Raw genomic sequence first — 112,638 nt, 5'->3', positions numbered from 1 at the left:
ATGCCACACTCATCTGCTTTCAAGTAAAGGCATTAGAAGCTGTCTGATTAAAGGAATTTTTGTCCTTGTCATTGAAATCCACAGGAATATTTCTGTTAACTTCATCAAGCAAAGGAGGAAACCTTTGGAAAAGTTTCCTTTTGAAACCTATTACCTGTACTGTAAGCTAAGTGTTGCTCTCTAGATCCCACCATGGCACTCTTCTAATTTTGCAAGTTTAGGAATAGCCTGTCAAAATTCTGAAACACCAGGGAGTCCTAATCATGAGCAGCTTGTTCCAGCCAGAATCATATTTCCTATGTTGCAGGACAGCAGTGCTTCATTTGCACCTCACAGAAATGGTCTTTTCCTCCCTGATTTCTCAGCCGAATGCAACAGGACACTTCCTCTGGCCCTTAGCAACAGCCCAAGAGCAAGGAGCAAAGCCAGGACTAGCAAAGAACTATTGATTCGTGAATGAAAGAGAACATTTTCTGAAATAAAAATTCAGCTGGTCACAATAACTCTAGGAGGAGTCTGAGTTTAGTGGCTAGAAGTAAAAAGGACGGGCAACTTAAACAGACATTGATCTCACTGTCATTCCAAGGGTAATATTTTCATTATGATAAAATGTTCTTTAACAATCTCTCCGGTGAATTGGGCACAAATATGCTTTTCTTCTGCCTTGGTCCTGCCTATCTTCCTGTTCCACCTATTTTTATACTATTAAAAAATATTTGTTTAGGCAATGCAAACAAAATCCCCCCCTCTCCCATATGTTTAAGTTCCCTTGCCACCATTTATGCTATAATGTAATACAAGACCAGCGAGACAGCTGAGACTCTTGTTTCAAATCAGGTTTTTTGTCTCCTTTTCAGTCTTCACTCAGAAAAGCAATCCTAAAACTTGCCCAAAATGTTAGGAGGCATGTAGGATGTGGATACAAGTTCTGCAGCACCCCTTCCCAACAAGCACACAGGCAGAGGAGCATACATACATACATACATATAGAAATGCAAACACACTTATATAGGTGGACAGACAAGTGTGTTATGTCCACAGAAATATTTTTGTGTTTGTTAATATGGAATAATTAACACAGAGTTGCATATATATATGTATACATATATATATATATCTGTATGTAACTTCTTCAGACATTTTTAAACCTTGGTCCCTAAAAGTCAATAGATAGAAAGATGCAATTACAAATAACCCTATGGATTCCCATCTTGTATAAATTTTTGTGGTTTCCTTCTTCATCAGGCAATAATTTGTCTCAGTAGCATTTTTCATAGCAGGGAAATACTTCATGTGCCTTTCAACACTGCTCCAACAATATACAGCAGTATTGCATGACAAAATATACTAGTAGCAGATAGACAACTATTACTTGTTATTTTAAAGCATCAACAGTACATTCATGGGCTGCACAAAAGACAGAGTCTCTGACTGAAGTCCTGTAGAGTGCCTGTGAAGATTTATGTGATTTTTTTCTGCAGCTTATGGTGTGGCAGAATGACCAGTTTATGGTGTGGGTGGAACTTCGTTCAACACATGAAAATGCCTCCAATCTCCAGATTATGTTCTCCCATGGTAGACAGTAATGGTTTCTTGCCTTCCATATGGCCACCATGTGCCAGCAGACACCAAATTGGTATGTGGGTTAAATGTAAAATAACCACAAGAGCTTCCAAGCCAATAATTACAAAGCTCCTTTTGATATGGTTAGTGTATCATTATCTGTACTGTGCGATAATAAAACAGAGCTCTTGTTGTCCCTCTGTTCTCCTTCAGTAGCTGGGAAGCTTAATGCAAAACTACCACACGCAATTGATGTTCATGAAAAGCTTTTAGGAACTGTCATAGCAGCAGCAAAAAGCACACCAAGTTCTTAGTTCGAATTAGACATTAGCTTGAATAAAATGCTGTAGGGAAGAAGAAAAATGAAAAAGCCTTATTCTGTGCATTCACTGAAGGCACTCATCTTGCATCCTGCTCTGAGTTGCCCAGTCTCTGGGGCAGGTCAGCTGGGTTGGAGAGCTTCTCAGACGTTTAAGAAGGCCCTCTGTCCATTTAAAGCCTAAATTATCCATTTTTAGCACTCAGCACTTGGGTGTACAAGGAACACACGGCTCTGTAAACACTGCTAGTTTCCCACTTCTATCCAGGTGCAGTTCAAGGCTTGGATGTGAGGTGTTTTATGATTTTGGCCTTGCCACAAGTATCTCAAAAGCTAGTCCCTGTGCTTTTACCCAGCAGCTGAGATAAGCTGGGATTCAGAAGCTAATGCCTTCTGGATAAGCCTAGCTAAAGGCTCAGGACAGGTTGCTCTCAGTAAAGGGCTCATGGCTACTGCTTTGCTTTGAGGCAGTAGATCCCAATGATCCCAAGCTTTTTTCAAGGGTTTTTTATAGATTTGAGATTTTTAGAAGGTGAATTTTCTGGGAGGGGTTTGTTGAACAGTGAGTGCTTGCACTGACTTTTCTCTTAGACTTGGTAAATTAGGATTATTACTGGTCATGGTATTTTGTGTGTGATTATGACTGACCTGCTGTGTTAAATGAAAACAAATAGGACTTCTCACTTATTTGTCTTCTGAACATGCAGTTCGGAACATTCTAGCTGTCTGATCCAGGATGGGCTTCCTACTCATCTTTTTGCAACATCTATAAAGAATAGATGAGCACAAATCTGTCTTTATCTGAAAATACACAAACATGCCTAATAATCAGGAATGGAGAAGCTGGTACACATGTAAAATCCAGTTAGAAAGTAACTCACACAAATATGATTTCCAGTTTTGTCACCAATTTATCATTTGTAACAACCGACAGCATTTCTGATGAGAGTGGATGAAGTATGTTATTATTGTAGTGTATTCATTATACACTAGTAGTCTGTCTAGGTTACACAAAGAAAGGCTATGTGTATATATAAATGTATACAGGGGCAGGGCTCTAAGGGATCTGTTGTTAATGCTCTGTAATGGGTCATCAGTGTTTCACTGCATTTGGTGTTACTTTCTGGTGGAAGACTTAACACCTGAGGGAAGTGAAAGACATCTCAGTGGCAGCTTCTTGAGCTGTGATTTCCCACCTAGGCTGCACATTGCCTGCTTTGTACAACCAACAGTGTGGCACTTCATTGAGAACCATGTCACATGTGAGGAGAGGCTGCAGCTCCTTCTCATGTTTTGTATGAACAATTCCAGCTCAGCTTTAATCTTTATTAAGACTGTCAGGGATCCCTTGCACAAAAAAAAATCTTTCTGGTTTACACTGGTAATTTGCACTTAATTAGCATTGTGCTTGTAATGCTGGCCATATTATTTCTATACTTCCCCCCCCCAGTCTGCTATAAACTAGTTACTGGGTTCCTGACACAGACAGCTCCCATGGGTATCAAGCACCCTCTAAGTACCAGATTTTTGCACTGGCTCTCTGATTTGGCTGACAGACATGCAAAATCACATACTGGCAAACTGCTCCAAACCAGGTTGGCAGAGATTGAAAGCTGTTACTATCTGGAGTCTGTCCAGAGATAGATGGGAATTACAGTAAATTTAGAGTCTCAGTGAAGTTCCTGGCTGACCAGTATCTACATCACAAAACCACCACTATACCCTTTGCTTGGCAGTAATTAGTACTTTGTTAACCATCTCCATAGGGAAACTGTTAGCAAAAAGCACAGGAAAGACCAGAGAGAGAATAATAGGGCAAACAGTTGAATATCCAGAGTAGCTATGTGCAAATTTAAGTAATATGTTGAATAAATAGGAAAACTCAAAGTTTTCTTATGCACAAACCCATGACATAATAGGTGCCATGAAGTCCTGATGGAACATATCAGGAACAAACTGGAATGGAGAAGCAGTTACAGCCTTTTTCCAGAATAGCCAGTTACAGCCTTTTTCCAGAATAGCCAGGACAAGGCCTTTAGACATGTACACTTGCTATCCACTTCAGAGAGAGATAAGAAGCTGGCTTCTTGACTGCTTTTGGGGAAATGAGCAAAGAAAAGAACAAGATGAATTTCTTGTTGGAGGTCTTTTGGAGAAAACTAAATTATGAGAAAAAAGAAATATGTGAGGCTTTTTGCTTGAGCAACTCACAGGTATGTTCAAGAGCCAGCCTCACCCCTACAAGGCACTTCAAATAGCGTAATATCTACTGAAAAACAACAGATGAGGACACAGGTAGTTGTCAGTGTCATGGAATATATATACAGAGGGCAGGTTTCTTCTTAGGAGAGGGGGTGAGGAGGGAGGGTATTTGGGGACATATCTAAACTGGATTTGATTAGGCTAATAATGAGGGGACTCTTGAGAAGGTGGAAGGTAGTCTTGGTGAAAGCGAGTATGAAATGACAGACCACTATTAAGGGTGAATTAGAAAAGAGAAGGTTTCTAAAAGTTTGCAAGCTGAGGTGGGGACCTCTTGAGAAGTTAATTGAAAGAATAAAAGAGTAGGGGACCACGGCCAGATACTGAAAAAAAAACCCCATATTGAAGGTTCTACAATAAGGTGTTCAAATACAAAGGAAAGAGAAAGCACAATTGCAGATTGATGTGGTGCTCTAAGGCATTCTTTAGGCACCTGGAAATCAAAGCCTTATAGAAGTCCTGGAAAAAGCAGGACACCTCTCTATGACTGCCTATATAATATAGAAGGATAAAGCAAAACATTTGGGCACACCAGGAATTAGAAGTAGCAGGAGGCAACCAGAAAATGTTATCAGAACATAGGATGACAAAGGAAGTATATAACAAAGGGAACAAATAACAGAGCACAAAAAAGGCCAAAATATTAAAAGCCTTTGTTGTTTCAGTCTTCAGTAAAGAAGTTAATTGTGACCACTACTTAATAAAATTAGTTTGAACAAAATAATAGGAGGCAGGCGAGAGCAGAGAAAGAACAGTTAGAAATGTTTATCACTGATTTAAGTGATATTCAAGGCCTGACCACATTCACCCAGAAGTACTGAAGGAACTAGACACAGTAATGTCTGAGCCATTAGTTGCCTGGGAGTACATACAGGGTGGACCTGAGGGACCAGTGGGGAAGTGGACCTGAAGGACAAGTGGGGAATAAATATGATGCAATAAATACATCTAATACCTGTTGAAAAGGAATAATGAGATACAGGACAGTCAGCCTACCTTTGACACCAAGAAAGACTCCAACAACTCAGTATACTTGGAAGCATTTGGGGGATAAGGTGTCAAAAAGTAAAGCCAAATCACACCAAATCAAATTGATTCCCTTCCTTCCCCAGATAACTCTCATTCATAGCATTCCATAGACTGTATCTTTATTTTAACATTGTTTTACCCTTTGTGGCATTCTTATGAACAAGTTAAAGACTAACTGAAAATGGTATCTGGTTAAGTGCAAGAAAAATTGGTATCTAAAAGAGTGCACACAAAAAATTGCAGTCACTCAGTTATGACACACACAGTGGTTAATTTAAATGGGATCTTGTTGGGAGATCTTGTCTATCTGGTATCTGCTTGATACGAGTGGTATGGGTGATGGAACAGAGAACAAACCTATAAAATTTGCAGGTGACAGTGAGGAATGGGGAGGGGAGAGCTTCCAGGTGCTTTGGAAACCAGGGTCTGAATTCAAAGTGCTCTTCACTCCAAATGAAACGTACGAGGTGGAGTTCAGTAAAAACATATCTAAAGCATTAACACTTGGGAAGGGGAAATAAACTGAACATTTACACAATAGGAAAAAAGTGCATTATTTTCAGGAGTACTGCAGGAAAAAAAGAAAGAAACTCAAAGTTATGGTGGATTTCAAACTCGATGAATTAATAATGTAGTGCTGTTGCAAAAAATGCTAGTCTTACTTTGGAAATATATTCAGATCAAGACCATGTATAAGAAGTGGGATTTAGGAAGTTACAGCAAAAGTCCTGTTTCCAGGTCCGGGCACACGTAAAAAAATAGGCAAACTAGAGAGAATCCAGAAGGAATTGACAAATTTGGTAAGAATATATGAAGAAATGTAGCAGAGACTGCCTTCTTCTAGAGAGGAATGACAAGGGGCACGACAGCAAGCTGCCAGTACATAAGCTTGTCACAAAGGAGGGGGACTGTTGTTTTGCAAGACAAAAATAAAGGAGTTTCATTGACAGCAAAGAGGATTAGTGAGGACAAAATTCTCGCTCTGAAGCCACTTGAGCAAACTCCTTCGGAAAGGCTGTGGAGTCCTCCCTCCCTGGAAAAGGACTGTGTTTTGAACACATACAGCAGTAAAACGTCTACAGTAAAACAATACAGCATAAAACAAATTTTCTTTCAGAACCAGGTATCCCAGCCTCCTTTCCCCTGACAAAGTGAAGGATTACTGGTAGCCTGCTTCACATGTTTACACAGCACTATAATTATCATTACCTACAGACTCATTGGGTTCTGATTTGTCCTCCACTGAATGATTGGTATCCTAGTAACAATTTCTTTGATTTTTTTTTCTATCAGATATTTTTATCTTTGAATCATTTGTCAAACTGCACACAGTAGCAAAAGCTGAGGACCTTTCATGCTGTGTAAAGTCTATGTCCTATCATGACAGATAGCCTTTGTGGTGCTCATCAGAAGCTCTTGGATCAGCCAACTTGTTATGCCAGTTCAGAGCAGTCATTTCATCCAGTTTTCCTTCTCTGCAGTAGCTGTTGCCTTCACAGTATGCTCTTAATGAACAAAGAAATCAGAGAACAAGAAAGATTGCTTCAAATCAATTTTGCTCCCTCTCCAAGTCAGTTTTGCTCCCTCTCCCTGTACTCAATACAGTTCAGCCAGACCAAACAACATGAGTCTTAATTAGAAAATTATCAGTAGGCAAAGGACACGATGATTTCTTCCCATACATACATCCACCATGGTCTAGGAAAAGCCGCTATTTCCAAGGTCCATGACTTCCTAAAGCCACCTTTCTCTTCAGGAAAGAGAAGCACTAACCCTGAAGTGTCCCTATATCCCCCCTGTATCCTACTTTGAAGCAGTTTTTATGTTAAGAATTTGCTTCTGGAACTTTGTCTTGGGAGGTTGTGACCAAGGCTGTCACACGTCCTTCTTTGACAGAGGCCAGTGATTATACCAGCCTCCATTATAATTTCATTGCAGCGACCGATACCTTCTCTATTAATAGTCTGCATGAGAGTTAAGGTCAGTTGAAATCTCTCCCTGACTGAAGGGGAAGGAGGCTATATGAGTGCAGGAATTACTGGAATGTGAGGTGATGGACAAGACCTAATAGACGAGACAGGGTGCAAGATGAGTCGAAATGCTCAGGCTCTAAGTTTTGCTGTGTTTTCCAGCTTCTACATTCTCTTTTGAGCAGTTGGGGTTTTTTTTTCTCCCCCCAAAACACCCTGCCACCTCCAATTTTTGTTTGAGTCATAACATTACTACATGGCTAGGGAAATCAAACAGGGAGGTCTGCGGGCTGGACATTGAGCACAAGTGTCTTTGAAAAGAAGCGGAGCAGGTTTTTTGTCATTGACAGCTGACCATGGACCCTCGCTCTCACCTGCAGTTTCTCCTTGTCTTCATACTCTTTTATCATTTCCTAGAGAAGGGCTTATTGCTTCAGCACCAGATCTGCTTCCCTGTTACTTCTCCCAGGCATGAGTAGACAAATTCAGGATCTTCACTGACTGCCACGAATGAAGAGACTAGTACAAACAGTCATCTTTGTCCTTTCTTGATGTCCCCCACAGAGAGAAAACCCTGCTTACAACCTGTGCTCTCTGTGGTGGCACTGTTAACCCATCCTGAGCTCCTCCTCAATGTCTTATATCTGGTTTTGATTAGTACAGAATCTCCAGGATTAAATTCCTCCCATACCTTGGCTAGAAGCTTATGAATCCTCATGTGAGTGAGAGCTGCTGTCAGATAGAGTATGTCAGATGGGTATGCTGAGGAGCCAGATGACTGTGTCATTAAAAGCACACGTTTTCTAGGTTATAGGTAGAGCTAGTTACTGCCTATGGAAGCTCCTTAAATATACTGTTATCATAGATGGTTTGAAAATATGTTTAGGGCCAGCACTATGAACACATTGACAAATTATAACCTATCACAAGAATGTCTAACCACAAACATGGTTGCCCAAAATATCTAGACAATTCCTCTTTTCTGTGGATATTATCAAAACAGAGAAACCAAAATTTGATGGAAAAGACACAAGTTTCAGTCCTGAATACTGCCACATTTCAGAGATCTCATATTTATTGCTTGACAATGTATTGCGAGTAAGACACTGAAAGTAAACTGTCCAGACTTTTCCAGGAGTCATCTCTGTTGTGCTGTCTCTCAGATTTTCTACCATTTCATATGGCAGCTTGTTGACAGAGATTGAGCATTGGCACTTGCATCACCTCTACTTTAAATGTAATCTTTTTTAGTATGGGACCAGATAAGTATGAGTGCAAGAAAGACATCAAGAAAAGACTTAAAAGAAATGGAAGCTATCCAGATGGCAAAGAAAGTGATGGAGAAAAAATAATCTTATCCTGCCCACATCAGGTCTTAGAAACTTGCCACTTCAGCAGCAACTTCTGAGTAGTTTGATCATCATCAGTGTCATCATTATTCATTTGTCTGTGATAAAACCATGGCAAATGATTGCAGCACCAGAAGAAAGATGCTGTTAAACTCAGTAGTCTTGCTGTGCACTTATTTAGCTATTGTACACAAAAGATAAGATAGTCCCTGATCACAAAGCTGTGTTTCTTTCAGAGCAGACCCTTAAAACTAGGACAGTACAGTGGACTGGGTCACCTGTTAATGTGCTCCACAGCTGGGACTATGCACGTGGTGCTTAGAAGCATCCAGTCTCAGAGCTGATACATCCCAGTGCAGATGCAGTTGTGCTCCCATCCACAATTACTTTGCTGGATGAGATGAGGAAGGTAAGGAAAACAAAGCAAAACAGAAGCTATAAAATCAACTTGATAGAGTCCTTTAGACCCCCTACCTCTACTGTGGTCAAAAAAGAAAAGAAGGCAGATAACCTTGTCTCAACAAAGTTGGAGTGTGATTATAGTGTTGCTGTGGTGCAGGAAAATGACTTGTTTGTATAGATGCGCTGTGCCAGGTTATTATGCTTAGTTAATTTATCTTACACATTGTCGTAGGTAAAGACACTTGCTTATTTATTTTTTGTTTTGTTGTGGGGTTTTTGTATCAGAAAATGGTAATCTGTGTTATCAAACTGTAGAATATGAAAACCAGATGCCTTACATATTCTTTTGACTGTTACGTTTCCCTGCACTTAAACATTGTCATTTTTCTTTAATCAAGACAAAAGCATTTCCTAATCTTACTTTTGGCCCCTAAACAAAGAAAAACAAAGTTTGGCTCAGACGATGGGGGATTTATCAATTGTTAGAGCCATATAATCAATAATTTTCAAAGGGAAGATGTTGATATCTGGCCAGTTGCCGAGCACCACTCTGAGAAGGAGGAAGTTTGTAGGCAATCTTTGAGGGGTAGAGTGCACATCTGCCTTTGTGCTAAGGACAACTGGTGAACCATTATTAAATCCAGTTACTTCTATTTTGTCATTAGTATTTAAAAGCAAAGCAAAACAAAAGTCTGCTCAGGGTGAAATTCTGCCTCTTATCATGCCAGTGGTGAAACTCCCATAAGCTTTATTTGGATCAGGGCTTCACCCATGGTGTGTCACAAGAATGAATTGCCTCTTAATCTGTTGTTTCGTGCAAGCTGCTTAGACAAAAGGGCGTTATTCCTTTAACATGTCTTCTTAACATAGGGAATATCAGAGACTGAAACTTGCAATAGGGGAATGAAAATAGGAGAGAAACTTGACTTCCGATTAGATGTAAGAGGAGTCACAGTTTTGTGGCAATGAAATAATCCAACTGAATGGAGATATTGCTGATGCCTGTGTGTCTTTGTTTCAACAGAGGAAGAAGCTGAAAAGGAGCAAAGAATCACTGATAAGTTGCCCAAGCAATGTCCACTTCAAGTTCAACTGTTGGTCATGGAACACTGGTCCCTATTATCTCTAGTACTCAGAAAGCAAATGTACTTAGCAGTCTGATGCAAGTTTTGCTTTGATTGGGTTACACCAGAAGCCTAGTGCCTGCAAAGCTGGGGCCAAGAGAGAAACCAAAGGTGCAAAAATATATCAGGTTCCCAGTTCTTCTCTAACTATGCAGTGTAATCTGATCACAGGAGAATGAAAATTTTTACATGACATGGCATCATGAGAGAAGGATATAATTTAAGCTGTGTAACAGAGGCATTCCCTGTCAGCATTAACAGAGGCATTCCCTCAGTAGATGGCTATGTGCATTTTTGCCTGGGCACCACCAAGGAAGAGACATGACTATCTAAAAAAGAAGCTAAAAGGGGTAATGGGATCAGGCAAACTTCAACTCCCAGAAAAATCTTGGAACTATTTATAAGCATCTAGAGTAAACAGTGAAATAATAGCTGCTACTGATTTGTTAAGGACAGAATAAACCAAAACGATTGAATGTTTTGGTAGGTAGTAGACCATGTGAATAGGAAGGAGAAATAGCTGCCATGTATCATGACTTCAGTAAAAAAATTGACACTAAATGAGCAAGCCAAGTTAATATAAAGAAATGAACCTACCAAAGGGTAGGGACACAATTAGCCAGAAAACTATTGAGGAAGTGTTTGGTAGGTATTCAAAGGTTCTGTCTGAAGGTACTTTTCATCATTTTTATTTGTAAGGTGGGAGAATGTGCATGCATTAATATTGCAGATGCAAACCTGGAAGGTTGGAAGGAAAAGAGCTGAAAAAGATCTTGGCAAATTGATCTAGAAATAAGATGCAATCCAATAAAAAGAAGATTTTACTGTTAGGGAAGGGTGATTAACTGCACAAAGAAAGAATAAGGGTAACTGGGTCAGGAAGAGTTGCAGAAAAAGAACTGGGGCTTGTTGCAGATCACAAATTGAATAAGAGTCAACGTGGTCACACTGTTATGAAAAAGGCAAATATCACCATGGAATGGATGAAGAGAGTTATTCTCTGTAGGACATTTGAAGTAATCTTCCATTCTACCCAGCATTAATAAAACCTCAGCTGGAGGCCTGTGTCCAGTTCCAGGAAATTAATCTTCAAAAATTGGTATAGACCAATAAGGAAGAGTTTGGTTTAGGGGTCGTAGAATTGAGGATGCTTCATCTAGAGGAAAGAAAAATGAGGAACAAGATAAGTCTTGAAGTATTTTACAAAAGACTACAAAAAGATTATCTATTTCCCATTTAGGACAGAGCAAAGAATAAGCAGAGGGTTAAAATGAAGGAAGAATTAAGCTAAACATTAGAAAAACACTTTTCCTAACTTCAGTTCTAGCTGAGTACTGATCTCTACCACTGGAAGCCTTTTAATACTCAGTTATTCAAACCACTGCGGCATAGGTACATTAGATGCTCTTTTAGAAGACGGTTAAGAACTAGATTATTTTCACAGGTCCCTACAAGCCTCATTGCCTGTGGTGCTGTGTTCGTTTGTAAAGGCCCGAGTTGTTGAGGCCATATGTATTATCAATAAATTATACCAAAATTCAAATATTTTATACCTATATGAAAACTGTGTGTTCCACATCTGTTTCTGTGATAGCTGCTGTAATAAATTTTACCTTCTAGTTAAGTGATGGCAAACATTTCCCCTTGCCACACAAAGCAGCATTTTGTCATTATTATTTTCCAAGGCTCCATTTAGGGTGGTATTTTCTGAAACAGGCTCACTTTCTTACACCTGCAGATGCATTCATTTTTCTAATGACTTTGAAGAAACGCCATTGAAACCCATTTAGTTTTGGCATGACAGAAAAAGCTAGCGAGCTTTGCTTGCTACTTTAAGAAGGCAGTGATTCATTTTCTGAGGATAAATATACCAGTAATACCAAAGTAGGCAGTGGAGAGAAGAACCTTTTGATTATCTAAGCCATCTCTTGCTAAGGCAGGGTTGTTCTTTACAGAGCATTTTATAGCAGTTTTTAATGACTGCTGCATATAATGGTTGCATATGGCTGGAGGGTAACATTAGCTTGACACGCAGGGTGATATGAGCAGCCCTTTTATGTTTTATGGGTGCCTGTCATGCTGTTACTCTTATATAGTTCTTTGAACACAATATATAAAGTACACATGCCAAGAAGAATCTATGTAGTCATTCCAAAAGAGCAAAGGGAAGGGCAGGAAGGAAATACCTGCCTGTTAGATACATCAGATGAAAATCACTTCATTAATAGTGTGTTCAAAGGCTAAAGGGGAAGGATGTTTGCAGCCAGCTATCTCCGAACTCTTAAAAAGCAACTCATACAAATGCATCAGCGTAATTGGAAGTGAAGACACTTTTCTGCCAGCACTCCAGATGATGTGTCTGTCTCGCTTTCACATCAGTTTCAAAGGCAGGTCTGTCCAGAGCTAATCCTGATTTGCCTCAGTGGGAGGAAGAATCCCGATTTACCTCACTGGGACCATTCTTCTCTTTTAGCTCTTGAAGACCTAGTGGTTGTGTATCAGCACCTAGGAGCTACTCAGAAATGTGAGAGTATAAGGTCCTATCAGTCGTTAATTTGTTTAATGTTTCATAACGTGTGATGGAAGAAAAGGAGCACTTTACAGCACAAGAGATATTTTTCTTTATGTATCTGTACACACAGATACTGGGCTGTTTTCAGCCCATTACAGCTGTCTATTAGTCACCACTACTGCCGTGGCAGCCGAGTTCAAGGGAGCAACAGGTGGTGCAGACTCCAGGTACTCCTGCCAGACTTGGCTTCCCTGCCCAGTCTGGCTGAACATCATCCTACGTTGCCTTTTTCCAGGTTACAAACACCAGCCTACCTGATGCGCTTTCTACAAGAGCTACAGGTCCTTCCTGCTGTGACAGCAGTGAGGAATGACATGGATATCACACAGCAGCATCTGCAGCCTGGGCAGCTCCCTTTGCCACTGCCACCTTGTCTTGTGCTACACCTTCCCCACAGCACTACTACTGCCTCTGAAACTGAACTGGGGAACTCCGCTGGGTTAAAAATAACCTTTTCTTTTGCTGAGTTATTTTTAACTCGGATCAGTTCCCCGATCCAGGTCACCATGTAGCTGCACAAACAGCGTGCCAGGATGTGCCAGTGTAATCGCAGGATGGAAATAAATGGCTGGAGGAGGGAGGGAGAGAGGGAGAAAGCCTAACTGTGGGAGAGGCTACTAGGAGCCTTCTCAGAGCTTCTGAGCAGGCTCGGTGTGTGTCCTTAGTCAGGATCTTTCTGGCCAGAGTGGGGACAGGAAGGCCAGCATCCAAGGTGCAGCATTTTGTATTACTGGTTTGTGTCTTGGAAAAGCTGGATGTCACAGTCTCTAAAGCTATCAGGAAGTGGGACAAAGTACCTTGTCAGCTGAATTGCTTATGTGGTGCATATAGGCTTCATAGAAATATGGTTAATATGCCAGTTTACAGTATGATATCGTGAACTTTACAGAGTATGGTTATAACATATCCTCTGTAGTATCTAATATCAGCTGCTAGAAGCTGCAATTCATGTTTAAGTGTATAAAGTAAACAGTTTAGATTAGGTAAAAATGGAATCGTCCCGCAGGCTGATTAAGTATGAGCTGACCACAGGAGAGCTCGCTCTTCAGGTTTTCAGGCTGAAACAAGGCTGCTATGGGTAGTTGCCTGGGTAGTCCATAGCAGGGCTTGTGAACCAGCCCAGATGGCAAATGGAAGATTCTGAGACTGTCTTAGTAATAAATAAGAATCAGGAAGCATGATGCAAAGTAAAGGAGGGAGAGAGGCAGAGGAAAGTCAGCTGCTTCTGCATGCATGGGAGTTAGTGCAAGCCAGGTCATCAGCCCTCAGAGCTAGTAGAGCAGCAGAGAAATCACTGCCCGGAAGAGGAGAGACCAAGCCAAAGCACAGCAGCAGGAGGAGTGACTTGTTCCCAGCCAGCCTTCCTCAGACCCAAGGGTAGCCCTAGGAAACCAGAGTGCTGCTGGAAGGCACCAGCCCCAGTCCTGACAGCAGAGATACCTCGAGACTTCCGAGTAAGCTGGGAAAAGCAACTGCCACGATATCCAGTTATTACACTTCAGCTGGAATCGTGCTTCATGCCTGATCTACCTACAGCCTTTTGTTTCTAATCTAACAAAAACTCTACCTGAATTCCTGCTGAATAAACTGTTTCCACTTTCTGCCATTAAGGCTGTCTGGTGCTGCAAAGTGAGACAAAACAAAGGTGCTGCTATAGAAGTACCAGAGTCAAATAAAGTGATGTCACCACAAGAGGACTGCATCCCAAGGCATGTTCAGGGCCAGGCACTTCTCACGGCACGCTGTGTTTTGGAAAGAAGTTCCTGCTGCCAAGCATATCCTTTGCCCCACCCCGTTTCTTTCTACTGCAGAAAACTTAAATACCATCCATAATTGCAGGCAAATCCCCAAACTCTCAAGAAGCAAAGTCTGAAAAATATGACATAAACAGAAACTGGAAATTGGAACATTTTTTTGGATGAGGTCTTACTGGAAACTTGTCTTCTTAGAAATGGGTTTGTGGCAGCATTGTAAATGGACCTTGTAAATTCCTCACTTTTCTGAAAGGTGGCTAGCAGGGAAGCAATAAATCTTCTGTTTATTATGTATTTTAAAGCAAGATTTTAAAAGTTTAACCTTTCAGTTTAACTTGTGTTTCCAGGTGCTCATAAGGAAGCTTCATCTGAACCCTTATATAGGATTTGGAGGCACAGGAGGTATCCTCTCAGAAGCCCACAGTAATGCATCTCTCGGAGTATCACCGCTCAAGGGTGGCAGAATGAACCCTTAGCAACCTCAGCCGTGTTCCCAACTTCTTCTGCTCCAGAAGCTGTTCCTGCATATCAGGAGGCTGTGATCAGCACGATGGCAGTTGACACAGTGGGGACCATATTGCTAATCTCCCCATTTTGCAGCATACATGTGTTCTGCGAAGCATTTTCTGCTCTGAATCAGGATGTTTGGGACTTCAGATCAAATGTTCTTACTGAGAGAGTCAGCCAGCTAATCTCCATGCCAGGAAATGAAGCCATCTGATGTCCCGAGGTGAAGCTATGGGAGGGTATATGAGTCCAGAACAACTTGAAATCTGTTTTCTAAATAAATCCTCATTGGTTCAGAGTCTGTGAGCAGCACGGGTAGAGCATGTTCTACCACAGTCAGTATTGCCTTCTTTTTATTTCCAGGCCTTATCCGGGGGACAGATGCAGAATCTGCTATTTACTGGTATGATTTTACAGAAATTTATCTTTCTAAAGCAGTTTGCAAAAAATCCTGAATGCATCTGAAGGCAATAGAATAACACTTTATACTGGCAAGTTGCTGTTTGCTGTTCTGCCTGTGGATCCTGTGCATTGCAATACCGGAAATAAAGATCCTGAAGACTGAGAGAATCTCTGTACTGATTGCTTAGCTTGAAGGATAAACTGCTGTTGGCAATGACATTAACCTCAAACAAATGAAAAGTCTGTTACCATTTTATTTGTCTTGTGAGTACAATAGGTCTCTATCCTCCAATCTTTTAGGGAATGAGGGAAGTTCAAAAGTAAAACCCCTTTCCTCTGAATTTTGAAGACATTTCTACTGCTTAAAGCTCGCTTCTGAAAAGAGTACCTCTGTAAGATAAGGACATGCTGGCACAGACAACTTGTGCTTCCCAAAAGCTATACAATTTCCAAATGGAGAGGTGTGAGGGGAATATTTATAGGACTTTGTGTGTGAATGTGCAGTGTCAGTAAAATTTGATACAAAGCTGTCTCTCCCTTTGATGAAGGGAGCTTTTCTTTTATGAAATTTCTAAGCTGTTTCACAAATGATTCAGGCAGTATGTACCAAGACCAGGAAGACTACTGAGGCTGTTGCTTATAATGGTTTTATTTAGAAGCAAACCATCATTAAGCTACTTCTGATTTAACTGCAGCCACTGAAAACTTCAGTTTCTCATCTATCATCAAGAATCCTGGTTACTGTCCAGAGGTACTTATATTCCTCCACCGGCAACAGAAGGCCCCATATGATTATCTTAGTGTGAACACACATAACATGAGTTGATCGAATCTGATTGCAGCTGGTGCCAAAAGAGAAAGAAGATCCTGATCCCTATTCTCAGTTCTGCCGCTCACTCCAGTTCCCATGTCAGCTTACCTTGTTCCTGCTTTGGCATCCAGCAGACTCCTTTGTAGTGCTGCTCAACTCAGGAGGCCAGGAGAAAACTAAAGGCATCAAAAAGCTGTTCACAGCTCTCTGCAAGTTTCATGAGCTGCGCTGGTCCAGTGGAGAGCCCAGTGAGTTGCAGAGCCAGTTCTGTGACATTATCACACCATGATGAGATGATAAAGATACCTAAGAGCAGTGAGGTCACCTGCTTGTGGTATTTCATAGGAAACTTGGACAATTGTGGAGGAATTTGGACAATTTAAAGAAGCAGGATGTAGATGCCACATCATGTGGAGCTGCTTGCAACCCAATAAGGATTTTTTGTGCACAGGAGCCAACTGATCAGGGTAAAGATGTTGAGGAAGGATGCTGAAGTCCCAAGCCGTGTTTCTGTCAGCTTGTGTAAGGTCTCAGAAGGCAGTGGGTCTGCATACATGGCTTGCACTAGCACAGAGACTGAAAGAACTAGCTGTGAACAAAGTTGAGTATATACTAGGGACTTCTCGTGATACCAGAATACTGTCTTTGCAACTAAGAGTTCCAGTTATTACCAGTGAAACAGCAAATCTTCTGCTAATTGGGCTGTCTCCACTACCAAAGCCAAACCTGCAGGACAGGGGGAAAAGGCAATGAGGGGCACCAAAGTGAAGTCAGGTCACCTCTGCCTCACTCCATACACAGCTCATGGGATGGTGTTCAGTGCCTGCGTGAGTACCAGCAGCACCGTTCTAGGGCCTTAAACCATCTGTATCTTGAGAAACTGGGAGGATTTATGGACTCTATCTGGAAAGAAAGACCTCTGTCTTTTTTGCCTTTGAGGTTTACACTCTTTCTTCCCCTTATCACTAGAAGTTTTGCCAGAGCAGAGAATGAATTTCACCACCAAAACACTAGACAGCTGTGTAAAAGAAGAAGGATTTTTCCAAGGAGGAAGCTCAAATGTTTCTGCCCAAGGCAGTTCAGGATCAAAAGGAGGACACATTGATTTCTCGAATAAAAGCATTTTCAGATGAGAGTCCCTTACTCTTTGGAGTTTTTTAGAAAATGCTTTGCAGATGGCACATCTCTCTGCAGTGTGACTTCTTCTTCCAGACACAGTTCAGAGGCAATGCAGCTTGAAGATTTATGTTCCAGCTTAGTAAATGAATATATTACAGTGACTAGCTCCTAGGTAAATAACAGCAGTTTCCTTATGAAACGATCAAAAGAAGTGCTAACAAAACCCTGCCACTGGCACAATACAAAGCACTCATTTATCAACTATCTGCAATTATTTACACAAGAAGGTCCCGCAGAGCCCAAGGAGGCACACGGTGCCAGCTCCGACCCATGGCCACATAGACCTGGAGCTGAGGGGCGGTGGATGAGCGCAGCCTCTGAGTCCTGTGGACACAAATCTACATGCAGGTGTTGGTGCTGTTCTGGGGATGCTGCTCAATGAAAAGGTCTGTTTCAAGTGCACTACTCCATACAGATCAATAACAAAATGTGTGAATTTGGCAAAACATACAGAGAAGCACACCTTCCAGAAATTCAGGCAAAATCCTTACATCCTAACTACAGTTTCCAGATGTATCTTGGAGCACCTCAAATTTATTACTAAGATGAAAATCATATTACTTTACTGTGCTCTGTCCTGTCTTTTCCAGCTGTGTTCTCACCATGATTTATGTACAGAACTTGTGCTCAGTTAAATGAGTGAAAGCTATGTGTGTGAAAAGATGAGATACTCAATTCTTGAAGTTAACCATGATCAAGTCCTGTCTAGTGTAAAACTAAGCTTGTTTTAATAAGAGCTGTTAAATAATAATAAATTGTGTCAGTTATATGTTTGCCCTAACAACTACCTTATGAAAAGGGACTTTATAATATTCATTATTTGTGCATGCTTATTAAATGAATACAAATAACACATACAAACACATATGCAGTGATTGGGGCAGTTCAGTAAATGGCAGTGTGGCATAAGGAGACATTTAACAACAACAAGTTGTAGATGGCATGACTTGAAATGTGCCTCGTCTCATTTTGGGATGCTGGTTCAGTAGTAATGCAAGAGGAAGAGGGCTGCCTGCTGAACCAGCAGCAAGATCTTCTCTGCATAGAAATGAGGGGTTTCACTCTAGGTCTTCTCTCAAAATGCTAACTTCCTATTGTGCATTTCTGTGAAACAAGGTCACAGTCTCGAGGGCAGTTTGACATTCATGTGTACGCACTTCAGACTGCTCCAGCAGGAACAAATGCCAGTACTTTTGGGAAAGGATGTGGTTTTCATTTCAGTGTGAAAACCCTTATCAATGTGCTAACATGTGTGGAGCCTCAGGAGACTGTTTGGCAGGAGAATTATATAGCAAAAATTACAGTACAGCCCCATGAGAAAGGAAATCTATGGCAGGTGGGTTAAGTACAAGTATCTGAACAGTACATTGCTGTATGATTAAAAAAACCTCTAACAGTACTGTCTTGGTGCACAGAAGTGGTAAGGACCCAAATCCCAGCCTAGTGTAGTTAGTAGCAAGGTGCCCACCGAGTTAATGAATTCTGAATCAAGAACACTTTTGGAATAAAAGAGAGGCTGTAACTGGATAAGCCAGGAAAAAAAATGTGTTGGCAGAAAATTCTTTTCACCATCAGTAATGAATTTGTTGACAGATATTGTGTAGAACTGCACATGGACATTGCCTGTACATGAATGATTTAACCAAAAAATTACAATGTACACCCTTTCAGAAGACTATACGACGAAAATAAACATCATGGTGAGAACAAAGCATCTCTGAGCTCCACAATTCCTCATGTTTCAAAGGACACTTACATGAAGAAAATTTACAGCTGAAAATTTCATGGCTATGCTCTCGTAGATTTAGTCTTAACCAAGAATAACAAAAGCGCTGTTGTACCTAGAAAAACAGCTTTAAGGAGCAAAGCAAAATAATTACCAGGCTAGTTTCTCCACCATGTAAGGCAGTTGCAAAGATTCAAAGACAGGCTAATTCTGCAGGCTGGATTTTTTATTTTCATTTAAACTACAGCTACCAATGAAAGGAAGGGGTTTCAGCAAAAGAGAAAATAATTTGAGATTATATTTATAAAAACTATTTGAAATTTACAGAAAGAAGTAATTTTGAAAAATTACCTAGGGGTTGTAACTATACACGGTTGTTCTTATAGGAGCTCGCAGTTGGGAAGCAGCCGGCCTAACCTGTTTCTCCTGAATGCAAATTCTTCACTGACGCAGTGGAACGCGGCTGTATAATGTCCGTGCTGGAAGGGGATGGGCAACAGCAACCTCACAGTTTGCATGCTGAAGGAACAGGAGACTGGCAACTGTGTAAGCACAGTTAAAACCCCTGACTGATCAAATGCCCCTTTCGTAGCTACGGCAGGGAGCAAAGTGCAGAGATCAGGAAAGACAAAAGTTGTAGTCGCAGCAGTGAGGTAACTCTACAGTTATGGGGAAATGGGATGGACTCATTTTACCGGTGTCTAAGTCTGCTGGGTGGGCTATTTCTGTGGACAAAACACAGTGGAAGGACAGGACAAAACAAGACAATATGTCATTTTTCCTATGTTGCTGCCTCTGCTTGATGGTTTTGTCTTTTCTCATTTAACCTGTGAAGTGCAGAAAAGTGGTCCTTCTTGCACCACCTTTAAAATTTTTTAACCCATCTTCTATGACATCTAACAGACACCTGATTTCAGAAGTTTGTTCTTCCAGTCATACTCTGTTGAGGTGGATTTGAGCTGATGCGCAGCATCTTAGACTCCCACTTTTTGCTTCTGTATAGTGAGCTTGGAGATCCAGACCCGAAATCAAGCAGATCTCTCTTTCTATGATCTTCTATGATCTTTCTATGATCATCTGCTTTCCTATAATCCTTGTGCAAATCAGTGATTGCCCCCCAATAAATATGTATTTGTTTATCATTATGAATGCAAACACCACAATTCAGGTACCCCTTGTTATAAAACCTATAATCTCTGGGGACATTATTTTATCATAATAAACCAGATCCTTTTCAGTCAACCATGCCTGACAATGCTGAAGTTGATTTTAGCCACTTGTTATTTCCGTAGTTCTACCATTTAGGTTCTAAATTGTGGGTTCTGTCCCAGCAGTCTCAATGAAAATCAGTAAATGTTTTCCTTCTACAGTTGAAATAAAACTTACCACAATAGCACTCAGTTTTGTAACTTTGTAGTCGATTGTCATCATTCCTACTCAGAGTGATTACACATTCCCAGCCTGTATGTATGATCAAGGATGTTTTTCAGAATAATGTATATAAATTGAGTTTTATTGATCATTGAACATCTGCTGGCACTTAAGTATGTGGACACATGAGCATGAACATAAGCTTTGCAAGTTTGCATTTTTTATGCGTGTAAAATTAGAATTTATAATAAAGTAGAGCACATTATGTTTTCTTTATCACATTCATAAAGATAAAGTGATGTAAGCAAGGGCTTGGATTACAAGACTGCAAAGACTTGGGGTTTGTGATTTATGGAAGAAAAAATTCATTACTTTTCCCTTACAACTGACACCATTTAATTGCATTTTGCCTGCTGTGGTAGAGGAGATGTGCAAACAAAGTAAAAAATGCTATAAAATACTGTTTTCTTGCAGTGCATCCATTGTCAAAAGTGATAAGCAAATGGCTTTGTCCAGCTTTCTGATCATACAGTTTTGATCCATTTTTCCAACACTAACTGAGAACACGTCTGTGCTGATGCAGACCATTTTTATAGTATGTGCACTTCACACACAAATGTCTCAGATACTCAAACGCTTCTGTGTGAATACTGCCTGAGCAAGGATTTGCGAGGGGAAAAAGGTTAGTACTGGAAAGAAATAAAACAACAGGATGTGCATCCTTTACGGGTGTGGGTTCTGCACAGGGGGTGGGTGCTGCAAAATTATGTTCTGGAATGAAAATGTGTCTCGTAGAAACAGAAAGCAGCTCAAAAGAAAGAGCCTTTGTCTAATTTCCCAGAGTTATCAAGCCTCTTTCATGTGGCCCAACCTGATAAAATTCTCTGTTTCCAAAATCAAACATGAGCTAAACCAAACACACTAGCAGCATGTCCAGGCATGGAAGCAGTAATGCTCTGCTCTCTGAGTTTACAGACCTCCTCTACTGGCATAGGTCCGACCAGCTCCAGGTTCGAGCAAAGGGACTCCTGAACCACACGTTAAACACAGGTTTTGCTAGGTAAGGATTACCTGGAGAAGTCAAAGTGTGCTGGAACATGTGACTGCAAGGGCTCATAGGGGCTTGAGCTATCTGAAGTGAAGAAAGAACATATTTATGTTCAAGACAGACTGTAAGAAATGGTGACCTATAATGCTTATACCACTTAGCTAGCTAAACCGGACTGTAAAACACTTGAGTAAGATGATCTTTCATGAATAACAACTAGCAGTCCTCCATCCTTACTTTTTGGGATGTTAAAATAACTGTGAAAACCAACAACATGCTGTTGCCCCCTTTTTAATGAGAAATTCACCCTTTAGTTGCCGTCATGACAATGCTGATAAATTCCCAGGATAATTCTCCCTCACAGCTTCTCTTTCCTGCCCCCACATGTTTCCAGTGCTGAATCACTACTGCTCAGGAACGAGGATTTAAATACTATAGACCGAGATAAAGAGGTTAAACACAGCATCTTGACTCCTGCACAGCAAACTGCTACACCAGGGTTAAGGAGTGTGTCACTGAATGGTCTCACTAGAGGGCAGCCGATAAAACCTTTAGTAATAAAATTGCAGGAGTTTTATGTCTTCTTTTTATCCTCTGGAGTGTGATGGATATAAAATTCCACCCCCCACTCCCCCCTCGAAACTGCTTTCTCTGAACTCTTTCCCTGGTGCTTTGTGTTTGGTTTGTCCGTGTAGAACTGCAGAGGAGGATCCATTTCATCTCTGTGGAACTCCACAGGTGGTAATAAATTGCAGTCTTCAGTGCCTCAAGGTCCTCTCACCTCTGGTTTCATAAATGCTTCCCAGTACCTGTCCTATCCTGTAGCACCAAAAAAGAAGTATGCTATAGGCTTTCCAGAGAAACGCAAGAACAAGGCCTCAAGAGCTTCCAAGACAAATACATTCTCTGAATTCCACACATTCGTCATGTAGTTTTTATTAGGAAAAAAATTCACTTACAAGATTTTGTGTGGTTCTGAGATGAGATACATTTTCTATTCCTGTAGAAATGTCTTTATTTATTTTCTCATATGTCATACTGCTATGCAAAAAAAGAGAAAAACCATGTGTTTTTTCCAATCTTCGTGCACCAAGAGCAATGTCTATCAGAAACTGTCCTTTAAAGCATAAACTGTTTCAGAAATAAATATCACTTCATGTTAATAAAGAGCATTCCTCTGGCTGTGGCTGCTAAACACTCTGCTCGGTGCAGGAGTTCATGTTTTAAGTAATTCTGACTTCGCCTAAGGCAACTAAATGTATCAGGGCCTACTGTAATGTCCTAAATCCAATCCTGTTTTATGTTCATGTATTCAAACCCCCCATTTTCTTCAAAAGAAAAGACAGACAAAAAATGCTAAGCTGGAATTTGATAGGTGAAGGTTCCTCAGAAAAATCTGGTTGATGAAATTGAATTTACTGTAGAAGTTTCCATTTCGCATCAACACAGTGAACAGCATTTGGCTTTCAGTACCAATATAGCTGAGTGAGCAACCAAACACAGATTTTCTGCTTATTGTGCTTGCACAACAGCTGCACTTAGTTTGCAGTTTCACCAGATATATTAATTACCCAAACATAGTTAACATTTTTTACTCATGAGGGTAGTAACTCGAGTCTTTGTTTCTTAATCTATTACGAATCCTCAGTCCTCTTTGCTGTGTGTGTATGTGCATGTGTGTGTGTTGCACACACAATTCCTACTAAACTGATTTTGCCCATAATTACAAAGATCCTATAATACTGCCTCTGCTTCCTGCTTGGGTGATCCTATCTCATCCATCAGGAGAACAGGTTGAAGATACTATCAAGCAGTAGTTTATGGAGCAGAAACAAGTAATACATGATCAGAAAATGTTACACTGCTTTACTCCTTCTCCACACCCCGTAGACTTTTCTCTGACCACCCCTCTTAGACCCCGAAATGGTAAAATAAGTTGCTTGGGAGAGGAGTTTGATTCAGTTCTTAATCACTATATTCACACAAAATAATTGAACGCGCATGCAGGGTCTGGTTTTGAGGGGTACAGTCAGGCCCTTATCTGATTCACCTGAAGGTCTTCTTGATAGGGAATTGGCAATGAATTTCAAAAGCCTCCTTCCTGCCTTGCATCAAGCAGTTTCCACCCCGAGGCAGGGTTGAGTCAGAGGCAGTTACAATTGCTCATGAGCTATGTAGTGGATACTTTTGGCACATTTAAAAGATCTTGAAATCTGAGGTCAATAACTTGCTGGGGTTTTTATATGTTTATAAACATCTACATTTTTATTAGCTCTTGTACTCATCTGGTATATAGGAGACTATTGTGTGTTTATTAGAAAGCAGAACGTAAGGGACTGCTGCTTTGTGTTTAGTTGCTTTTGTTCTTAAAAAGACAAGGATAATGCAGAGCTTACCAAAGTCTCTACCATGGCCCCAACTGTGATTGCAGCAGTCACCCAGTGGGGTACCACTATGGAGGTTTAAAACCCCAGCAGTCTGCCTGGCTCCATCCCTCAGCTGCCCAACAGTGTGGATGCAGCTCATGACTTGTTTCCAGGACCAGCTGCAGCTACAAATCTTGGGATTTTTTCACAAATCCTTTTTGCCGTGGTAATCTTGCACTGTACGACTGTAGCAGTAACAGTTGTCTTGAGTCATGCCCAATCCCTCCCTCTCCCCTTCTCCTGACCTCGCTTTGCTAAAGCATGAGAGTTCTATGAGGAATGGTGCCCTATGCCAAAGGAATCCTCCCCAGTGTCTGGGGGCCCCTTTCACACAGCTGGGACAGGGAGTTTGCGTGGCCAGCAGCTCAAAAGCTATCTGACCTATTTCCCTTACATATGAAAAAAGGTTTCATATAAACAGACCAGAACTCAAGCTGAAATTTCCACGTGCATTCAGCCTGTTCAGGTGCTAACTTCCTGTTGGAAAGGTTGGGTCCCTACTACATTCATGGCAGTGCTCAGGCTTGGGCTGAACCTTGTAGAGCCTCAGGTCTGACACCACCTATGTACTCTCCATACATCCAGGGAACAGCCTTCCTGTAGTAGTTTCCCCAGGGACTCTGCTGAGTTTGGGTGCAGACCACTGTGCCACATGCAGACCCAGATTTGGGCTTCCACATGACTTGGTGCTCAGGAAGAGTTTGTCCATGCACGCTCTGTCAGAGCAAGTCAGTGACCAGAATAAGAAATAAACCACAGTAGCCTTGGCTGCACAGCTCCACATCTGGAAACACTGAGACATGTCCTCAGAAGAGGGGCCTTGCTTGCTTGGCTGGAGCATGAGGTGACACTACCTCCCAGGTTCACGGCAGAAGAAGGAATGGCTCTCTGCTAAGCATGTTTCGTTAACTCAGAACACATGCCTACATTTATTTAAACCATATGGATGCATTATGTATCTTTATTACGTTTCATACAACTGAGGCCACCACAAACGCTTGCTATGCGTCCTCGCATATTTTAGTTTCCTGAAGCAATTTTCTCTTATGTTTCAGTTAAGTACAAGCTCCACAAAACACGTTTTTAATTACAAACGTGGGTTGCCTTATGCAGTATGATGTGTTCCCTCTGTGCACTCAGTTAACCGTCTGTTGTGAAACAGTCATCCATATAGTGGCATTTTATCTATAAACTGTCTGAAATATAAGCCTCTATAATTAAACATTGCTTACAGCTTCGATTCTGCAAAGAAAATGCTCAGTTTTGGGAACAATGTTTTCCATTCCTAGGAGGTGCTCCATAACATGCTAATGACCTATTAATTTAATTGGGAATACTCACATGCTTTCAGTTAAGCTTGTTCTGAAGTAGTTTGCTATGTCATGGTAAACATACCTTCTCATAGCAGTGAAGTAGGCAGTAAAAAGCTCAGTGATTAGGCTCCACTCCATCTTTATGTCTATGAAAGAACCTGCTGGCTCCTACCAACCACAGTGAAACCTGGATTGACACTCCCAGCTCACTGGTGCAGAAACCTTTGAATCCCTAAAAAAACACGTTTGTACCAAGTTCACCTTCATATTGGCTTTAAACAAGTAATACACAGACGAAAGGGTATGCTATTTGTTACTAGTTAATTTATTACAGCTTTTCAAACCACTGTTTTCAATAATGGTCTGTTATTACTTTCCAAATATCTGCACTGGGAAAATAATGACAGGGTGAGAATGCAGAATGCACTTATAATAATAATAAGAGTAATAGACAAATTCAGAGACATGCTGTTGTTTTCAGGGGTGTCTAAAAACTCTTCCTTTTTGCCAGTCTGCCACAAATGCCCACTTACAATTAAGATAGATAGAGGGGGGCTCAGTGGTTAATAAGCCTATTAACCCGTAATTCCTGAACAGATAGTAAGGAAAGATGTAAACTGGTAAAGAATTAAGTTTTGGAAGGACTAAAGGCAGTGCAGTGAAGCCTCCTCATTACTTCTCACCATACTAAGTAATCTTCTCCATCGCAAAGTGACTGCTCTGATTGGATTGATTTTTCCTCTAGCAGAATTGATGATACAAGGTGCAAAGAAGTAAAGAATTTGGCCCAAGAGACTTTTAAAAGCCTGCCAGCCTAAAGCAATGTGGGAATCATCCTGTGTTTGTGACTACATCTTCACAGACCACTTAATTATACTCTGACATGAATAGAGCTGCTGTCTTAAATGCTGTCTATAACAAAACAAATGTTTATCACTGCTGCACACTTTAAAGCAATGCCAGATTACTGTTCATTTATTAGTGTTAGAGTATCATCACTAGGTTACAGTGCTGTGAACGTGCCTGATGTAGCACAGCAAACTTAATCTATGGAGCTGCCTCCCTCAGGTGCCTAAATTAAGTACCAAGGGTGGAGGTTCCTGAGATGTTCAGTGGAGAGGGCAGGTGAAACAGTACATTTAAGCTATATTTCTGCCCTCATTCATCTTGGTAGACAGTTAAATCCATCAGTTAAACAGAGACTAGCCTTTTGACATTGACTGGCTGAGGAAGGTCCTCCTTAAGCCCATCCTAAACAGCTTATAGCCCAAAAGTGAAACTAGGCGTGGGTAGAGTTGATCATCAAATTGGAACTGTCTGTTGCCAAGGTGGATTTTAGACTTAAAAATAGATCTAGACACTGTGTCTTCCTGATGGATGCTCCTATCCACTAGCCAGGTTAGTTATGGCTGTCAAATTTGAGTTACAAAGCCGATGCCCTAGTCTGGTCACACTTTGCTCTTTTCCTTGCCTTCATCTCCTGCTCACACCTTCAGCCAGGGAGGGACCAGGAAGAGGCTGAGGTGATGGCTTTTGAAGGGTCCACAAGATTCAACCAACATTGTCATTTCCACAGCAGAGATCTGGCACATCATGCACAGCATCCTTACACCAAGAAGAGAGACATGCCAGAGACACTGAACACAAGGCACTGTGTAAGCTGACCAGGCACCTGCAGTACTCATCTCTGCCAAACTGGGAGAAATCATGACTACAGCTGCTGCCCTCACACCATCACTCACAGCATCTCCCTCCAAGGGACCCTCTTGGCCTTGGTGGCCCCACGTCAGGGATGGCCATGCCGAAGGGGAGGGTTGGTCAAGGGTTGTGTCTCTCACCCCATGGTGCTATGGGGCTCCCCCCTCACACCCACAGGGATGTCTGATGAGAAGGGAAATGTCAACGACTATAAAAATGGACTGCAGATGTCACACTCTATTTTCAGTGTTTCGAGTTGGGCAAGGTATCTGCAGGTGTGTGCCCTCTAGACAGCACGTACCCGTCTCATTTCCTGCTCCTGTACTCCAGCTGCAGAGCAGGTGGGTGCATTCCTGAAAACCTCTGGTGCAGCACAGGTTGTGCCCAAATCTCCAGACTGCCCTGGAAACCCCATGATCTCAAGTAAGTCTGCTATGCTCTTCTGAAGGTTGGGGTGTCAGCCTAGAGGATAGTGACTGCATTGAGGTGACACACGTTTGCATCGCAGTGATTGAACATCCTATTGCAGCTTGTATGCTGGAGCAGTCAAAGCTCAGAGGTGACTGGATTTCAGGAATGAAATGGAGAAGTAGTGTTTGAGGCCCTTTTGCCCCACACAGGAGGTGTTGCAGCAGATCTAGGCAGGGTGTTTCCACTGGCAGCATTTTATAGTGCAGCTTTTCTATTCAAGCAGTGGCTTACCTGGACAGTTAGCACTTCTCTGCTAACCTGTAACCAGCTGATTTTGTGAGGGCAAACTCTGGTAAAGCCAGGGTAGTTATCCTATGCTTACAAAACAATAACACAACAGGACCAGTGTTTGTCTTTGGGACACCCCCCCACACCCCCAAGCTATTTTTACCTGGTAAGACTTGGTCACTGTAGGGCACATTAAGTTAGAATCACAAAAATAGGTGGACTTGGGTTCTGGGTATTACCTTGTTTCTTATCGTAAAGAAATAACTCATGGCTTTGCCAAGAAACCAGTGCTCTTCAGGCAGTTCGCACATCCCACAGAAAACTAGACAAACCAGCCTGGAGTGAAGCTAGGTATACAACACAGCCATTGAAGCTAGAAATAAGAGTCTTCAATGGTTTTGGTTCCTCTGCCATACAGGAAACAAAGCTTTGCATACCTATACTTCACTCAAGTGTTTCAGGATTATTTTTGTCTCCAGAGTTAGACCCCAAGATAAGAAGCCACTGGACTTACGTGCTCCGAAACACGTAGCTGTATTTTAATGCTTGATTAAAACCTACAAGCACTTTAGTGACACCAGCAACTAAATAATGCTATTTATTTATAAATAATTCACAAAACACTATTTAAAGTGGTCCTGATTTTCAGGATTGCAGGGGGGGAGAAGAGTACACGGATGCCTTTTAATGTATTCAAGGCAGATACCTGGAAGTGAGGCAGCAGAAGTAGCAAGTTAGATGGAATACTAATACAGAAAGCAGAAAAACATATTTTTTTGAGAATCATTTAGTTTTTCAATGAGGGTTGTAATAAAGGAACAGAAAATGGAACAAACACTCTGTTTCTTGCAAGTCATCTCTCCTAGGGCTTCCCCACCTGCTGTACAGCAGTAAAGCCGTCAGCATTTAAGATACTTATTTTGTGAACAGACAGACTTTTCAGGGTTTTGCTTTGTACATTTTGGTTTCCCTTGCAAAGCAATCTAAAGAAAACTCACCAGCTGGAAGACCAAAACTTCTTAGTACTCGATGCAGGAGACTTCAATGTTGCATTTGTAGTGTTGATACAGATCAGACAGTCAGAGGTTTTGTGGGATCCCAGCTTGTCACTTCTGTTTTGCTCTTGCCTCTTTAGAGTTTAACGATACCATGGCTCTTGCCTGCAATTCGTTTGCTGTTTCCTCCTGTATTAGAAACAAGGGTGGTTTGTCCAGCGGGGAGCCTGTGGCAGCACAGGGCTCCCTCCCTTCCTCTGCTTACACATCACGTACGGCCTCTCTAAGCCTCCCTGGAATGACACTGGTGCTAAAAGCACTCTGTTCTGCTCTGAACCATAAACAACACTTTGAAATTCATCTAAAATCTGCCTCCTTCCTCTCTTTTTAAACTATTTTATGGTTTTATGTTATGTATTTTAAACATTATTTTATGATGTTTCCTTTCAACTTAGTTTCTTGATTTCAGTCATCTGTTACTTGAAGTAACAACTCTCCTTGAAAAGGAAACATACTCATGTCTCACTCTGGTCTCTCATGTTCTGTAGAGTTTTCCAGCTATTTCTAGCAGCAGTAACAAGAGTTTGCAGAATCCTAGGGGGATCCATAGCAGCCATAAAACCCAAGGGGTAATATTTCTCAAAGCCGCACTGATGCTAAGAAAATGCAAGGGCACAGGAGAGCTTTCGAATGTGCTGCTTATGGCAGACCAAGATGTTATATGTCCAAAGCCTTAATCGTGTTTTCTAGACATATTTAGTTTCTTCTAGGGAGAGCAGCATGCCCATTTCCCCTCCATGTGCATATGATTGTGCTGGCATCTCTGGCATTCTGCAGAGTCCAAGCCTGCAATGAAGGGATTTACTTCAGGTTAGCAGAGAAGAACAAAGTTTCCAGGTATGCAGCCTACCTGAGAGTCTCCTGAGCCTGCATGATCATGGAAGGTTGAGCTTGAGCCTCTGCCAAGTGATAAAAATCATTGGATCCAAATCCAATATCCACCATTGCTGTTGAATGGGAATTTCTGTGAACTGGTGAAAGATGTGACATCCATGGGGGTTACAGTACCTCAACGGGTCTCAGAAAAGTGGAAAATGCTGGGTACAGAAATGGAAGGAAGTGTTCAAGATCAAGTTGGGTGGAGCTTTGAGCAACCTAGTCCACTGGAAGGTGTCCCTGTCCATTACATGGGGGTTAGAACTGGGTGATCTTGAAGTTCCTTCCAACACAAACCATTCTCTGTGGCAATTATAAACTGTTGAACCTCAAACTGTCATAATCCTAGAGTTCAGTGATATATAGACTGACATTTCTGCATCTGAAAGAAATATACATGAACTACTGCTATTGCTGAGCTGTCACTGCTATTCCTTCCTTACCAGGCAAATACGTGGCTTTACAGAAATAGTAGATTTGTGCTGAAAACAACGGAAAATTTTGAGAACTAGAGAGAAAGAATTATATGAGAAAAGAAGAAAAATATAAAGCAAAAAAATGTAGCTTTACAGCAAAATCATTACAGTACCATAGCAGCTAAATGTGGAAGAATAAGGTAAACCACAATAGATTGGTTTGGGTTTTGGTTTTTTATTTTGGTTTCCTTGCACCTACATACATATTTATATGTACAAACTGAGTACAAAAGAAACATTCCCATTCTGAGCTGATAGTGATTGACATCCATTTTGCCTAGGTCTGAATGAATCCACATGTTTAGAGGTAAAAACTAGCAAGAACAGTCTGAATACAATTAGGTGATATGTAGCATGTACAGTGGTGTTTAGTGGTACATACAGATCGCATTCTATAGAATCCAGAGAGAAAAAACAAAAAAAAGGAAAGAAAAACAGGATACAGACAAGGTTGAAACTGGTGAAAAGTGAAAACTGATGAGGCTCAAGGCTTAAATTCCAATAAGAAATAGTTTCAAGAAAAGCGTGATCTCATGGTGGACAATTCGCAAACAAAAGGTATGAATGATATTGGATAAATTATTCATTATTCAAAGCTCTAATTAGAACATACCCACAGGTGAGTGCAAGGGTTGAGGGGAGCTGTTTTAGCTTATATAAGCAGATTTGATCTGCCTCCTGAAATGCTGCAGTAGATCGCCAAAGCAAAAACCTGGCACCCCAAGACTTGTCTCAAACTGGGTTTTTTTAGGACGTTTGTCTCAACAGTTTTGAGGGTATCCGGATGTGCTGAAAAATGTGCAGATGAGAGCTCTTCCTGTAACAAAGAAATAGGGCATCGCATAGATTGGGTTGCCAGTGGCAGCCCTGTATCTCTTAATGACTGATTATGGCATTAAAATAGCTTTCTAGATGTACACCTCAAGAAAAAAAAAAATCACACTTACTGATTGCAGTTCTTCAGAGCCTGCCAGGAGAAGTGGATGCCTTAGGATGCATTCAGATATCACTGATTCAGTATTGGCACATAAAATCCATCTGTCCAGAGACTCCAGAAGACAAATTTATCATCAAGTCCTGCATTATGAAGATCATATTCAAAAAAAAAAACATTGCTAGACTAATATTTAATTGATAGCCTTATCTGGCAGCAGAGTTATAACAGACTGAGTCAGTCAGCTACCATGAGATTTGGTTCCCTCTTCTGTTAATGCCTGGAGTTTGGTTTTTTTTTGCAGAGGGGGGTTTGTATTTGGGACCATGAATCTGATACTTTTTGCTATTATACCTGCACATGGAGAATCACATGACAAATGTTCCAAAAAGAGGTGTTAAGTACTTTCATTTACTTGATTAGCATATGCAAGTAAAATAGTTGCAATCAGACTCTTATCTGCTCTCCAAAAAGTGATGTAAATACCTGCAGAAAACAGCAACAAAACATTTCCAGACAAAAAAATGGGATTTGGAGACTTACGTATTTCCTTTCTGCCATGTTTCTGTCACTATTATTTTAAGGAATATGGATATGCTGGCAGATGATACGTTGTCAGTACCCATGAATAATGATGGTTAACAGAAACATAGTGTGTGGCATAGCCTTATTCCTGGCAGGGTGTGCCGGAACAGTGGCTGTGACCCATGGTGGAGCAGGACAGAGAAGTCTTGAACCTCACCCACTCATAGGGAGGTATTTGGTGGTGAAGCTATAGAACCAAAGGCTAGGCCTGACGGTGGCAATCTTATTGTTGTGCTTTTACATACCTTAGTTACTAAGCTCAAAAGTGTATTTGGGCTTGACTGGTTTCATATTCAATTCAGGTCATAAGGCTGCAGGTGAAAAGAAAGGATTTACAGCATTAGCAAAGGAAATATCAACGGTGAGCCTCCTCCAGGAGTGACGTAACGCTTTGAGAAACTTTGGAAAGAGACTTTCAACCTCTGACCTGTGCAGTCAGGTTTTAAAATTTAGCATTAAGATACCCTTTTTCCAGGACAAAGATTTCAGCCATGAGAACCTCTGCACTCCCTGAGCTGAATCCCTTGAGGGGCGGCCTTGCCACGGTACTAGGAAGGTTAAAGAAATAGTACTTCTCCACATAAACAAGGGACAGCAGCTCCATTTTGCCTCAAATGCAGCTGTGTGCATCAGGCCTTGCATTAAGAATAATCTCTATACCTGCTTAACTTTAAGAATAAGCATTCTCCTCAAAATCTATGCCTTAAGTCTCTGCTTCCTTCATCATGCAAGTGAGCTACCTCCGCCTTTTACTGTACAAGCCATGAAAAGATGGTGATTTATTCTTTTTTTCTCTCATTGCATATGCATATGTTTGTATAGCGATCACCTTTGCAGGTAACAGATGCACTTATGTTAGGGTTCTCAACAGAAAACCAGGATCATCTTGTATCTGCATCTTTCTGATGCAGTCAGATGTGAGAGGTTTTCTTTAGCTTGCTGAAGGAGAAAGTTTTTCTCTGATGCCTTCTACATTAATGTTTTTTGAATAATTGATTCCCTTCTGGGGAACAGAAGCAGAGCATTTTCCCCTACATGCTGCTGCCTTCTGAAGCAAGATGCAAGATCTGATGGACAAAAACCCCTTTTAGGTCTGCATGACAATGGCTGATCCCTTAAATTAATTAATTTCTAGCAACAAATAGCAGCCCCTCAGGCACATTTATTGGAAGAAACCCATGTTTTATTTTGCTTTGTGGAAGATGTGCAGAAGCCACCTATGAAGAAAAAAACTAAGACACTGATAGAAGATTTTGAAAGGTATGCATAATTTAAGGATTACAGTAATTGACATGCCTCCTATTCTTAGATTTCTTTCAAGCCAGGGGTGTGTTCAGTAGATTTGGCTCTTAAATGATAATACGTTTGAATTAGCTATTCATTCCTGTATCTAGATCTTTGCAAATCATAACACTTCTATGGAAAGTTATCTTCCATTTTCTAATTGCTGAGCTCAAGGGGGTTTTTGCTTCTGGAGCTTACACTGGTAAATTTTAAATGGTGGTTTCATTTTGCCTATCCAACAGCAAAATTACAGATGAAATTTCAGACTAGATTTTGGAAACATTTTCTTCTTGGCTTGCGTTCTCCTAGTTCTGCACTCCCGGACATGAGAACATCCCTTCATAAGGCGTAGGAAGCAAGATCCCTGCCCCAAGAAGAAGGTAATTTAATCCAAATATAGAGGATGAGAACAAAAAATCAAGGGAAGAGGTGGTTGCAGATAGAGCTGGAGGGCACACTGAGTGAAGTCTAAGTGGAAAGAAGAGAGTTTTGAAAGCAAAGAAGGAATTATCTTAATTAAGGGGTGGCTGATCCAAGTGCAAAATGTTGCTTAAGAGTACATAGGACTCAAGGAGAGGAGACAAAACAAAGAGAGCATTAGGAGAGAATTAAATGAGGGCTATGCCTCATGCCTATGAAAAGAGGTTTGCAAATGTAATTTGCACCAATAAAAAGCATGTGCTGGCAAAAGATAATCTTTTCTTCATGAATACATCTTTTCAGCAAGTGATGAACAAGCAGCTCTATATATAAATATGTATTTACACATACATACAGAACCTTTTTGTCAAAAAAAGATCAAAAAAGACAAAAAACACACCTACTACAGTGCTAAAGACCCAAGAAATTTCCTGAATAGACCTGTCCAAATTTATGCCAGAGGAGAGTAGAGTGGACTGGAGACAGTTAGGACACCTGGGACTAGCAGAAAGACTTTTCCTTGTGTGCAGAAATGTAGGGAGCCAAAGAATAAGGCATCTTTGAAAAGACAGGGATTTAATTGAATCCAGCATATAAAAGATAGTGAACCAAGGATGGGGTGAAATACATGATCAACAGAGGGGCAGGAGAGAAAAGGAATTGGTCTATGGTGCCTGCGATGCAAACCCTTGTGTGTATCAAGTTCAGATTGCTGTCAAATGAATATGGGCTCTGATGATTTAATTTATGCTGAAAAACTCTTCTGATTCTGAACACTGCACTGTTTCAGGTAAGAAAAGACCTACACACAGTGAAAGGAGTCCATCAGCTCTTCCATTTGAAGAACATGTGATGATTTCAGCCCACTTGTGTTTACAAAACACTGGTGCTAATTTTCATGCTGGGTGTGGTGCTTTGTTTAATTTTTGGTGTGCTTTGACTACATTAATCCCTGCCCTTCCAAAATTCACCTTTTCCAGCTCTCCTGCTTCAGCTCCTTTTCAGTGAAAATAATGTAAATGCCTTCATTTAGCTTCTGCTGATACTTAGAATAGTGCCATTTCTTTGAACAACAGTAACACCGATAAACAATACTGGCTAATTCTGTAGCCAGTAATTTTGTAATTGATTTTATAGATCTGTATTACACTTTTATCTACCAGTGCTGACCAAGAACTGCAGCAGTCAGGCAGCTCAGGAATAGTGATTATTGTAAAATTAGAAATAAGACCTAATGTTTTGGTCTAGACGCTGTAGTAACCTAAATTCCAAAGCTAATCCCTGTCTCAAGTAGTTTGTACTATAGATTATACCCATGACAGCAATCGTGGAACAAGAGATTATGACTTATCTTCACGAAGCCACTTCTCTTTACAAATGACTCTTTCTGGAACGCTACCATCAAATAAGAGCATTACTTATTTATACAGCTCCCAAAAGTATGTTAAGCATTTGAGTGCAGGAGCAGGCAGGATGCAGAAGGGAGGCATTTTTTAGTCTGACAGAACCAAGACACATCAATTGTTAATTTTCCCTTTTTTGTTGGCAGTTCACATAGCACAGAGCGGTGCTCCTTATCTCCTGACAGGGAAGACTGGCAGGTACAGCTAGATGCTGTTTCAAAGGTACAGAGCACGATCCAGTGTGCCAATTCCAAAATATTAGCAGCTTCTTCCAGAGGGGATTTTCCAGTGTTTTATTTGAAAGAAACTCAAATCCAGTGCATCCTCTTTAATGCAAGAAAAAAGCTCAGAAATTACATTCATAGATCTATCCACCAAAGCTGGTTTTTTTTTTACTGGCAGACCATTAAGGCATTACATCAACAGGAGTTTATGTATCTATCTGTAAACAAAAATGGAGTTACAGACATTTCATTTTGAAATTGTACCACACAGTGCCTTAAGTAATTGTGCTTAACTGTTCTGTGATTTCACTTGTTCCTATTAATGCAGAAGCATGTCAGAGCTTACAGAAAGTTAATCACTGACGCTAAGACATAGATATTATACAGTGCAGTGTATCATTCCTCTCTTTGTGCTGAGTGTGAATTACTGCGCTAGAAGAAACTTGAATAATGCCCCAGATCCCTCGTACCTTCAAGAACAGATGTGTATCGGTTTGAGTTGAAATACAATGCATTGCATCATTTGTATGTGTCATCTCAATGATGAATTTGACCCATTCACCCTTTACAAATTCCAAAGACACAAAATACAGGTGGGCCAGGGATGCAGGATGTAACTTGCCTAGGCAGGGATAGACTGGTCCTCACCCCTCCAAACCCCCTCCTGGCATGCTCCTAGGCTGTGCTCATACTCAGGGCACAGCCTTAACAGGGCTGAGATTTTCCAAATCCCTTCTGACTTTAGAGGTCTTCAATTTAGGGTCCTTATCTAAGCCTCAACATCCAAATCCCAGAGGTGGCTTAGGGAAGGGGTAGGCAGCAGAGGCCAAAACTTGGCCCCAAAAAATCATGTATCTGAGCTCTGGGGGTTCCTAACTTGCCTGTGTCCTCCTCTGGCAGTGCCAGAGATGCCTGGACAGTGTCGGCTAGAGCTCCTGCCCTGCCCCAGCTTGCAGGCTTACAGGCAGCCAAAAGCTTCCAAATCTGACCCAGCTCATCCATGTACATAGACACGTAGGGACAAGGCTGAGCCAGAGCAGGAGCTTTCAACCCTCTTTAGAACACAGCCTAAATAACCAAAGATTTCCTTTCTTGGCCAAAGAGGTTCAATTCCCCATCTTTTATGGCCAGAAGTGTAGCAGGCTACTGGCTGGGATGGGTGGTTTTTTCACCCAGCTTCTCTGGATGAAGCTGTGCCTCCAGGCAGCACAACAGGCACAGCTCCCACAGTGGTCATGGATTAATCCTTCCTCCCTGCTGAGCGCCCCTACCATGAGATGACAACATCTGGGTCTCCCATAATCCTGTAGTTTCTTTCTGCCCACGTGGTGGTCATGAAGGTGCTCTCCAAGAGATAGCAGATGAAACATCTTACGTGGGAAAAGGTCTGAAATTCATGGCTGCTCAGACTGAACGTTTTAACCAAGCAGATCATTAAATGAAAGCACCCTGCTATTACTAAAATGCAAAAACAAAAGGCAGTCCTTACAGTTCCCTGACAAAACATCAACTGTGGAGATGGTTTCAGGCTCAGGGTGCCGAGTGGAGCTCTATCAAGAAACTTTATACCTGAGATCCTCATTGGCACCTTGGAGCATGGGGGGAAAGGCTAGATCCCTAATTTAGAGTGGATCCTGGTCCTAAGATTATGGGTAAAGTGAGTAAGAAATAGAAGAGAGAGGACATCACTCCTGGGGCATGGTGCAAAAGGGATGCTTGCACCTAGGTTTTGCTGCCCGTGGAAGAAGAAGAGAGGAGACTTCTTAGCATTCTGTGACAGGAGTTAGCACTTCAGACTTCCTCAAATGCTCCATACATAGAGAAAGCTCCGTATAAACTACATCCAGCAGGGATCTTTGCCAGATTCCTCTGTAAAAGCTGGCGTAATCTAGGACTGCAACTCCCAGCAGTCTCCAAGTTATTTTTTTCCCTCTGGCAGCTGGAAGAAAAGGAGAGGTCAGCCCCCAGCCCCACACTAGCTTCTATGGGAAAAATTAACTCTATCCCAGCCAAAACCAGCACACATTCTTAAAGGTCAGGACCAGCTCAGAATAGGTCCAATGTAGTGCATTTTGTTTTAAAGCTGCAAACAGGATCTGACATCCCCAGAGTAGCATTTTTGGATGTGTAAGTATTGAATATACCGAAAGAATAGGCAGGGACATAGGGGGATCATGAAGACCTCTGTTAATTAATTGCTCGGAGATCTCTTGCAGTGAAAGGCAGCAGCTCAAACATGTCTAATTTATTTTTGACAGCTGTTTGCTTATGCAAAGTCACAGAAAATATTAAAGTCATATGAGAGATAATGAAAGCACAAAGGCCTAATATGATTTTCTTTGAGGTTGCCATGAATTGCTTATGAAGCCAGTGATGTCCCAGCTGATAGAGAGCAGCAGATGTTTGCTGTATCTTGTTGGCACACACAGATGTGGCTCTGCTCATCAGGTACATTTACAATTTAGAAGGACCTGGCGCTCTCCACAGGGATTTAGCAGGAAGTGTTTGCAGGTCCTTCATCTCTAATCTAAACAACAAAAATGTATTTAAAATGTAAGAAAATATGTTTATGGCTGAAATAAACAAAGTCATGGCAAGTATTTAATGCTGAATTAAGGTAGAAGCTTACCAAATATCTTACTTTTCCTAACCAAAAAGTTACTATTTTCTACTTGCTGGAAGATGTTGTGCTAGGTACCAGATCTCACCACTCCACGCTCTGATAACTGTAACTTCAGTCACGGTTCCTGAAAGATGTCAAATGACCTGTCTCCCAGTAAAGATATGGTATTGGGTAGCAGCAGAAAGGGCCATATTAATCAAAATTAACTATTTTACAAGATACAGTGCAAGGTATCACATCCTGCAGTGGGCAGCACTGAAGTGTCATCTATGGTTTGAACTCTGGGTTCTGCTGCATTGCAAGAGCTCCCTGCAGTGCTGTGCCAGTGCTGATCCCTGTTCTGGGGTCTCCCTGCTGTCCCCAGGGAGGTGCCTATGCCCAGGGCTGGGGCTGTCCCAGGCTGTCCTGCTCCCTGGCTGGGGTGGTGGGGCAGGTTCTGCCTGCAGGGTCCTCCCCTGCTGCCCCTGCAGAGCTCTCAGGATCTCATACCCCAGGGAGCACTCAGCCCCCATGGCGCCCTGGTCATTACTGCACATTGACTATGAAATTTTATTGTACTATTTAGTTTTGCAAAGAATAAAAAGTAATTGCATCTGGCAAGATGCCAGTGCATTATCCTGGCCTTGTTTATGTGTGTGTATGAATGTTTGCTTGCTCAATTTTCTGAATTACAGGGAGGGAAAAAATAGAGCAACAATTTTGCAGCAGTTCTTGGTTAGGTCAAGAACCAATTAGCCTGTTTCTATAAAAGCCATTACTATGACAAAAGGATGCATAAATGCAAACCAAGCTGACTTCGTCCTGAGGAGCTGCACAGAACTGGGGAAATCTACAGAAGAAAAGTCTGACTGAGGATGTCGAGGCCTGGCCTCAGCTCCAGCAAGGCTGATGTGGCTGGTGCCAAGAGAGGCTGGGGAGCTGGGACTTTGCTTCTTCCCTCCCTGTCCAGGGTGATGCTAAGCCTGGGGCCCTCCTAACTATCCCACCAGCACTCCTCCTGCTTGTCTGGCTCATGAATGCCAAACAGCCTGCTGAGAAATGTAGCCCTCACACAAATATTCCCAAACCAGCAGAGTGGCAAATGCCTGTAAACAATGCTATAGCCCAGTGCGCTGCTTAGCCATTGCTCAGGAAACACCGAGTATCTAACAAATTCAGATAAGACGCTCACAGGGTGATGCATTTTGAGAGGGATGTGTGTGCAGTCCATTAGATGTTACGGTCAGGGACTCTCTTGCACTAAGTTAGAGAAAAGCCTGATTCTCTTTCCCTCTGCTATCCTCAGCTTGTCCTGTGTACCTTGGCTATACCAAAACTGCAACCCAGTCACATAAAAATCTTCCCACTCTCTTCTTGGTAGTCATCACATCCATTACCAGTGAAGTGTAACCTGACCAATAAAGGCACATAGAAAGCAGTCACATCTACTACCAAAAGTTCAGATTTGTGTATATCCCAAGATACTTATTTCTGCAGCCACTTGATGGCAGTTTGCAACCTTCTGGGTTGTTTCTCCCAAAGTCTCTTATTCCTTACAGCCTATACAGGGACCACCATGGGGCACAGTCTGTCATATATGCTATTTATTACATTTGTACAGAGCCCAGTATAGTGGAGCCTGTGTGATGGCAGCCTTTTGTTCCCAAACAAAATGGTAAATAAAAAGTTACAGTGTCTTGGAAATCAGTTGGGAAACACCATCGTTATGCTACTGCAGGTACAGGCAGAAAGGTGTGGAAACAGGCAGGAGGGTGGATCTGAAGTGCGGATTCGCTCGCTCACTTGAAGGTTTGGACTGAGAAAAGTCTGTAGGAGTATGGCCATCATGACAGAAGCAATGTGGGTATTTTACTGTTTCTCATAACACAGATCATACGATATAAGGGACAATTAGTAACATTATCAGACAGCAGATTGCCCCAAGCAGCATCTGAGGACATTGTGGACATCTGAAGTGCAAATGGGTTCAAACGGGAATTTGATGAATCCATAGGAAATAGACCTAGGGACATCTGATAAACATGATGGCCCAGATGCAGTCTCTGGCAAGGGAAGACCTTATGCTGTGCAATGCCAGAAGCTGGAAGGGCTCAGCAGAGGAAGGATCCTGTCATGCTCTTTACAGTCTTTCCATCAGTGCTGGAAATAAGTAGATGTAATGAATGATGTAATTGCTGTTTGTAGGCTGCAGCTATCTAAACCCTCAATAACAATAGCTGAAAGTCCACTTATTATTAAAAACAGCAGTGAGAATGTGAAGTAGACCTTTCTTCTGTCTGAGCTCCGGAGGAACACTTTCTTGCAGGCCCTGCCATAGGAAGCTTCATATAGACCTGAGAGCTGTGACACTCAGACAATTGTTACGAGCAAAACCTCTGAAATCCACCACCTCTTGGAAGTAATGATAAAGGTCTTCAGACCCTCCTCTGTGCCATGTAACTGTTTCTTGCACCACCAAAGAAATCTTTCCCTTCCTTTTGTGTGTGAATTTTCACATAAATTCTACGTTGTTTCTTAGACAGATGGAGTGCTTGAGTCAGTCCTTCGGTCATTTTCTTTAACAGCAAAATGGGATTTGCTTTCTTCAGGAAGAGGGAGGAATAATCCTGATAGCTTTTCCATGAGATCTCCTGTATTGCTGATTAAAAGAATCAGAATCACATCTGATAAAAGACAGCAAATCTGCCAGTTCCAGACCAAGAAGTGTATTTCTGTCTCTAGCTGTGAGGACAGTTGTTTAAAATTTACCTATTGCATAAAATAAGTAATATGTATAATACCATATACAAACACAGTTTACATATCGACACATTTGGGCAAGTGTCTTCACTCCTCATTTGTCCAGGGCATATGGACTGGTGTGATGATGAGCTCAGCACATGCACATTCAGGATCTCTGGTTAGGCTAAATGTTTGCCTGATTCAGCATAGCATGCTTTAATAATGTAATTCAATTCTTTCTCATTTTTAATGTTATTTCAGCCTGTTAACATAATTTGGTGGGCTATTATAGTTGTTACAGCTGCTAGTTTTGCCCTTAATACTGATTTCACTTATGACCTCAGCCAGAACTAGATTTAAAGTTTGAGATGATGTAAGTGAATAAGGATTATTAGATTTATTCATATGGCAATTTAAGTAAGAACTGCCTGGCTCAGAATAGACAGTAAATGAAAAATGCATGTGATTTATATACCTGTTCATTTAAAAGATTTATATATAGAGTGGGATGGTTAAGTAAGAGACAGACTGAGTTATATGAAATATGTAATTTCTGTAATGCAATATTGGAAACAAGCTGATAAACAGCACCAGCATAACAATGATTGCCCAAACAGCTTTTATTACAGTATTACTGTACAGCTGGTATGCAGTTGTGTAAACACAAGCAGCAGGCCTCTGACTATTCCCTTTGCTTGACAATTGGTAGATAGTATTGTGTTCCCATGAAAAGCATCTTCCCCTCTCAGGAACTGCAGTGCCATGTCCTGTAAGCGGGCTGTGCTTTGTCTACCCCTCTCATTTAAAAGCTCAGGTTTCCTCTGAATCTCTGCTTTCCTGCATATGTGGGTTCAAGCACTTCCAAGGCTGCATGCCAGGATTACTGATTTTCTTCCATTAAACTCTCTCATTTCAGAAATACGTACTGATTTCTGAGAGTTGTGTCTCTCCCTCCAAACCTGAAAAGGTCCAGACACATCATCACAGAAGCAACAGGATCAGCAAAAAATCCTTCCACTCTCCTATTACATACCAGCAAGAACAAGCTCTTCCTTTGCTCTTCATCAGGCTTGAAGAGCAAAAGAAATGCACTTCTCTTCATGGGTTTTACAGCTGGAAAAGCTGATATAATTATTTAGTCTCTCTACCTGCATAACACAACCCACAGACCTCTCTTCAGCAGTTCCAGTCATCATCAGTTCAGGATGGATAAAATCCTAAAACTCACCATTAATACAGTAAAAGGCTTCCACAAGTAACACAGGTGAACAGTGCTTTAGCATGCCTCGTATCAGGGTATTACTGCAACCTCTTGTGTCTCCTAAGGTGCTATCCAATCACAACAGAATAAACCAGCAATACTACTTGTGGTTATTGTGGCATTTTTGGGCATACAGATGTGAAGATCTGTAGGCCACATGGGAAACATACACACAGTGTATATAGGGATACTGGGCTACGCCATTCTACATGAATTAATACACTTTTTATGAGGAAGCTTAATAAATGTGTTCTAAACCAGGGGGTCTTCCATAATGTAATTTGCAGAAACCGAATTGACCCAGAAAATTTTAATCTAAATCTCAATCTGATTTGTGTAAAGTAATTTAATTTCTTCCCTGGTAGTTATATGGATTTTATCAATTATACCAATTAAATTGTCAAGCAGATTTATTGACCAGTCATCTACAGGTCGCTTTCTTTGATGTACTATTCTGGTATCATCAACTGGTCATGCTTGTCTAGCCTTAGGTTGTAGTGTCATTACGTGCAGCTGAGTGCTCAAAAAAGAAGGTTCTAGTAAATGAGTGGTGTGAACCAAATTTTGAAATGAGGATGGAAAGCTCCTTATTTTGAGTTGCAGACACAAAATTACAGGTAATGGCAGATGCAATCAATTTAGATGCTTAGCCATCCTGCATGGAAAACTCACATTTGATGTCTGACCTCAGAGTTGGGCCTTAGCTAGAAATCTCCATGCTAATAGCTATTATCTGAATGTAATCATTCTTGCAAAAATGAGCATCAGTTAATTCTAAATATAAAAACTGAGGCATAAAAGTAAAGGTTGGTTTTGGCCTTGGCAACAGTACGTTGGATTTTCCCGATTGCCTGGGTTCTAAACAAGTGGCAAGTCTTCCTGAAATACCCTCATTATCCATCTTGAATAATCTCGTTATTAAAATAAATACTAATTTGTCAGAACAGATTACTGGAACCAGACATCTTGCTTCCATTGAGTGAGTCACAGCGCAACTCCGATTTCCTCACAGACTTTTCCTAATTTCCTTCTACAAGTTTGCCAAGAAAAAGAGAATAATACTGGAAAAAGTGTCAAGGAGTTACAGGCCTTTGTAGTCAAGGCAAACCCAGAAGTATGCAGTTGCTAAAGAAAGGGGTTGCTGTGGAGCAGATTGAAAAGTCTAAAGAAAAAAGCAATGCAAATAATGAACTTGATGGGCACTGGAGCGCTTTGGTCCCCATCTGGTTACTGCAGCTAGACAAGGCACAATGGTATTCAGCTTCCTCTCCTGTTAGGGGTTCAGAGAATATGCACCATAGCCCGTAGCATGTTTGGTCTCCTAGAATATTCTTCTAGAGCTAAGGGGTTTTAGAAATACTGGGCACCCAGCATGAATAAGAGAAGACAGAGCTGTCTACCAACAATATAGTTAAACCTTGTGGTGCTGGTTGCAGGGAACCACAAACACGGTGGTTGCTATCATCTGTTACAACTAAACCTAACATTTTTCTTTTCACCATTGACCTAGGAAGTCTGAATTTTGTTCATGTCACAATGTAAGACGTTGTGTAAGACATGTAATTATTTTGAGAGGTTGTAGAAAGCAATATATGGCATGAGATGGTAAAAAAGAGCCGTCATGGAAAACAGAGACCTTGTGGAAAGAAAACAACTTTTTGAAGCACTGAAGAGACACTTGGACTATTTCAGAAATAGTTGGCTATGTGTGCAATCCCAGTATTTTTGGTAAGCATGACTGTGAATATGTGCTTCAGCCAACAGCTCTGTATCACTCTAGTGAATGATGTCATGAAAGATATGTCATGATGAATACAAAAGATAAATAACAGCCAGCTATGTCAGTGCCAAATACAGACCAAATACGCCTCCTTAGCCGCGTGATGGTTCAGGACTGTTTCTCTGTCACGCTTACTCGTTCCCATTCCATACCCATGGTTCCTCCTTTTCCTTTTCAAAATCCCCCAATTTCTTCAGTGTCTACGTGGTGTTCACGGCATTCAGAAACAAACATTTGAAAAATAAATAATATGGTAACCAAAAGGCTAGTACACAAGCAAACAGAGTGCGAGAAATCTCTTCTTTGAACAAGGAGCTGGTTGTTGGCTGCTGTGAAAACAGTCTGCTAGAGTCCAGGCCAGCAAATGCAGCTTTGGCCAGTACTATGTTGAAGGCAATAGCCCAGATACTGAGGTGCATTAAAGCCACACTAAGCAGGTTAGGAAATAGGAGAAAAAATTGATCCCAGATGCATAGTTTCCCTTCACAGGACTTCAGACACCAGTCTGCTCTCCAGTATAGAGTAGCTAGTTTACTCATGAATCACCTGAAGGAGATGCTGATGGATGGAAGTGTGCAGGGCAGTAAGAAGTTACACTTGTGCCTAAATAGGAGAGGGCTGTTGTAGCACATATATACTGCATGATTTCCTCCACTTCACCATTGTAACACTTATATACTGCATGATTTCCTCCACTTTGCCATATGCTTCACATATCTGGAGCAGCACAATGCTGAAGAAGTAGAGGGTACGTTTGGTCCTGCACTGCGGCACAATGCAGATGCAATATTATGGAATTACTGATTGTTTTCATCCCATCTAGAAATTCTTTCTATATTTCAGGTTGCAGAAACTTAAAGTTGCAGACAGGCAGTAACCACAACTCCCTTCTTCCTGAGTCAGGCATCTCACCTTGAGTAAGGTGACAATGTCTTTACTAGTTAGTTTTGTGATGCTTTCCCATCAAAGTTCAGGGGCAGAGAGCCAATGTACACACACCAAGATGCAGGAATAACTGAGCTCTTGTAGGGCAGAAATCCAGGTGCTGCATCAGGGACAACAGAATAAAAAGTGTCATTAACCTAGCTGGAGGCTGCCCTGCCAGAAAAAGAATACTTTTTTATTATGAAGATGACACTGTAACACTCTGAGTCTTGGGGCATATTGCGTTTTAGCTACAGCAGTTGAATAGTCTGTGTCTGTTGGCCTTCAGTGTTTCACCTAGCTGTAATTACGCAGGACTGTGATTTAAGGAGATAGTATCTCACTCCTTTCTCCCATCTAAGAGGAGATGTATTTTAAAGATAACACATGTGTTTAAAAGAACATTTGTATTATTTAAAATGGAGTCAAGAATGTACTGGTATCATCTGAATGACTCAAGGAGCAGACATACCAGAGAAGAAAGAGCCTTTATTAAATGAACTCTTTCATCAAACGGGTCTGCATCTGACACTGGGAGGGAGGAAGCGAGATCAGGTCCTTCCCTTGGCATGAGACCCCATTACTGAAAAAACCTGACAGATCTCATTCAGTAGTGAACAAAGTGATGTGAGGGACATGAACTGGCAGCAATTCACGTCTCCTGCTCTGTTGGCTCCTTTAGGCCATGAACATTGGTGATGCTGCCTTGTGGCCTGTAGAGCCAGCAGCATCTCGGTGGGTTACACAGCAGGTGTCCCTACTCCACGGACCCATGAGGGACAGTTTCTTTTTTCACTGCTTCCTGTGAAGAGCTGTGCTGTTCAGACATTTAAAAACACCCCCTACAAGGTGACAAAAAACAAAAGGTCTGTGTTCAAAATGGTGTCAAGTTTTCATTAACATTTATTTTCTTTAAAGTCTTTAGAGAAGGATTTTTAGACGTGCTTAAGAAATGGTGGTTCTGATTTAATTACGGGATTAAAAATCAATTTTGTAGTCAGGAATAACTTCTACTCCATTAATTCTGTGGGTTCAATACACACCAAGAAGGAAGAGAATGATCCAACCAACAAAGCATTTGCACATAAATGCAGGTAGCAGCCACTGTCACTAGCAGACCCTTTGCACTTTATAGGCTCTTAGAATATTATTGGTTTTGCTATTGTTATCATCCTTGTCAGCATTTTAGCAGTAGAAACCGCATTAAGGATTTTAAAACAAATACAAGCTGCAGGATCCCAGCAGATATAAGGGATTTTAGTTTTTATTTAGGCATGAATAGCTGGTGCCTTCCAACATGCTCAGCATTTGGAGGAACTGGTGCAGAGGATGTTCTGCAAAAGGTTTTCAGTCTGGCAATGGTGAATTATTTTGTGCAACTCATCCCAACCATAAAGGAGCCATGGGAGCAGAACTGGTACTGATAACATCAACAAAACAAAAGAGGTGTCACCCAAATGGTGTTGAGGTAAACAGCATTAGCAATGCTTCTGTTTACAATCAGCTTCCAAGAGAAAAGGCAGTATGATACACATACATCGTCAATATACGTTTGGTCTAATCAAGGTGAAGATCCAGCCATTGCAAAGGTGGCAGCTGTTGTACTAATCTAGATGTGACATTTTCTACCTTTTCCGCCCTTTTTCTGGAAGCATCCCAAAGACAGGCAGGTTGGGTACGCGGCATCGTTGGCCCATAGCAATCTAGTATGAGAGATCCGTGAATCTTACAGATTTAAGACATCAGAAAGGAAAAAGAGATAGAAACACATCTAGAAACCTTTAAAATGTTTTGAAGATATAGTTGTAAAAAATTGTAAGCACCAAGTGAGTTTTAGAAGTGAGTTTCAGAAATTGCTCAGGCAACTGCAATAACATCAATGCAACTTGAGGAGGAAACCTCTGAGCTGAAATTTTTTTTTCTAGGTGTAACAAGGTATTTTCTGACAGGTGTGGACTTCTAAATGCCTGAGAATCAATCTTTTGACCTGGCACAGGCATCCACTAAAGAGAAACTCGTGCATGCCAGTTGAAATCTCCAGCCTAAGTTAAACGCCTAAAATTGCTAAATCATTTAAGAACAAGGTAAGTTTCAGAGCTACTTCTCTGAACTCTTTGTGTTCCAGCAAATCCACCTGACTCAAAACATATTTGACATTAAGCTGTGAACTCCATTGCTGGCTGGACGCTACCTTTCTAAATGCTGCAGCTGCAAAATACAATGCAATCTCCCCTTTCACCTTGCACTACCTTGCTTTTCTATCCTCAGTTACTACAGTCTCAGTGACAAATTGTTCCTGGCATACCTCTGTGCCAATAAGGAAAAAGAAACCACATATAAGAGAGATTTGTTTCTTCCTAGGTTTTAGATGGGCAGCAAACACATCTTGAAAGCAGCAAGTATTCTGTCTTTCCTGTTTTCCTGCGCTTTGGTAGTTAGTGGCCAACAGTAGCACAGCGTTTCAGGCTATCAGGATTATCAAGGTATTGACTGCCTCTGAAAAGTCAGGACCTCTTATCACATCACATTATGTCTCCTTGGATCCCACAGATGCACTACCATGGAAGTGACAGCTTCAACTAAAAAACAAATGGTAATTTAGTCCTTCCCACCGATAAGTGCTAATTGGCTGTAGTAGGCAATGGCTTTTGTCCTCTTCCCTTCCTCTTCCTGATTCCCAAATAAAACCAACTCCTTCCTGCCACCTCTATCAAATGATTTTATTTTTTGCCATTTCAATGTATTTCTCTCTGCTTCAGATTGTTCACAGAGCTTCCTGCTGGGGTTTTTTTCTAATCTCCTTTTCCTCGGCTCTCAGCTGGTGTCTCTGCTGGGCTTTTTGCTACTGTTTTTGGCTTTGGGTGTTGGGCTCTTTTTTCATATATATGAAAGGATCAATCACTTCTCATTTATCACCCTTTCCAGGAAGAAAGCAAGTGTTTCTCAGGTCACAACTGTTATTCCACTTGCCCTGTCCTCTGAGTGTGTCTCTGTATGTCTGTGCCTTCTGGCACATGCCATTGTGACTGTGTTGGTAGGAGGAACTCCTGCTGAGCTGTGGCCTCAGCTGGTCCCCAAGCTACTGTCTGAAGAAGGAAGAAAGCATTAAAACACAGACCCAAAACAAGCATGTAGGTGCCCAACACCCATCTGTGCAGGGTCACTAACCACTTGTCCTTGTACTGAGGTCTACTGCTATAATGAAAAGGTGCCCACAGAAGAGGAAGGGGTGGATTTTCCTGAGCTAAGGCTACTGGGAGAGGGCAAATGGCCTTCTTGTGGAGGATGGAGAGGGAGTTGAATCCTATTCAGGCACACCTTACAGAAGACAATGATGGACTTTGTGAGTCTGCTATGTCTAGAACTGTATGTCAAGGAGAGAATGAGACCTTCCTGGTTTTAAAGGAGCTGACATTCGTTTTCCTTTCTCCAGATGCCAGAAAGAAATACATGAGGTAGGTAGGCAAGGATATGGATCAAAAGACAAAACCCGGGACCATCACTTTTCTGTGGGAGCCTGCTGTGCAATCAAGAGGTGGGCAGTTTGGGTAAGGGTTTGGAGAAGGATTGCTGGCAGCTTGGGTAAGTTGCCAGGATGAATCCAGGACACAGGCCGCAAAAAAAGGAAGCAAGTTACAGCTTCACATCACTTCTTGTTGCACACTTAGCTAGTTGAATCTGTGAATGGGTGACTCAATAGCCAGGGGACAAAGCTTTCTATTTTTTCAATATCTTGAACATAAGATCTTTCTGTGTTGAGACATAATTGACTTCCCCTCACTGAGTATGTATATATATGTGTATATACCCTTTGTAAGGGAATGTTCTGGGAGACAAAACATGAAAGCATGTAAGCACTACAGACCTGTTTGGGAGGATTTGATGAGCTGCTCTCATATGATCTGTGTCCAGCTCTATAAATTCTGACCTCAGCAGCACTAATGCAGCTATTTCAGAGCCCTGCCAAAGGATTTGTAGTAAGAGCTTACTAAGATACATGATCCATCCAGGTATTTATGCTGTGATTTCATTGGTAGAGTATCTGTGCCTGACAAAAAGAACTGTTTGGAGCCATGTGACAAAGGTGTGATGTGTATAAAAATGGCTCCCAGATGTGTGCTCAGCTCGTGCTATTTGACTTAGAATATGCTAGGTCTGGCCACTGCAGACTCATTCTCTTTTCTCCTTTCTGCCCCCACAAACACATTTAATGAATTCGTTTTTTTCAAAGCACACAGCAAAAATTTGGCCAAAATTAACAAAGGAGATTTTTTCCTTTTTATTTATTTGTTTTATAGCTAACACTGCTAGGACTGATAACTGAAGCCCCTTATGCATAGAAGGATTCACAAGAGAAAAGAAAAGTAATAGGAAAGTGTTAGGAAAGTAATAAAAGTGTTACTACTTGGTCACAGCCAGGGTGACAAACTAATGGGATGGTGAGAAAACAGACAGGTAATAAAGGAGGAAAATGATTAGTCTAAAACTAAGTGTCAAATTCTTGACATCCATCTGTTTGTGACTGACAATACCTGCCTGCTTCAAATAAGGGTCCAAACTTAACACTTGCATTAGCTACTGCAAGGATTTCTACTCCATCACTTGCCCTCCATCATAAGCTCTCTGGTGCTAAAGAGCTTGTCCCTTCTCCTTAATACTGTCATGAAGCACAAAGGCATGCTGAGGAGTAGTGCACCCATCTAACATGGCAGAATCAGTACCAAGTAATTGAGTAACATATTTATTAAACCTGATGTTAATGCTTCTCTGAGAGAAGATTATATATGAATTGCTTACCTTGATTAAAATTATGTTTCACAAGAAGGTTTATAAATGGAAATAATTGGAAATGATGCATGAAGCGTCACAAGCAAGAAATTTTGCTGATGTGCTATTAAACAAAGCAAATTATTGCCAGAATTCAGCAATGAGGAAAAAACCAAACAGCTATTCACTAGATTCACTGAACGTAAGAATAGCAGAGTACTTGAAACTATTGAGAGACTTCTCTGGCAAAATGACTATGGATGCATTTAGGAGCTGAAAACAGCTGAGAAGTAAACTAAGCTCACCTGCAGCTTAGTACACTAATATGCACTCTTTGTCCCCTAGGAATTCAGACCAGGAGTCTGATAAAAACACTGTGGTGCTGACCCAGGCTGCATGTGATGCGCAGATTGACTCCACAACTCATTAAAGTTGTAAAGTAGGTATGCTTTTTATTGAGAGCTGAGACGCACAGGGATAATTCCTCAAAGTCATGCGTGCCTCAGTGTTGTTTCCCTCTACGTTTATAAGGTTGCACCGTACACCTATACATATTCATGTCCTATCCCCGCTTCCTATTACAGTGAGCTAGAAGGTCCTTTGCGCCTACGCAGTGCCCCCTCTGATCATGGGCAGGGGTCTGAAGATGGAGAAGTAAATGAGTCTTCCTCCTGTGGGTAGGGGTCTTCAAGATGAAGTAAATGAGTCTTCCTCTTCTTGAACTTTTCACCTTTTAGTGTTCACGTATGGCCTTAGGGTTTGGTCCCGGACATAAACCATCTGCTTCTCCCCCTTAACAGTAGATTCAGGGGTCTGCTTTTCCCTATCAATAGGTGCTTATCGGTAGAATCAGGTGTCTGCTTTTCCTTGTCAATAGAACCAAGTGTCTGCTTTTCCTTGTCAATAGAACCAAGTGTCTGCTTTTCCTTATCAATAGTTAGTGCCTTTGTTCTGCTTAGTAGGCATGATAGGTACAGACAATACCTTTGCTTAAGCAAGGGAATTCCTCTAACCCCCGTGTACAACCCCCCTGTACATTGGTCAACCCTCTGCATCACATGCTCAGTTTTTCCTTGGGTGGAGATGTGGGGGACCATATGCAATAGGGACCGAGTCATCTTTCCAATTGAGTTACTTGTGAGGAACTGTGGGAAGTTACTGCATTGCAAATTGAGGTAAGAAAGGAGGAGGCCTTCATTTTTACATCATAACTTTTTTCACAGACTCAGATCAAGTTCTTAGTGGGGCCTAGGGAAGTCAGGTTTCTCTTTCCCCAATCAGTGAGCTGCCCAAGCAGGGCAAACTGTTATAAACTGTCATGTCTGCTGTTATGCTGAACTTAAGAGGTTTGTGGAGACCTCTTGTTTAACAGGTTCATGCTAAAAGAAGCATTCACACTACAATATGTAGTGATCTTTGCATTGATTTATTAGTAAATATGCCCAGTAACAATATTGTTAGCCTGGGGAACAAAGAACTCATCTACACAAAGCAGATAAGCAGGCACTTCTTTATTGCAGCACTGGGTGCTAAGTGGGATTTCCACTAACCAAGCACACTCCATGCCAATTTCATTGTTGCATTTATACACAAAAATCACAAGGTAATACACTCCCAGTCACAATGATTGGTTAGCAATTTGTTTAACATTATAATATCTGCTGTGTCATTATCTTCTGTTAATATGCTTGAGCATTGAGGAAGGCTCTTCACCTGGGCAAGGGTCTTCTTGTATTATGGGTATGTTTTGTAATATTATGACAGTTCACTTCAGGACACCTTAAAAGTAAGTTTTGTTGCCACGTTGGCCAGCTAGATATTTACCTTTCCAGCTTGTCAAATAACTCATCCTATATACAATAGACCCTAGGTGATCTGACTGTGGTCTAGAGAGTAAGGACTAAGGCTAACATGTTCCAGAGAATAAGGACTTCAAACGACGCAGTGTCAGATTTCAAGCAGCACAGCAACCCATACATCATTGTTTAATAAACGCTAATATAACACTAACATAAAGGTTAACATCTTAAATCAAGATGTTCCTATAGCTAACTGCTTCACAAACACAAAATATAAAAAGATTCAGGAAAACTTAAGATAATCTGCAACAATACTGACTTTGCAGATCAGGATGAGGGGCTGACTGCAGGCAGACGGTGTCTGACATGCAAATCAGCTGCAGCATTGACTGGGAGAAGGCACATGAGCTCCCTGACACAGACACCTTTTCTGCTGGACACTGCTAACTGAGCACACCCTTATCCCTCATAGCTTGAGGGGAGGATTTTGAACACCTGAATACTGGGATCCAGACCTGAACAGCATCCCTAAATCTAACACCATAAAATGTCTTCTGAGGGAAGCTTGTCTCCAATTTAAGGTAGTTGAGTCAGCCTGAGGGAGGTTTCAGTCCCTCTCTAGCAACCCATATGCACTGCAAAGGGTCTTTAAGGACCACAAACTCAGTTCAGATGAAAAACTATTAGCCAAAAGCAAATGCAACAGCACAGAGCTTCTGTACCCTGTTAACCATTTTAATCATAGAATCAGAGAATGGTTAGGGTTGGAAAGGACCTTAAGATCATCAAGTTCCACCCCCCCCTGCCATGGGCAGGGACACCTCGCTCTAAACCGTATCACCCAAGGCCTCGTCCAACCTGGACTTGAACACTGCCAGGGATGCAGCATTCACAACCTCCCTGGGCAACCCATTCCAGCGCCTCACCACCCTTACAGGAAAGAATTTCCTCTTTATATCCAATCTAAACTTCCCCTGTTTAAGTTTTAACCCATTACCCCTTGTCCTATCACTACAGTCCCTAATGAAGAGTCCCTTCCCAGCATCCCTATAGGCCCCCTTCAGATACTGGAAGGCTACTATGAGGTCTCCACACAGCCTTCTCTTCTCCAGGCTGAACAGCCCCAACTTTTTCAGCCTATCTTCATATGGGAGGTGCTCCAGTCCCCTGATCATCCTCGTGGCCTCCTTTGGACTTGTTCCAACAGTTCCATGTCCTTTTTATGTTGAGGACACCAGAACTGCACACAATACTCCAAGTGAGGTCGCACCATCTTGTTAAAGTTAAAAACTAAGGGATTAAATGGACCTGTTAAATGTACATTGTTGTAATGGCCTACAGTGGCCAAGAAGAGAAGTTGAATGTGTGAAGCTGCAAGCCCAGTCCTCGGCCAGGCAGGAGAATCCCTGTGTTGTAATATAACAGCTGTGCTTCAGATAGCACAGGAGATGCACTGGCCATCATCACTGCAGAGTTAAAGGTAACATAACACTGATTTCTAGTCCTGAGATGAGTTCAAACATCCCCAAAGGTCTTTTTCCACAGCATTCAAAACATATGCTCCTTCTCCATTGCTTGCAAGAAACTCTATGGGCTATGTTCAACTCATATATTTTGTTATCATTAGAAGACTTGATCTATAAGCTTAAAGTTATGTGCAAAGATTCTGATTGTGCTGCAATAACAACAGAAAATAAACTAGAAAAGGATTGACACCAAAGAATATTGCAGAATATAAGGACTTGTGCTGGATGTTGTCATGGCATTTGTGCCCTGAATTACAAGGTGTAAATGTAGTTAGCTTAAGATACTGTTAATTTATTTCTGCAAGAGCAAAATCAAAATTGTTGCTTTCAGTTCTACTTGCACTTGAAAAGCCAGAGATCGTACCTCAGCATGGTAGAAAGAGCTGGCAATAGAAGTCCGTATTTCTCATTTCTTTGAGATTTGTGACAGAAAAATGTTATTTTATTGGAATTCAAGAAACAAAGTGGATGAAAATGCTAGGAGTATTGTAACACATCCGTTACATAGTATCACACTAGACACACAAGGGAAATGTCATACATGATAACAGAGAAATGAGAAACTGCACTCATTACACACAGTTATCACCCAAGAGACGACACTTTCAGGGTCTGCCCGAACAGCCTTATCCCTTGTAAATGCCAAAACAAGTCTGAAACACCCAGATAAGCAGAAGTGATGAGAGGTGACAAAAGGCTTTTTCATAGGGCAGAGAAAGAAAAAACTGCCAGAAAAGATGCTCTCTCTAGCATGAGAGAGCAAGTTCAGGTAGTGCTAAGTAGATGGGCTGTGGAAAATGCAAAAGCAAAGGCATTGGATAGATATTAAGACACCAGGTTGATTGCAAATAAAAACTGTACCGGTATTTATTTTATTGTATTGTATTTTATTTTATGATTCTAAGAACCGGGAGGGGGAAGAAAGTTTCCTACCAGAGGCAGGTGGAGAAGAATGTCTTTGCATTTTCGCACTACTCTGTTCCCTCCCCAACCTCACCGCTCCCGTACTTTCCAACCCGAGCTGCATCTCCAGCTCGCTGCAGCCAATGAAGGCTGTTTCTCGCTCCGGACACGCAAGGAGCTCCCCAGGACACAGGTGGGGCGCGGGTGCGCCGGGTGTCCGCGTCCCCCTCCCGCATCTCCATCCGGGGGTCGGGCCGGTGCGGTGGCAGCGGCACGGGTTAGTGCCCGGTCCGTGTCCTGTCCTGCCCCCCCCCCCCCGCACCGGCGATGGGCGGTGCTGCCGCCGGGCACTCTCCGCTCACGGCCGCCCCGCGCCTGCCCGCGCTGCGCTGGCAGCCGGACCTGCCCCAGCGGGTGCCAGCCCCGCCCGGGGGAGCCGCCCCTCGCCCCGCCGCGGCTGGAGGATGGGGCGGCAGCGGCGGCCTCAGACGGAGTCGGGTGCCCCATGGCGCAGGTAAGGGAAGCGGCCGCGGGTACCGGCAGCCTGGCAGAGCGGGGTGCGTGCGGGGCGGGCAGTGAAGATGCGGGGCGAGCGGTGGGGACGCTTTTCTGAGAGACACCGCCGGGACACAGCCAGAAACGTGCGGGACTGAGCCGAGCGCTGCCCGCTCCCGCTGTGGGCCCCCGTCCCGGGAGCGGGTCACAGGCAGCGGAGGGCAAAGCCAACCCAGCGGCAGGTTGCACAGTACTGCCGTGCGGCCTTCTGCGAGGGCAGCGGCTGGTGGCGGCTCTGCAAGCGCCGGAGCGGGGTCAGCCCGTCGGAGCTCCCCGGCCTGGACACATGCATTGCCCCAGCGCAATGGCAGGGCTAGCACTGGAGCTTCTGCTTGGTGTTTCCGCCGGAGTCGCTCAGTTTATTTCATGCGGGCACACAGGTCGAGGATGTCATGAGGCGGCAGAAATGCAGCTTCTCCACAGCGCATCGTGACAAGGAGCCAAACGGCACCCCTCATGTTAGGAAGGGCATGTGTATGTCGTATTCAGGTAACTGCACTTGTCAGAAACATTTCTTACCTCTTAGGAGTCTTACTGTGCCAGGGCTAGCCTGCAGCATCGGTGTTCCTGCCTCTGTTCTCAGCGTGGCATCTTGAACAATAGACCCAGGCAGTAAGTACCCAGCAGCGAGGGCTGGCTTCCCTATTTCGGTCATGCAACATGCGGTCCTTACTGCCTGTGTGCAGCCGCCCGGACCCTCATCCTGCGGAAGAGCTGTGTACGCCTGTAACTCGGAGATTAGCCAAGCCGCTCAGCTGCAGGGGCTGCTCTTCTGAGTTAAGTTGCTAATGGGCATAGAGTTTCGTTTTTCCTCGAGTGGTTTATGGTCTGAGAGTTGTGATACGCTGTGCGGATACAGGAGGTATGGTAGATGGTGGTTTTGTGGCTTTGATGTTAAGTACATTTTGAAATACCAAGTTGAACTACCAACAGTTTTCAAGCTGGTTTTGAACCATTATGAATAGCTGGTTCTTATTATGAGTTAATGAATCAGCACCAACTGATAATTGTTGTATTTGTCTCACATAGTCAGTTTTCTTTTTTTCCTCTTTTTTTCTCCTGTTTCCTTCTGTGTTAGCTTGGTTATTTTTGTGAAGTAGTTGCAAAACGGGTTGCAACACCCTAACTGTAAGAGATCACTCCTTTCTGTGGAGAGAAGATGATTCATTTCTTTGCTAAAGTAGGTCTGGGCCTCTCTCTTACACACGGTTTAGTTAAGTGGAAGGATGATTGGAGCAAGATAAGGCAGTGTTCAGTTCTTGACCTGAAATGTGAAAACCACCGTGCCCCTTCCACCAGGCTTCTTTTGGACCTGAAGACAGGTCCATAACAGGAAACACAGAGGAAAAAGTTGATCTTTGTGTTAAAGGTGACCTCTGTAGGTTTGAATAAGCCTGCTTGTACTGTCAAAATGTTATTGTAGAGTATAATGGATTTCAAAGTGTCTTAGCTGATTTATAACCTTCATTTTGCCTTTTGTAAAAACAGACCTGACCTATTTTTAACATTTCTCTTATCCATGCTAGATCAGGCCGAGGAGTCTGTGTAAACAGATGAAAGTGATTGTTTTGTTCTGTTCGGTATTGTGTGGTGTTCTGAAAAGTTAGCAGCTGGATTCAGTCACCCCTGGATTAATTTTATTCATTGGGCTCCAGTCCCTGCTGAGAACATCACTGGCAACACAATGTGAGCTGTTGATCCTCGTCCTTAGGGAGCTGGTATTTAAAACCACTCTGGGAGACAACTGTACATGAAAAAGAAACTTAATTCAGGGGCTGAAGCACACTGTTGGAGCGTGCTCAACTGTACGGGGTTGCCTGGCCTATGTCTGTTTTGCGCTAGCATGAGATGTGCTGCATTGTTAGGGCAGCCTGAGCACTTTGATGATGAGTAAAGCAAACAGGTGGGTTCCTGCATTCACATTGCTGCCTGGCAGACAGGGATCAGCCCTAACCTTTTTGTATTCACTGTGTTCCTGTTGTCCAAAAAGCAGATTCGTGCTTGGCATTGATTCGGAGAAACTCCAGGAACAAACTCGCCAACAAAGTTTAAGTTGACAAGCAGGAATTCTTTCTGCGGCGCCGGGAGACATGGGGGATACCTCCTAACATGTATCACCGTATTGCTACACAAGCCGTCCTTACATAGTCACTGGGCATATATACGTATTCGTGAGGTTACGCGAGAGTTAGCGAGAGTTACATCGTTTTCCAGAAAGTTGCGTGCATGCTTAGACAAATGTGATGGTGGTCTTTAAGGGTCGTTTACTTCTCCCAGCAATCTTCATCACTTCTGTCAGTCTCTGAAGCACCAGCTTAATTAACATTACAGACTAGCAATCACCCTGTGCTTCTACATGTCAGTTAGTTTAACTGTGCTCATCCTGGACATCTGCTAGTCCCAGATACTCTCCATCCGCAGGTCCCCTTCTTTTCTATTTTGTTTAGGTCCTGAGGTGACAGAAGATACAGAGATGGCAGAGTTACTGAATGACTTCTTTGTCTCTGTCTACTCTGCTGGAGGCAGTCCTGAAGAGCCCTGTACCGCTGAGACCCCGGATGAAGATAGGTCAACGGAGCGGTCTGCCTTAGTTGATGAGGAATGGGTTAAAGACCAGTTGAGCAATCTGGACATCCATAAATCCATGGGTCCAGATGGGATGCACCCGCGGGTGCTGAGGGAACTGGCTGAGGTCATTGCTAGACCGCTCTCCATCATCTTTACCAAGTCTTGGGAAACGGGAGAGGTGCCTGAGGACTGGAGGAAAGCAAATGTCACTCCTGTCTTCAAAAAGGGCAAGAAGGAGGACCCGGGTAACTATAGACCGGTTAGCCTCACCTCCGTGCCTGGGAAAGTGATGGAACACCTTATCCTTGGTGCCATCTTAAGGCATATCAAGGATAAGAGGGTTATGAGGGGCAGTCAACATGGCTTCACCAAGGGGAAGTCGTGCTTGACCAATCTTGTAGCCTTTTATGAGGAAATAACACGGTGGATGGATGATGGCAGAGCGGTGGATGTGGTCTACCTTGACTTCAGCAAAGCGTTTGACACGGTCTCCCACAGCATCCTTGCGGCTAAATTGAGGAAGTGTGGTCTGGATGATCGGGTAGTGAGGTGGACTGTGAACTGGCTGAAGGAGAGAAGCCAGAGAGTTGTAGTCTATGGGGCGGAGTCTAGTTGGAGGCCTGTATCTAGTGGAGTGCCTCAAGGGTCGGTACTGGGACCAGTATTATTTAATATATTCATCAATGATTTAGATGAGGGAATTGAGTGTACTATCAGCAAGTTTGCTGATGACACTAAGCTGGGAGGAGTGGCCGACACGCCAGAAGGCTGTGCTGCCATCCAGAGAGACCTGGACAGGCTGGAGAGCTGGGCGGGGAATAACTTGATGAAATATAACAAGGGAAAGTGTAGAGTCCTGCATCTGGGCAGGAACAACCCCAGGTTCCAGTATAGGCTGGGGAACGACCTGTTAGAGAGCAGTGTAGGGGAGAGGGACCTGGGGGTCCTGGTGGACGACAGGGTGACCATGAGCCGACACTGTGCCCTTGTGGCCAAGAAGGCCAATGGCATCCTGGGTTGTATTAGAAGGGGGGTGGTTAGTAGGTCGAGAGAGGTCCTCCTTCCCCTCTACTCTGCCCTGGTGAGACCTCATCTGGAATATTGTGTCCAGTTCTGGGCCCCTCAGTTTAAAAAGGACAGGGACCTGCTGGAGAGAGTCCAGCGCAGGGCAACTAAGATGATTAAGGGAGTGGAGCATCTCCCTTATGAGGAAAGACTGAGGGAGCTGGGTCTCTATAGTTTGGAGAAGAGGAGATTGAGGGGTGACCTTATTAGTGTATATAAATATATAAAGGGGGAGTGTCACGAGGATGGAGCCAGGCTCTTCTCAGTGGCAAACAATGAAAGGACAAGGGGTAATGGGTACAAATTGGAGCACAAGAGGTTCCACTTAAACCTGAGAAGAAACTTCTTCTCAGTGAGGGTGACGGAACACTGGAACAGGCTGCCCAGGGAGGTTGTGGAATCTCCTTGTTTGGAGACATTCAAAACCCGCCTGGACACGTTCCTGTGTAACCTTATCTAGGTGTTCCTGCTCCGGCAGGGGGATTGGACTAGATGATCTTTTGAGGTCCCTTCCAATCTCTAACATACTGTGATACTGTGATACTGTGATACTGTGATACTGTGACCTAAAACTATGTCAACTACCTTCAAGCACCGCAGTTATTTTCCGTTACAAAGCCATCAAACTTAACCTTACTTAGAACTGATTACATTGTGCTTTTGTGCCTCCTTGTCTCACCATGCAGTAAACCAATTCCAGGTGCTCAAGAGAGATGTGTTTATTCAGACCTGGGTGCTCTGTGGACTGTTTCACAAATCAAGCACATCAATGCCAGTTTTCTTGTTCCATTTGTACACAAAAGTTAGAAGGTGGTACAGACGCAGTGATTGCTTGCAATCTACGAATACTATTTGCAGTGCCATTCCTTTTAACCACTATGTGTGTTCAGGGGAGGGGTCTTCAGCTGGGCCATGGGCTTTTTGACCCATAGGTGTAATTTTTAAATGTGTAATTAAAGTAGTTCACTTTGGAACACTTTAAAAGTTGGTTTCGCTGCCAAGTTGGTTAATTTAATAGTCATTTTGCCAAGCTGTCAAATAACTTACCCCTACTACAAGCAATCCTAGATGTTCTCCTTTGATCTTTCAAACAGGACCAGGACCTGGTTTTCACTTATGAATTCCTTATTGTTAAAGAAGGTCATCTTGCCCTATGGCCAAGATCCTAATACATACAGTAACTATGATTACCAACAGCAGATGTACAATATATTCCCAGCAAGCTATTTAATTCGATCTGTTTCTGTAATCAAATGTAAATTTGCTGATGAAATGTAAATGCCACAATATTTTCTTGCCTTACAAATAACAATAGCAAAATATGGTCTGAAATACATGTTTTAATGAAGAAAACAATTGTAAGATCTCAGTCTTGTTACCCATTTTCTTGGATGGATGTGTGTAACAGGGTTCAGCAGTAACTGTCCTGGGTTCAGCAGTAGCAGTCGTTTTCATCCTTCTTTAGTAGCTGGTGCAGTGCTGTGTTTTTGACTTTCAGCCTGGGAACAGCGCTGATAACTCCGATGTTTTTAGTTGTTGCTCAGTAATATTTACTCTGACCAAGGACTGAGTCTCATGCTCTTCCAGGGAGGAGAGGAAGCCAGAGGAAGCAGAGACAGGACACCTGACCCAAACTAGCCAAAGATGTATTCTGTACCACAGCACATCATGCCCAGTATATAAACTGGGGCAGTTACCCAGAAGGGCTAGATCAGTGCTTGGGTCAGACTGGATATCAGTCAGCGGGTGGTGAGCAGTTGTATTCTCTTCCCTTGTTATTTCCCTTATTATCATGACTAGCGATAGCAGCAGTGGTTTGTGTTATACCTTAGTTACTGGGCTGTTCTTATCTCAACCTATGGGAGTTACATCCTTTCCGTTCTCCTCCCCATCCCTCTGGGAGTGGGGAGAGGAAGGGGGGAGAGTGAGTGAGCGGCTGCATGGTTCAGAGTTACTGGCTGGACTTAAACCATGACATGGGATCAGGGATAAAAAGTGTTTGTACCACAGCAGAGATCACGTTAAGAAGTTTTTTGTTATGAATCCTATCCATAATTCACTGTCCTACATTACCTACAGAAAGTTGTAGCAGGTGATTGATAGAAGATGTGCTCCTGTGGCTAAGGGTACTAATTTAGTGCCTTTGTGCTGTTCTGATCTGGGGCAGCTACACAATCAAAGCTTGTAGGTTTGGCTGTCATGGATGCTTAAGACAGACTATAGTACCAGGGCTCCTGCCTGGGTACCGTGAGTTGTATCTTCAGAGGGAAAAAAGAAAAAGGCAAAAAACTTCAGCTTTGAATAGGCAGGAAAACATGCATCAGTTCATCCAAGGAAATGGAATCATTTCTGTAGTAAAGAAAGCTGATTGAGGTCCTACCATTTGCAGACTGCCCCTGACCAAGACGCTGTGTGACTGTAAATTTTGGTGTTTTAAGCACAGAAAAAGTAAAAAACCTCCCCAAAACAACCAAACCCAAACTAAAAAAAAACAAAAAATGAAACCACCAAACCCATGCAGCTGACACTGGATATAGGTCTTATATTGGTGGGGAAAAGAGAATCCATCCCACTGGCACTAATCTGGGATGTAGTCCAAACTCTGCTAACTGCATTTTCCTTAGGCTTCTCCCTATAACCTGTCCCAGCACTTTTAAAATCAGTTATGTTTGGCCATAAGTCCATATGCACAATGAACAAGACACATTTTCCAAAGCACCTTAAAAACTGGGGGGAAATGGGAGGCCTGAAGATGTTGCATCAGTCCTGTGTATAAGGCAATAGTATTCACAGATACAGAGGAAGTCTCAAAAAGTCTGTGGGACAGCAATGTCTTAGTAAAAGATCTTGCAAGTGTTCAGAGCTGCCCTACTTGATTTAGTGGTTTTCTTTTCTCTTTCTCTCTGGGTATCACTGTTTCTGTGCACGCATATATGTGTGTGCATATGTATGTAGACTTTTGAAGAAGCGAGTATAATAATTTGGTGGATTCTTTATCTTTTGTGGAATATATATATGGGGAATTATTTAGATTAGCAGGAATTAACTATGTAGCTCTTCAGGTTTTTTATCTGTGGCCTGAATCTTACAGTTCTCACTTCCCCAAATCTCACTTTGTCACTTTCCAAATCATGTAAGCCCCCAAGCACTGATGTCTGTGCAGCAGAAGAGGCAGTGCCTGCATGGGGCAGCAGTTGCTGCACTGGGTCATTGCGTGTACATAGGACATGACCCAGATTGGTGCTGGACAGAAAAGGAAGGCCCAAGTAGGTTTGTTATATCTGGGTACATTATAGCCTTTACAAAAGATTTTGAAGCCCTTCAAAGAGCTGTATTCCTGCTCTAATTAATAATTAACAGCATAACATTGGGGATGCTTGTGAATTACAGAAGTTAAAGAAGAAGATGCACACTGGATAATTTGTATTGTTAACACTGTAGTCTCTATGTTCATGCTCAGAAAAGCAGTTTGGGTCAGGTTATGTAAAACCTCATACATGTATAGTTCTTTGAACACTGTTAGGGTTTCACAGTATCAAAGCACTAGAGGGGTGAATCCTGGTCTTTTGGTACCATTTGAAGTACTTACACAGGGAGAATAGTTCGAGTTACAGATTCTTTCTCTTGGTGTCAGAAGCTTGGTAAAATGAAGGTTTATAGAAACCAGGTAGGCTTTTTCCTGAGGGCTTTTCTCTAGTCCATGTGAGAGCAGTCCCACTGAAGCTGTGTGCTTACCTTACAGAACATACTTCAAGTTATTCTTTTTTCTTTTGAACTCATTGAGCAAAAGCACATGGCAATATTGCTGTGGAGAGACACCTGCAAATAGATAACTGGTCTGGGTACCTGCTCGTGGCTGGCTCTTGCCCACTAGCCAGAATTCAGCTAAAAGTTAAAGAAGAAGGTGTGTGAAGGACCTACCATGTGGTGTTTCAGAGAGAGGTGGGGTAAGAGAGGAGCCTCAGGCATTTGAGGAATTTATTGTCCTGAGAGACTGTGATTTCGGTTTTTGTTATGGTGTGCTGCAGGAGGCACAGGGGTTTGAAAAACTAAAGTCAAACAAATGGCCAGGAAGGATGTAGAGGGAATCAGTGATGTGTGGCTGACCTCCACCTGCATTTTCCTGCTCCCTGGAGAGGGGGGAACGTGTTCCTGGTGTAGGGTGTGCATGGGAATTGTATGTGAGAGGAGATGAGTGGTAACAGGCATAAAGAAGAAACAACTTGAGTGTGGTAAATGTGAGAAATAGAAGAGGAATTACATACAGCAGCAGAGGAAAGGTAAAGATACTCAAATCACAACAGAAGCCAAAGTAACAGACTGTCGATTTTGACAGCACTCCCTGTTCAGAGCTGTGAGCTGGCAGGCATTTTGAGTTGCAGTGAAGCTGATAGCCTGAGAAAATTGGGAGCTGGATAACTGAGAAAGTAAGCTTGCCCTGGAGGGCTCAAAAGGAAGATATCTGGAATTAAGCTGTGGCTAAAGTTTTATCAGAAAAGGTGGTCCCTTCATACTTGTATGTTTATTCAGTGGTGACTGTGTCTAGCCTGGGTAAAGGTGGAGAGAGAGAGAAAGAAAGAAGAGTCTCTTACAGAACTCCAGTGTCATGTAGTTCATTGACCACAATAGAAAGCATCTTGGGACAGCAGAGGCTTTTTTCAAACTACTTAATCTGAGAGAGTGACTGAATAATAACTTTCATTATATTCACTGTGAGAGATGTTGTATCCTTTAGGTGCAAAACAACCGCACAGGACCAAATGGATGGAGTGTAAAACTGTTTGGTTTATGTTCTAGAAGCAGTTCTAAAAGTTCATTTTGAAGGGGATGTTGAGCTGTCTTCAGCATGAAAACTGATGTCTTCATTGAAATTAGCACCGATACTATTTGTGTCTGTGCCTTCAACTTACACCCATCTCTGCCTCCATCTGGGGAGTAGGTTGGTGTAAATTCTGTGTTTATGCTGAACATGTAGAGTGCACAGGGTGTGTGTGTTTTCTGGTAGCTGACGTAGGTGAGCCATGCTATGTAAAGCCCTAGCACTTTCATTTCCGAAATGCATGTGGTTAGAGAGATGCTGACAACTCACTGCAACAAGTGGAGTGCCTATAACAGTGTGCATTTGGTTGCAGCCCAGATGGTATTACTAAGATTTAGAGTAGATGTGTCATAGGCATTTGACAGGTGCCACATTTGGAGTCACAGTTATGTACCATTTGATTTACTCAATTGCATTAGTTAGCATAGTTTGTTGTAATTTTTTAGCCTAGCCACATATAACATAAAAGTGACTTTGCTATTTGGTGTTTCCATCTGCCATTCTACTCTCCATGCTTTCTAAACCCTTGCTGCAGTTCAAACAATGAAATATTCTTCTGTTCCTGTGTTTTCAGGATATTCTAAGGCTCATTATGAATATAGAGAAACAACAAGAAACATTTTGCTTTTTAGCTGAAATTAAGTAGGTATCAATTGGTAAGATTAATTATCATCACGTTTTAAGTAAACAAGCAAAGAGCAACATCAGTAGCCTTAGAGCTATAACAGGTCTGCACCATTAAATGTAATTATTAATTGTATTTAATCCTACAAAGTAGTAAAGTGAAACTACTGGTTATATTACAAGAAGCTGTATTTCTTTTGCCTAACTTCTGCTGGTGTGGGAAAATTTTCTGGTAATGGTGCTTAATTAGTCAAACTATGGCAAAGATCACCAGGTGTGTGCTGCATCTTTTCAGGTAGCAGCAAGGAAAGGGCCAGTTCTACAGAGAAGTCCAGTTAGTAGAGGAGAAAGGGACACAAGTTTGCAGAGAAGCATCTCAAAGGTTAACGACAGTAATGGAGCAATTTAAAGCTTGACAACTAAAATAAGGAGAATGCAATACAGAGGATTAGAACATAGCATGTGAGCAGGATGCACAAACACAAATCAGCACAAACGTGTCCTTTTGCAAATAATGGTGGTTATCACTGGGGTATTTGTAGAGATAACTCAGTCTGAGTGCAGTGAAACAGCTTTCCTGGGGCAGGTACCTCCTGTTCCTTGATGCTGTCTGTACACCCAAGCAAACCACCCTGTCTGCTCTGTTCTGTTGTGGCAAGATGTTTCTGTTACTCCACACCTAGTTGAGATATTTCTGTACACATGTAGCTATGTGATTGTAGCGGTGCTTGCTAACTGCACACTGATGAGTAGCTGAAAACGGCTTGCTTATGCTTCCTGCTGCTCTTAGAGATGGGTCTTGTTCACCCATTCAATGCATCATGGTAGATCTATTCATACTTGAATATCATTACAGTTTCTGCTCCATACACATTCATTTATGGACAACGAATAATAGGTGGGTGTGGGAAGCAAAAGGAGATATGCTGAGGGGTAGTTTGATGTATGTGCATTCAATTAATGTTGAGATCTTTATACTTAACTGGAAACTGAAGGCTCTATTTTTAATGTAGTAAGAAACTCTGGAAACCTGCCAGAGCTGGCAGCATCCTTCCAATGAGGTGTACGCCAGGCCGCCCACAGAATCATACTTTCTCTCACCTCCACATTGATTCTTGGACCACTTTAAGGAGCAGAGTTAATGCAGATTACTATTTTTCATATTCCAAAGACTGACAAACGGAAGCTGATAGTTGACCTGTGATAAGTTGTACCTTAGGGAAAGGGCAGATGCTACTTGGTTAGAGCTCATCTCTTCAGCCTACGAGGCTGGTGAATAATTTGGTAAATCAGACTTAGCCTCAGATTGCGCTCTCTCATCCAACTGAAACTGGTAAATGGCGGAAGCAAGACTAGAATTTGAGATACCTTTTATTGTTTTACTATGGTTTTGAGGGAGCTTTAGTGTAGATGTTCTGCCTTGTGCTTGCACAGACGTCTTTCCAAATGCAAATTGAAGGTTGTTTTCAGATAGGGCTGCGGTTTACCTGGAACCAGCCTGCTGTGGGAGGTGTGAACTTCCACACCTTCCAGTGGCAGTAGTGAAAAGGCTGCTGAAATAGAGGGGTTTGGTGATATTAAGCCTTCTACAATCAGCAAAAGTCAGGTTTTTTTTCTCTGTACAGAGACCAACCACATGTGGTCCTGGTCTAGCTCTTGGGCCCACAGTGGTATTACTAGAAGTCAACTACTGTTTCTTCTGCTACCATTAATGCAAAATAAGCAGCAAGTCAGAAACACTAAAAGTGGCAGCACAGTACTGAGTAAGCAGTATTTATACCTAATCCCTTATGTCATTAGATGGGTATTCAGAATGCAAAATTAAGCTATCTTTAAAGAAATGCCTTATTCAAAACGATGATATGTCTGATTCGGGGGGAGGTGCCCCTCCTATTCTTTCCTTAGAAGTAGCCTAGCAATCGATCCCAAAAGATGTGCGGGCATGGGAAGAAGAATGTTGTTGTTGAGCAGTATTTTTCAGCTGCTCTTCATCACTGGGAAAGAGTAACAAGCTGTTGGGAAGTGTACTGTCAAGAGTAAACCTTTAACAGCATAATCCAGGGGATTTTTGCTAAAAGCCCGAACTGAGAAATTAAGGGGAAAGGCTGTGATTGTGTTACCTGATTTCCATATAGAGTGTTTCACTGAAATGATCCCACATGTAGAAATGGGTGCTGTGAACAATCTTACATGCACTGTACCTGTGCCACCACTGTTGTGAAAAGCTGGTCACAGGGCCATGCTCCTTCAGAAACTGCCCTGGTAGTGGGGGAAACAGAGTTTTTTAAAGGGTAGATAACTTACTGTAGTAGCAATCAGTGTCAGCAGGAATGAGCATATTTTAACATCATCTGCTGGAAGAAGAAATGGTACTAGTAGTTAGATTAATCTTCAAAGTCATACAGTGCAGCACTGTTAAGCTCATTCAGTAGAGACGGTATGTTCCCTTTGGTACACTACAGTGAACAGTCATGATTGCAAATGTGAGACCCTTGGTACATTGGCTTGGATACATTGTTGTGAAATGATGTCCATTTGATAGCCCAAACTTTCAATGAAATCACATCATCATGTGTCTGTTTGAGAAGAATTTGTTTCCAGTGTTTATGAACATCCATTTATACTGCAGATGGGCTCAGTACTTGGGCACTGACAGAAAGGCAGTGACTACGCTCCTGAACTGTTGTTTTTCATTTTGCCCACCAAGTCCACACAGAGTCAGTTCATCCACATGAATGAATGGTGCAGTGTGTATTTCATTTGAAATGCTGCAGTTGTGGAAATAGTGCATTTTAAAGATCAATTTTGACAGCATCCTGCTTCATGGAACTCTTTTATTTGTGTCTTCAGGATGTTGACCTGAAAGCATGCCAAGAAGTTTTGGATGCCTGCTGTCCACACCAAGAAGATGGTCAGCTGGAGCTGCAAAAGGAGAAAGAAGATATAAATCAAGTAAATGATGAAAAAAAATGGAAAGGAAAAGTGTGAGAAGGAAGTGAGGGAGGATTGTCTTGTTACTGATATAGTGACAGAAACAGAGTGCATGGTTTTGAAAGGAGTATTTGATTTCATCTTTTTGTTTGGAATGTCCCTTGCAAGGTCAGGAAAGGAGCAGTGACTTCAGACAGCACTTTGTGTAGGATGCCCCTGTACAGCTTTTCAAAACCTGCCCTCCCCTCCTTCCCAGTGCAGTTTATGTAGTTGAAATGTTCTACATTTTACAGAAACCACTTGCAACAAACCATTTGTCAACTTGGTTTTATTTTCTCCATCGTGAAGGTGGTGCCTTTGTGGGCAAGGAGTTTTTGGGGGGCCTACAGACACTAGAGGTGTGGCTGCTAAATTACACTGTTTTCACCATTCATGAAAAGATTGATGCTCAGATGTAGAATTACATTTGGGAAAATGGATTGTTCAGATCTTAACATGTATTGTAATTACAAGGTGGAGAAATAATAATGTTAAATGGAAACATCTGCAGTTTGGGTTTTGTTCTCTCTGAGAGCTGCAATGAAAAGACCATTCTGTCTTCTTGAGATGTTGTAAGAGTTGAGAACACTGGATCCAGGTTTCTTGCCAGCCCCTCTGTTCACCGCTGCCCTGGCAGATAGGCTTTGAAACAACACTTGATTTTTCCACAGTGGTGGGTAAGTGCAGCCTTGAAGAGGAGGGAAGCCCAGTTCTGCTGCAGAGTACGGACGCTCCTGCCATGGAGTTATTCTGCTTGATCTAACAACATGACGTATCTCCCATCAGGACAAAGACTTGATCCAGGGGTCAGCAGCAGTATTTTACAGAGCTATGCTCTATTTCCTCACAGACTTGCATTTTTACCTCCTTTTATGTAAAATAACTGTGCTTCATGAAGCATTTGTTTCTTCTCTCACAGAGCAACCACAACCATGTAGATTCCCTTCTCTCCTTAGAGAGCTATTCACAGCTTCTGTCATCGCAGATGGAAAACATGCTAGAGGTAAATGAGAAAGCACATGCGTTGCTAATAGATTGGAATACAGTTAGTGATTATTGAATAATGACTTACTCTGTTTTATCCAGTAATCTCCCACCCCAGAGAATGTATCAGCAAATCAACGTAGTTAAACTTACCTGAAGACATTAAAGACACCTTTTGCAGCAGTTCTGCTTGAAAAACTTTCCTCAGTAACTTGTTTGGGATATGAAAACTGCAAGTTCCTGTCTTTGCTGTGAGCTGGTGCTCAAAGTTGGATGGAGCCACTGGGCAACATAATTAGTAGAACTAATAATTCCCCTTCTGAAACCTAATCCCAATTCATATTGATACAGCAACTCAGTAGAGCAACACTGAGTTATTAAGCACTGGCAGCCATTAAGCACTTGTGGTGAAAGATTACAATTGTCATAAATATTGGGTCAGGTGCTTACAAGGATTCTGCTCTCAAGAACAGATCCATCTTCTCTGCAGATCAGGTCAGTCAGCATTAGGAGCAAACCCATTTTGTTTTCTTTTATCGTCTGTGCTTCTGATACTGTTTGCTCTCTGGGTTCCCATCGTCACAAAACCCAGTTGCTATCTTAATTGGAGTCTCTCTGCTCTCCCACAGCTCATAGCTCCAACTATTAACCATAAAGCTACTCCCTACATTCCTTTCTTGCAGTACTCCAAAGGCATCTTACATATGCTTCCCATTGAAGGAGCCTTCCAATGTCATTAGTGTTTTCCATGTTAAGTTCATGCTTATCTTTAAAACACCCTGTTTGGGGGAATCTCTAGGTTGGATAGTGCCTCCTAGCCCATAAATTAGCCTCCTCCTCTGTTCAGCTTTGGTACTGGATTGCACGCTAACAAGGTTCAGAAATTTGTCAGTTTAGTTTTATCTGTTGTTTTCATAGTTTGAAAGGAATTTGGCTGTAGACTTTGGGTAGCTGTAAATTTCACTTGTATATTTTATTTTAAGACTATTAATGCACTGCCATCTTGTGACAACCTATCTGTTGAAAATGGATTGCTTGTTTCTTCCAGGTAGCAAGTCTTTGCAGTGTGGTATATTTTTTCTATAGTTAAGCTTGCTAAGAATATTCATTTATTTTCAAGAGCTTAATTGAAAATACCAGCTCAATCTCACAGACTACTGGTGGTCTAGTACAAGGTAACTCTCTAGGAAGAGTAAGACAAGACTTTCTTCTGTTACCTGAGCTCCCAGTAAACAGAGAACTCGAGATGTTCTGGTCTTTATTGGTACATCATTCCTTCCCTGTGGAAAGTGCTTTTCACATTGTCTGTTCAATGAACACCAGTCAGAAAAGTCCTTTCCTGCACCACAGTAGGGATGCTCAGCTATGGAGGAATCCTGTCATACACTTCCTACTTGATGTATTTACATTCTTAAGGGTTTTTGTATAATCTATTTTATGACTACTCTGCTTGTCAGCAAGTGCCCTGACATAATCTTGGGTAGTGGCTTTGTACTTCTAGGACTCAGCAACCATAAAACCCAGGCCCACAGAAAGTGGGTCTTAATGCTACTGCGACACTCGTTTATCATCTGGACCTCAGGTCTGAGAGAACATACAGCAGCTTTATTTTTGTAAAGAAAAATTGAGTTCTAATTTAAAGTCAGAAGACACCTACAGAATGTGTGATCTGGGGACAACACCACATACATTTCCTCCAAATTGCTTAGTAAAGGAGTTGAAATGTAGACACAATACGCCTCAGTTAAGAAGGGGCTAAGTCAAATGTGGCAGCTCACTGCCTCAAAAGCTTTATGAACTGAAAGAAAAGCAGCGAGACTGTGACAACATGATCTTAACATTCCTGTCCTACTCCTCTCTTTTCTTACACCATTATTCTCACTGGCTAAGTCAAGACCCACAAGTGAGTTAATTATCTTCTTTACAGGGTTAATCTTCTAACAGTTCAGCACCTTGAACCAGCTCACCCTGGAATCTGATGATCATCAATACCACTACCAGGAAAGGGTCTGCTCCTCTCAGAAGGGCTTTTTCTTAGACCAGACCTGCTATAGCTTGTAGGCTGTAGTTTGATGAACACTTAGCAACAGTCCCATTTCTACTTCTCAACACTCACCAGTCCCACACTGTCCTTCATGATATCCTTCTCCCATCCCTTCAGTCAATTTTCTTCTGCACCCTTCCAGCTGACATATGCTAACACGTTATGCTTCATAGAAATGGGAAGCAGTATTCAGGATAGCTAAAAGAAGACTCTAACATATGAAATTTTTACTTCAAGAGAGTCAAATAGTGGAATATTAAAAACCAAGTTCTTTAAGACTGTAGGTGTGGGATGTAGAGGCATTCATTTTATAAAAAGTTGTGGTTTTCCCCTCCATCATCTTTTAGGCGAGGTTACTGGAAGATACACAAGTTGCTACTTCTAACAGAGGTCAAGACCCATCATCCTCACACCAAAATGTAAGTTTGACCCAGACACTTCACCACTGTTTCAGTCCTCACGATGCCATGCTACTAAGAACAGACTATTCCACTCAAACAAGTTCAGAAACAAGACATTTACAAAGGCAAGAGTCTTTTTCTCAGTCAAGTTACAGTATCACAAATCCAGAGTCACTTCATGGGTCAAATTTGACAGTGTTGCTTTCAGCTGCTGACATTAGAAACTTAATGGCCCATGATAATTCTGATGAAATTAAATTCATGTCTTTGGCGTTGGAGAATGGCTTTAATGCCACAGAAGTTTCTCAGCAATTTGAAGAACCTGGCTCAGATATGGGATTGTCTTCAAACCCAAGTCACAACACCGTCTATTACTCAGTCAGCAGTGAAGGTGCTGTTGAGTACAGTAACGGTGTGAAATCTGCTTCCTCACTTGAGTTAGGGACTGTTGGAGGCCATTGCCAAGAACACGCTAATTACGGGCATGTGGAATATCCAGGTAATGCACAGTGTTCTAGAGAAACTACACTTCAGCAGTTTCTTCATAACTACACTTACAATCAGCTGCCAATTCAAGCAGCACCCTCTCCAGTGCATCATCATCAGATGTGGACGAAGAAACCCAATGAAGTAAAGGATAGGTGCTATAATTTTACTGATACAAAACTTACCAGTGATGAATATCGTGCACAAGCGCTGAGACTACCATATTCCGTTGATGAAATGGTGAGCATGCCTGTAGACTTTTTCAATTCCATGATCACAAAGAACCATCTGACAGATACTCAGGCATCACTTCTGCGTGACATCAGACGGAGAGGAAAAAACAAGGTCGCTGCCCAAAACTGTCGTAAACGCAAAATGAATGCAATTCTTACCTTGGAAGAAGATGTGTATAATCTTCAAACACAAAAGGAGAGCCTTAAAAGGGAGCACTCTCAGTGTAGCAGATCAATCAGCCAGATGAAGCAGAAGCTAAACAACTTGTACCATGACATCTTCAGTAGATTGAAAGATGACCAGGGCAGACCTTTTAACCCATGCCAGTATGTCATTCATTTCAGTAGCGATGGCAGAGTTTTTGTAATACCCAAACAGCTGGTTAAATCTGAGCAGAAACACGATAATGAAAAAGAGCAGAAACAAAAAGATGGCTAAAGATGACTTTATTTTTCCTGAAAGAGGGATATTTGTGTGATGGCTGCAGAAGTCAGTGACTACAGCAGTACAAACAGAAAAAAGTACACTTAAGGAGCAAGATAACGTTCAAGGGTCTGGCAACAGTGACCTGATACAACGTCTACCAGCTGATGCATCTATATGAGGAAATCTTTAGTTTTAATTAAATTGAAGGAGCTAGGCCATCAGTGTAACTGTAGTTACACAGACCTATATAAAACTAGGAATTTAGTTTCTGGGGAGAACATGAGTGGGGGAAAAAAAGCCAGCTTTAGATCAAAGTTACACATGAAAGAAAAACATGATTTAGTGCTCTGTACTTGATTCTTAGTTAATAGTTCGAAGTGACCTTACTTTTTTATTGTTAGCACTGAAAGAAAAATTGTAGCTCAAATTCATCTTAGAATTCACTGTGGATTTAAGTATTCCGAAGAGATAATCTCTGCTTTGCACTTGTTCAGAACGGTTCTGCCTTCCCAGTTTTCCTTTTGAGGAAAGAGGCCCAGGAGGCTGTTGCGTATTTCCTCACTACTTCCACCACCATAGCTCCAGGCAAACATAACGTACCAATTAATTTTACAACTCACAAGGTCAACCTGCAAAGATTCTGAAAAATAAAAAAATTATCTGATTCACTATTGCCTTACCTTCAGCTTCTGCAACTGGAAGACTACTTTCTTCTGTGAAAATGAGTGGTGAATGAATTCCTATTCTTTTTTCCTAGCCCATGATATATTTACTCATGTACTTTTCTATCCCTATTTGAATACCTTCCTCTAGGAGAAATACTGAAGGTTTTATTTTTAAGCTTTTTAAAACTGGTAAAGGATTTAATTTTTTTATTCATATATGTACATATATATATTGATTTCTCCCAAACCTTTAATTAAATTGAACCAACCATTTTTCTGTAGTTGTGATAATGAGGTTACACTCCAATAGTGGCTCTGAATTAAGAGCTTTTGGGCTTGATACATATTTGCACTATGAAAAGGATGTTTTATTCACTCATGATTATTCAACAACTTACCCTTTTCTATTTTACAACCTGAAAAGAGTTTACAAAGATGGCCTTAAAGGCATGTAATGAATGATAAAGAAGGAATGTGGAAGTATATTAGTAAGAGTTTTTAATTACTAGCAAATGGATAGCAACAAATACTTTTTGTATCTTTTTGTAAACAAAACCCATAAACTGAGTATACTAGAGAAACCGTCATTGGTTTCTCTAGTCACCATGACGACAACATAGCAACTTCATAGTCACGTATAACAAAACACTGCACCAAACACATAAAAACTACACATACGCACAAGTTTAAATTCTAAATTACACCTTTAAAAGAAATACTATGCCATTAGCGTGTAAATCATGTTGTGTACCCTAACCCAGTAACCAGCATCAGTAACCTTTCTAAAAAGGGAGTACTGCCTCAAGCACAAAATGCACTATTGATCATCACTAATGAATCGGCCACTTTGTATGTTTTGCTGTTTTATATTAAAATCTTTCTTTGAACAAATATGTTTGTTCTTCAATTTATCAATTTGCCACCACTGCAAATTCACAGCAGAAACTTTCATTAGTGAGATCCTGAATTTTTTACTGGTTAAAGCATTGGTGTGAAGCTTATGTAGCCTACCTGGTATCAACAAGGAATTTCTCTAACTGCTGGCTCATGAACATCGACCAAAACATATAACAGGTAGCAGATCTATATGATGAATTGTGAACTTCATTTCTAGATCCACAGGGTAAAAGTACGTTCAAGTCTAGTTCTTGGCCCATGTGCACAAATAACAGGTTGGGCCCATAACTGACAGAACCAGAAGCTCAAGTATTTTCTGTTTTAGGACCTTGCAATACACAAGTTTCTACAGTCCTACACAGGAAGGGATTAAAAAGAACAGGCTACACCCAACTTGGTAACAAACAGTTGAACATTGGCACACGCTGAAAACAAGGAAGCACACAAACTCCTTCAGACCACAATCCTAGTAAGCAAGCAGCATGCTCCAGATGACCCATATAAAGACATGAGCCCCACTCCCCTTACCTCAACTCCATCCCGTTATTTTCCATGTGCAATGTGCAGGTAGCATGAACTGTCCTCAGCTCATTCCACTCTCATCATCGCTCAACACCTACCTTTAAAAAGTTTATGCACGAATCTCAACTGAGAACTAGCCACTATACCCCTACAATATCTCAGGCCAGTTAACATTGCAGACTGAGTTGCACCAGGCACCGAGCTGTACGCCTGGATGCACCATGACGTTTTCTCAAATCTTCGGCTACCTCCCCGAAGACTGTAAGCAGAATTCAGAACAAGGTCATGCTTTTTTAATTAAGAACTGCCATTGTTTCACCTAAAACCTGTTGGTAATTGCTGGCTTTCCTCCCACAACAAAGGGCTCCTGTTCAATATACTTCATACAATGGCTTTACACTGTATTTTCAATCTGTATACAAAAAGGAGACACTGCACAGGAGTCAGGGAACTATTCAAACCAGCATTGTTTTGTTTTAAGAGACAGAAGCCCCCCCCGACTTAAGTCTATTGGTACTAGTTCAGTGCCAGACTGTAACTTTCAATAAACCAGTATCTCGTGTCCAAACCAGGAACTATGCTGTATATGACAGGATGTGGTATCTCACCCTGGAGCCAGTGTCTTGTGAAAAAGCTGTCAGGACTGTATCCTACTTTACTAGATACTAACATGGAAAAGTTACCCATCAGTCTGAGAGGAACGAGAACCTTATTTTATGGAACTTGTTATACCACTATAGAACTGCGAAGTGGAGGTTTGTAGTTAATTCTTCAATGAAACTTTGCTACTTCCTTAAACACTTTTCAGAACCTGAAGCAAACAGACCTGAATAAAATATAACTTCTATTGTAACAGAAAACACAAAGTCAAAGCTGTTAGTACAGCAACAAAAAACTGGAAGTACCACCATCAGTGTTCTCACTGCAATATTGTTGCCATGGTAAAATTTCGGTCTGTAACACAAGTGAACTGCTTGTTTGTTGATTAATAATGAAAAGAGGTTATCCACAAGAGGTTAGAAAAAAGACTAAGTACAAACAAAAAACTTGGGTGGTGACAGAATCAGTAAACATGGATTACCTTCCCCAGTACTGCAACACACATCACGACGACGGAGCAGCATTAGCTACTAGCTGCTCTTAGATCCACACCTTTCTATAGAAGCATTCATCAAAAGTGAACACAGATCAACCACCCTTTATTAGAATACCCTAAGCACCACTTTTAACACATCAGGCTGAACGTTCACATTCATGCATACTACCAGTAAAGCCCTCATGGAAGAGACATGCTATGCTAGAACACGCCACACACTTTGAATGACTACTAACAGCACAGCACTGCACTGAAGTGCAGCTTCAGCTTCACATTTTGGTTTTATTCAACAGACTTGGCCTTTTACAGAAAGCTACAAGTTCACACTGTCCTGCTCAAGGCTTACAATCTAGCTTTAGTAACTGGAGTAACAAACTTAGATGAAAGGGCGAAAACAACTTCAAGATCAGTTTGCCTGTTTCAACAGCTCAGTATTGGTCACCCACTACATTTTTATGTTATGAGAGTCAGAAGCATGGTTCTAACAGGAGTGAGGTAGAGGCCTATAAATGAAGTGACACATAGCACCAGGTTCTAGTGAAAAAATATTTATTAAATAAACCAAATAGAGATGGAAATGCAGTCATCTTAGGTTCTATTACTGTAGCATACCTCATAAAACCATTGTGACTTAACTCCACCAAACGTACCAGACCAATGTCAGTTTTAATTCAAGAATGCCCAAAAAAGGACCATGAAAGAGGAAGCTGGGGAATGGTGGGAAGAGATGGGTTGGTGACAACTTAGGGGGAACACCAGTTTTCTAGGACTTGTCCAGACACCTTGTTCATACAATGCACCAGCACAGGCCACTGCAAACTACATGGTCCCCAAACGTAGTATGTTCCTAACACTCCCACAAGTCACACAGCCACTTAAACAGTTTATTGCTGACAAACCATTCTTGGTTAACTGCAGTTAACTCTTGACAACACGAACTTCTGCTCCAAAGCAAAGACACTACTGTTAAAAAGGACAGTACTTCATCAACATTCCTCAAGAAAACCTTTCTATGTTATGCTCTCAGGCATTCCTACCAGTATAAATGAGAACCTGGCATCTTCAGGAGGAAAAAAAAAAACCAAACCAGCACCTCTATGGGATGTCACTTGCATGACTGTCACTTGAAAACGAACTGAAACAATTAAGTTACAAGGAATGTTCTGTTCCAGCATGTCCTGAGCAAATCATCCCTTTCACAAATATGCTCAAACTGCCAAAACAAACTCAATTGACAGCTCCTTCAAAATTTGTATTTCTTTTCATTCCCAGCAGTACTGATTTCATTTCCCAGATAATGTGTACATTTATTATAAAACAAGAAAAATATATAAAAAAATGACAAAATCTTCTTCCCCACATGCAACACAGTAGTTTCTCCCAATTTTACAATGGTCAATTCTCTGATGAAATTTTGCTAGTTCCCTAAACACTCTTCAGAACCTGAGGCAAATAGACCTGAATAAAATTTAACTTTCATTGTACGTAACACAGAGAACTCAAAGTAGCCAGAACCACAGTACAGACCTCTGTATACCACCGCTTTCTAAATTGCAAGTCACATATTTTAGCTTTTGGGATTCTTTTCTTTCCTCGTACAGGTTACCAACAAGTTATACTCTTTCACACCCTTCCCTGAGTTTACTGCAGAAAGTATCTGCCAGGGGCAAGCTGGGCCCAGTGCCAACTTGATCCTTTGTTCTTAGTAAGCATATTGACCAGCAGTGTTAGCCTTACTTTGAAAATTAAGTCAGTAGGAGTGACAGAACCCTAGTTATTTGAAATTTAAAGACCAGTAACTGACCGTACACAGTTGTTTTTATTGAAGTTGCTTTCTCTATCAGGCTGACTCAAATGGGCGACTTCTCTCAGTGAACTGATCAGCAAACACTGTGTCGCATACTTAAGAACATACCGAGAAAGAAATGTCATGAAAGTTCAACAGTGTAAGCTTTCAAAACTTGAGATACCCAGTAACTGTTTTCACATACTGCCATCCCCTATATGCTTCCTTCCCGTCACCAGTAAGACCACAATTAAAACATCCTCATTATGAAAACCAGAACATATTTAAAATTCTATACCTTGCTGCAAAACTACTGAGAGAGTTTTAAGTATCACAGAGAGAAAAAAAAGTATTATTCCCCTTTGAACCATTGGTTTATTTTTTAATGTTGTATGAAAGTGGACTTGGCAACTGTAAGGAAAAACTTCCATCAGCTAAATCTAGATTACACGAAAGAATGCAAATTCCTTATTATCTGGTCAACTCGTTCTGTTGGAAAGAAGTAAAGTAAAGCAGATTTTGTGCATCTTCACCTCCTGCTTCCGCTGCAGCCCACTGGTTACCTATGCAAGTATTTTGAAGTGCAATTTAAGAAACAGAAAAAAACCTGTATGTGAGTCCTTAAACAGTATTCTGAATTCCTTAAAATAAGGTTAAAAATGTTATGATTCTGCTGAAGTTAATCACATAGATTTCAGGTTTACAATAAACCGTGTATGTTAACAGGTTAAAAATAGTACAGACTGGAGATACCTTCCCTCAAATACATTCCCAGCTGAAGCTTTCCCAAGCTCACACTTGGGAGTTTGGTTTGGTGAGTGGTTTTGGGGGGTGATGTCTTTTCTTGTTGGGGCTTTTCTCTGGGGGGGAAGTAATTTTTTGTTTGTGACCCCCCCAAGATGCAACTCTCAGTAATACAGTTTTTGTACAGCAAGAACTCTACATTCCATTCAATCTTTTGATACTAAAACCTCTTTACAGGTGAAAAGGGTAAGGCTATTATTGTCCTATCACATTCTGACAAACTGTCTTGTTAGTTTCATTAACAGGAAAGAAGAAAGTATTCTTATAAAGTGATACAAAACAGCCAAAAAGCTATTTTAAAGCAGTTGTGTCCATGTGCAAAAAGATCAATGTTTTTAATCTGTAGCACTGTTTCTCTCAACAGAGAACAGATGGCTATAGTAAGAGATACAAGTTCTGTGAATACACTTGCCAAGCTGATTTTGTTTTAAATCCATCTCAAAATGGAACGTTTCAAATCATATGAAAGGGTCTAGAAGCTGCACATAAACATTATTTAATGTTAGACAAACACTGGGCATTATTAAGCATTACACTAGAAGTATTTTGGTATAAAAATACTTTATTTTAAAGCTATGAAAGTTATAAAAATATGTCGTTAAACTTTCTACTCACAGAACGTTTGCTGTTTTAACATTAGTGATTTGTTTCTCCTACCGAATCTGAATTTTATTTGAAAGGTTTACAAGACATTATGACTATAATTTAAAAACCCCAGCATTACAGGGAGCTGTACTAATTGTGATCTTTTATCAGTACTCATTTAAACCTCTAGATTTTTAATGAAGGCAGCAAAAACAACTATTTTCTGATGGTACAGAATTTCTTATTTCTTGAAGCGTTTCTGTGGTTGACCACTTCTTCATTAGTTACCTGCAGCATGGCACCTTCCTGCCAAAGAAAAAAAAAGTGTATCTGAAGATGTTTATCACATATGTCTAAACCAAATTACCAGTAGGGAAACTTCAGCCTTTTTTGTTTTGTTTTTTAAAAGTATAAGCAGTTCACTGGTGTGTCTAACACAAAGGAACAGGACTTCTTTTAATTGCTGAGTCCACGTTCCTCAGTAGAAAGCCTTTTAAAGGCAATGGAACTTGGAATTAAGAGCTTTTTTTGGTTGCCTTTTGGGGTAGGCTTTGCTGATTTTTATGTAAAACCCAAACATAGTTGAGTATGCCACCCTTACTCCGAGTTAACTTGTTATTGGTAAATTTTCATTAATTTGAGGTGCAGACACTCAATGCAGTGAGATTAAGGCTGACTGAATTTGGCACTAAGGTTTATTAGCTGCAAGAACTATATAAAAAATGGTGGAAACCTCAACATTCTAGCCAATTCCCAATTTACACAATTACACACTTATGAAATACCACCTGCAGTTTCATTTGAAGTTTTCACTTCCCCTCCTAAAGAACTGCTTATGCAGTTGTTAAAAGAATGGACGCACATTCCTTCACAGAGGCAGTGTATTCTCTGGTGCAATTTTTTTCCTTACACGTAAACAGCCTACAGTTACTTGGGAACCTTCAGGATGAAATGTGTTATACAAAATAGATTTCAGTAGACAAAGAGACATAACAACACAGTTCATTTTCAACAGCATAATTACCATCACCGCATTACCTGGCAAGCACCATAATGCATAGACTCCCAAGAAAAAATAAAATGTTGCAGGATGCAAAAATAAAGTTGTACGATTTAATTAACTTGTGACCTACCATTTTAACTATCAACACCAGGGATGGAACCCTTGCAAAGCTTTACTAATGGACACTTGCAGGTCTCATTTGTTCAACTGTAGCAGTGTACAGTGGCAGCAGTCTATGCTTGTCCAGGGTTCATATCATAGCTAGATTCCAGTAGGAAAAAAATATGTTAAGTAGCTGAAATCAACAAAAATTTGTTTGCAAAAAATTTAATACAAGAAAACAGGATTCACAAATTTCTTTTCAATTGGTAATCGTTAACTCAATTCATTGCTATGTTAAAACTACGTAACAATAAACACTATACTGAAAGAATATACTGTAATACAATATTAGTTTCTCGGTTTTGGAACATTAAAAAAAGAAAAATAAATAAGATCTTACCTAAAGAAGTTTAACTGAAGCTTAGAACTATTTTGCTCTACACCCTCAGCCTTCGTTGGCATCCTTATAAACTACTGTAGTTAAAAGTTTGCAGAAATACAGCGCAGCTTTTTAAGACTGGCTGAACTTAGTGACGTTTTCAAGAGTTCTCTTGTACTAGACCTGTGTCCCTGGAAGAGTACCTCGCTGGGGATATTTCCTTTCCTTGCCATGGAAGAAGCAGCATCTAAAAGATCTAAAAAGGTGTTTCTCCTTGCAGAGATATCCCTTAAGTTATCTAGATACTTTAAACCTGATCATTTACAGACAACATACTTTTTTTCTGACCAACATTTAATTTTACATGTACAACAATAGCTTCATATTATTTGTGGGACCTTATACTACCCACTCCTTGCCTTATTTTACAATATAAAAAAAAAATCTAAAATTACACAATATTTCCTTTAGAATTATTTTATTAAATCATAAATGTACAACAGCTTCTTAACTCTACACACGCACTTAAATTTTAAAAGGAAAACGTTATGTCTTATTACACCATGATCCTGGCTAATAGCTTTTCAAAACTTTGAGAAAAATCTTAAAAAAGGTTTCACATGTCACCTGAAACTTACAAATTTAACATTATCAAAGGAATGCTTCTACACTTACAAAGACCACTAGAAAGAAACAACAATTAAAAAGCTAAGAAACTGTCTCAAAGGCATTTTTACAATCCTTCCTCCACAGTAAGGTAATGTTATTAAATAATCCAAATCCATTCACAAAATGGCTCTCTGCATCTGCTCTGGTGTCTTCTGCCATACCACTGCATATTTATGCATGACTGAGATAAGTGTTTCCTTAACAATGTTATTTCGATAACCTGAAGCTGTTCTGTTACCTCTGGGCTCTCATCCTCTCCTATTTATACAGTGAAGCCTGTTTCAACAGAAGTAAAGAGTAAAAAAAATAGGTTATGAGATTATTCATCTAACCATTTTTTAAAGGAAAGATAATATGATCCTAAAAAGCTTTTAACTCCTGTAGCTACTCTCAAGAATCACTGCAATTTTAATACTTAGAAACATACTTACCCATGGCATGCTTGCAGAAACTCAGTAACGGCTCCTCCCTCCATATCCACCACTTCCTCCACTGCCCCCGGGACCATAGTTTCCTGCAATTGCAGAAAAACAAGAAAGAGAACAGTTACATCATTAACATTCAGGAACACTTTTGGTTCTGCATTAAGATTAGCGTTGCTTCATTTCCCAGATATAGCATTATACAGCAACAGTTTTCAAGTTTTGCTGTCTTCCTCTAAATAGCCTTCAATACCTGCCACAAAAAACTACATCCCAAACTCCTGGAAGATTCAACAGTGCCACGTATTTGATGCAGTGTACTGTCTTGAGACTGAAAGGGTTGACATTATTTGCATGCTAACACCTTACAAATAGAGGCTTTGTGTTCCACTTTCTGTTTCACAAAGTTTGTGCCATATTAAGTAACATTTAGACACCAAAAGCAGAAGGCGTCAGAAGTGATGCTGGCGGGGGGAGGAAAAATCCCAGGAAGTTTACATGACATTAACTAGGCTTCTTACAAGTAGCGTGAACTGACAGCAAAGAACACAAAACTTGGCTAAAATGTTTACAGACTGGAAACTGCAAAACATTTCACTGAATTCTGGAAAAAGCTAGTATCTTGTAATTTATCTGTAAAAAAAATAGTAATAATTTTTCCTAAGACAAGCTTGTCACAGTGTCAAGAAATTGTAGCCAATTTGCTACGAGTGCTGCACTCCATCTCTTTTAGAAGTTACCCTATTTCTACATATCAATTTTAGAGTCCTAGAATGGTCTGGGTTGGAATGTACCTTAAAGACCATGTAGTTCCAACCCCTGCCCACCATCGGGAGGGACACCTTCCACTACACTAGGCTGCTCAATGCCCAGTCAACCTGCCCTTAAACACCTACAGGGATGGGACACCCACTTCTCTGGGTAACGTCTTCTAGTGTCTTGCTACCCTCACTGTAACGAATTTCTTCCTTCTACCCTCTTAGTTCAAAACAGTTCCCCTTGAATCTTCCCCTCCACCTCTCCAAAAAGACTAAAAATCCCACCCACTGTGGTTCCAAGACAGGTCACGACATATACAATACCTCCACCATATGGTCCCATGTTCCTGCTTCCACCAAAATTTCCACTTTTCATAGGACCATAGTTCAAAGGTTGTTGGTTGTAGTTTCCAAAATCATTATAGTTTCCACTTCCGTAATTGCCTGTGTTACCAAGACAAAAGCATAGAAAAATCCAGGTGAGCTAAAACACACATGGCACTCAAAATTGTATCATTAGCATTTTAAATTAAACTACAAAATCACACGTCACTAGTATATGCAATGAACTGCTTTTTCACCATTTCATACTATTCAGAAAACAAGAGTTTCCTTCAACATTTACACCTCCTACTCAGCCACAACCCATCTCAAATGAATTGCACTAATTTACAACAGAGATGTTAGGTCATTTAAAGCCAGTACCTCCTCCATAGTTGTCATAACCACCTCCATAGCCCCCACCCTGGTTGCCATATCCAGGTCCTCCTCCACCATATCCTCCTCTTCCTCCTCCATAACCAGAATTGCCACCGAAGTTGCCACCTATGACAATAAAATCCTTTAAAATAAACTTTGCAGTATAGAAGGGCACCGAATTATATAAAACCAGAGGATATTTTTCTGTTTAGATGTCTACAGGGGAAGAAAGAGTAGGAATTCTGTAAAGACTTCTATGAACACTATTTTTAAAAGCACATACCAAATCTTACCTTAACTGAACTGCAACTGAAACCCACCAGTCAAGACTGCCTAAAAGCTTCAATTAAAAAGCTTAATTTAAAGCCTGACTTTTCCCTGGAAATTTAAGAAACACTACTGCTCTAAAGAAAAGGGTACAGTTGTCCAAGAAATAACCATACAATTTGCATATATAAAAGCTTACCATGATCCAATAGCTGAGTGTGCTACTTGAAAGCCAACAAAATGGCCTTGTCAACTAATACAGAATTTATATAAATTTTCAGTGAATGTAAAAGTATTTCTTACTGGAAAACAACCACCACAAACTTACCTCCAGGTCCTCCACCATATCCATTATATCCATCACCAAATCCACGGCCACTTCCATATCCATCTGTTGGAAAAAAAAACCCAGAAGTATTTAAATTCAGCTGTAGCAAACTAACTGAATTCTCAAACCCCTACGACCTCAATGACAAAACCTCAAAGATTGTCAAGCACATGTACACACTCTTGAATTTAGAAGAACAGCTGTTAAATAACACACCCAATCACTGCTTTACACCTTCCATTCTCTTGCATTCTTAAGGTACACAGGTTTTAATTATGGACATGGCCCTTCCACTGTAAAGGTCAGGCAAGTGCTGCATAGAATTGCAGAGATGAAATCTCAGAATTCCATACTGAATTACTAATTCTGTCTTTTAATAAAATCTTAAAACAAAAAAATGATTTACTGAATATCCATGTAATCAATCTACATACTCCAGAAGAGGTCTGTAAGTCATTTTTCTCAAAACTTCTCCAACTGCTACAGCTGCATTAAAACTAAACCACAGTATCTTAGAAAATTACCCAGAACTGGAAAGACAGTATAAATAAGGAAAAAAAAAAAGTGCTACAAACATGCCTGTCTTACCGGCTCCCCCTCTGAAATTGCTGCCAGGCCCCGGACCGAAGTTGCCACCACCTCCACGTGCATCACTAAAACCGAAGTTCCCTGTAAGTTTTAAGATTTGTAAGCTGTGAGATCATGGAAAGTGAACACAAACATCAACCACAAGCCATTAACCATTACTTGCACATACCTCCTCTCCCACTCCTAGAATTTTGAACTTCCTGCATTTCCTGTCTGGAGAGAGCTTTCCTTACTTCTGCATTATGGCCATTGATGGTGTGGTACTTCTGCACTGTTAAGCACATCAAATAGATAATATCAGCATTTAAGTACTGATCTGCCAACATGCAAGAATAGCAGGCTTCCCAAAAATTAAGCTATTTCCAAATTAATCCATACATATTCCAGGTAATTAAAAACAAACACCCCCAAACCAACAAAGGGGAAAAAAAAAGCAGCAAACAAAACCCCATACCATTTTTTAAGCAAAGAAGACAGTACTTACTAATTTAGTTTCAGTTTAGCTTAAACCATTACCATGACTGCAAGGATTAATACTATCAAATGAATGAGTGAATGAAGCTTACTTACATACAATTTTATCAACCGGATCATGGTCATCAAATGTAACAAATCCAAACCCTCTCTTTTTACCAGACTGTCTGTCAGTAATGATTTCAATAGTGTCAATTTTTCCATATTCCTCGAAGTAGTCACGAAGGTGGTGCTCTTCAGTGTCCTCTTTAATACCACCAACGAACAGTTTTTTCACAGTAACATGAGCACCAGGTTTTCCAGATTCCTGTTAGAATTGATTTACATTATCACAAAGAAAAACAATTTCACAAATCACTATTTTGCCAGGATTCCAGGAATAGAATACTGATAAACTAAGCCTCCCCCCCTCCCCCCCCCCCAGCACTGAGGTAGCCCCCTTCCAATGTGTATCCCTGCAACCCTGCCCGGGAAGCCTTCTAAGAAGGAAGTAACATGGAGAGATTTCGAGGTTTTCCCTCCCACACCTTTATGTCAAAGCCTTAAAAGCACTGGAAAGTGCTATAAAATATATGAAAGTCAATAAAAAGCCTTTAAACATAAAAAGACGCATCAGCTTCCTCCACCCTTCACCCAACAGCAGTGAAACCCACATTCCACTGGTATCCACAGCAAAGGTCCCTCAACCTCAGGGAACCCACAGCTGTGCATTTTTAACCCTTAGTCAAAATATGAAGCAATTCCTCACACTCACGGACTACTTTTACCATCTGAGCATGATATCCAAGCTGCTATAGTAGTTAAGCATGTCTTGTTCCTACAGCTTAGCAATAGCTTTGTGCATATAAACAGTACGCATATATACTGCTTTAATTACCCTCTTCCAAATGCTAACCAACCTTGCATTCTGCAGGGAACAGGAAGAAAACCAGTAAAGCTAAAGAAAACTAGTAAAGCTAAAACACTGGCTACCAGTGATTGCTATTTCCATTTCCCTTGACCTCTTAAGACAGCTTATTCAATTCCAGTTCATCAGTCCAAATGTATTAATAAAAGCACTTGGGTCCAACCCTGAACTGGTAAACACTCCCAGAGCTCCCACAACATGGTACGCAGAAGTAACCTAGAATCTACACTTGCTCAAGTACCTCTGTGCCACAGTAACCTAGCTGAGAAGTTTACTGGTTCACTGCATTCCTATGCACACACCTAATCTGTTCTCTGAAGTTTTTAAAATCAGTATGCCTGTGGCTAAGGCAAGAATAGTCCTAAGGCGATTTTGTACACCACCACTGAAGTTTCCCTACTACACACTCCACTTTTAGCTACTTTGGGTTACGTATCTTTTAGAAACACCCAAAATGTCGGAACAGAGTCGGAAGCGATTGACAGAAGTTTATTAATTTGAGGTTTAATAACAGTAACCGTTTCAGAGTAGAATTAGTTTGGAATTTGCATAATCGCAGGCATTCAACTTTTTTTCACTAGCAAAACTTCGACACCCTAGTTGCACCCCTTGCATACACAATTCTACAACCAGAATAACTTCATTGTAATAATAACATTTATGTAGTAACATCACTGAACAGATCAAAAATATGGGAATTAGCACCCCAACTATGCCTTTTAACTAGAGAATTTAAACCCAGGCAATTTCAAACAAGAACAAAGCGTAGCTGTCCCACTGATACAGAAGCATGAAAACTATCTGCTTTCAAAGCCACACTTACCTCTCTAGCCACAGCTCTCTTAGGCTCAACCACCCTTCCATCAATTGTGTGAGGTCTTGCAGCCATGGCTGCATCAACTTCAGCCATGGAGGAGAATGTTACAAAACCAAAACCCCTTGATCTTTTGCTTGCAGGATCCCTCATTACCTAAAACCAATCAACATATTTAAACAATTTCTACCTGTCTCATGTTAAGCTTAAAGACTAACATTTGAAGAAAACATGTAAACTTAATTTACGTGTTCCTCTATTTGATTTCAAAATGATTTTAGTAAAACAGCAGGCTATGCTGAACATACATGAATGGCACTGCTTGGCATCACTGAAATTCAATCCACTCCTGTCCTCCATTGACTACCTGTAACTCCAAAATGCTCCATCACATCACATTCATTTATATTTGTTTTCAGAAAAAAAATTTAAATAAAATCAAACACAGTTTCTTTATGATTTCTGAAGACCACAGACTTTATGATGTATTTACTGTCCCCAAAACAAATACAGTGGGGGAACTTCTGCAAGAGTCAGTCTCTAGAGGTATTTAAAAGACAAACAGATTACAGTCCTTAGGGACATGGTTTAAGGGTGGACTTGGCAGTGTTAGGTTAACAGTTGGACTAAGGGTTTTTTTTCAACCTAAATGATTCTATGAAAATGTCATATATAAAGTCACCCTTTTCCAGCTCTGCTGAGGCTGTTTACAGCATCAGCTTTATGCCAAAGGTTACCAATCACACAGATGTAATAGTCCTGTGTAAGCACTTCCTAATGCACTTCAACCAATGACACCCAAGTTAATGTTAAACTGCTGAAGTCAGTGGTCAGAGATAATCTGAGATTTAACAGGAAGCAGATTGTGAAATCTTCCTAGAGTTCATAAAGGAAAGCCTGAGCACAGCTTCAACAGACTGGATTCTTTACAAATCAATCTACCATACACGTAATAAATTTCACATTCCATATTTTCATTAAGCTACCCAGGAAAAAAAAAAATCTCCACTTCTACAATTTCTAAACATTCTGTATAAGCTTTGTGCACTCGTATGCCAAACTTACCACACAGTCTGTAAGCTTTCCCCATTGCTCGTAGTAACTCCTCAAGCTTTCCTCTGTTGTTTCAAAGCTTAAGCCACCAATGAACAGTTTGCGGAACTGCTCCTTTTCCCTCTACAGAAAAGAAGATTACATTAATGTAATTAACAATAGGCCCTCTGCACCAGCTTAATTAAGACACTAAGATACATCATGTCAAAAACCATCATCACATAATTTTTCAAAACTAGGCATGTCTCTTCAAGTGTTCTACCATTATTCAAAAAATCAAGCAATTACTCAATTATATGGGTCCGCTTTTACCATACAGATTTTAGTAATGCATTCTTTCCATCTCTCCCTTGAAATATCAGAACAAGGAGACATAATAGAAGACTTCCAGAATATTCCTATCAAAGATCTTTAGGAAATGCTTTTTAAAGAAAAGAAAAACAAAACCGAAAGTTCTCATTACAGATAACATGAATTCATTCATACACTGTACAAATTCTATTCCAGATGGTATCTATAAAAACCCCTAAAATTCTGGCTCAAGTTGTTGTACACGAATACCATTCACAGTGCTTACCCAGGGCATTAAAAATAAGGTGTTCTGAAATAGAACATCTCAATTTTTAAAACCAATGAAAGCTGAAGCATCTGTAAAATTAACCTGGGATCTTGTACCACTGGAATTAATGGTAAACCGATACACCCTCAACAGCACCAGTATCAAAACTAAGTGGATTCCCTTTAAAAATCGGGATGTAATACATATCTGCATAGTTGTCCAGTAATATTAATGATGCCTTTAGTAAGACTCTGTTCTATCACCTTTCAGAATTATTATCCCTGCATTTGTTCAGCAGAAACTTTGGCTGTGATGACACGTATGTCATTAAAAAACCCAAGACAAATAACAAGCTACTGCATTTGCTACTCTGTATGTGGTTTTATATCAAAGCAAGAAGGACAACCTTCCATCCTCCACCAATTCAAAACACTATTAATACTAACTTTTTGTACTAAGGAGGCATCATAACTGTAGTTCTCTACACACAACATACATTTTTCAATTTCATATGTCAAATAGCAGTAATTAAAAAAAGTGCACTAGAAAGTGTTCCCTTACAAACAACCTAAGATTACAGAATGCTGTTTGAAAGAACTGTCCTGCTAAGGACAACATAATGGAAATTCAATGATTACTTCAGCTTTATACTGTTAACTAATTTTAAAAGTCAAGAAAACCTCCTTGGGTTTGGTTTCACGCCTTCTTTAGGGTGGTGGTTGTTTTTCAAACCCATACACTGTATAGTCAGCTGTAACTAACAAACACAACATGACCTAAACATTAAGAGAAACATAAAAAGGAAACTGGACAACCAATGACAAACCACGAGATCTGGAAAATAAGCTAAATAGTTCACAATGCACAAATGCTTCAAGAAATAAGAACCCAATCTGTGCATGGACCAAAATGTTTTCTGAAGTTGTGCAGACCTGGTTCTAGATGCATGTAACACAAAGATAACTACTGCACCTAACACTGAGTAAGGTTTTGCTCAAACACATCATGCTGTTAGTAGCTTGAAATGCTACAGTATGACACATAAGTCAGCTGTTAGAAAAATAAATTTTTTTTCCACCCAAAGTGAATAGTGTATTTGAGAATGATCAGTTTAAATGTCCCTTGAAAACATTTGAAATATCCTGTTGGACGTAGTAAAGCAGCACAGAAGCTAGTACTGTCATCACCCACCCCATGCATACAGGCAAAATTAGACATGAGAGTTTAAAAGCAGCAAACCCATGTTATGTCAAGTTTCCTTCACCTCATCTCTTCAAAGGAGTAAAGGATACTACATGCCAGACTTGGGCTAAGAAGTCCCATGCTGCAAGTTATACTACCATTTATAATTTGAGTAGGCTAGCAGAAAAATAACTTTAAGCAACGATACTGCCAAAAAAAAAAAAAAATCCTTTTAGATTATTTCATATCTGCTGCTTTAAAATTATTAGGGACTACTTGCTACGTAGGCCTACAAAAGACACTTTTCTGTGTATAATTGTTGTGCATCTAATAAATGCATGTTCATGTTCTTAAAAACTTTGTGAATCAAGCAAGTAAGCAGGCAGGTAGGATTTGTTCAGTAAAGCATTAGGTTTACCTTTGAAAACAGTTACAAACATGTAAATGAAACTCAAGGAAAAGAATGGCATCTACTGGATGAAACAACTGCATTTGTTTTTAAAAGGACAAACGCATACCACACATTACTAATAAACATTAAGCAGGGTAATAACACACTTTATAAACATTCAGATTATTAGTAACAGCAATCTACCATGCATTAAGTATTATGCAGTACATGTCCTAGCCAGAACAACATCTAGACACCACACATCAGGACACGGCAATAAACCAAATCCACACTACCAGTTCTTCAACTAAAACCACTGCGTGAATATATTATAAACACGTTGTTCTACTGATACATGCACAGCCTCTGAAGAGACTATGCATGTTAAATGTGTCAGTTTATCTAAGCATTAACCTCCCAGCAAGGTCCAGAGAGCTCTGACCATCTGATGTTTAGGCTGAAGCTGTAAAATGCACGACAGAAATTGTAACTTGAGTCCTCCTTAAAATTCTGCTGAAAACCCTTATTTAGTAAAAACATCCCCCTTCCCTCAAGCCCACGATATGAAAGCTGTAAAAAAGGTCTCAAGATTTGCATAGTACACTCTGTGGCAGGAACAGAATGCAAGAAGAAATCTTTATGAACTCTGTAGGGTCTTCATTAGCTCTTATTTCAGGCCTTCCTTCACAGGCTTAAAGCAACACTAGAAAGGGCTGAACAATGTGCAGCCTTTACTGTAAAATCACCATCAGAGCAAGGAAATGTGTCTCGTATAGCAATAATGTGCGCACAAATACTCCAAGCTGACCAGAATTCTGCAGTTAAGAAACCGAGTAACGAAACCGGTTAATAAAGATAAGCGAGAGGGATGTCTGAATTACGATGGCGAGGCCTGCCAAAGTAAGGGTAGGTTTACTAGTCCCGAATAGATTCCGCTCTAAGCACTCCGTCAGCCCCAATTGGTTTTGCAGGGCTTTGCGATGTAGCGTCTGGGTTCTCTCCCTTCCCCCCCTATCGTTAACACGAGTGAAGCGAAGACCGTGCCGGCTCCGCCATGTGGCGGAGACCAGAACAGGGCCCCGCAGCCAGGAGGGGAAAATGGCGCCCAGCAGCAGCCGCCGCCTCCAGGGACAGCGATGCGGCGAAAGTTAACAACTTTTGTAAAGATCAAGCCCAATTGATAAAAAACAAACAAAACGCCGCCCACAAACAAACCAACCCCCACCAAAACAACAAAAAAGGCCACCTGGAACCTCGAGCTGAACGGCAACCAAGCGCTGCGAGCCGCTTCTAGCGTGTATCTAACACGCACTGAACTAGGAAAAGGGCTCCTTTCGCCCCCGCTGTATGACACGAACGCAGCTGCACGGCCAGCCCGACTCGCCTTACTACCTTTGCCGGCAGCGGAGCCATCCTCACAGCCTCACGCACCGGCGAACCTCGGGGCCGCCATTTTACCCCTCCCCCTCGCCACCGCCATTACTAGCAGCGCCACTCCGGCAGCCCAGCTCCTCGCAGGGCAAAGGCGACCCCCGAATCGCGCATTGAGTTACCTTCAAAAAGCTGCGCCCCCCTCCTCCACCTGCACCTTAACGGCAGATCGGCTAACGGGTACGTTAAGCGGTTTAAAAACTCTCCCCAACGGCTACCGCCTCCTCTTCTCGGCTGCGTACTATCCCCAACCTCCCCTTCCAGAACCTTCCTCCCCGCTTAACGCTACCTCGGCGTAAACTGAGCCAGCTCACCACCCGCGGCGCGCCGACCGGTAGCCCGCCTTGCACTGACAAAGATTATCCCGCTCTTAACAACCAGGCCCAGAAAAAATCACTCCGAACTCTAAACCAAACGTGACACCCTTCTTAAAAGCAAACTCTGGATTTATCCCTCTTTTACGTACCACATTCTTCATGGTTTAGGTATTCCTGCTTGAGAGTACCGTACAACCGGTCAGTAATGGCTGCCCTGTTACGTAATTTGAAATTCAGCTCTACGTAGTGCTAGCGCCCTCCTTCTCCAACCAGGGCTCGCGTCCGAGGTTTGAGTTTAAAAAAAAAAATTTAAAAGCTTGAATATGGAGCTTAAATATCTCCAGAGGGGCAGCAGTTCTGTGTAACGCCCCTACGTCTTTCTACCGCGTAATGAAAACTCATCAACTCCGCTAGTAATGGCTGTCTCCGAAATGAGCCGAAGGAGCCTTCGTCGTCAAGCTTATCCGTTTCGACAGCCGCCGGAAAAAGCCGAAATGGCAATGGAAGCTCACTCGACTCCCTTCGGCTATTTCCGGAACTTGCCGAAGATGACAGAGCAGCGGTCGGAGGCTGCTCGGCAATTTCCGGAGAATCAGGCGCGGCAAGTCCTCGGCTCTTCAGCCCGTTCGGCAATTTCCGGCAACGGAAGAGACTCGGAATACCGGCCGAACCGACCCCGATCGCGACTGGCACCGTGTCGCTTTCTTTTTTTTCTTCCGGAAATTGCCGAACGGCGCCGAAAGCTCAAACCTCGAAGCGCAGAGTTATTATTAGCCGAAGAGGGCCCCGTTTTGCCCCCCCCCGTTGCCCTCCCCTTAGCCACCTGTGGTGGTGGCAGGGATCAGGCGGGCGCAGAGCGGAACGCACCCCCGTGATCTCCCCCGGTGGCTGCCGGCCTAGCCCCTTCCCCTGGGCAGGAGGAAGTGATAACCACCCGTATTTCGGCGGCAGCGCCGCCACACAGCGGGGGCCCGGCAGCCAGGCTTAGCCGCAGCCTGCTCCGCTCTACCCTCCCCGCCGACGCCGGGCGCGCCGCCCGCTTCGGCACTCCGTTCTTCCTTCCTTTCTCCCTCCCCCTTTTCTCTCTTCGGCGGCCCCGCACGCACCGCGACAAAGGGTGAGTGCTGCCGCCCCGCGCACCAGGGAAATGGCGCTGGAGCGACTCCTTTCTTCCCGCCCCCTCTTCTCCCCCTCCCCCCTCAGCTCCCAGGGAAAGCCAGCACGGATCCTCCGCAACCGCAGCGAGGCTTCACCAGCCGACCCCTTTCCCCACTAACGAAGGGCTTCCCAAACTCTCCTCCACCCCGCAGTGTTTTCCAAACCCACTTCCCTGCCCCTCGCTAACGACTAGGCCTCCCCACCGCAACGCGGGAAATGGCCGAGCTCCAATCGCCCCCCTCATCTGAGCCTCAACGAGCTTCAAACCCATCCTAGCGCTCCCTGCCCACCCTCCCAGCTCCCAGGGCTCGCCGGGGCCACCCTCCAGCTCTGACCGAGGGCCTTGCTCCGCTGCGGGCGGCGCCCGCTCCGGCCCAACGCGCCCTCATGGCGGCGGCCATCATGGCGGCTGCAGTTACCGGTCGCCGTGGGCCCGTTCCCCCCCGCCTCACCCAGTCGCTTTCTCTGTCGCCGCGAGGCATCTTCCTTCTTTTGGACGCCTGACGCGGTCCTGCGCTAGCCCCCCGTTGGAGAGACGTCTTGGCCCCCCTCCTGTGCTGGCGGCGACGACGGTAGGAGGTTGCAGCTCGCGCGTAGGCGGCGTCGTGCGCTCTGCCCCGTCAGCCGCCGGCGCGCAGTGCTCGGCCAGCCCAGCCCCGCCACCCGCCGCGCCCGCCCTGCGCTGCGCCGCGCCGCCGCCCCGCCGCTCCCCACCCCCTCCCTCACTCCTTCCCTCCCTCCCTTCCTCCCTCTCCCCACCCCCCGCCTCAACCCCCCTCAGATGTCGCTGTTGCCGCCGCTGCTCAGTGCGCGCAGGGCGAGAGCGAGGAGGAGACGCCAGACCTGAACGGCTGGGCACCATTGAAGTCTGTATCCTTCTCTCTCTCCCTCTTTCTCTCGCTGCAGCCGCCTCCTATCCCCCTCTTCTCTCCCCACCCCCGGCTCCCCTTCCTTCTGCGCCCCAAGGCCTCGCCTGTGGGCCGCCGCGGATCGATGCGGGCACAGCCCTCCCGCCTCCCTCCCCACCCCGTTAGTACACTGCCGCTTCCTTGGCGGCGGGGGGTAACGGGTGGAGCAGTGCTGCTGGGGGGGCCTCGGCCCCGGCGGCTGCACGGCAGTTGCTGGTCCGCATCGGGGAGAAGGGAGGGAGGGCCCCGGGGCTAGCGGGCTTTACCGCGGGGAAGGAGGGTTGCGCCGGGGGGCGGGGGCAGAGGCACCCGCGCGGCGGCGGCAGCGGACACGCTCGGGAGACAAAGCCAGCCCGCCACCGTCGAGGGGCGGCCCTGCTCCGGGAGGTGGCGGCGTGCGCCGGGCCCGGGGGAAACGTGGCGGGGTGGGGGAGGCGGTGTGGAAAGGGGCCCTGGCGGCGGGGGCTCGGCTGCCCGGGGCGAGACCTGCGGGCCCGTTCTCCCGGCCTTCGCCGTGGGGCTGCGGATCGGCCCCGCGCCGCCCGGGGCAGCCCTTTTAGCGCGCCCGCCGCGTCCCTGGCTGCCTCACGTGCGCCCGCCACACGCCAGAGGCGCGGCCTCTCCCGGCAGGCCTCCTCCGCAGGGCTGCCTGTGTTCTATGGGGGGTGGCATCGGGGGCGGGGGGGCGGGAGAGGTTTTATTATTACTATTGTTGTTTCTTTTCCCCTTTTTCCTGCCTTCGAACGGGGGCAAGGCAAAGCCCCTCTGCACTGGGGCCTTGGCCCCTGCCCTCCACTCCCCTTACGTTCCCCACCGCCTATGGGGCTGCCAAAATCCACCTCCCGTGTCAGGGGAGAATTGGGGGAGGATTGCTGAATCCGAGAGGTTTCCTGGCCTTGCAGGACTCTCCTCTGCCTTGCCCCCAGGCATATGGGGAGTTCTAACAGTTCTATAGTTTGCAGTGGGGCGGGGACAGTACATGCCTGAGGAGGTGGCCAGTATGAGAAATGACATGGAAAAGGGGATGGATTCTGTTCAACATCATTTCTGTAGGTTAAATATGTAGTATGTACAGCTTAGCTGAGTTAACATTGCTCTAGGACCTTAATTCTTGCAAGATTGAGAATCAGAAGGCAACGTTATAGTTGCATTAAGATAAATATTTGCTGTTTGTAAGAACTTACTACTATGTAAGAGTAGTGGGTGACTCATTATTAACACCACAGATATGTAGCTGCTCCCCACCAGAAATATACCTAGTATATACCTAGGTATATCTCAATTGCTAGAATCTGAACTCCTATTCCATTGGGTTTAAGGAAATAAGCATCCCTGATGGTCCTCCCCCTTTTCCCTTGAAACATAACTGTGCCTTAGAAGGCCTTGGGGGAAAAAAACCCTTTTTTTTCAACCGCATATACCACTTTGTCATATCATTTGTCCTGGCTAGCATAATGGTGCATTACTGGGTTATGCCAGATGAAGTGGTAACCTACTTTTTGTTCTGGATTCAATCTTTATTAGAAACGTTGTATGCAGTGATTATATGGGGGTTGGAACAAGGACCATGCTTGTATTGGGATGCCTTTCTTTGAGTAATGTAAACTTCCTTTTAATTGTCATGCATTTTTCTAGTAAAAGCTCTGCAAGTCTGCAATAAAAATGGCCTCCAATAAAACTACATTGGTAAGTTCATGCACACCTGAAGTATGTAAGGATTTAATCAACATATTTTTCTTCAGACTTATAACTTGGCATCTCCATTTAAAAGCTACATCCACATCTCCCCTCCCCAGCATTGTTCTGACCAAAATTTCAGATCCAGAAAGTAAGGCTACTAGAAAGGACATTGTCTTTGGCTTTAATAAATCTCCCATTTCTAAAGAGACTTGTTGGGAAAAAATATTAAAGGACTGCACTGTTTCATCTGTTTTACAATAGAGAACACTAAGGTTTTTGGTTTTTCTTTTTAGATTCCTTTCAGCACTCCATGTAATTCATCATATATGTAAAAAATAATATCCAAATCATGTATTCATTTAATTTCTCCCAGTGTACTTGGGGAAAATCAATTGCCTGAAAAAGGCAGATGAAAAATAACATTATTGGGAAATGATGTGGCGTAGTTACGATGCCTTTTGAAATGATTTTTAACAAATAACAGTTTCTTTGAATTTCATAGGAGCAGAGATTATCAGATGTCAACCCCTCCTGGACCGTTTTAATGATGCATACATGGATCTCAAGTCCTGTAAAGCTTTGCTTGACATTAAAATATGGACTTCTAAGGGCAGTTGGTTGCTGGTTGCCATTCAGCTAATAATTATATCGTTTTATGAGAGACAGAACTGAAAAAGTAGAGTGTGAGATGCATCTGAGGTTGAGGTGGGGAAGTGAGCTGAAATACACATGTACAATTCAACATTTGGATAGCAGTACAACTGATTCATAGTGCTCTCAAAAGGCCTATACTTAAAATTTACTGAAACGATCACTGGTTGACCCAAGTAGAGATACATTAAAAACTTGCATTAACTCCTGGCTTAAAAGTGCAATGGAGTGCTTCCTTTATACTGCACAATAAGAAACTATTTTAAAAGATTTCACCAAGGTCAGTGTCTGAACTTCCTGTTAGTAATTGGTTGCCCAGTTTTCCCTAATTCAAGGAAGAGAAGGGGAGGGGGTGCCTCAGGGAAAGGGAAGAATCTGTGAATGCAGTATTTTTAATCTTTTGATGTTTACAGAAGAATTTTGCTGCACAGGTCAGGAAAGGCAGTTATGGTTCCCATGGGAACTGTAACTAATTCTGCTTCGTTATGTATTTGCATGCAAACCCTAAATGTATTAAGGGATAGCATAGCTCTTGATCTGTAATTCGTATTTTGTAACCTTCTGTGTTAAAACCCTTCACCACAGTGTCACATCAATGTTTTAATCATGCCCCTTAAAGAAAACGATCAGCCACACACCTGCAACCTTCGTATGTGATTTTGGAGTGCAGGAAGGGAAATGGGCCATAGAGGATCCATTCAGTGGTCAAATGCACAAGTTACAGCTTACATGTGACCCTAGAGAAGGAAGCTTCAGGGGTCTGGTGGCCACTTCAGTCATTATCAGTGAGATTTACATTGGCTTGTATAATCTCAGAATGTACAGGTTTTTAACAAATGTTCAGTATTTCTGCAGGCTCTGCAATCAAGTATTACTTTAATAGGTTGGAAAGGCTCAAGAGTTTGGAAGTCAGTGCTGATGTACACGAGCTAATTGAATCTCTTAAATATTTAAAACAAAAAGCAACACACTCTCAGTTTTGTTATTTCTTACTGCACTTCAAGAAAAAAATACAGCTCCCCATGACATGCATTTTCTTCTGTGGAAGACTCTAGATACTTAAATCTTAGAAAGTAAAAAAAAATAAAAATAATGTTGCTTTGATACAGAAATCCAAAACATTTATCTTTAAGTGACAAGAATTAGTGAAGCCGAAAAGCGTACCAGAAAACAATCTGCCATTGAATCAAAGAATTTTAGTGCAACGGAGAACACAGATGGAGATATTCCCCACTTGTAGCCTGCTTGCCTCATCACCAGTAATTATAATGTTATTACTATGGTATAGTGAGTCTGTCTTGTTTGGGTTTTCTTTATTTTTCTCTCTGCTTATTTCTTTCTTTTCTTTTTTTTTGGTTCATGTGTTTTCCTCATTTCTGCCTGTTTCTCTTTTTCACACTTCTGTTTCTGGAACGAAGCTGCCTTCATAGAAGCATTGGACATCTCCATGTTTTAATTTTCTTTCCATATCAGTCTTACGTTCTTTTTCCTGTGGAGGCAAAAAAAGCCAGTGTGCTTAAGTTGACACTTTTCAGACATGAATGCTGTGGTCAAAATACACCTGGGATATGCAGGCAGTTAAAATCTTAATTGGAAATACATGCTCTGTTTTAGATAATCTCTCTTCTATGCTTCAGATCTAAACAAATGTTGCATGAGATATAACCATATACAGAAACTTGCTGTTTGAAAGAGAAATTTGAAACTCTTCCTCCTCATTGTTTACACCTTCAATTTCTGCTAACCAGAGTAAAGCTGTTTTGGGGAGTGCGGTGGAAATCAGTTATGAAAAATAAGGGCACAAAGACATGGCTTTGGAAAGAAAGAATTGGCCTTAAATCTTTCAGTTTTTTAAAAAAACAGTTTTTTGTCTAATGTACATATTTTTTATTTTTTTTTACCTTTCACCACATCAAGACAAATTCCTACAAAGTCTAAAAACCTGAGTTTCAAAATTGCTTCACAGTATTCTCAAACCAACCTGCTTTCACTCTAGAGAGGATTAGAGAAAGGCCATCATGCAACTAGATGTGCTCTGTGATTTATTTTTTGCTTGTCTGTTTTCTGTTCTATAGGAAGTGCATTAGTGAGGAATTAGTTCTGTCGACTTTGATTTAGGGTGCTGCACGAGTATACAGTTTAGGAGCTTAATACTGCTCCCATTAGTTTATGGCTGCCACTTTAACAATTTCCTTATAAGGTGCAGTCCAAAATGGCAAGCAAATTGCTTTTGGTCTGCTAGTGCCCCAGAAATGTGATAGGCTTGATCCAAACTTTCTAAGATTGCAAAAAAGGAAATTCTGAAATGTGTCCTTCTATTACTGTTTAATTGTGCCTTATTAAACTGGGAATGCCTTGAGGATGATGTGGATGTAATATTTATTTTAAGAATTTTAAGAATATCATTTGAAGTATCAAATGTAAACGTAAAACACTTATAAAGTTGTTCAAGTTAGCAAAATTTCATTTATATGTTTAGTGCTGTATTTAAGCATAGGTGTCTTAAATTTTTGCACCTTTGTGACATCTGTTTGAATGTAAGTTGCACTGGTGCGTGGTTGAGAATGAGAAGGGACTGCAGTAATGGAATGCTCCTAGCATGCATCCTGTTCAAGAGTGATGGGTTATTGTTGAGTATTTTGCTTATTGTAGTTATATGTCATAAACTTTGCTCCCATCAGCTTTTCCTTTTTTTTTTCCTGTTTTATGCATTTCCACAGTTCCCTTACTATTTCTGTCTTATGCTGTTTCTTGCTCTCTGCCTTTTCACAGACACAGAGTTAACTTCTAGAAGCTTTATAAATTTTTGAGCATGTAGCACTGAGAATTTTTTATACTGAAATGTATAAGGGGAGTAGAGGCACTGTGTATGGACAAAAACATTTCACCTTTATAAAACTGGTGTTGGGTATCTCATTAAGCAACTGAAAAAAACCCAAAACATTAACATGTCTTGCTCAGGTTACCTGACCACATGCACTAACGTAAAAGGAGTCTGAGCTTCTGGCTTTAGTGTGAATAAGTACATGATTCTTTGCTGCTTAGTGAGCAAAGTTGGATTTGGCCAGTGAAGTAACTGTGTAAAGCAAAAGAATAATGTCATTCTGAATTTCTTTTGTAGCACAAAATGGGAAAGAAACAGAATGGTAAAGGTAAAAAAGTTGAAGAGGCAGAGCCTGAGGAATTTGTTGTGGAAAAAGTCCTGGACAGACGTGTTGTAAATGGAAAGGTGGAATACTACTTGAAGTGGAAAGGATTTACAGAGTAAGGCATTACCTGTTATTTTTTTCTGATAGAATGCTAAATATTAACCATTTACTTGAAATAACTGTGCAAAGAGGGGATTGGATGAGGGTGATACATTTTAAAGAACAAGCGAAGGATGTCCGTAAATGCATGTTCAAGTGGGGCAGCCAAGTTAGACTGACAGTTGTTATATATAGAAACATAGAATGGTTAGGGTTGGAAAGGACCTTAAGATCATCAAGTTCCAACCCTCCCTGCCATGGGCAGGGACACCTCGCTCTAAACCGTATCACCTAAGGCCTCGTCCAACCTGGCCTTGAACACTGCCAGGGATGGAGCATTCACAACCTCCTTGGGCAACCTATTCCAGTGCCTCACCACCCTAACAGGAAAGAGTTTCCTCCTTATATCCAATCTAAACTTCCCCTGTTTAAGTTTTAACCCATTACCCCTTGTCCTATCACTACAGTCCCTAATGAAGAGTCCATCCCCATCACTCCTATAGCCGCCCTTCAGATACTAGAAGGCTGCTATGAGGTCTCCACGCAGCCTTCTCTTCTCCAGGCTGAACAGTCCCAACTTTCTCAGCCGATCTTCATATGGGAGGTGCTCCAGTCCCCTGATCATTCTCATGGCCCTCCTCTGGACTTGTTCCAACAGATCCATGTCCTTTTTATGTTGAGGACACCAGAACTGTACACAATACTCCAGGTGAGGTCTCACGAGAGCAGAATAAAGGGGTAGGATCACCTCATTCGACCAGCTGGTCACACTCCTTTTGATGCAGCCCAGGATACAGTTGGCTTTGTGGGATGCAAATGCACATTGAAGCCGGCTCATGTTCATTTTCTCATCGAACAGCACCGCCAAGTCCTTCTCTGCAGGGCTGCTCTGAATCTCTTCTCTGCCCAACCTGTAGTTGTGTCTGGGATTGCCCTGACCCAGGTGCAGGACCTTGCACTTGGCATGGTTAAACTTCATGAGGTTGGCATCAGCACACCTCACAAGCGTGTCGAGGTCCCTCTGGATGGCATTCCTTCCCTCCAGCGTATCAACCGAACCACACAGCTTGGTGCCATCGGCAAACTTGCTGAGGGCGCACTCAATCCCACTGTCCATGTCAGCGACAAAGATGTTGAGCAAGCCCGGTCCCAACACTGATCCCTGAGGGACACCACTCGTTACTGGTCTCCAGAACTACTGTCAAATTAGATGAATTTGCATGAGGAATTTTGTGGCATAATTGCATTCATTAGGCATGCCCAAAAGGTATCTTTTGAGTCGCTTTCACAGGACTTACAGAAGCACAGGAAAGCCTTTTTAAGTGAACTTAAAAATCAATTGTTAAAGAAAGCACATAGCTGTGCCTCCTCCATCCCTCCCATGACACTTTCTTGCAGTCTGCTTTACTATCTGAAAAAAAGGTGATGCAACTATCATTTGAACACAAGTAGTTACATGTAATGGTATTGTTATTGTATATCTCCCAGAGTGATCACATTGCAATATCCTGCTTCTAGCACCTGAAGTTTGTGTAGTGGTAAGAGCAGAAATGCAAAACACAATGTGTTTAGTATTTGAGGATCTTACTTAAAAAATACATTTTAGTAACTGAAAATAATTTGTAGGCATCCTGCTTGAGTGGTAGTGCTGTGGCAGTATTTGTGCATGAGGACTTCTGAAGAGGTGCTTAGTTGTTGTAGGGAACATTCACGCACTTCTTAAAAGTTTAGTTAACAATATGCACACTCACTGAAACATTTGCACTGCCCAGCTCTGGAAATGGAACCTTTGTTCCCTCCTGTAGTCGACTGAAGGAGGAATATAGTTCTGGGTACAGCTGAGCTCAGTGCTCAAAGAGAGCTTTTTAGTGTATTCTTCATGTATAGAAACTTAGACATACGTACACTGTTTGTGGTGAGTGTTGTGTACATTCTGTTCTCCATCAGTTTTAGTGCTCTTATCATATAGCTTGTTTGCATCGACAGTCTTTAGGGGAAATCAGGGAAAGGAGTCAGTTTAAATGGACAGGTAAGTTTTGGTAAGGTGGGTATTGCTTGTTTTAACTCCTGTGATCCCACTGGATTATAGGAGCTAAGAGACCTGCTTGTTCTGTATCTCCAGTTTAAGAACATTATTTGTCAACAGTAGCAGAGCATACTAATTTCGTTCATGAAATTTAGTACGTGAAGGTTACAAAAGATGGCAAGATAAGCATCCTTAGGTTTAAAAAAACTTGCCTTACATAAAGAGAAAATGAATTAACTTGCTTAAGGTGAGCCATTTGTCTAGTTTTGCGTTTTATTTCTTTCCATAGTTTTACATAACTGTGTATATGTTTCAGTGCTGACAACACATGGGAACCTGAAGAAAACTTAGATTGTCCAGAGCTAATCGAAGCTTTTCTGAACTCTCAGAAAGCTGGTAAAGAAAAAACAGATGGTGCCAAAAGAAAATCCTTGTCAGATAGCGAGTCTGATGATAGTAAATCAAAGAAAAAGCGTGATGCTGTAAGTATATGTTCATATGCTAAGCTTTTTTTTTCCCCCTGTGTCTCTTCCCTACTCCTCCCATCACCACCCCCAAAAAATCCTATTATCATTTTGAGAATGAGACCAAACATGAGTTTAAAATTGTAAAAATCTCACATCTGGAACTGTGGTTTGAAAAGAGTAATCATTTTTGGTTGTTAATGAGACCATCCAAAAGATGAGTAAAAGGTGATTGACATGATTGCTAAAAGTTACTGTGTTGTCCCATGATGCTTCCTGAATAGTTGAAAGACTAATTAAAATGCTATTAATGAATGATGCTGAGTGGTCATTTGTATTAGAGCAAAAGGTTCATAAATGGAACAAAGATTAAGTTCTGGCTTTGCTTTCATATTTAGCATATGATTTTGAACAGGGGAGTGGCAAGATGGCAAAATGTGAAGATCAGGCAGTTACTTAGATTAGGAGCAGACATGATAAGAGGAAGTAGAAAGGGTAAGTGAAGAAAGCCTACCTTTTCTTAAAGGTCTTGGTTTCTCCTACACTTTAAATGAACAAGCAGCATGACAAATTTAGTGCTGACAAGTACAAAAGAATGCAAATACAGTAATGTGCTCAATAGTTCATGTTTTTCTCTGTAAACTAGCAGTCTGAAATAAAACTGGTTGGCAGTGTCAGTAGTTTGCTGAAGACAGCTGTTGGATGTGTGATTGCTGTCAAAAAGGTTTGAAGGCATCAGAAGGAATAGTTTTATTAATAATACAAAGAGTATTTGAGTTTCTGTATAAAGTCAGTTGCGTGGCTTTATCTGGTACAGCAGTGGTCACTGTCTCAAAAAGGATATTGTGAACCTAGAGGAACTAATACAGGAAATAGTCATGATATTTCTTGCCACTGATGTGATCTCAGTGAGCCGAGAACAATTGAGATACTCCCCAAGGGTGCAGTTTCACAGCTGGCTTAAGCCATCACAGGCCTGTTGTTTTGCTGAAAATGATGTGGTTTTCCCTCTTCCAGGAGTGCATTTCTGCTTTGCCCCTTTTGTTGCTTTTACAGGCCATGCTTGTTTTTTTTTGTCTGCTGTAATGGTTTTAGACGAATTGTTTCATCTATTGAGTTTTCAGAAATAAATGATAGATACATTTCTGTAAAGTCCTTTGTTACTACCTTACATCTGGATAAGTTGGCCTGAAGATCAGTCATTGAAAAGAGAGATGTAATCTTCAGACAATAGTATGTAATTACAGCATTTATAATTATGCAAGGCTATTTTTTTTTTGTTCTGATACACATATATATATGTAAAAGAATGTGTGTATTTAACACTAATGCCCAAGTAGAATTTCATGTTAAGCGAGATACTAATGTTTTAACTTACTCGATAGGTTGATAAACCAAGAGGATTTGCAAGAGGTCTTGATCCTGAGCGGATAATTGGGGCTACAGATAGCAGTGGAGAGCTTATGTTCCTCATGAAATGGTAAGTCTTAGATCCACAGTTCTCCATATTAAGAGAGGGCATGCCAATTGCGCTTAGGCTAACCGGGCAACTTCATTTCAGGAGTAAGGCAGAGGAACTGGTTGTCTGCTTACTGTCCTTGTATTCTTAGAAAAACAAGGCTTCCTATAATCAGTTAGTACTTAATCGGTCTTCCTTCAAAATCCAAAATAACTTTCATTTATGTTGGTTATGGAATTTTATGGCAGTAGAAATTTAAAAGGTAAATCCTGATAAAATGTGGAAAAACTCGCATTTGTATGGAAAAGCTGGATCTTGGTAATGGTTTTGCTGAATGAATGTCAGGGAGGAATCCAGCTTTACACATTCCACTAAGCACGAGCCAGATGCTGCACAGCCAGCCGTTTAACTGACTGTAGTACCAGCTGTTCTGCATGCATCTAAGTGGAATTGGAAGCAGCTACTGGAGGAAGCTGAGGATGAGATGAAGAACAAACAATATGGAGGAGAGGTTTATTGTTATGGGCTAGAAATAGGGGAAAGTGATGGAATTTGTGTTGTTGGAAGGGTATGTCAAGACCAGCTTCACTAGCTACAGTGTTGACAGAAAGACTTCCTGCCTTGTAAAACAAGTATAAGAAAATCAGCGCTGTTTTTCCAGTGTTGAGAATACAAGAAATTGAATTGACATTTACTGGGGGTTGGATATCATATGCTGGTGGGATGAGAACAACTATAGCTTTCCACAGCCTTTGACAAGGGCAGAATTTTCTGAATGGAGTCAAACTGAGTGGTCTCCAGAGAAATTGTTTGCCATGTGATGTGCCCAGACTGCTGAAGATTAGTGCTTTGGAAGATTCTGTCTCCCTTCTGTCTTTCTACATTCTCCCTAAATTATATGTGAAAGTCAGAAGCGATGCAAAATACGGATTATGACAGTTTGGATTTCTGCAGTGATAGCTGGCAAAATGAAACAGAAGGATTTAGTTCAGTTGCAGTTTACTAGTTTTTCATAATTGATGGTAGGCAACAAACATAGATATAAACACGTTTTCACAAAACTGACTTGTGAAGGCAACATACACTTCAGAATGGACTCTGAAGCATGTCAGACTGGAAAGTTTATTATCCCAAAACAGCAACAAGAAAAGCAGTGTAAAGTACAGGAAGTGACTTGCATAAAGAGTAAATAGAATTTGAATGCAAGTGCCCCATGTTGAGACTGATGCTAGTGATTTTTAAAAGTCTTACTATGAAGTTGTGGTTATACTTTAAAAGAAAAAATCATCAAAGTTGTTTCAGTATATACTGCAGTTGGTAACTGTATAAATGGTTCACTTTGAATAGCGTTTTCCTTTAAAACAGAAAAAAATACAGGAAGGGAAGGAAGATGCAGCTATGAAACCTTACCATTAACATGGAAATTCTTGATATACTGAAGGTATACTGAAAACTGACATTCTTTTTAGAACCTGTGACCTATCAAAAGCTGATATATTTACTTACTTACAGTTATGCATTTTCTTAAATCCCACTCTCTTTACATCAGGAAAGACTCTGATGAGGCAGATCTGGTGCTGGCCAAAGAAGCTAACGTGAAGTGTCCTCAGATCGTAATCGCTTTTTATGAAGAGCGACTAACTTGGCATTCATGCCCAGAAGATGAAGCACAATAATTAGTTGCATTGCTTTTTTATATATATGAATATTAAACCCGGAAATCTGATTTATTAGCAATGTGAGAAACATACATTCTAACAAGAATCAAATTTGATATTTTTTTGAAGTAGTATGTTTTGCATCAACAGCAAGTAAATAAAAGCTTTCTGCGACTTGTTTCATTTATCACAAGAGAGCATTTGATACTACTACTTCCTCCATATTAGGTAAAAGCTTTTATAAAACATTCATAAACTTCCATAGTTATTAAAGAATCATAATGAATGTTTAAACAAACTCACAGATGTTTTTGTAGTCTTCTATACTATTGATGTGCATGTACCTCCTTTACCCAAACCTAGCCCTTTAAAATTGTAGAATCATTCTTTTTAGTATTTGGGATCACCTGGTCTCAAGACCAGGTGAAAACTAACTTTGTAGTAATTTGAATGTTATCAGACTGTATATTGTTTACTTTATTGTAAATACTGGTGAACAGTGGTCAATAAAATAGTTTTATATTCTTCCTTTATACTGATAGGCTGTGACTCTTTTGAAGCGGTATGATATTTCTGAACTTTTGATATGTTAAGCTCTCAATTTGTAATATATTTAACTGTAAATTGTTTTTTTTTGGGGGGGGGGGGTAGACCAATTCATGAATATTGCTCTGTTGCTACTCTGTAGTCACAATACCAGACAAATACCAGGCTTTGGTCCTTTGTATTTTTTTCAGTGAATAATGTGCGAGGCATAGGGTTTTTTTTCAGTCAGGAAGCGCTTGTGAAGTGAATGTGCTTTGGGTATGTGTTTTAAGTCAGATAGCAAACATACTGCTTAGTTATGGCTGTTGGTCCATAAGCCTGAGTGGCCTGTGCAGGTATACTGGGAAATACTTAGTGTGTTAACAGTATCGGCTTTGCTTTAATTTCAGTGTTAATACCAGGCTATAGTGTAACTAGCAGGGAATTATTCTTCAGGTGGTAGCCCAAAGAATACTTGCATAGCTCTGTCTTTAAAAGGGAATATTTTAATGAAGTTACTTAAGTCATATACTTTAAACAAAAGGCTTTGTTTCTGTTTCAGATTGAATTTTAAAATGAGTTCTATAATCAGCTGCTTGGAGAATGCCTTCAGGAAGGCAGAAATAAAGGGTGGGGAACTCAGGAGGGAAGAAAGTTGTCCTTTTCCATTCTTTATCCAGCTGCCATTCTTCTCTTGTTTTCATTTAAAACACCTTCTTTTTGTGTTTTGACTGCAGTGGTATACTTTGTCTTGAGTTGTGCCTCTCCATATGTCAATGGCCAGCCTTGTTTCAGAATTCTCCTGAATCTAAAGTTTTGACTAAAAACAAGTATCATGCAATATGCTGTTGTCAGCGTCACAGAATCAGAGTGGTTTGGGTTGAAAAGGACCTTAAGGCTCATCCAGTTCCAACCCCCCTTGCCCTGTGCAGGGACACCTTCCACTAGACCATACTGCCCGGTCCAACCTGGCCTTGAACACTGCCAGGGATGGGGCAGCTGGAGCTGCTCTGGGCAACCTGTGCCAGTGTCTAACCATCCTCATAGTAAAGAATGTCTTCCCTATATCCAATCTAAACCTCCCCTCTTTCAGTTTAAAGCCATTTCCCCATGTCCTATCCCAACATGCCGTTGTAAAAAGCCTCCAGCTTTCTTGTAGGCTGCTTTTAGGCACTTAGAAGGCTGCTGTAAGATCTTCCCAGAACTGCTATCAGGCTGAATAAGCCCAACTCTCATCCTGTCTTCACAGGAGAGGTGTTCCAGCCCTATGATCATTTCTGTGGCCCTCTGGACTTGCAGAGTCCTAGGTGAGACAGTTAAGTTTGCCCAGCTCTGTTTCCTTAAAAGGGTAAAAGAAGATGGGGGTTCCTGGAAGCCCTCCTGAGGAGTGAATGAAGGACTTTAGTCTGCTTGATGTTCTTTCAATACTGTTTAACAAATCATTACTATAACTGTCCTCACATAGTTCAGAAAGTATTTACAATGTGAATCAAAGCATGTCACTGTAAAACAGTTACAGTTGAACACTGCAGTGGCTAAACTGATGCTAAGTTACTTTTTTTGTATAACTGCTTTGTCTTGTCATTTTTTTATTATTACTGGGTTTGGGCAGAATTCAGTTGCTGTTTGTGGCTCTAGGAAAAATCTGATATTCCTGTTAGTGTGGGGGTTCACTTGTATCAGGTAATGCTAATTTCAGAGCTTAGCCTGCCCCTTAGGCTACCCCAGCACATGTGTTAAATCACTTGCAGAATTAGGGTTTAATTCTTTCAGGCCTATAATAGGAATATTGATGCACCTAGTATATAGGGTTCTGAAATCCTTGGTTTATACCCCTTAGCTTGAGAAATATACTGGCTAAACAAGAATTCCAAAGCAGCTTGTTTTTTTCCGGCTTGCTGCTTCCGCTATGAAACGCTTTTTAAGGAGTCTTAAAACTCTTATTCTCGGTTTGCGTTTTATCACCTTTGCAGTTTCTATACTTCTTTTGGTTTAAGTGTGGATATCAAGTTTATATAAAGTTGCTGATTTGAAGTGATAGAGGTGAACCAGTTGATTTAAATTACCGGTTATTGTAAGTGGTAGACATAGAGGTTTTTCTTGAAAGGTTGATCCTTGATTTGTAACCCTTAAACTAGAGAATTGCAACAAGATGCAGTTGTTACGTTATATAGGTTCTTCCCTCTGGCTCCCTGTAAAAATGAACTGTACTCACGTTCAATTTTACAGCTTGTTAGACAATTAATTACAATTCCAAATTTTTACACTATGATAGTAGAAATGCTGACTGGTATTTGTTTCCTTTTTTGTCTTCCTCACTTTGTGTCAAACTGCATTTTGATAGAAATAAAATGCAACACTTTAAAGTTACAAGTTCTGTAAGATTATGCTGAATGTGCTGCATACATATGCAAGAAGTTAACAAATGTTATTAATTTAAAATTAACTGATTAAATAAATGAGATATCTTCTGTAGTTAGTGACTTGTGCAGCGGTTTCTGGTCCTTTCTTACACAAAAACAAATTGGTTTCAGGCTGTCGTTTCATGATCACTCTCTGTTGATGCTGCTGTCCCAAAAGAAACAGATCAGTTGTGCCTGTTCCAGTACTGCTTCTCACCCTGGCTGAGAAAAATACTCTGGAGTTTAACATAAGCAGGTAGTGGTAGGTAATGCAAAATTCATCTTCTCACAGCCTGACTCTTCTTTCTGAGGGGAAGAATAAAACTCATAATTTGATCATTAGTATTGAATTAATTGCAAATTAAAGAGCAAGTGCTGTTAAATAGAATAAAACATACATTCTTAGTAACTGAAGAGCTATCAGTACTGCAAGTGAGTATTATCAGTTCAGCACAAACATCTATGTGCTTTTTAGTAAGTAAGTGATTTATGGTCCAGTTCTCTTTAAAACTGTTGGGCAGTTCCTTCACAACAGATCATAGCATATTTAGGACTTGACATATGTTGCCATCATTTCATGTGTAACTGGAAGTACATTTTTCCTTCAACTGCAAATTACTAAGCTCAGTTACTTGCCTGAATTGTGCTCCCACATGTAAAAGATGTCCTCCTTTCCTGTTCTAAGAGCATTCTCCAACATTCCCAGCATTTTCCTTGCCATTGGTCTCCTTTTGCTTTCTCTTTGGAACTTGTCCAAATGCCACCTTTTATTCATGTTTTGAATTTAAGATGCCTGTGTTAAGTAAGACACATCCAGTCTGCTGGCAGAGGCCTCTAAACCTGGGGCTACCCACCAAGCCAGATGCCTTCAAATCTGTTTCTGAGGTGCTGGCCCCAAAAAGAGAAGCTTACAAGCACAGACTTGCTGCACCTTACAAGCTGAGGTGCAATACAATGGAAATATGGCTCTGGTTCCTGCACCAAGACATAGCAAGGTCAACTGGAGCCATGTTTTTCCCTGTAGGTTTGTGAAACTAGTCTTCGCTAGAGCAAGTTGTGCTTTGTTTTGCAGAGAAAATGTTCTGACTCTGTTGTGGGTTTTATCTGCCTCAGATGTGTGCTGTTCACAGGCAGTTTCTGCCCCATAGTGTTTTGCTATTCTCTGAGCTTTTAGTTGTGACAACACCTGAGAAGGGTGTGAAAGTTGTAGTATCATCATGTCAACAGGACCTGGAAAGAGCTTCACTGCTGCTCCTTCCTAATGGAACAGCCACCGCTGTCAGCTTGGGTAACATCAGATTCTTTGGATGTTCAAATGGAAAACTTTAATTTGGCGAAAACCTTTAAGGGACTCTGATGTAAGCATCCTGGGCTCTCACTGCAAATAAATGATAGATGGTTTAATAATAAGTGCCCCCCCCCCAAGTAAAAAACCCCACCAAATTATACCAAGCAAAATTGGAGCACTTGTTCCAGAGAGTCTTAGGCCTTTCTATTGGTCCAGCCCCATGCAAGCAGGAACAGTGCTTTTTTTTCCCCTTGTAAACTGCTGTGGGATTTATTAATGTGGTGACAGAACTGGATATGGTTCCCAGAGCTCAAAATGATACCTGCCAGATGGGAACTCATATTCTTCCATCTAAAGATGCTGGTGTTAATGGCATAGTGTTTGATAAAAGAAATAACCTTTTGTGATGTATTTTCTTACTTGATAACGGTTTTAGTAAATGGTCAAGTACTTCCATTCATTGCAGTGCCTGCAAAATGATTTTAATCTGGTGAAAAGATGGCCCTTCTGTGTGTGGAATTTGATGGCAGGGTTTGGTTTGTTCCTTGGCTGAATGCGCACATCCTGCAGATTTCCTACACCAGCAGAGGCATCATTGGCTTCTCCATCTGATCCCTCCTTCCCCAGAATAGTTTTCTTATTCAGGTGCACTGCTCTGCACAGGGTTCCCATTTGAAATCTATGTATTACTGCTTCAGAATCCTTGTCAAAGCACACTGGCCCTTGTTGCCTGACTTTTTATAAGCAGGGTCACTAGTGACAAGGTGTCACTAGGAAAGGTCTGTATAAAGAAAAGGCTTGTTAAAGACACAAAAATCAGAGTCCTTCAGGTTGGAAATGACTCTTAAGTGGCCAACCATTAACCAGCACTGCCAAGTCTACCACTAAAGCATGTCTGTAAGCACCGCATCTACACATCTTTTAAATACCTTCCAGGGATGGAACTCAACCACATCCCTGGGCAGCCTGTTCCAATGCTTGACAAACACTTTGGTAAAGAGATTTTTCATAGTATCCAGGATAAACCTCGCCTGCACAACTTGAGGACATTTCCTCTCATCCTATTACTTGGGAAAAGAGACTGACACCCATCTCACTACAACCTCCTTTCAAGTAGTTGTCAAGAGTGAGAAGTGTCCCCTCAGCCTCCTTTTCTCCAGCCTAAACCACTGATGGCTCATACTCGGCTGGCGGCTGCAGTGACATACAGAGGCAGCTGGTTACAGGCATAACAGGCATATTGAAGCAAACTGAGGCTCTGCATGAACATCTTTCATACAGGAAAATTACTTTTCAGGCATACATAACTTCTGAAATTGTTTCTCACAGTGTTTCTACCAAAAGGGAGAAGAATAGGGAAGAACAGTCTCACAGGTGTTCGGCCTAAAAGAACAGTTTGCTCAGAAAGACACAAAATTCCCTCATTTCAGACAGGAACGCAGCTGGGGCTGTCTTCTGCAGCCTGCACCAGCATCTCCAGTAACAAACTCGGTGACTTTCCCTTTTCCCACCCCGGCAGACCACTCCAGAAATGAGCCTATGGGAGAGAGACCAGCGCTCATCCTGCATGTCAAGGATCTGAACAAATGTGCTGGGGGGATTTGTTGCCACTCTCAATCTCTGCCCTCCACACAATGCCCTTACGTGATGCTAAAGTGTCCTGCAGTACTGAGTCACTTACTTGTTTTGCCTGAGCGCTGCAGGGAGAAGCTGCTCAGTCCACGCAGTTCAAACCAAACTGGGATCAAAACACTTTACGGAGCTATCGAGAACATGGAATTAGGCAGCAGGCACTGAAGTGTTGCATTCTAGTAGTAATACCAGAGGTAAACCCCCAAGCTGGACCCATGAATGTTACTAAACACAAGCAAATATCTAAGCACCCTGTGTAGGAAACGCAGAAGAGATTCCTGAAGTTCTTCTTCTTTTTCCCAAGAAGAAGACCTCACCAGCAGAAGCACAGCAGCAAACGCCACGTGGTGCATTGACAAGGAACAGTGAGGAAATCCTGTCTGCTCTTTGCGTTTTGGCAAAGTTCAAGCAGAAGGACCCAAAACCCCGTTCTTGCACCTCGGGGATCGCCACGCTCAAAAGACTGCGCGTGGTATAAAAGCCTTTACTGATGCAGCCTGAACACACAGATGCGGTTACAGGGACACCCCGCAGCGGTGCCCGGTGCGTGGCTGCCATGGGCAGAGCCATCCCCCTGGGCCTCCTGGGCACAGGCACTGCCGCAGGGCCAGCAGCCCAACGGCCTTTCTGCAAGGCATGCTGGGAGAAGGGGCAGCAGCAGCAGGGCTGCAGTGGGAGGGGCAGGGCTGCGGGGGCCCCGCCTCCCCCCGTGTCACAGTGCCAGCACCCGGCAACGCAGCATCACAATGCTCCGGGGCAGTATAAGAGCAGCGCCCTCCCCCAGGGCTTTGGAGCTCCGGTGCCAGGCACTGGAAGGGTTCTTGCTCCCAGGCTACATCAGGCCAGCGGCGCTTTGCTGCTCTTGGAAGCCCCTGCGGTGGCTCCAGCTGGAGGCAGAAAAGGTAGTGCCAGCGTCCCCTTGTCCCCTTAGAGGCATAACCAGCCCGTGGACCGGGAGCAGGTCTCGCTCACGTGCTCAGGGAGTAGCCGATCGCCAGCACTGGGGTCAGGAAGGAATTTTCCCCCGGGGCAGATTGGCACCGGTCCCCGGGGGTTTTTTGCCTTCCTCTGAGCACTGAGCATGACCACTTGTCAGGGCTCCTCTGGTCCTGGTGCTCTGGGTTATCGCCTGGTGCTCGTGCACCACGAAGGTAGCCCTCGTGCCCTGCATGTGGGGGGAGGAAGCCGCCTGCACTCCCACGGTGGCCCCAGCGTGGCCCCGGGACTTGCTGCTTCTCCTCTCTTGAATGGAGCACCCCCCCTTGGCAGGTCTTGCCTGGCCCGTTCTGGCTGGGTTCCTGCACTGCTCTGGCCCCACCATGGCACCGCTCCTGCCCCGGCTTCCCTTTGTCAGGCTGCAAGGGAGGGGTTTTCCTGCTAAACTGAAGGACGGGTCAGGCTGCTGCTGCCTACGTGTGTGCATCGGGTTCATGCTTGTGGGCATCAGCCCTGCAAGGTGTAGAAAAACGAAATAGAGTCTAAGCTATGCTAAAGTCTAAGCTAAGCTAAAGTCTAACCTCTGCTAATGTCTAAGCTAAGCTAAAGTCTAAGCCACGTTAAAGTCTAAGCTATGTTAAAGTCTAAGCTATGCTAAAGTCTCAGTTATGCTGAAGTCTAAGCTATGCTAAAGGCTTAGCTATGCTAAAGTCTAAACTATGCTAAACACTAACCTATGTTAAAGTCCAAGCTGTGCTAAAGTCCAAGCTGTGCTAAAGTCTAAGCTATGCTAAAGGCTAAGCTATGTTAAAGTCTAAGCTATGCTAAAGTCTAAGCTATGCTAAAGTCTAAGCTATTCTAAACTCTAAGCTATGCTAAAGTCTCAGTTATGCTGAAGTCTAAGCTATGCTAAAGCCTAAGCTATGCTAAAGTCTAAACTATGCTAAACACTAACCTATGTTAAAGTCCAAGCTGTGCTAAAGTCTAAGCTGTGTTAAAGTCTAAGTTATGCTAAAGCCTAAGCTATGCTAAAGTCTAAACTATGCTAAACACTAACCTATGTTAAAGTCCAAGCTATGCTAAAGTCTAAGCTATGCTGAAGTCTAAGCTATGTTAAAGTCTAAACTATGCTAAAGTCTAAGCTATGCTAAACTTTAAGCTATGCTAAACTCTAAGCTATGTTAAACTCTAAGCTATGCTAAAGGCAAAGCTAAACTAAAGTCTAAGGTAAACAAACGTCTAAGCTAAGCTAAAGTCTAAGGTAACCAAAAGGCTAAGTGAAGCTAAAGTCTAAGTTAGGATAAAGTCAAAGATAAGCTGAAGTCTAAGGTAACCTAAAATCTAAGCGAAGGTATACTCTAAGTTAACCTAAAGTCTAAGCTAAGCTAAAGTCTAAGCTAAGATGAAGCCTAAGGTAACCAAAACTCCAAGGTAGCCAGAAGAGCAAGGTAACCAAAAGTCCAAGGTAACAACATTCTAAGGTAACCCGAAGTCCAAGGTAACCAAAAGTCTAAGGTAAAAAAAAGTCCAAGGGAACAAAAAGCCTAACATAAGCATAACTACAAGGTAAACCAAAAACTCCAAGAAAAAGAAGTCCAAGAAAAATAACAAGTCCAAGGTAACCAAAAGTCCAAAGGAAACAAAAGTTCAAGGGAACAAAAAGTCTATTGTAACCAAAAGTTTGAGGCAAACAAAGGTCTAAGGTAACCAAAAGTCCAAGGTAACCATAAGTCTATGGTAAACAAAAGTATAGGGTAAACAAAGTCTAAGGTAAATAAATGTCTAAGCTAAGCTGAAAGTGTAAGGTAAACTAAACTCTAAGCTAAACTCAAGTCTAAGGTAAGCAAGTGTCTAAGATATAATCTATATAATCTATAGATATATATACACATCTATATAATCTATAGATCTATATGTATATAACCTATAGTCTCAGCTAAGCTGAAAGTGTAAGGTAACCTAAATTCTACACTAAACTCAAGTCTAAGCTCAGCTAAAGTCTAATCCAAGCTAAAGTCTAAGCTAAACTAAAGCCTAAGATAATAAAAAGTCCAAGGTAACCCAAAGTTCAAGGTAATTAAAAGTGCAAGGAAACCAAAACTCTAAGGTAAGCAAAGGACTAAGGTAACAAAAAGTCTCAGGTAACAAAAACTCCCAGGTAACCAAAAGTCCCAGGTAACCAAAAGTCCAAGGCAAGCAAAAGTCCAACGTAACCAAAAGACCATGGCAAGGAAATGTCCAGGGTAACCAAAAGTCCAAGGTAACCAAAAGTCCAAGGTAACCATAAGTCTAAGGTTACCAAAGTCTAAGGTAAGCAAAAGGCTAAGCTAAGGTAAAGTCTCAGCTAAGGTGAAAGTATAAAGTAAAATCAAGTCTGAACCAAACTGAAGTAAGGCTAAGCTAAAGTCTAAGCCAAGCTAAAGCCTAAGCTAAAGCCTAAGGTAACTAAAAGTTCTGAGGTAACCAAAAGTCTAAGGTTAGAAAAGGTCTAAGTTAACCAAAGGTCTGAGGTAACCAAAGGTCTAAGCTTAGCAAAGGTCTCAGGTTACCAAAGTCTAAGGTAACAAAGAGTCGTAGGTAACCAAAAGTCCAAGATAATCAAAAGTCCCAGGCAGCTAAAAGACCAAGGTAACCAAACGCCCAAGGTAACCAAAAGAGCAAGGTAACTAACAGTCTAAGCTAAGCAAGTCTAAGGTTACCAAAAGTCTAAGCCAAGCTAAAGTCTAAGCTAAACTAAAGCCTAAGATAATAAAAAGCCCAAGGTAAATAAAAGTGCAAGGTACCCAAAACTCTAAGGTAAGCAAAGGCCTAAGGTAACCAAAAGTCCCAGGTAACAAAAAGTCCCAGTAACAAAAAGTCCAAGGAAACCAAAAGACCAGGCAAGCAAAGTCCAGGGTAACCAAAAGTCCAAGGTAACCAAAAGTCCAAGGTAACCATAAGTCTAAGGTTACCAAAGTCTAAGGGAACCAAAAGTCTAAGCTAAGGTAAAGTCTCAGCTAAGCTGAAAGTATAAAGTAAAATCAAGTCTGAACCAAACTCAAGTAAAGCTAAGCTAAAGTCTAAGCCAAGCTAAAGGCTAAGCTAAAGTCTAAGGTAACCAAAAGTCTAAGGTAACCAAAAGTCTGAGGTAACCAAAAGTCTGAGGTAACCAAACGTCTGAGGTACCCAAAGGTCTAAGTTTAGGAAAGGTCTACGCTTACCAAAAGTCTAAGGTAACCAACGGTCCAAGGTAACCAAAAGTCCAAGATAACAGAAGTCCGAGGTAGCAAAAGTCCAAGGTAACCAAAAGTCCAAGGTAACCAAAAGTCCAAGGTAACTAACAGTCTAAGCTAAGCAAGTCTAAGGTTACCAAAAGTCTAAGCCAAGCTAAAGTCTAAGCCTAAGCTAAGGTAAAGTCTCAGCTAAGCTGAAAGCGTAAGGTAAACTAAAGTCTAAGCCAAACTCAAGTCTAAGCTAAGCTAAAGTCTAAGTAAAATTAAAGCCCAAGGAGACCAAAAGTCTAAGGTAACCAAAAGTCCAAGGTAACCAAAAGTCAAAGGTAACCAAAGCACTAAGGTAACCAAAAGTCCAACCAAAAAACGTCCAAGGTAACCAAAAGTCTCAGCTAACATAACTCCAAGGTAACCAAAAGATCAATGAACCAA

At 41.8% G+C, this 112,638-nt stretch overlaps 3 protein-coding genes and 1 long non-coding RNA gene across 16 annotated transcripts; 2 read left to right on the top strand and 2 right to left on the bottom strand.

The window, feature by feature from the left end:
• Positions 1 to 53,424: 53,424 nt before the first annotated feature.
• NFE2L3 (NFE2 like bZIP transcription factor 3) lies at positions 53,425 to 70,306 on the top strand. 2 transcript variants are annotated; one of them, XM_061367277.1, is made up of 4 exons: positions 53,425 to 53,599; positions 65,567 to 65,668; positions 66,606 to 66,689; positions 69,062 to 70,306. In XM_061367277.1, exons 1-4 carry the CDS (start codon positions 53,591 to 53,593, stop codon positions 70,271 to 70,273), a joined length of 1,407 nt encoding a protein of 468 aa, XP_061223261.1. In that variant the 5' UTR covers positions 53,425 to 53,590; the 3' UTR covers positions 70,274 to 70,306. The 2 variants fall into 2 exon arrangements, with proteins under 2 accessions (XP_061223261.1, XP_061223260.1); XM_061367276.1 differs by lacking the exon at positions 53,425 to 53,599 and having other exon boundaries at positions 65,399 to 65,668.
• Positions 65,959 to 69,063, bottom strand: LOC133219772 (uncharacterized). The gene is made up of 2 exons (XR_009727522.1): positions 66,824 to 69,063; positions 65,959 to 66,683 (listed from the first exon to the last, which is right to left on the bottom strand). It is a non-coding gene; the product is annotated as an uncharacterized LOC133219772 (long non-coding RNA).
• Positions 70,307 to 76,575: 6,269 nt separating the features above from the next.
• On the bottom strand, positions 76,576 to 90,742 carry HNRNPA2B1 (heterogeneous nuclear ribonucleoprotein A2/B1). Of its 6 annotated transcripts, XR_009727521.1 has the most exons (12): positions 90,570 to 90,742; positions 85,092 to 85,202; positions 84,036 to 84,182; positions 82,402 to 82,612; positions 82,001 to 82,102; positions 81,823 to 81,912; positions 81,244 to 81,306; positions 80,655 to 80,774; positions 80,274 to 80,393; positions 79,201 to 79,283; positions 77,750 to 77,880; positions 76,576 to 76,922 (listed from the first exon to the last, which is right to left on the bottom strand). XR_009727521.1 is itself a non-coding variant. In XM_061367280.1 (11 exons), exons 1-10 carry the CDS (start codon positions 90,597 to 90,599, stop codon positions 79,222 to 79,224), a joined length of 1,056 nt encoding a protein of 351 aa, XP_061223264.1. In that variant the 5' UTR covers positions 90,600 to 90,742; the 3' UTR covers positions 76,576 to 76,922; positions 79,201 to 79,221. The 6 variants fall into 6 exon arrangements, 5 of the variants coding, with proteins under 5 accessions (XP_061223264.1, XP_061223263.1, XP_061223262.1 ...); XM_061367280.1 differs by lacking the exon at positions 77,750 to 77,880; XM_061367279.1 differs by lacking the exon at positions 76,576 to 76,922 and having other exon boundaries at positions 77,716 to 77,880.
• CBX3 (chromobox 3) lies at positions 88,667 to 102,744 on the top strand. Of its 7 annotated transcripts, XM_061367285.1 has the most exons (7): positions 90,899 to 90,983; positions 92,661 to 92,711; positions 94,490 to 94,615; positions 96,478 to 96,620; positions 98,947 to 99,112; positions 100,480 to 100,574; positions 102,103 to 102,744. In XM_061367285.1, exons 3-7 carry the CDS (start codon positions 94,574 to 94,576, stop codon positions 102,227 to 102,229), a joined length of 573 nt encoding a protein of 190 aa, XP_061223269.1. In that variant the 5' UTR covers positions 90,899 to 90,983; positions 92,661 to 92,711; positions 94,490 to 94,573; the 3' UTR covers positions 102,230 to 102,744. The 7 variants fall into 7 exon arrangements, with proteins under 7 accessions (XP_061223272.1, XP_061223271.1, XP_061223273.1 ...); XM_061367287.1 differs by lacking the exons at positions 90,899 to 90,983; positions 94,490 to 94,615 and adding an exon at positions 89,879 to 90,076; XM_061367286.1 differs by lacking the exon at positions 94,490 to 94,615 and having other exon boundaries at positions 90,857 to 90,983.
• The last annotated feature ends 9,894 nt before the right edge of the window (positions 102,745 to 112,638 follow it).

Source organism: Neopsephotus bourkii, unplaced genomic scaffold, assembly GCF_033783945.1.
Source record: "Neopsephotus bourkii isolate Nb327-2 ecotype Australia unplaced genomic scaffold, CSIRO-AGI_Nbou_v1 NB_1375, whole genome shotgun sequence".
NCBI classification, from domain to species: domain Eukaryota; kingdom Metazoa; phylum Chordata; class Aves; order Psittaciformes; family Psittacidae; genus Neopsephotus; species Neopsephotus bourkii.
The sequence above is the reverse complement of the archived record's forward strand: the minus strand, read 5'-3'. Positions and strand labels throughout refer to the sequence as shown.

What these genes read in the sequence shown, in the direction of transcription:
- NFE2L3 (XM_061367276.1), top strand. Translation starts at nt 65,540, where the DNA reads ATGGAACTCTTTTATTTGTGTCTTCAGGATGTTGACCTGAAAGCATGC. An exon ending in AGAAAGAAGATATAAATCAA is followed by an intron (nt 65,669 to 66,605) that starts GTAAATGATGAA and finishes CTTCTCTCACAG; the next exon opens with AGCAACCACAACCATGTAGA. An exon ending in AGATGGAAAACATGCTAGAG is followed by an intron (nt 66,690 to 69,061) that starts GTAAATGAGAAA and finishes ATCATCTTTTAG; the next exon opens with GCGAGGTTACTGGAAGATAC.
- HNRNPA2B1 (XM_061367280.1), bottom strand. Translation starts at nt 90,599, where the DNA reads ATGCCTCGCGGCGACAGAGAAAGCGACTGG. An exon ending in GAAAGCTTACAGACTGTGTG is followed by an intron (nt 84,183 to 85,091) that starts GTAAGTTTGGCA and finishes GATTGGTTTTAG; the next exon opens with GTAATGAGGGATCCTGCAAG. An exon ending in TTCTAGGAGTGGGAGAGGAG is followed by an intron (nt 81,913 to 82,000) that starts GTATGTGCAAGT and finishes TAAAACTTACAG; the next exon opens with GGAACTTCGGTTTTAGTGAT.
- CBX3 (XM_061367285.1), top strand. Translation starts at nt 94,574, where the DNA reads ATGGAGATATTCCCCACTTGTAGCCTGCTTGCCTCATCACCA. An exon ending in AAGTGGAAAGGATTTACAGA is followed by an intron (nt 96,621 to 98,946) that starts GTAAGGCATTAC and finishes TATATGTTTCAG; the next exon opens with TGCTGACAACACATGGGAAC. An exon ending in CTTATGTTCCTCATGAAATG is followed by an intron (nt 100,575 to 102,102) that starts GTAAGTCTTAGA and finishes TCTTTACATCAG; the next exon opens with GAAAGACTCTGATGAGGCAG.